General features: G+C 43.2%; 1 protein-coding gene across 1 annotated transcript; it reads right to left on the bottom strand.

The window, feature by feature from the left end:
* Nucleotides 1-16,520: 16,520 nt before the first annotated feature.
* Nucleotides 16,521-128,327, bottom strand: GRAMD2B (GRAM domain containing 2B). Its single transcript, XM_066612564.1, has 14 exons — nucleotides 128,233-128,327; nucleotides 32,947-33,084; nucleotides 30,128-30,215; nucleotides 29,365-29,431; nucleotides 28,751-28,854; nucleotides 27,698-27,793; nucleotides 26,096-26,167; nucleotides 25,935-26,015; nucleotides 23,764-23,875; nucleotides 22,501-22,620; nucleotides 21,257-21,344; nucleotides 20,311-20,415; nucleotides 18,244-18,337; nucleotides 16,521-16,562 (listed from the first exon to the last, which is right to left on the bottom strand). The coding sequence occupies exons 1-14, from the start codon at nucleotides 128,325-128,327 to the stop codon at nucleotides 16,521-16,523; spliced, it is 1,302 nt and encodes a 433-aa protein (XP_066468661.1).
* Between the last annotated feature and the right edge of the window lie 5,971 nt (nucleotides 128,328-134,298).

The raw sequence follows: 134,298 nt of genomic DNA, 5'->3' as shown, positions 1-134,298 counted from the left end.
GGAAGACACTTTCAGTCACATCAAGGAAGTTTTCTTTGGGTCCTCCAGATGAAGGTTCAGAACTTTCAGTGGTCAAATCCATGTGTTCCAAATCCACGAATAAAGATGAAACACTGTATTTTAAGGCAGCAATTTTCATAAATCTCTACAACAAGCAAGAAATTGGGGTACATTGCATTCTTCCCCCCCCCCCGACTTTGTGCTTAGCCTCTTAAGAGATATTTCTCCCTCATTCAATAAATATAAAATCAGAGGAGGCTGTGTGCACAGCATTTCCGTTTGTGGGAGTACTTGATGTGTACTGATATGTAAAGGGCATAAGAAGTGGCAGGTTACAAGATCATTATTTTTAACATAGGGCAAAATTTCTACACAAGTCAATTGCCCTCCAGCCCTGTTTACTGTGTCTCTGTGTGCTTGCCTTCCTTTATGTGGCTTTCACAATGCCCCCCAAAATCTCTGGAAGCTGCATTCGAAGTGGCATGAGTAACAGGCTTGGTGAGAGGAAGATGGGTTGGCTCCAGAAGGTGAGGTCTGGGTGAGCAGGGGAAGAGGGAGGAAGGCTGAATGAGGCTGGGGGAAGTGACCAGAGGTAGGTGTGGGCAGGCAGGACATAGGGGGAATGGGTTCTCTTGTCCATTTCAGAAGGACAGGGCAAATGATTGGCAGAATGGGATGACCAGATTTTCTTTCTTGTCTCTGTCTGGATGAGGGAGGGGAGGAGGAGGAGCCCCATGGAGAGGAGTTGGATAGCAAGGAGGGCAAAGCAGGGAGGAGGCGCGTTTCCTTGTGCTAGAAGAGGAGCCACCGTTCAAGCTTGTGGCTCATTTGAAGTGACAGACTTCAGCACATCAATGACATCAGATAGGATGGACTATCAGGGCAGTGTGAATGAGAAATCCAACATGCAGCCCGCCCCCACAAGACTCATAGTTGCCTTGCAGCTTCATTTGCTTTTTGAAAAGACTCTGACTCAAGTCACAGGTACTGTGAAAATGCTACAGGATGAGTTGCAAAGCCCACCTGTTATATATCCCTGCTTGGGAGTAAATCCCATTGAAATAAATGGTATTTCTGAAAACACATCCATAAGATTGTCCCTCCTTCTCTCTGACTCTACTCAGTGCTCAGCTCTTTACAACAGAAGTAGGCACAGATCTGCTCCAGCCTACCCCTTTGCTTCTAACTATTGCCACTTCTGAAATGGTTTCTTGTCATAGCACTTGCTTGTGGCAGTGACATGGAGTAACAAGAAGCAGTCTGCAGGGCCCCAGTTACCCTCCCCAAAGAATAATGATCCTGCATCAGTTGGGTCCTGGGAGCGACATTAAGAAACAAGCAGCAATCTTAAGGGCCCCAGTTGTCCTCCCCAAAGGCCAGGCCTGAACAGAAAAATGATCCTGCATCAGTTGGGTCCTGGGAGGTGTGCTACAAGCAGGATATATATTTCCAGATAAATATTTGTCCAGTGTTGTAGCAGTACTTATACAGTCCTATCAGTGTACATGATGTGTTATGTAAAGCAGGACTCGCCAGACTCCAGAGCCCTGCCTATTCCATCCCCCACACGAACAGCATTTACTGTTCTGTGGGGGAGCCTCTGGCAACACTTCCATGTGCCTCCATTCTGTCTTGCATCCAGCCACTTCTGGCCTCCAATAGCCCAGCAAGCTTTGTGTCTGGATTTCTGGGCAGAAGCAGCTGGCTGTGAGATGGAACGGGGGTACACAAAGATACTTTGTGGAGATTTCCCCCGTGGAATGGTAAACACCATCTGCACCAGTGAAGCCTTTGCTGGTGCGTAGCGCTCTCTACTTTGGAGACTGTTTATGGAGAGTGATAAACCAATGCTGGCTTTATATCCATTTTCAGTGTACAAAGTTTTCAGAGAATACCCTTTTGCCTTTCTTCCAACTTGCATAGGATTTGGTTTGAAATTATTTTCTGGTAAGTTTGCTTCCACAGGGTCTATGGCACAGACTGTTCATTACTTTCCTCAGATACAGAAAGTTAGAAGACTCTTTTTAAAAATTACACAGGCCAACACACATTTTGCTTCCTTAAAAATTACACCAATTCCTGGGTATATTTGGGGCGCCAATTCCAAAAATGGCATCCGTTTTGCCCCATCACGTCTAATTTTGGAGACATGGCATAGCCTCTTTAGTGAATGGTTCAAGCAGCTTCCTCATAAGGAAGTCTACCCCATGGCTTCCTCATGAGGAAGCTGCTTGAACCATTCACTGTTATACTATATCTCCAAAACTAGACATGATAGGGCAAAACGGATGCCATTTTTGGAATCGGCACCCCAAATTCATATCAAACCACCATAAAGTTTGGGAAAAACTCTTCTGACCCTCAATTTTGTAGGCCTGTGTTATTACTACCTATACCAACCATGTGTCTTGAGTTCTAAACAGGCCAACATTAGTGCCACCACCTCAGTATATGGCATCTCTTTTTGGAAGTCAACTCAGATTACCTCAGTCTAGCAGTTGCTATGTCCCTGAGGTGTTTAGGCTCTGAATAGTATTTCAAAAGTAATTCTGTCCATTGACATGGGAAATAATCCCCCGTCACCTAACTCACATCCTTGCTTTCTATAGGCCTTGCTACTTTGAGAAAGTAGATTTCAAAGGAAATCTACACTATGAAATTACAAAACTAGAATTTATCAGCAAACTCTATTGACCGAATCCATGAATCTGTAATACTGTGTGTGTTAGTTTTTTTGTAACTAGAACGAGAGCATTATAACCAATGACTGCTGAGGCAAAACAGGGAACCTGTAGAGCACTCTTGAGGAAGTGGGTTCTGGTTCATGAAATATAGCCTACCAGGCTCACTTCAAAATCTTCAAGTGTAGAAGGGCCCTTGGTAAACTGCCTCCATAGGGTTTGCCCTATCTGGCCAGGCCCCCAAAAGAGTCATTATGCCCTCACATGTAGGCTGTGGACACAAATGGCCTCAGTAATCAGCACTGGGTCTTTCTGAGGAGCTTGGAACTTTGGCTGTTGTCCAACTATACTGGCCCTGTTAAAGACTGACAAAATTTGGCTTAAACATCTTAAAGAATAAATAGTCCTAAACAAGAATGTTTGTTTGGGGCAGGTGAACATAGCTACCATTCTGAAATAAAGGATGCAGTAACTGCAAGAATAATGAGCTTTTCTGTTACTTCTTGTTCTGCTTTTTATACTTTTTTTTTTAAGTGAACAGATCTGTGCATGCCCTATAACATTTTACTGTGGTAGAAAAGGGAACAAAAAGCACTATAAGTCTAGCCTTGGAGGAAGGGGAAATATCAACCCTGTGATCTGTATTAGGCTTTAAAAAATGTGGCCTTTAGGTGGCACTGTTGGTCAGGGGAAAAAATACCCTTGCTCATGAGGAGGAGTGTGCTTTTCCCAGTTCTCTCTTTTTCTTTTCCTGAGGTCACAGTGGATCAGCCTTTGCATTCATTAAGGCAGATGTGTGAAATGCAAGCCTCCACTTTTATGAGCTCCTTTACGTTCCAGCACAGCTGGGGACATTACGTTTTTTTAGTTGATAATTACATCTACTTCACTCAGCTTAAGTCTCTGCTGATTAATATCATTCTACACGCACAGCTCCAAAAAGTAAGATAAAACAGTGTTTGAGTTTAATTGCAGTCTAGCAACCATTTTCCACTGTGAAGTGTAAACGATGTTGTTTAATGAATCTATGTATCGCCCCCCTACTTTGAAATGTGAGTTTGCTCATTTAATCCAGCAGGCAATCTTTCAGACTGTGTCTTAGCGTTAATGTTATTACTATTTCACAGGCAAAACTCACCAGGCAATTTATTGTGTATTCTATTGTGGTGACTAAAAGTTTTTTGTTTTTTTTAAGACCTTCATATTTGGTTAGCTTTGCAGCCTAATGCAAATTCATGCGGCTTGATCGCTTTTTCTCAAAGTGTAATGGAATATGTATCTGCCTACATGTGTGTCACAGCATAAAACTTTAACCAATGAGGCAAATGGGGGAAAAATATGGGGTTGTATCCAGAGAAAGTCAGACATGGCTAAGCATCATTAAAATCAATGGGACTAAGGCCTCTATTGGTGTTCTGGCAGTGCAAGGTCCTTTATCAAGGCCCAAAATCTGGGCCACCATAGTGCACTTCTGGGTTTCTACTGCAAATGGGCAGTGGCACAGCATAACCAGCAAGTGGCTCCAGGGCCTCCGGCAGTACTGGTAAGTTGGTGGAGGAGGTGTGTTATGGGTGGGGAATGGGGACTTTGGGGATGGATCATGGGAGGGCAGGGATGGGGAGGGAGGGGTGGATCTCCACAGCACTTGTAAGCACCAGATCCTATCCCCTCTTTCCCAGGCCACCCTACCCTTTCTTCTCCTCAGATATGATGCCAGCAAAATGGCTGGCGTATGCCCAAGGAGACCCAGAAGGCAGCCTACCAGGCTGATGGGGGCAGCCTACCAGGCAGAGGTGGGAAAGCTGCAGCATACCATTGGCTGCCTGGGTTGCTCTGGAGGTGTAGTGGGAACTGAGTTGCCTGGTGGAGCTTACCTCTGAGCTGCTGAGTATAATGTTAGAAATCACTGCAGCATCAGCAAAATAAAAGACTTGGTTAAATCATATCTCAGACCAATGTCTTAGTTCAGGATGTTCTATCAGAAGAGGAAAAAAAATCCTTCTATCACCTTTCTCAGAACAAAAGTATTAAAGTGCTTAGCTCCAGTTGTTTGCTTTGTCAGGTTCTGAGCAAAAAGGTTTTGTATGTCAAGACTGGTTATGCTTACCTAACTGAGATAAGAAGGCTCTTTGGATGAGGTGCACAGATCCAGCACACCTAGTGTTCAGGCAAGTTACAAAGGGACTGTGGCACTCCCTGTCCTGATAGGAAGCGTAACCTATCCTAGGACGGTCAACTGCACAATGCAAATCAATAATTGTGGTGTAAATTTTGTGCTACAAGACAAATCTTTGTTCTGCCAGATTCCCACTGGGCCTTGTGCCCACTTAAGGCTGATTAGTTTCCCTTGTTAGACTCACAAGTGCAGCAAGTGAAAGTCAGAGTCAAGTCCCAGTCCACAGATTCCAAGCCAGTCAGTCCAATCAGTTAAAGTTGCCAAATCAGAGTCCAGAGCCAATAAGCCGAGCCACAGTCCAAGGTCAGATGTCAGTCAGAGTATCCAAGTCACAGTCCAAGCTCAGATTCCTAAGCCAAGTCAGTCTCCTCTCCAACCTACACTCCTTCTACAACCCACAAACCCTTTCTGCCTCAGGTGCTCCTTATATCCCTGAGGACCCTATTGCCTTCAAGTGGCTGCAGCTGTGCAGCACACTCTGCAGGATTCCCAGGCCTTACCCTTAAAGGGGCCACTGCTGACACCACATCTACCTCCTCGCCAGATCTTCCTCGATTCCAATACAATCTTCATTGCAATACTTTTTTCTTCTGTTTCTGGATTAATCTACAATGCTGTAAAAGGGGTAGAGAGTGGAAGATCAGCCATGAAGGACAGGCAAAATTTTGTTTGATCCAGGCAGCAGGTACAAGTAATGTTTTGTCTCTGACAGCATTAACAAGTAAATCTTAGAACATTGCAAAATACAGTACAAATTAATTCGCTTAAGCATAGCAGAAGGTGAGGGGTGTACTATAAACCATATTTGTAGGTTTTTCCAGAGGCAAAAGTTTCAAAAACAAAGGGTTCTATTATGCTGCTCTGAAATATTGAAAACTAATATTGAAACTCTGAAAACTAATTGAAGAATTAATCTAGGATTTACTTACTGTATTTATACAGGAGTGGCAGTTAATGATAACTCTGTATTTGAATGAGGCAAATGCTCTACTTACTGTTTCTAAGATAAATTTAAGCTTTGGAATCACTTTGCAAACATTAAAGCGTTCTGCACCACACATATGCAGTAACAGTATATTATAGCTCACATTTTCATAGACAGGAGAGCATAAAGCATATACTAGAGTATTACTTAATAACAGATATGTTAATTATTTCATGTATTCTAGATCGTCTACAATAGATTGTATATATTCTAGATCAGGGGTGTCCAAAGTTTTTGGCAGGCAGGCCACATCATCTCTCTGACACTGTGTCGGGGGCTGGGGAAAAAAAGAATTGATTTACATTTAAAATTTGAATTTACATAAGTTTACATAAATGAATATATTAAAGATGAACTTATATGAATGAATGAAGGCCTTGCAATAGCTCAAGGCCTATAAAAGGCCTTGCACAAAGCAAGGCTGGCTGTTCCTTTGCGGCCGCTACTGCATCACAGATGTGAAACAGCAAGCAGTGGAGGGAGCTCTCATCCCACAGCTCATGTGAGAGGTCAAACAGTTGCCAAGAGCAGTTGCATTGGACCAGTGCGGGCTCCAGCAAGTCTACGGAGGGCCAGAGGCTCAATGGAGACCGGGGGCTCCCTGAGGGCCGCACTGGGAGTCCTTGAGGGCCGCAAGTGGCCCCAGGGCTGGGGTTTGGGCACCCCTGTTCTAAATATTTCTATTATATATTATATTTTATTATTAGTTGTTTATTCTTAATAATGGATTATTATTATCAGCATAAAGTATTAAATGTTCCATTGTACTTTCCATATACTACCTCTGAAATCTTTATTTTAACTTGTGCAAATCCTGCTGCTCTATCTGCATGAAAGTCTAAACTTCCACAACTGGAATGCTCAACCCTTGCTTATTTCAAAATGATTTCTTTTACATGTGAAACCCCCTCCAATTGCCATTTTTAATGATAGCCTGGTGTAGTTTGAGTCCGATATAGTAGGAACAACTGTGGCTTTTTAGAAAAGCAATTGTGTAGATGATTTGGCTGATAAATAAAAATTGACAACGCCATCCAATGTATGTCTCCTTATAAATAAATTCAGTGGGAATTGAATATACTCCCATGTATATGTGTGTAGAATTGTAGCCTGGAGGGGAGAGAAAGGGGGAAGCTACAGAAAAATATTTCCCATTGTAAATCCCTTACTTCAGGGCTTTTCAAACTGGGGTATCATGATGCCCCAGCCTGTGAGCCCTGGCCTCTGCCCCCTTAAGGGGCAGGGGCAGCCTAGAGGCAGGGAGGAGGCAGCGGCGCAATCCCCAGGATCGCGCCCCCCAGGGGGCATGCAGGGGCTTGGGTGCACTTACTCAAGTCTCTTGCAGCCTCCCCGGGCTGCAGGGAGCCTGGTGCAACCTGCAGCAGGGCTCCCTACAGCAGTGAAAGTAAATGCGGAGTGATTGCACTACACTTCCGCTTTAGCGGAGGCGGGACATGATCACTCCGCATTTACTTTCACTGCTGCAGGGAGCTCTGCCGCAGGTCACACCGGGCTCCCCTCAGCCTGGGGAGGCTGCAGGAGGCTTGGGTAAGTGCACCCAAGCCCCTGCAGCACCCCTGGGCGGCGCGATCCTGGGGATTGCGCCGCTGCCTTCGCCCCGCCCCTGTTGCCTCCCCCCTGCCCACACTAGTACTTACTGGCTCTCAAACTCTCCCAGAGAGTTTGAGAACCACTGCCTTACTCCTATGCCCTCATTCATACATTAGTTAGATGTGTGTCTTTTTGTCACAGAGATTAATAATGGCAAAAGTAATGTGTGTAGTTCAACTCATTGTAATGCTAGTGTGTAACATCATGGTCTATGTGACATTATGCCAATATATCAGGTGATATGTATGCCCTACTCACTTATCTGAGGTCACAGTGAAATTTAGGTTTGAATCTTGTTCCTTAATTTTTCTATTGGAAAGAAAGATTTTCTATGTATCTGTGATTCACACAAAGGAGAGAGTTAATTTTTAATTTTTCACTTGGCAGCACATTCAAATTATTGCCTTCGAATCTCCTGCTAAGCATTGGCAAAATGCCTTCTCAATGGAAAATTACCTCATCAGATCCTATTATTTAAGAGAATGGGAACTGACAATTGCCTTCACATTCTTGACCTACATCTGCGTTATCTATACTGTCAGAGATCAAGAAGCCTGTTTATCAAGAGCCAATTGACGTTCACTATTGAAATAGGCTTGTTTTTATCAAACATTTTTAAATGACAGCAGGCTAACATGGTGCTGAGCCGCAGTACCCTAAAAACCTGCTGGAATATATACGTATTTTAACAGTCCACTGAAAGACAAGCAGAGAGAGAGAGAGAGAGAGAGAGAGAGAGAGAGAGCTGGGTAGGTTGCTCTTGAGAGGGGATAAATATAACTTTCAGTGCACCTTGTGCATCAGGTAGATGTGAAATGACTTTAGCGGATGTAATAAATTGGTACTAAACCTGAGGAAACAAAAACTGTAATAAAAATTATGTGGTATAATGAAAAAGCCTAATGCTGCAATACATCAATCTTTAACGTGCCTCATAGTTATTTAATATCAAAGGAAATACAAATTAATATGGATATTATCTGTTAGACATATGGAAACTGGATTTATTTTCTACCAAATCAAGGGACACAGCCCAAGGTAAAATATATCATTCAAGTTTAGCATTGCAACAAGCCTCCGAGGTAGATTTTATTGAGTGACTTGCTCTCCTGTGGCTGAAGGGAGCTTCAGACATAGAACCAATGTGAAGTCACCTTTTTGTTGTAACTTTTATGAATGCTAGAAGTACAAAATTCTATGTAATGTCATCATATGTGTATGAATATTGTGTTTATGTGGTGATGCTGTCGGAGCCAGACTGCAACCATTTTGAAAGCCAATCTCCAGACTCCATTTTTAAATGGCTATTGTCAAACCTGGTAGCTTTTTAAAGAGACTTTTGCTAATTTGTTAAAAAGCCAGGACAGAACTTGGAATTCTTCTGATGCTTTGCTGTGATATGTGTTTCTTTTTATTACGCTGTGTAGCACATATTGGTTATTGACTGTAAGGTTTAGTTTTAGTGTCAGAATTTTTAAATTCCTCTTTCCCTCCCTCTTCCCTTCTCTCAGAATATGCTATCTCTATAAACCAGGAATTAGCTTAAGAAAAGGGTGTGAAAGGCCAGCTGGCTGGGAGGAGAAAATTCCAAATGCTGATGAAGGATGACTCTAAGGCAGACAGACTGTAATTTGTTGACAACTCCATCCAGGAGAAAAAAGAGGCATGATCAATGAAAGCAAGAAGCTAGAATACTGGTTAGGAGCAGCTTATCAAAACTCAAGGCTGTGGGAGAAGGGAAGCCACAGAGACTGGTATCCAGCAAGAGAGACGTTGCACACCTGCCCCAACAGAAGCCATCTGGGATGGACTTCTCCAACCCAAGAAACAGCGTGAGTGATGTACACAGGAGTGCCCATCTCAAATGGTCAGCCATTTTGAGAGACACCACCCCAAGGGTTACAAGAAGAGACCTGAAGAAACTCAAGGCAGAGCTTCTCTATCATGTTCTCCCAGCCTAGATTATGTAATCATTTCAGGGCTGCAATAAGTTGTGGACCTGCCATAAGGTCTGATGGGGCAAAAGCCCCGGGCGCAAGCTGCTAAAACCCTGCAGAAGCCTCTCTGAGGCTCCCAATAGAGGTGGAAACTGTACTTCCGGTTTTCCAGAAGCACAGTTTATAGCGTCAGGGAACCTCAGAGAAGGTTCCCTGATGTGGGTGGAGGTTGTGCAAGACTCCGTGAGCCTCAGGTGAGGGGGGGGTGGCTTTTAATGCAGGGGTGGCAGCAACAACCTGTAGGGGAGCGCCCTCACGGACCTTTGCCCCGGGCACAGGGCTGGGGAGGTCTACTGCTGGCTGCAATGTACAACAGTCTGACCAGTGGTAACAAAAGTGTTTAAGTGTATGAATGGGTGTGATGAATTAGGAATCTTAGGTATTAGTACCGCTTCTTTTAATAAAGAAATCTACTTTAATTGGATTGCACTGACTGGAGTAGTTTCTCCATGTATGAGAGAGGAGTAAGATTTTGCTGCAGGGACTGTGACTGGGAAATCTGAAAACCTTACTGAACCCTCCTCCCTCTTAGGTAGGCCATTGTGGCCTGGATCTACTTTCTTGTACTTTACAATGTTTGCATATGTCTACACAGTTCAATCTGTGATTTTGTAACTTATGAAGCTGTTATGAGTTATTGCTGACCAGGGACTTGTATCATGTGTTCTTAAATCTAATCTGCCCTCAGTGGACTTTGTCATATTAATTTGCAACTGATATGGACAACTTGTCACAGTGGTCCCTATCCATAAGCAATATACAATAAGCGTTACCAATTACAAGAATAACTTTTTGTTGATGTGCTGGAAAATTACTGCACCTTTAATTTCAAACTTGGCAGCCAAACCAAATGTTGGAATTTGTGTTTCAACAGGGAAACTGTTGCATAATATGATTGAAGTGAGAAAGGTGGATCCTACTGCTTGTGAACAGCAAGGAAAAGGGATAATACAGAAGGCAGTACAGGTTGGACATCACTTATCTGGAATTCCAAAATACAAAGTATTCCAAAATACAGAACTTTTTGGAGCGCCAACATGAATTTTTTTTTTACTTAAAGGAACAAAATCACAAACTGTTTCATGTACAAACCTTGTTTCATGCACAAAAATATTGTATAAAACTACCTTCAGGCTATCTGTATAAGGGGTATATGAAATATAAATGAATTTTATGTTTAGACCTGAGCCCCATTCTGAAGATCTCTCATAACGTATATGCAAGTATTCCAAAATATGAAAAATCTGGTATCCAAAATGCTTCTGGTCCTACACACTTCAGATAAGGGATGCTCAACTTGTATAAGTAGCTAATAAATAATATGATGGTGTTGGTAAGAGATATAAGCCACTTCAGCCAGAAATATTCTGAAATTAAGACAAAACACATACTGTCTGCTTTTTATAATGTAATGCAACCTGAAGTACACAGACCCAAATGCATTTAGTGTAGATACTGTAAGCAAGTTACTTAATAACTTCCCTACTTCATGGGCAACCTGAATAAATTCAGTGTGAACCCTATATTCTCACAGTATATGCTTCCATATATGAAGATACAGAGGGACAATACTTCTTTCAACATTGAATAAGAAGCAGGCCTTGGAAGACCTTGTGTTCTTACTTTGGTTTGTTTTACTTCTCTGGAAATTAAAAAGATGGCATTCAAGAAGATGCAGGCTGCAATACTAACCACACTTTCCTGAGAGTATGCCCCATTGAACAAAATAGGACTTACTTCTGATTAGACCTGGTTAGGATTGTGCCCTCACTCTCTCAAAGGTTAAAGGCTGGCTCAATCAAGATGAATGTCCTACACAAATATCACTTCTATGTCGAAAACTGCATGGACCCATATGCATGTCACAGCCATAAGTGCCCAAGAAATACATTTTTTCCCCATGTGGGTGTTTGTCTAGGAATTTATCCTGTGAAGTGGTTCCAAGTGTTTTTCATTTAAAAAGTCTGCGACCAGATTTTTAAAAATCAAAAAAGATCTGATAAATAAAATGAAGAAATTACTGAATGTTTTCACTAATATTACTATAAGAGAACCATTTCCCATACTTTCCAAACCAACTTGGGTAATTTTAGAAACAGAAGTTGTAGAATTTGTTGAATTATCATACTTACGTAGATAAGGGTGGCAGGTTGTGCCACGAAAATATTACCATACACCAGGACCCACTTTTTAGAATGAGAATCTGTCAGGACCCACCAGAAGTGATACCAAGTCCGGAAGTGACATTACTGAGCAGGAAAACAATCCTAGGTTGCAATTCTACCTACACTTATCCAGGAGTAAGTTCCATTTACTGTCATTGTTAAAAGCATACACACAATAGTAAAAATAGCCTGTTAAAAAGTATAGATCTGTAACATTTCCCCAAATGCAGTTACATACCATGGTAGCATCAAATCTACTATATTAGAAATAGAATATTGAAATGAATGGGGACCCACATGAAATTGGCTCGTGACCCACCTAGTGAGTCCTGACCCACAGTTTGAGAAACACTGCCATCCATTATATTATCTTGCAATGTCTTTTGTCTGGCTGACTGTTAGAGCTGTTGTGACTTAACACCCCTGTGAGATTAAATATGAATGATAAAGAGAGTTGGAGTCCAGTTCTTATCATTACACAATATTCTTATACAAATTCTGGTGCTGTTTGCTTTTCCTGGAATGTTGCCATATAGGACAAAGGGCATGGACTGCCCTATACTTTCTAGTTTGCTCAACTGGGGTGTAGTCAAAGGGCAGTGGGGAGGAACACTAGGAGTTCTCTACAGCAGAAGTAATGATATCATTATCAGCAGTGCTGAGGTGCTGTCCTTGGAATGTTTTTTAAAGGACCTTAGCTGAGAAGAAACATTGGGCTCAGCAGGAAAGCAAACTGAGAAGCTTGCCTATGGTTATTGTTAGTGTCTAGGCCAGAGGTGTCAAACTCATTTCATACAGAGGCCCACATAGCATTCATGATACCTGCTTGAGGGCCGGAAGTGATGTCATTAGGCAAGAAGTGATGTCATTAAACAGGTCATAACCAAAAATAAACACTTTTTTCTCACTTAGAAACTCATTAGCTGCAAATAACAAAAGGGAAAATATACAAATCTTGATCATATTTCAAGATATGGGAGAGCTCAATTTTCATGTGGACTGCTCTTTCAGCAGTAACACTTCAGCACTGCTCAGCAGCTGAAAGTATGAGGGCTGTATAAAAAGCTTCCGCGGGCTGCATCCTGCCCCCGGGCCTTATGTTTGACACCCCTGGTCTAGGCTTTCCCAAGGATTGAGAGAGCCCATGTTCCATTAAAGCTACAATCCTATGCAAATTTACCTGGGAGTGAGTCCTATTTAATACAGGGTACAAATCCTATCCTGCGCTGGAACAGGCAAGCCAGGAGGCTTGCATTGTATCCAGCGCAGGATAGGGGCTATAAGCGGCTTAGCCAGAAGTAAGGGGAAACTTTTCCCTTACCCCTGGGTAAGGGCTGCTGGCCCCAGGAAGCCAGCGTGGAGGCTTCTGTCAGCCTCCGCAGGTCAGCGCTTCTGGGAACACCGGCCTGGCTTCCTCCCGAGGAGGTGCAAACATGCCTTATGGCACGTTTGCGACCCTCCTGGGATGGCCCAAAGAACTTGGCTGGCCTGACGACTGGTTAGGATTGCGCCCCACAGAGTGTCTAATTTCTCAGTAAATAGACCTATGCTATCACTCTAATATACCTCTTAGGATATTTTTAAAAATTCCATTTTCTAGATTTTTATCATTCATTTCTAACTATGGCAAACCACTCCAGAGGTTTGGGATGAAATGAGCTAGATGAGAACTGTCAACACATTTCATACAGCATTCATGGCACCTACTGAAGGCCGGAAATGACATGATTAAGCAATAAGTGATGTCATTAATCAGAAGATGACCAGAAATAAGTACTTTGTTCTCACTTAGACTCAATATCAGCAGAATGACAGAAGAGAAAATGTGCAAATAATGATAATGTTTTCAAGATATGAGAGAGCTCAGTTATCATGTTGGCCACACTTTCAGCAATGCCTCTTTTGCTGCAGCGTCACTTTGCAACTTAGAAGCTGAGAGGTGCTCTGCAAAGTGATGCCTTAGCAGAAGAGGTACTGCTCAAAGGGTGGCCCATGTGAAAATTGGGCTTTCCAGCACCTTAGCAGTGCCTCCCTCTCTCATCCCTTTTGGTCTGCCTTTTCCTTCATAGTAATCCCTGCCATTTGAGACCTCCTTTCATCTCTCCCTCCCAGCCCCTTGGCAGAAGCAGCATTGCTATAAGGGTGGTTCTGAGAGAGCCCAATTATAATGGGGGCTGGATAAAGAGCTTCTGGGGGACACATCTGACCTGCGGGCCTTTTGTTCAACAGCCCTGACCTAGATCTTTAAAACAACAATAATCTTCAAAGTAGGAATAAGTGGACGGAGAAGAAAACACAGTAATCTAAGTTAATTTTGTTTTGTTGCATAGGCTTAGTAGGGTAAGGGCAGCGATTTTCAACCTATTTCATCTCATGGCACACTGACACAGCACTAAAATTGTCAAGGCACACCATCAGGTTTTTGACAATTGACAAGACACACCAATGTACCAGTGAGAGGCTCACATCCCCTATTGACCCTACTAATAAATGACCTTCCCCCAGATTCCTGTTGCACAACTGTGGACCACTCATGGCACACATGGCAATTTGCCATGGCACACTGGTTGAAAATGGCTGCTTTAGGGTGTCATGTCATGACAAGCTCCTGCACCTTCAAATTAATAACTACTGAGAAGAACAGTGGTATAAGGTCACACTGGAAATCTAATATGGTTAAAAAAGAGGGAGAGGCATGGTATTTTGGTTGTGACCAGAATGGAATTTGTGTTTCTAGAATCAACCTATTTTAAAATTATACATCAAGAACTTTACTCTGTAATCTGTGTTATGCAAATGAAGCTGATTTACATATACATTGCACAGTTCAACTTCTGCTGACTGTGGAAGGGACAGTGGAGAGCAGTGGAGTGCTAGCTCCTGGTCACACTGGAAATCCAATTTACCTATGAACACACAGCTGTTGAGATTTTGTCAGGCGTATTTGGCAACGCACTTTAAATCTATTTTGGCAGCCAAAGGAATTATAAATGTGCTTTTAAAAAATGGAAAGTAGCAATCCATAGAGGTCTTTTATCCACTGCCAAATTCTATAGCAATATTAAACTTGCTGGAAGTTTCAGCATATGCACACCTGCAAATGAATAGAATATGTTTGCAACATTTATCTTACAAGCAATTTAAGAAAGATATCTGGCTGCAGAAAGACTGATACATGTCTGTTTTATTTATGTATACAGTTTCTATTATATGGAATATCTACTTATCTAAAGTCATTATTATGCTTCACATATTCACTCAGCAAAAGGGTTTCAATCCTAATGCAGTGCAAAATTAGCCCCTTAACCCAGATAAATTCAAAAGCACACACACCCACACACACAGTGCATTTTTAGAAATAATTTATTTCAAAAACAAGTAAGTTACATTTCATAGAAATGATAAGATATTCCTAACACATAAACAGAATGCTGTGTTAAGATCCAAGATATTTTAAGTACTGTAATCTTTTATCAGTATGAATCATCTGGCAAACAAAAATTAGATCATTGATAAGGCACTGTCAAGATAATAGTATATATTAGTGAATGGGCTATTATTTCAGTTGCAAAAAGAACTGTTTCACACAATTAAAATGTTTATCAGCTACCAGAATCCATCACTTTTGCATTCACCATCTAGCAGTAGACTAATAGGAAGCAACACAAATTAAAATTCCAATGAAAATTTGATAGGTTATAACCCCCAAGCCCAAAAGGACTAATATCTAGAACTGAGTAAACTTTAAATTATTTTTTTTAAACTTGGAACTAAATTGGCTTAAAGCCAAGAATGCCAGTTTAGCTAGTTTGTAAATCTCCTTTGGAGAATCCACATACAGTAAAAGTTGTGATATGTGGCATCACTGGATTGAAGGGTTGCTGGATATTGAAATTTTCCAGACATTACAATAACACCATTGCTATAGCTCTCAGTTTCACTTGGGATACTACAAATGCTGTTAATTTCACTTGGGAATTTGTCCATTTTCCATAGTGGTCAGCATAGTGGATCAGGGCTGGTGAGCTCTAAGAGTTTATTAATAGAGTTTTTAGGATCAAGTGCCAAATTTTGCAGCTTTACTAACTAAATAGAGACTACATTAAATTAGGAGAGCAAAGATGGCAGTTAGATATTTATGAACATACTTTCTGAATCTGCAGGTCAGTTAATGGACAAAGTCCAGCTGATATAGTTCTGCTCCACTTGAATATATGGTTAACTAAATGGTTAACTTTTATGACAGCATCCTGACTTAAAAAAAATTGCAATTAAAACTTTTCTAAGAAGCTCCATTTTAGTAAAGGTGTCAGTTGCTAAGTTTCTTGCGCCTTCAGCTGCTGCCTGGCAAGCAGAATAGGACCATTTGGCCACTTGTATGGACTATGCAAACTCCCATCAGACAAGTACATGATCCAGGGAAAATAAAAGCTCAGTACTTTGCAGAACGAAGCCCCTGGGGTCCACCTAATTACAACTTTAACGTATAGATAGGGAAGGAAGTAAAACACACTTCAGTATACGTTCAAGGGCAAGCATATGAAAGACACTCAGGTTTTCATACATAGCAGTACAGCAAATTAGGGATCCAATGCCAAGCAAAGGTCTTCATCACACAGTTTAAATATGAAAGTCACACACTCAAAGAACTGTAGATTTAGCAATGCACCTAAGGTCCAGTTTCAGTCTTCTCAGTTATTCATGCCATAGTAGATAACAGAAATACAGCAGCTTCTGAACAGACACGTTATTGCACAGATACAAAGTTTCATTGCTAAGAGCAAACCGTGAGAACTGTGGCTTTGGATTCAGTTGGAGGACATGCACCCTGGCCTGCAGAGTGAGTTGTCTTCTTTGGAGCTGTTTAAGAGGAAAATGAGGTATAGAGTAGTCTCAAAGAATGATTTACTCGCTGTCTTCAAGTAGCCTTTGTAAATTGCTTTGTATCTTCAATAAGGAAAAGACACAAAAGAGAGGATTTGGATGAAACTTGCTGCCACTTAATATATGAACAACTCAGATTTACCTACAATGCAGTAGTTTAATTCAACACTGAAGTCAATGTGACTCAGCCTGATTAAATCTATCCTAAACAGATTGTGGATTAAGTTGTATGAAAGTATTTCACATAAACTCTGTGTGCCTCTTAAAGTACCACACCCGTCTGTTTTTTAAAAGAAAAAAAAGGAGCCATGGGGAGAGTTTAAGGCAGAATCAGAGAGTGTAATAGGCATATTCAAGTAAGCTTTGTGCCAGATTTTTAGTTTTCTTTTCCCAGACCTTGTCTAACCGTCATGCGTATTGGCTGTGGGAAATAAAACAAGCTACTCTTAGGGTGGGATTACACCTGACAAAGCCAGTCAGGGGAAAAAAAAACCCCTTTTCATCTTTAATTAATCTATAGCACCACATATATGAATGTAGCCAAGTGTACGTGGGCCTCTCTGCGTAGCTTTAGACATACTGTAATTCAATCTCCTTGGTAGGGGTTACTGAGTGCACTTATGTCTGCAGTTAACAAATGAACCAGAACAGATACCATCTGCAGGGAGCAGACAACTAGACAAACAGTGCTCCTAATAATGAAGGCCAGTAAGCAAACCCTGTCTACTGGAATTCTGAGACTGTTTGGGAAACAGAGGGAATGATTAAGAAACCTTTTTAGAAAAATAGAGAGAAGGTGTGCTTTGTTTGTCTTATAAACACCAAGAACTTGTTCACATATTGCAAAAGGGCTCAACGGCATTTGTTCCAAGTATCCCCAAGGACACAAGGAGAGTTGTAGCATATGCACAGAGCCCTCTGCAGATACTGGCTCCCATTCCTGGTACCAATTCCTATCCCTGTGGCAGCTAACCAAAAAATGTACCTTAGTGACCATGGGAACCTGTGGTTTTTTTTCTGAGGAACAGCTGAATCATATGCTACTATGCAAAATTTCCTTACACAGAGGCTTTTGAAATAAGTGAGCTGCTGCAGAGAATTAACAAAATATTTTTTCCAAATCTATCAAATCCAAATCTATCAATTAATCTGGGAGTTTGGGAAGTTAGGGCTAAAACCTAAAGACACTAACAAACATGACTGCAGTTTTCAGTTATTAATGCTGATGTGTAAAATAGGCACTGACAGAGGTTTGAGATTTCTTGTTAAGCTTTATGCTACCTTTAAAAATATGGTTTTCTGTACTTAACATAGCCCAAATCCTAACCAACTTTCCAATGCTGGTATAGCAGTGTCAATGGGAGGTGGGCTGCATCCTGCAGTTGGGTGGCACTCACGGAGATCTCCTCAAAGTAAGGGAATGTTTGTACCCTTACCTTGGAGCTGCATTGCCCATACGTCAGTGCTGGAAAGTGGGTTAGGATTGCACCCTTACTGTCCAATCCTATCCAACTTTGCAGTGCTGATGCAGCCCAGCCAATGTGGCATGCACTGCATCCTATGGTGGTGGGACACTCACTGAGGCAAAGAAAGGGAATGTTTGCAGCTGCCTCAGAGTTGGACAGCTGGATAGGATTGAGCCCTGACTTGCTCTTTTTTAGGGCTTAGAAGTTCTTGCTACTTTGGGTAATGTTTTCTAACCTAATACAATTATTGAATAGTTTACCCATTCTCCGTAATGTACCTTTTCCAGTTTGATGAGATTAGCTGTTAGCTCCTTGCAGAGACCATCAACATTAAGATGCAGATGAGAGCCCAAGCCTTCTTGAACTGGGTGTCTGGAATGGACATTAGTGGGAAGAGGGAGAGAGCAATTACAAAAAACAAATTAAACTAGATCATTGGACTTTAGCTAGATAGGGGGACTAGCAATCACATTTAGAACATTTCCTGCACGTTCTTTTTTCACCGCACATAAATTTCCTACAGACCACTAATATCATGACAAACAAAAAGCCAACTACTGAAATGCACAATCCAGTCACAAAATACAGATAGGGAATCTTGATAAAGCACCACTGAAATCAATGAGACCAGTTTGTTGTGACCAAGTGGATTTCCATTAATTTCAGCAGTATTCAGTCAGGATTCACTTTCTTTGAATATTACTCTTTTTTCTAAGTTTGTAGTATACATGGCAGCAAATGTGGTTTTGTCTCATCTTTAGTTTTGGAAATATTGAATTTCTTTATCTTATAGGTTCACTTATGGAAAAGATGTGGAAATCTTGGGGTTAGTGTACAGAAACTTGGATCCTATTCAAAACCATGGGTATATGCTGGGCTGCTGCTGGGTCATGCGCTGACAGTGGTCATGTGCAGGTGCCATTTATTAGAAATACTGTTTCCACAAGAGGCCCTTGATGCCACTGCCATGATTTGTGGAATCGTGTCGCCTGAAAGAGGTGTCATTATTGTACATGTTGCAATTCCAGAACAAATGTTAGTGAGATATTGGTTCTCCCAGTACATAAAACAGCTGAGTTTGTAAGAAATAGTTCTGGTTTTCTATTAGCATGGCTATGATCCATGTTCTGCTTATGATCTCTCTACTAGCTCTGAACTGAAATTGCATGCTTAACTGAATACAGTAGGACTCTGCACAATATCTAACTTTTCACAGTAATTTTTTTTTACTGCTCTGTTGCCCTTAACAGAAGCTTGACAAGCAGAAATGTAGCAGGTGAATCTCCATGCTAAGAAATGATTCATCTGCTAATTTTCCATATACTGGACTGATGTTCAAGGTACAGGAGGAGGACCAGCACAAATTTTGTAATCCTATATCTACTTTGCAAGCATAGGAGTCAGTTGTTATAGGGTGCTGTGTGTGGACTGGACCTTTGGCACCTGTAGTAACAGTTAACTCACAATCTATCAACATCATGTGCAACTGCACTCTGTTCAGCAGCATTGTTGCAAACAGTACACATTCAAAACACTTCTGGGGACAATTTCTTGTTTTTTTGCCTTCTGGGTTTCAAAGCAGGACAATATCAGCAACACAGAGGTAAGTATCACTGACAGTGAGCAACCAGTGGAAACAAGCAGGTACTTTTTTTTACTTAGTTCTCAAAGGATATTTCTATTCTCCCAATAATCCTGAGGTATGAAGTTTCTCTCTACAGATTACAAAATGGGAAACTCCATTGATAAGTACTTTGTGATGATTATTTTGAAGAGCTAAAGTAAAGCGTGTTGGGAAAGATGACCTTGATAAATCTGAAATAACATAAGGAATGGTGAGGAAACTGGCAGTCCAATCCTATGGTTTGCCCCGCAGCAATATGCAGCCACACCCAAATGGGCTGTGCTGCATGCTATGGTGGGGGGAGGAGCTTTACCCCTCCATAAAGCCCTTGACTAGCAATGGATCACCTTTTTAGCTGGCACAAGTCCAAGGAGACAAAAGGGTATAGTATCTGGCATCAGTCCCTGCACCAGTTATCACACACCTACCTCTGACATGTCCCCCACCCTCCCCCTATTTTGCCCACATCTGCCCTGCTGACTTGCCTCTGTTGATGGGCCTTTCTCTTCCTGCCACAGTGCATGATGCTTCTGTGGTCTCTCTGGCAGCGATCCAGAAGTGTGTGGGTACACACACTTCCAGATCACCATTTATGACGGCCAGAAAGTGTGTTCTGATGGTGGATCACAACCATAGAATTGGGCTGTGAGTCAAACAGGATGAATATAACACCAAAACGGAAAGATGCAGAATATTCCTTTAAAGGGAACTGAATTCTTACTCATTATGATAAGAGTCCACAAAGGAAGCCATGGAGCCAAGCTGCTCTTCCAAAATGTGGATTTTGTATCTCATGTAAAATGTAGAGAAAATCAGTAGACAAACACTGTAGGAAAGACATGGTAGAGGATAACAACATTTGACCACCAGACATAATAGGTATGCATTTGTTGGTATTGGAAACATATGATGTTAGTCAAATTCCTATTCAATTAATCTAGCCATGTAAAATTTTTAGGGATTTACCAATCAAATCTCCAACCACAATTAGGCTGATGGGCTTCAACAAAACTCAACCATGTAAAAGGACTTTCAGAAGGAGATATTTTCTCCCAAGTAGGCTTTAATACAATTGAACAATGACCCAGTTAGAGTACAATAAGGAGGATAATTCTACAAGGGCCTGGAAGCCATCCAGAATTCTATCCTTTTGAATATTACTTTCAGTGTGTTGATTCCTTCACTGTCTTTGAAGATGGTATAAAGACACATCGTCACATCATAATACAGCAGGATTTACTCGGTGATGTGCTACTGTTGTTTGCTCTACCAGTTCACATCTGTGTTCATCTGGTGTGAGATGCTGCTGGCTGATCCAATTTTCCCATAACCTTTGAAAACATCTATCAATCTTCTTTCAATTGGCCTCCAGGAGGTTGGTAAAATGTTTTTGGAAGCTACACAAGTATATTATCCATATAACACAAGTCTGGGCAATTTAGAAAGGTCACATTTTTCTCCCTCCATTTTCTCCAGTGGCAACTTTTATAGTAGAGCATATACAGATCTTTACTACTGAACAACAAATAAAAGGCGACCAAAAAAAAAAACTTTCTTCAGTCATAGTATGTCCAACTTCCTGAATATATCCTTGCGGTATACCAGTGCAGTTACCCCTGAAGTTATCCCAAGTCTTGCCTCCTATCTGGGGAATGAATTATACTTACAGAATTGCATAGAGGACAAGTATGTGATTCACAGTTATCAACCTCTCATAATTCACTCTGTGGAAGAACTGAAGGACTCTTGGAGAAGCTACAAGATGAACAAAATTCTTATGACCATCAGCATGGATCATCAACAATCCAAAAATAGTGTAACTAAAAATGTGGCGGGAGACTAGACCTGCCAATGTCTGAGCTGAATGTCTTGCTCTTCACCACTAAAGTGCTATGGTATCTATGGGTAATGCAGTTTCTATTTTGGGATTGTGTAATAAAAGTTATCTGGCTCTGAAAATTGTAAAACACCAGGAAGCCATGAAGTTTCCTGGGTGATCTTCCTGGGCCAGTCACTATCTGTCAGCCTCACCTACCTCACAGGGTTGTTGTGAGGACAAAAGGAAGGGAGGAACTATGGACACCACCCTGAGCATCCTAAACAGTGGTCCCCAAATGTTTTAGCACCGGGACCCACTTTTTAAAGCAACACTCTATTGGGACTCACCTAGCTTTATGAGACTAAAAAAAAAAAGTTTAACATTCATAGCAGCTCACGGTTCTGTTTTTATCCTTAACTATGGTGGGGTGTGTGTGTGTGCATGGTGGGAGCTCAATAATTGTTTTTGGTGCATTTGTTGAGCTCCACGTTCATCAGATTGGGACAATTAGGGTGGCCTGGCATTTCCTTTCATCTAGCTCTTGGGAAAGTGGAGGAATATCTGGATTTAGTTTTACATTTTTCCCCATGGTGTTGTAGCACAACACGCAGAACAGGAGTTCTTATAACACACTTTCCACAAGCGAAATGTCATCTTTGGATACAACCCATTTTTAAAAAAAAACTGCAGAAGCTCAGGTTCTTCTCTGCTTTTATCGGGGTGGCCAAACCATAGCTCATGAACCACATGCAGCTCTTTGACATATAATGTGCGGCTCTCGGAAATAGGTTGTCTGAGCTCCTTTTTGCATCACAATTAATATAAAAAACAATTTTAAAAATTTCAAGCTTTATAGTTATTTAATGGGTATAAACTGAGATTCCACTGGATTAAAACATAAGTTTATTGTTCACAGTGAGTAAATATATTTAAGAATTTTAATGCTTCTTAATACTGTAGCTCTCAAACATCTCTCTTGGGGCTCTCAAACACCTGAACTTTTTTGTATGTGGCTCTTACGTTAAGCAAGTTTGCCCACCACTGGACCCTATTTCAAGCCTCCTCCCCTCCCACAAAATTTTGGTTTATTACCATTTCTAGAAGCATTCCTGAAGTTATCATCACATGAACGTTTTTGCAGTACATCTGCTAGGGTAGGCTTTGTTGACTTGGAAGCTTTCATGTGAGTCTGGGTCTCAACAATATGATAACCTGCTGGAGAACAAGAATTTTAAGTTGAAAGTAACAGAACATAATGATCAACTTAAATGGTTTGAGACTTTTCAGGATGTGAAACGCAATCCAGCTCCATAAATCTCAGTGTGAATTTTGTTATCATTTCAGTTGGATGAATCCACAATAGAAGTTCTTTTTTTTGTTGTTTCCAGACTTGAGAACCAGAATGTGCTTAATGCATAGAGTAAAAATGTGCACAGAATGTGCTTAATGCAAAGACTAAAAATATTTTGGGGTAGTTTGCATAATAATTCACACACTACTCCAACCTGACAAAATTAATGATTGAATTATGCAATTGGAGGGGGGTGGGGTAAAAGGAAAGGAGATGGTCAAGGGTGATTTATGTGTGAACCAAGGAAGGGATTCAAGAAGTAGGAGACTACTTGAGGAAAATATGGCTGAGCAAGAGCATATTTAGAAATAGTTTCATTTAACGAAAGCATTTGAGGAATGAATCTTCAGGTTTCACCCAGTGATGTTTCTTCAGAGCTAGTGAAAAACTAATACTTCATCCAGAGTGTGATCTTGCACAGAGTATCTCAGAACCAGGACCTCCAGTTAAGAATTCACCTGGAAATGTACCAGCTTGTCCTAGATTTTGTGAGTGCTCCTGGTTTACCTTCCCTCCCTTTCCCTCCTGCAATACAAACGAGGTATTATATGGGCAGACCACCCAGACGTGTTGTAGAAATGAGCAGTGTATGGAATGTAAAACATTTACAGGTGTGCGACACAACAATGGGGATACGCTGCCCAATCCCTGTTGTTATGTGATTAGGTTGTTGAGTGAACATTCAGCCCAATCTAGTGCCTTTGTTGTGTAAACAGACACTCCGTGCCAGACACCAGCTGGCTGCATAGACTACTGAAGATAGGTTGCCTCTTCTGAGCCTTAAAAGTCTATTTGTAGTTTAAGCAGACACTTTAATGCAGGCTATGGGAGACGTGACTACCTCATTAAGAGCATCTTTGTTGTGCGGCAACTCATGCCTGTATTTTAAAAAGGCTGTATAAACAATAATTACGTTCTCCATACTTTAAAAAGGGCTCTGTGTGCTTAGACACAAGACTGCAGTTTCTGGGCTTGGATGTCTAGAAACAGTTTATTATTCTAACCTTGGAAATGTTCCAGTTCTGGAGTCTGAGAACCAGTACTGCTAGATTCTTCCAACTCCTGCCTGCGCTGGTGGATGATGCCATCCAGTTCAGAAAAATCTTCACTGAAATCCTGAGGGAAAGATGCATTGAAGATATACCTGTTAAGATTTACTGTGTATCCAGCGTTATATCTACAGGTGAAATCTGTGGGTCAGGGCACCAGACCTGACTGGAGCACAGCTCTGGTTGCGCTCAGAGGGTGTTTTCAGGCCCCTGGAGATTTTAATGGGAACTTCCACATTTCAGTGAAAAATTGGAAGTGCCCTTTAAGCACATCCAGGGGGCTTTCTGATGCCCATAGAGGCCACACCTGTGGCATCTGCAGGCCTCAGAAAGGCTCCCAGACACGAATGGAACAAGGTTCTGGTTGCATCCTGGAGACTCGGTGAGTCCTCAGCCTTGGGTTCAGGACTTGTGGTGGTTCAAATCCTTGGGTCCTGAATCTGCAGATAAAGGGGACCCGTTATTTAAAGTGGTAAAGGGAGTCACTATTTAAGTTTTCAAGATCACTCAGGGCAAAATCAGACATGAATATGAAATACATAGTTGGATTCCATCCTTGAGATTCCCAACATTTTTTTCAACCCAAAGCAGTCATGGGCCCTGTAATCTGTACTGGCTTGTGTGGGGTGCATAGGTGTTACTCTGGCCATTTTCCCACTGAAAGTTGTCTTCCTTTGCCCTGAAGATGGTATTGCTTCAATTTGCAACTTTGGGAGCAACTAACAATTTAGGGAGGGGGATTTTTAGGGAGGGGCCTTGGGTCCCTTCAGAGAGAAAGACAGGGTTTAAATGCAGTAAATAAATAAATAAATTTTCATCATGGAAGTTGGCATGGGGGAAAGGACCTTTTGATTTTGAATATGAGCCTAAGGAGCTACAAGACTACATGCTCCCTCTTGCCCCCTCTCTTTCTTTCTCCCCTTTTATGGCTAGCTGAGAGAGAGAGAGAGAGAGAGAGAGAGAGAGAGAGAGAGAGAGAGAGAGAGAGGAGCTCTGGTTAGTTAAATCACAACATTGTGTTTTGTCTGAACCTGGAATCTTAAATTTAACTATAGCTTATGAACTAGGACAGTGATTCCCAAACTTTAGAGGCCCTAGAGACTGCTGCCTAATTTATAAATACCATAGGATGTGGCTGTAATGGTGATTGGGCAGCAGTGCCTTCCCCCAAGTAGCAGCTTGTTTAATCTTTGACGCGCATAGAAGATTAACCCTTGATGCCCTGTTAGTTTCACAAACCACCAAAATTTGGATCATGACCCACTGGCGGGTCCTGGACCCACAGTTTGAGAACCGCTGAACTAGGACATGAAATTGGGATCAGCTCACATTTCAAGTATGAACTCACTTAGGATGGAAATATAAAGTGATGATGTCATATCATGTAGCAAAAATTTTTGTATATATAATGGCTAGGGGCTAGAGAACTTGTTACAGGGATACTACTCCTTGTGGCAACCATAATACATAGGTCAGTTCTTAGCTCATTTTGTCAAGTGTTTTCGCATAAGTTGTCCTAGGACCTACCATACTATGGTAGTTACCTGTGATTCTTACTCCCTCACTGAAATAGAGATACATTAATTATTTCTAGACATGAAAGCAGAACTTCAATGGCAAGGTAACCTATGCACAAGATATTTAAATCTTCTGTATTAAATCCAAACTCTACAAAATTCCTTGTCTAATTATTCAATAACTACTTGCTCGTGCACCACACTTACAGTCAAATCCTAAGTTCCATTATGGTCAATAAAGGTTACCCCAAAGTAAGTATGCATAGGATAGCAGGCTTAGTTAGATTTTATTACTTGTTTTCTCAAATATTGGAGGGAATTTTGAATAATGACATCAAACCTGGTACACACATGTACATCACATTAAGAGATCTTTAGCTATATTTTTTATAAATACCCAACTACAAAGAATCTTCCCCCCCAGGAAGACTTTTTACTGAAAATGGTCTTAGCTTATACTAATTCCTTATAATTTTTCTTGTATCATCACTATTAAAGTTATTGAGGCTGCAATCCTATACACACTCACCTGGAAGTAAGTCCCATTGAACTCAATGAGGCTTACTTCTGAGGAGGCATACATAGATTTGCACTGTGAATTAAAGTTACCAGAGGTAAGCTTGTAGGCCGTTCAGCTCTGAAACTGTTTTCTAGGGAAGATGGACAAGGACTGTTGCCAACACTCACAACCTGAAAAAACAATTATTATACAATTTAATCAAATACTAATGCCAAGGGCGCACACATGAGTTGCAGACAATTGGACTCACCTCTAAATGCCGACACACAGATTTTAACAGTTTGTAAGCTTGGTCCCTCGACAGAAAGGAGACGAACATGTACTGCAAAGAAAGCCATAAACAATTATCTATCACTGGAAGGAGCTGCCAGAGTTTGCTTTTCCTAGTAGTATTACTACTGCATACTCTTTCCAAAAATTAGTCATAAAAGGATCACATGAGATATAACACAAAAAGCAACTGTTTATTATCTACCTTGGTAATTGTTCAAGGCGATGTAAGATTAGACACCTTATCACAATTTCTTGTACAGAGCTTGAAATCTTTGGGGGAAAGTGCTTTTTTTGTCCCTGAGTGTTATTTGATCAAAAATAGGGTGGAAAGCCCAACAAGGAGGTTCTCTCATCTGCGCTGGCAAAATAGCTGGTGCAGACTTGAGAAGCCCCATTGTGGAGCTTGGGGCTTTCTTTGTGGGAAAGCCCCCTTCCTCTGAGGAGAGTTCCACTGGCTTCCATAGGGCTGCTGGATACAGTGGTTGCCATTTTGGTGACGCTGCACCCAGTGGCCCCACCGAGGATAGGATTGTGCTGTAACAGTGCAATCCTATGCATGTCTACTCAGAAGTTCCATTTTGTTCAATGGAGTTTACTCCCAGTAAAGAGTGCATAGAATTGCAGCCTAAGACATTCCAGATTATAAGGACATTTAAGTTTTGACTCTTTTACCCCCCAGCTGATAAACATAAGAATATAAGAAGAGCTGTGCTGGATCAGGCCCAGGGCCCATCTAGCCCAGCTTTCTGTATTTCACAGCGGCCCACCAGATGCCTCAGGGAGCACACGCAAGGCAAAAAGATACTTGCATTTCCCTGCATCTAGCATTCTATTTACACCCACACCCCCCAACAAAGACACCAGATTGCAATTGGGTTTAACTTCTGCTACTTTATTAAACACAATGACCAATTTTTAATGCATGAAACCTACTGAATATACCTTCCCTCCCTCGCCAGTCTGGGGTAGGCGAAAAAACTGCCACCCACGGCCAGTTCAGATGACAGGAAAACATTCCTACCCTATTTGGATAAACTATTTGGTACAGTTCTAGCTGGTCAAGATGGTTTCCTTCAGGTACTCCTGCAAATTTAGGGTGGGAAAAAACAGTTTTACGGATGGCTGAAGACAGGGTAGAAAGTTAGGCTAAATCCTACTTGCCGTTGTTCCAGATGGGTTGCTTGTCAGCTTCATGGCCACAGTCACAAATCCTACCCTATGCCAGTCCTTTTGACTCTGGTTGAACAACCAGGGGCCTGGAAGGTACTCTCTGCATGTGGTCCAGGGGCCATCAGTTGCTAATCCAAACTTTATAAAGACAATATGCCAGGTGCTATTCATCTTACAATATTAGTGATGCACACCACTCAGTGTCTTGTGATTCACTCTCCCTTATCTGGACTCTTTTGTTCTAGTTAGTTGCTTGGCAACTACGAACTAACATTTCCAGTAACTGTAATTGGACTAAGGCATGGGTGAAAACGCTGGATGTGAAGAGCAATTAAAGGCACATGGGTGGGAAGAAACAGAACAGAAGACCAAAAAGTGCCAAAGTTTCTGTACCAAAATATGAACTTACCCTCTCAGAGTCTGTTGATATGACTAGGGCATTTGGCACTAAGAGGGCAGTTTTTGTCTTCTTTAGTAGTGTTACTGAAGGCACAGGTATAGTTATCTGAAATGAGATCGTAACAGTAAAGCGCGTGAAAACGTTCAGCAGCCTTTTAGCCTTTAGAGTTTTTTGGGGGCTGCTTTCATTGGACAGAGACCCTAGAGGCTTCTGCAGCCCTAAAGGCTGTTGCCTGATTTATGAATGCCAAGGAATGTGACTATAATGGTGACTGAAAAACAGTGCTCCCCCCCCCCAGTAGCAGCTAGTTCAGTCCTTGATGCACATAGTGTAATCTGCCCTGTCCTGTCAGTTTTGCAACCCACCAAAAATTGGGTCACAATCCACTGGTGAGTCTTGACCCCTGGTTTGGGAACCACTGTTCTAGAGCAATCTGATGTTTCTCGCTGTGAGGTTGGTGGCTTGGAGGCAATAATCCTGGATTTCCTGTTGTTATTCACTCCTTAATAAGCAACCTGTGATGGAATTTTGATGCTGGGCTTTAAGAAAAAAGAATTAAATTCTTAACAGTAGCCTCCTAGTTTCACTTTGTTTGAAAGGGATGTTTTATTCTTTCCTCAGATGTCATCCTTTCCAGAAATTTCTCTTACGAACATTATCTAGAAATGAAGAAACTGGAGAAGCACTGTACTATCTTGGTTATACCAAATTATTCTTTTTGTATTCCAAATGTCCTGTTGGTGTTTCAATAAGTCAGTTCCATTAATTAATTCAACATGATCTCAGCCAGAGTTAGGCACTGGAGAAATGGAAAACATGACCTTTTGTTGTTTTCTGTGTCTACACTGAGTTGTCCTTTCAATTAACATTTATTCCATCAACTCTGTTATTTAACTCAATTTAAATGAGAATTGGGCAAATGCCCATAAACTTGCCTCCTGAGCATCCTCAGGAAATGAGGAAAAAACAGGTAGGGGAGTGGCAAAAATTTCACCTACTATAGGTGAGTATCTATGGTAGGTATGACTCTTTGTATTTGTCATCTCATAAGACTTTACTAACCTTGGTGTCTTTGCCAAAGACCTTAGAATGAAAGCAAATCCAGTTCTGTGATATGAACAGCTTTCCTTGGTACACAATTTCTTTCTGCAAGGCGCAGGTAAAATCTGTAAAGCAGTCACACGTACCATGTTATCTAACTGCTGCAAGCAATCTAGTTAATATGCTATAAAACATGCAAGATAAACTCCTAAATCAAAAATACTTCAAGTGTGTTATGTCTGCCTTCTTCACAGGAATGAAGTAACTTGGTAAAAGCTAGATGACTTTGATCATATCCAACTTCTCCAGTAACCTGAACTTTGATATTTAGCAAAAGCAGCTTAGTACTGAATAGCCATTGGACTCTGTTTGAAAAAAAGAAAAGCAAGCCTGCAATTACATCTTGGCTATGAACCAGAACAATCCATCAGCAGCTGAATATCAAAATTTATGAGCCAACGGCTGACATTTTAACCAGCAATGGGGGCCCTGCATAAGCCTTGCTTCATAGCATTCTTTTAAAAATTATTTTTAATTTTCAAAAAGAGTCATAGGATAAAAACTGCATACAGCATGACACACCTTGCAATCACTCCATACATCACAATAGGTAAGAAAGATGGTACTCAACTTACTTTGTCTCAAGGGTTCATCAATTGGGACATCCAGAAACAACTTGTGAAAGTGAGCATTTGCTTTAAACTAGAGTTGGGAAAACAAGGGAATATATTCGAATTATTTCTACAGAGAAGTTATTGTTCACTCCCCCTCCTCCCCTTTCAGTCTGTGTCTTTTTACTAGTAGACAAATGTGAGCACTTTTGCTGCTGAAGTACAACCATCTTATCATCCTGGGGCCATATGCTTTTCTGGTCAGGAACAGAGGGGGACAAAGAAGGGCAGAGGTAAAAAATGATAGGGAGGGAGTTCCAGGCAATAGAGCCTAGCAGTAGTAGAAACTTATTTGGCCCAGTGTGTGCATGACAGAGTTATTTTGATGCATTGCACAGGATGTCAAAATGTCCAAGGCTAGCCCTGATTACTGTTATCCTTCAGGGTCCTCTCTGTACTTTGGTACTAAGACAACATGTATGACAGGCATATCAAAATATACTTTATTGGTCAATAGTCTGAATGGGTTTTCTTTTTTTCCCCCATTGCCTGGAGTAACAAGGTACATGGGTGCACCCACTGTTCCTGGGCGACAGAAGCAGGGCAGTGAGACTGGACCCCTTTTCTACTGTACTCAGTGGAACTGGGGATGGGGAGAAATTGCATTGCTGATGCTATCCCAGTGTTACAATCTTTATAGTCTGCCCCATTGCTATGCCTCAGTTCCCTTCATGCAACCAGGGTCTACAGCAACTTAGATCCCAAACATGTGGCTGCTCCCTAGTACCTGATGTGACGCATGCTTTTTCCTGTCAGGTTTTGAGTTATCTTTTCCATCTGTTGTCAAGAGGGTATTATCCACAATTGTCTTTGACCTAGAGTGAGGAAACACCCTTTAGCACACAGGCTTATATTCTTGTTTTCTGAAGGAGATTTTTTTCCTCTTTAAAAACCTTACTATGTGAGTCCTTGTAGGCCTGAATGAGTGTTCTTTCAGAGAACCACTTCACTCTTGATAGCTTTTGATTTTCTTTATTATATTTTATGAATAGATTTGAATATATAAGAGTTGGGCAGAAACCAATACGTTTACTTTGAAGTTTTCAAGTAACTACCATAGAAAGCTTTGAATCACATGTAGAGATGTTTGTTTCCAGTGAGTAAGATAGACTTACAGCCTAAGTCTTACTGAACACAATGGGCTGACTTCAGAGTAAGATAAATAACAGTTTTCAAACATCTCTAATCACAGGTAAATCCCCTCATTCCATGTAAGTAATGGCTTTTAAAGCATGTCAGTACAGAAGAATGCTCACAATATTGTCTAAGGGCCCAATCCTAACCAGGTCTACTCAGAAGTAAATCCTACTTTGTTCAATGGGGCTTACTCTCAGGAAAGTGTGGTTAGGATTGCAGGATTGTGTTTCATAGTGAATACAGAAAGTGTGCCAGGCTTATAGCTGAACTGAGGACTCTATCCTTTCTGCAGGCAACATTAATCATGTACAGGTCGTGTCTTGTTATCCGCTGGGGTTCCGTTCCAGAACCTGTAGTGGATAAAAAAAATCTGTGGATTAAAAAAAACAGTGGAAAAATAGATTTAAAGACCCATTTCCAGGCTTCTTGTCCCTCCGTTGCTCCTATTAAGGTTGTGTCTCAACATTCACAGGGGTTTGATTCTGGGACTCCCTGCTGATACTATAAAAAGTGTTAAAAGCAATATTAAAAAAATTAAAAAGTTCATCTCTTTACAATTGTGGTTGAAAAACAGCCTCTTACTGTTGTAGAGAGGCAGTGAGCAATCAGAAACGCAAAGGACCACCTTCCTTTGCCTGGCTCAGCTGAAGCATGGAATGATCACTTCCATGACTGTCTCTCTACAACAGTAAGAAAAGCAGTTTTTTAAACTGTGATTTTAAGGGGATGGATTTTTTCCAATTCTCCAGGGATCAGCACATTCCTTCTCATTTGCAGTGGCCATTTGTGTTGAGTCAAATCCGTGTATAAAAAAATCAGTGTATAACAAGGTTGGACCTATATATACCATTTTGTGTTCCCTGAATATATTCTGTCATATTGACAGTGGTCATAGGAACAAAGGAAGCTGCCTTGTACTGAGCCAGGCCATTGATCCATATAGCTCAGTGTTTTCAACACGGGCTAGCAGTGACTCACTGGAGTTCAGAAAGGGATTTTTCTGTGCCCTACTGGGTGATACTGGGAATTGAACCTGTTACCATCTGCATGTAAAGCATGTGCTCTGATACTGTGTTATAGTACACAAGCTAAGAAATCATGACATTCTGCCAGGTGGTCAGTTGGCTACTTAAAATGGAGAGAACAAAACTAATTGCTATAGGGCAGCACTCATCATGAAAGCTGTCCCAGTAGTTCATGCAACAAAGAAGAGTTTGTCTGCAAACTGTATTCCTGTATGGGTCTAGACTCTAGTATCATTGCTGCAGATTCAAATTAAGTAGTCACACATGGGCTAGAAGATGATATTTAAGCCATTTCTGCTCAACACTACACAACAGGGATTAAATGTGTACACCTGTGGGCTGGGCAAAAATGTGTTAAAGGACTTGAGACAAAGAAGAATAAATCTTGGACATAATGAGAAATCCTTTCTGTTTATCTCTATCTACTATTACCCAACTTTCCAAGAAAACTTCTTTTTGAAATTGCAAGGATGTTTGAACAAATTTAGGATATTTTTGGAGTGCTGAATCAAAAAATGGCATTGGCTTTGTCCAATTGGCTATAGCTTTGGGGGTACAGTATAGCCACTGCCATGGCTTCCTCACAAGGAAGCTGCTTGAATTGGCACATCAGGTGGCCATACCCCCAAAACTAGAGCCAGTTGGGCAAAATTGATGCCATTTTTGCATTTAGCTCCCCAAGAATAGGTTTAACTTTTAGAACAACAGAGGGCGCAATCCTATGCGTGTCTACTCAGAGGCAAGTCCTATTGTGTTCAAAGGACTTACTCCCAGGAAAGGGTGGATAGGATTGCAGCCAAAATGTGTTAAGCCTGTGTTATTTATTGGTATCCCCTTGGATACAACAAAGCTGGTCAAAAATCAACATTTAGTTCAGTTCAAACAGAACCCAAGACAGCAAGCAAGACCTATGGGAGGATTGCTGATCCAAATATGTTCTTATTCTGACCTCAAAATGAGGAGTAAATAAACCATAAGGTAAGAGGGTTTTAACATTTGCAAAATATGTAATCATGCTTCTAATCATTTTAAGGTATCCATAAGAACATAAGAACAGCCTTGCTGGATCAGGCCATAGGCCCATCTAGTCCAGCTTCCTGTTTCTCACAGTGGCCCATCAAATGCCTCAGGGAGCACACAAGAACAAGAGACCTGCATCCTGGTGCCCTCCCAATTTCTAAAATCAGGAGGTTGCACATACCCATTATGGCTTGTAACCCGTAATGGATTTTTCCTTCAGAAACTTGTCCAATCCCTTTCAAAGGCATCTAAGCCAGATGCAATCACCACATGCTGTGGCAAGGAATTCCTCAGTTCCACACACTGAGTAAAGAAATATTTTCTTTTGTCTGTCCTAACTCTCCCAATTGGATTGTTTTATTACCGTGGAAGGGCAACTTTCTTCTGGTCTTCAACCCATTCTGTATCACTGGGTGTTGCCGGTGACGCTCCAGTGGGTGACTTTCCAGTTTTCTTCTTTTCGTCTGCTCCATTTTCACTCTCTGAGCTACCAAAAGGAAAGCTACATGATTAATTAGAGGCAACGAGAAATACAAATAGTGCATAACTGCTTAAATTCCACTGTCAATTCCAACTGTCTGCTCACACAGCAATGCTACCACATTTTTAAAGCAAAAGTTTAAACATACACCCAGAGTTCCTAGAGCGTGATATAAGACAAGTAGAAACACATGTGCTTTTCATTTCTGAACTGCAAGAACTTTTGTATTTCTCCTCCCTATAAAATGCATAAGCTCCGGTTGGGTTGTTAGGAGGATGCGGAGAGTGTGGGCCACACCAGGTGATGCACATGGGGGGGGGTGACACCACTACTGGCCAAATTTTTTTAAATTTTCGTATTTTTGAATAATGTTACATATCATGTTACATATCAATTGATGTGTAATTTCATGCAGAATGCAATGAAACAAAGCCTGTTGAAATATCTCTATTCTATCAAAGTTATAGCCAATATAACCAGCGGGGGTGGGGTAATGGTACATTATCATGCCACCACTGGGGGCATTGCCCTGCCCACTGCATAGGAGGAGGTCCACCATAGGGGTGAGGTGCTGGCCTCCCGTACCGGGTGATGCAATCCCTAGTTATGCCATTGATAAGCTTCTAATGCAAGATCAGCTTTCACATCTCATCAAGGGATGGATTAGAAGATAAGGATACTGCCGAGTTTCATTCCTGCCAAAGTTCATGGTAGAACATTTAGTTCTGAATTCTACCTGCTCCCCAGTTGATCAGATTTTGTAAAATACATGGCACATAAATGAATTCTATACTCTGTACTCCATACGTTTATTTCCAAGACTGGGCCATTATAGCTGGTGGAGAATCTTGTCCTCTACCGTACTGTCGCTGCTACTGAAATGGTGCCCGGTCTTCTAGGCAGGATATTGTGCCATGCTTTTATAACAAATATTCATAACCATTACCAATGGGATTGTATTATATTAGTTACCTAAGCTCTCTTTTTTTTCTGCTGGAAAAATGTGCATATTTGATTTTTTAAAAGTGCTAACAAGAAGTGGAATAAAAAACTGACTGACTTGGACAAATGTTGCTGTTTAAATATTCTAAGGTAGACCACACAACATGGGTGGTGTCACAAATGGAACCTCCCCAGGGCATGTGCAGAAGACTTGCACACATAAAATGGTTCACACCTGTGATCTGCCCAGGTATGGGCATGGGTGTTCCTGTTGAACCTCCCTGTTCCCAGTATCAGGTCTCCTGTTGCCACTGATCTTTAACAAAGAGGCAGAATGCCCTCTTCTGCAAAGCCATTTAAATGCTCCCAAATGCAGTCCGAACTGAACGTTCAGGAATTTTAAAATGATGATGGAGAAGAAGTCTGTGGTGTCTGCGGTGTCACGATTCTCCTCCATCCATCACTCTGTAAGCAGCCTTATGGCTTACCTGGTAATGATGGGGAGCAGCAGTGGACCATCCCCTTTTTCACTGGTGCAATTTTAACCGTTCTGGATGTCTCAGCTCCTGATGCATTGCAGCAGAAAAACCACTATCCCCTGCCTGCTTCTTGTGAGAAGCCACCATTATCCTTAACTGATGGCAAATAGAAAATGGCAGGCCTGACCCCATTATCTTCCTCCTTCCAACTGGTATTGCTTTGCCTAGTTTGGAAGCTGATGCTAGCCAAGAGCCATGTGCAACCTCCTGATTTCAGAAATGGGCTATGACAGATGCAAAGGAGGGCACCAGGATGCAGGTCTCTTGTTATCTGGTGTGCTCCCTGGGGCATTTGGTGGGCCGCTGTGAGATACAGGAAGCTGGACTAGATGGGCCTATGGCCTGATCCAGTGGGGCTGTTCTTATGTTCTTATGAGTAAATGAGGAATAAGGCAACATTCATCCAAATCCAAGCCCAACCTAAGAACCACCCCCCTTCCCTGCAATAAGCACACACAAGGAAGGTGAAAGGTCTCTGAGAGCCAATAAGCAAGCTGGATAAGCAAGGTGCAAATTGCACATAAATTAACACTCTGCAGCATCTAGAAATTATAACTCAATAAAATATATTCCATAACAAAATTAAAAATAGGATCTTAAATTGCAGTTTTATCCAATACTGTAAATCCAATTATATTTTAATTGGCCATAATCCAACTGAAATTATTGAGTGGTATTCCTTGATCCATATGTTTAGGGTGAGGCCAGTATTGTGAAATATGGACATTTTCTGATTGGAAAGATTGCAGTATGTGGGCTAGGGTTTGGCATATGCCACAAGTCTACTTTGGTCCTCTTTACTCTTCTTGTTGTGTTTGTTTTTGTTTCTGGAGCTGAGTCAGATTAAAAAAAAACAACTTATTTGTTCTTGGATGCAAGACAAATCAGCAGGATTACAGTCCTGAGTCTGTAAACCTATATACGGTAGATTTTTCTGGGAGTAGGCCTCAATGAACACAGTGAGACTTATTTTTGAGAAAACTTGCATAGGAGTGCTCTGCATAGGTCATAAAGGTCTATTACCAGGGAGATACCATGAGTTTAACAACTTCCACTGTCTAGCAGCACTGTCACGTGGGTGCTCCTCTTTTTTGCAGGGGGAGAGTAACTGACCCACCTCACCCCAGCAGTGTCTTTTCTAGTGGCTGTCTGCTGGTGTTCTTTTTGCATCTTTTTAGATTGTGAGCCCTTTTGGGACAGGGAGCCATTAGTTATTTGATTTTTCTCTGTAAACCGCTTTGTGAACTTTTAGTTGAAAAGTATATAAATACTGTTAATAATAATAATAATAATAATAATAATAATAATAATAATAATAGCAGCACAAAAAAATTGCACACACAGATACAGAGGAAAAAATCAGAAAACACCTAGTCAATTCCAAGCCCTGTTCTGGTAACAAGCATAAGTGCCCAATCCTATCCAAGTTTCCAGCGCCGGTGCAGCTGCAATGCAGCCCCAAGGTAAAGGAACAGATATTCCCTTACCTTCAGGAGGCCTTGGTGACTGTCTCCCCACCACAGGATGCAACACATGCCCCATGGCACAGCTGCAGCACTGGAAAATTGGATAGGATTCGGCCCTAAGCCATTTCTACCCAATGTTGCATATACGCAACAAGGATAAAATGTGTACAACTGTGGGCTGGGCAGAAATGAGTTAAAAAGATACAAAATGAGCATGTTAACCCTTCACAATTGGTGATAATTAACTTAGCATTGCCTGAAAGTTGTTAACTCCATAATGCCATCAAAGTTTTGTCTGGTTTAAGGCCTGCAGAGGAGGTGCCAAGGTTTGTTCAATTATAATTAATCAGATCCTTGCTTTGCACATGCCTGATCTTGGAAGCTAAGCAGGGTCAGGCCTGGTTAGTACTTGGATGGGAGACCGCCTGAGAATACCGGGTGCTGTAGGCTTATACCATAGTCTTTCGAGACTGAAGGTTGCCAACCACCAGATCCTTGCTTTAATCTCCCTTAAAATCTTTATGACAATGACTAGTCATTTTAATATCTATCAAAAACAGCAGAATGTTCTAACAAATATACCAGAAGTTGTATATCTGTAAGGCAGCATTTTGGAGCACTTTTATGTGAACTTGTAAACATTACCAGTACAAACAGGATGAAAATAAAATGCCTTGCTGAAAGGCAAATACAGGAAAGTACTGGGTTGTTGAAATAAAGGCTGCTTTGTTTTGCTAGTGAGGTGAACAAATATTTTATTGGTCCTGAGGAAAATGAGCTACAGATTGCAATTTCTAGCAAAGATCAGAGAAGAGAGAATCACCTCAGTGCATTTGCAGCTCTTATAACCACATTAGTAGCCTATAAAAGAGAGGAGTAGATCCAGGATTAGTAAATGGACAGCTTGATTAGCCATCAAATATGGAATGCAGCATGCTCTGAGTTTAGTGGCACACATTAACACCACAATCCTGTACACCAGCGTTTCACAAACTGTGGGTCGGGACCCACTAGGTGGGTCATGAGCCAATTTCAGGTGGGTCCCCATTCATTACAATATTTTATTTTTACTCTATTAGACTTGATGCTACCATGGTATGTGACGGCATTTGGGGAAATATTACAGACCAGTACTTTTAACAAGCTACTATGTACGAGTATATTCTTTTAACAATGACAGTAAATGGGACTTAATCCTGGGTAGAACTGCAGCCTAGGATTGTTAAAAATGTTCCTGCTTAATGATGTCACTTACGGTCATGACATCACTTCCGGTGAGTCCTGACAGATTCTCATTCTAAAAAGTGGGTCCCAGTGCTAAATGTGTGAGAACCGCTGCTGTACATGAAAGTCACTCATTGATTTTTGATGCACTTTACTTCCACATAAATGTGTCTAGGATTGCAGCCTTTATCAGTGACTGGTAAATGGCTTTTTAAAAATTAAACTGAAGCTTCACCCCTCCCCTCCCCGGAATTAGGATTAAGGACAACTATGGCCCAATCATTGGGGCCATTTACAACAGCAGATCTTTCAATCTGTTGTAGCAAATGGCCCTGTCATGGTGTAACTGTTGTGCTGCCATTACATGTGATGGAGCTGCTGGTGGAAACAGCCAGTAGTTCCATGCATATGTCAGATTCACCCAAACTCTCCCAGGTAAAGTGGTGGAGGGCTGGTTTGGTGGAGGGTCAGGGTGGAGAGGGGAGAGTGTGTGGAGCAGGCTGGAAGGGGTGTAACTAGTCTGCTGGCTCATATCCCCAATTTTCCAACACACCCTGACCCCTTCTTCTTCTCAGACCTACACCAGTAAAATAGCTGGCATAGATCTAAGGGGACCCATAGGTGATCAGGTGACCTACTGGGAAGTAAATAAATAAGTTTTTTTTACGTCGCACTAGCTGTCTGATTGCCCCCACCACCACTGTATGCAACACGTGCTCTGGTAGCACAGCTGCATGGCGTTAGAGGGTGGGGGACAGGATTGGGCTCCTAGGAGTGCAGTGCTAAGGGCTCTAACTTGGTAGTCATCCCCATTGAACTTAATGGAACTTCTGTGTAGACATATACGATTGTGCTGTAGGTGAATCTCTGTTTCTGAACTGTTCATAGGATAGACTTTCAAGTGTTTGTATGTTGCAATTTTTTTTTTTTTTTTTACACACTGGGTGGCCAGTTTAATAGGGTCAAAAATAAACCTCCACTTCTCTCCTTCCTGCTTTTCCCTCAGGTAGCCTAAGATACATTCCCTTTACTAAGAAAAAGCACTGAAGCGCGAGAATCTTTCATGCTTACATTCAATGACAATGAAAAATGATTGAGTGCTGTTCTCTGTAACTTGACAGCTTGCATAGTTTTTCACCAATCAAAATTGATTCAGTGTTCCTCATTCTCTAGGAACAAAAAGCCAACAGTTCAGAATGAGAACTGTCACTGAAAAGCAGCTTCCTATAATTCTCTCTATTCTGATCTCCTGAGATAGAAAAGCTTTAGCAGCTTCTCTGATACACAGTCTTTCAGCTGTGGGATTCACACTTCCCACTGCAAAAGGGGGGGAGAAACAACCCACTATCAAAGTTGCATATTTTCATCTATACTAGACAATAGTATTGTCATTGCCTCTGAGACTCAACATATTTTAAGTAAGAATTTTTAGCAGTATGTCTTTGTTATTTTGTCATTCATAGTAGTAAAGCATTCAAGGACTGGAGGCAAATGATGTAACAATCTTGCTGAAGCTAAGCAGGTCTGGGTTTGATCTGTGCATGGATGAGAAAGTACTGGGATTCCATGTGGGAAATACAGTAATATGGAACATAGCCGCACTGAGCATTTGTTTTGGCATGGGAAAGGTGGGATATTAATCTTTCAGAGGAATGAATGAATGAGTGAATGAATGAATGAAGCTATGATGTGCCCAATATCAGGGCAGGGGGAGGGGTAAAGGGGATAATTTGTACCTGGGCCCAGGGTCAGAAAGGGGACCCAGGAGCAAATGAAGGGGGCCCAGAAAATTCCTTACATTTTCCAATCACACCCAGACTCACTGCCCATGCGGGATGCTGGGAGCATTACCGTGGGCACATGGCAGTGACTACTGCCGCAAGCCATGCACACCAGGCTCAGGGATGCATACATTCCTTAACAGTGTCACATCTGGGAGGAAACTGACCTGCTACAGTAGCTCTTTGGCTTGTGGATCCACGAACCATGAAGGAGTATAGAGGAGCTCAGGAACACAGCTGCAGGACTGCAGCTACTGCTGAAGTCGGTTTGGGTGTACATTAGAAATCTTCCATTCTAATGTGAGCCTAAATACAATGCTACTAATCTCCTGCAGTGATTTTCTACATTTGAAAGATTTTAGAGAGCCTTAGGAGTGTGTTTGGTTTTCTGTAACTAGCTACCAATGCTAGGCAGATAGGTAGACCTGAACTCTGCATTGGGAAGACTGGTGGACCTGGGCTTCAAAGACTATTCTGGTTATTGCCACTTCCCCCCTGTCTGTTTTGCTCCCATTCTGCCCACCCCCACTGCCACCTACCCACTCTGTTTCACCCCCTTCCTCTTTGGAAAGGGGCCAAAAAGAAAATTTGTACTCCTTGATAAAGTTCCTCTCAGAGGCCCTGCCCAATATCATCTAGTTCAGTGATCACTGGAGACCTCAGTGTCCGAGAAAAGCCCTCATCGTCCTGACCAGCACTTAATGTTCTGCTGCACCACTGTTTATTTCTCAACCCAGTCTCTGCACAGGGACACTGGGCAGTTGTGTCTATTGCCCAGCATCCACGAAGACTATGCAGCAGGATGTCCAGGTAGATATTACCCGGAGAGTCCCTGTGAAGAGACTGAGTTGAGAAATAAGCTGTGCTGTGGCAGAACGGTAAGGGTCACTCACGGAGGAGGGGGCTTTTCCCAAACCCTGAATCTGGCCCACTGGTTGGGGTTTGAAGAGCCCTGATCTAGTGAAAAGAAAAATCAGAAGAACTTCAGACTGTTTTTCTAGCACCTCTCACAAACACATCCATTGCAGTTTTAAGATGCATGCGTCTTTATCACATCGGCAGGATAAATTGTGTGGGCCATTGTTTATGAAAATTGGCACCTTGCTTGGAAGATACTAATTCCACTTGAAAGATTCAAGCTGTTCATATGTTGTTCTCCGTCAGCATGGAATCACTCTGCACTGAAGTGATTCCAGTGTGGCTGGGTGTACAAGTGAGAAGCACTAGTCCCTCCTTGGAAAGTGAAGGACTTCACTTTCACTTGGGGAGGGACCATAGCTCATTGGTAGAAGGTCCCAGGTTCAATCCCTGGCATTCCCAGGCAGGGCTAGGAGATATCCATCAGAAACCCCAGAGAACTACAGCCAGGCAGCACAGCCCATATTCAGGTAAGTGGACCAAAGCTTTGACTTGGTACAAGGCAACCTTCAAGGCCTTTCAGGACCATGTCATGCATATTTACTGAGCATCAAATTATACATTACTTTTAATATGTGCATGTCTTGTTTTCCTGCATGTCTTGTTTTCTTTCTGTAAACAGCACATGCAAAGAGCCTAGTTCAGATCAGGACCTTGATGGGGAAATTAACTTTGGGAAGAAATGCTTCCATTGGCACCAGTAGACACCCCCCCCCCCATGGTAAATAGTACATCCAGGGCCAAAGTATTAATGACCCTTCAGCTTGTTCCTGATTGTTTTGCCCTGTGCATGCTGTTTACGCTCAAATATTGCGACACGCAAGGTCATGTTTTGGTCAAACCTTGTATTGAAGACTTATGGTGGCCTTTGTCTGATTTTGGTGAAATCTGTATTCAAGATGCAAAGCCTGTGAGCAAAATCATCTAGAACTAGCCAATATGTATGTATTTTGTTGAACATGCAAACATGATAAAGGTCTATTCTGATTTGTTATTCAAACCTGTGCTGAGAGTCACAGCAACTTCTGTTTAAAAAGGAGCACAGGATTTGCATTTGCTTCTGCCCGTGCATCTGTGCAGTCAAAACAGCTTGATTTAGATCTGATTGACCTAATCCACAAAGTGTGCAATTCTCACTGTACAGCTTCTTTGGCTATAAAATGCGGATTGTAAACATGAGAGATCAAGCACATTAAGAAATCTGCAGAACAGGAAAGTGATAGCCCTCCTTTACTCATGCTCATGATTTAAAATGCCTTGGAATTTCTGTTCTTCGGATTTCTGAAATTGTCTAATCGTTGTCTGAAACTGCATTTAAAGCTGGATTTAAAAAGAGAGAAGCAATAAACTGTATGTTGTGCCCATTGAAATGGTTATATTAGTGATAGTCAGATAGTCAATGGCAGGTATTTTGCATTTGGTCCAGTAGTACATAAAAAGTATTCTTTTAAAATAGGAATTTAAATAAGAAATTCCTTTTTAATAGGAATTTAAATAAGGAATTCCGTTTTAATAGGAATTAAGGCCACAATCCTATATACATTTTCCTGGGAGTAAGCCTAATTGAACATAATGGGGGTTATTTCTGAGTAGATATGCATAGACTTGTGCTGTAAATCTGTGTTTTCAGAGGGTCTCTTAGCAGAATACCCAGCATACCTAGCAGAATACAATTTTAGCAGAATACCTAGCATTCAGTGGGTGGAGGATATTTTTTGTCAGTTTGGAATAGTGGAGCCAAATAGTCATGAAATATTGTATGTCATATATGAAATTTATATGTAAACGTGCCACTTGACTGCTGTAGTTGTGATGCACAAGCTGTCCCTCACTTATAGTTCAATTCTAACTTGCTCTGGAACAGGCAGGCTGACTGGCCTGTGCTATATCCAGTGTAAGGTAGGTGCAGGCTGGAGGGCAACTCATGGTAAGGGGATATTTTTCCTCTTACCCCGTGTTGCACCCAGCCACCCCATGGGGCTACTTGGATCTGCGCCAGTGGATACAAATCCAAGCAGCCCATGTAAGGCTGCAGGGCCTGGGAGTGGGGGTTAGAATTCAGTCTACACTGCTGTAGTCAATCCCACCCCCCTCCTGGGCCCAATCCACCTCCTGGTCTGCCCTCTCCCTCACAAATCCTCCATTCCCCAGTGTCTGTTTTAAAGCTCCTGCTAATTTTCTCCTTCTTTCCTGTTGGGTCATCCCTGGCAGAGGAAACTCAGCCCAGCTCGCAGTCCAATTTCACAAAACCCCTGCCTGTCCAAATGGAGCTACTCACAAGTATTCTTCACCCACAACCACTTACCATAGATACTCACGTATAGTACGTGAAATGTTTGCCAAGTAATCAAGCTCCAATTCTCACTTGGCCTGATCTCCAGGTCAATCAGAGGGCAGAGCCTTTCAACTCTGAACAGTTGCCTTTCTCTGCTCAGCTCAGCAAAGCTCAGGCAGGCACCTCCTTAGTTGCTGTAGTTACTTTCCAGGGACATTCCAGTCAAAGTTTACCTTTTATTCTCCTTCCTTCTGCTGCAGCCTGGTACTGCTTTGCAAATGCTTGCAAAGCAGGTCTGTTTTTGGAAACACCAGGATGGGACCCTCCTTCCCAGGCTACAATTCAGTGCACCATTACTTCAGAATAACACCCATGGAAAGCAGTGGGTCTACTTCTGAGAGGGTTTACTTTTGAGTAAAAAGGGTTGCAAATACGTGCAGCTGCATCTCTCTGCTGTGAATTGAATTGCACACTCCCAGTTATGTGTTATATGCTGTATGTAGAGCTTCTGGCTTAACACACTAGACACCTTAAAGGTGGATTTGATTCATGGTTCAACCTTTTTCACTGGCATATCTCTTGGCAGCCTATTTCCATAAACTGTACCCTTCCTATTAGTAAAATGTTTGTAATTAGTAAGACAAGCCCTCATCTCCTCCATATGAAAGTCCAGACTTCATGTTTTCATCACATATTTTCTCTTTTGCACTGTTTTGGACCAGAAGTGTGCTGAGAAATTCTGGGCGATTGATCACTTTCTATATTATGTTTCAGCTTTTTTACTGTGCTGGTTTTCAATCACTGGTTCATACATGAATTGATGACCAAAAACTAGCTATTGGTGGGGCTTTCACAGCCAACTAGCTGCCTCCCTTCCTGCCTTGCAAGGCATTCTGGAGCACGGCCTGCCTTTTTCTGCCATTCTGCCATTCTTTTTCAAGTACCCCTAAAGGTCCTGTTGAGTGTCCCTGGGAGTACATGAAAACCAGGCTGGGAACCACTGTTTTACTGGTATGTAGTTTACAGTGCACTTACTCTGATAGTGTTTACAGAAAGGTGGTGAAGACTAGAATTTTAAAAAGAATAAAAATGTATCTTATGATCTTTTACTATGTTTTTAATAAATTAGAGGCTACAGTTCTTAGGTAACAATTAGTGGTAGGTTATTTTTCAGGATCTGGTCTCCGGTAAAATCAGACAAAACTATAGTCAGACACCCCCCTAAGTTTAACCCACGACTTATCTGAGGGTCATAGAAAATTTCATGATTGTTGGCTCAAAACCTGCCCTCGACTTATCTGTGGGGTTGACTTATGGACGGGTGTCTGCGGTAAGTCTTTGTTCAACTGTCCTCACAAGTAAACATTACCCTTTTCCTTATTTTTCTATATCTCTTAAAGAAATCTATATTCTTTTGGAAGGGGGATATTTTTCACCCACCGTTTTAAGTTTTTGTCTTTACACCATAGCTCCAGCATTGCTTTAGGACTGTTTAAACATTAACTTTGCTCATCCGTGTTTGTCTTTTTAAATAAGATTCCAATATAAATTTATCTGCTGCTCTGCATGTAAGCTGACTTGCCATTAACCTTGATAAAACACATCCTGAGATAGGAACCTATTTCTCTGTTAGCCATATGTGTGAAATTGTAGATGTTCACATAGAAATTGCTAACATAATTTCCAATGATGACTGCATAATTAGCTCATCCCTTTTAAAGAATGGTAACTTTAAGGCTGAAATTACTAAAACCTTTGGAATGCTCAAGGCATTTCGCAAAGGCAATTAAAAAAACCACACACATGGTGAGTGGCAAGATTGGGAAGTAAAAGTCAAATTAGTTGCTCACACAGAAAAAAGAACATATTTTGAAGGAAGAAGAAAAGGATAGGGTGCTTAAAGCCAACTATTTGAACATCTCTTTGTACACAGTGATTGACAGCTACTCTCACATCTTAGTGCAATATGTACATTGCAGGTATATTAGGTTGTAACCAACCCATGTCAGATGTTCTACTGTGTTTGCTAGAAATTACCTGATTTCACTGAAAGATATGACCTTGTTTCAGTTACTCTTTTGACTCTCGCCTCTTCTCTTAACCTCTGAAATGCCAGTACACAATGTGGGTGCACCATGAGCCAACAGTCAAAGATCCTTCATGCAACATACCTGGAAAGCATGTGCATGTTGGTACACATATGCTGGAGCACTATGGTAACATTATATAATAAATGAATCAATGGTTTGAAGGAGGGCTTCCCCATTCTTTCCTGTATCAGTCAGATCAGACTCGAAATCAGGTTCACCAGAATCAGGTTCCTGCTTGTGGCACGCAAATGGCGTTTCAGTACATCACTTTGACACTGAGTTGATTGTTACCATGATAAAAGACTCTGATGGCCACATAGAATATATGTGGGCGATCACATTACATCAGCCATGAAAATTGTCTGACCGAACTTATAATTATGGCATCACTAAAAGAGAACTAAGGAGACCATTTTATAATCCACACCCCTAATTTTAAGACATTTTGGCCATTGGCACCTCTGTATCTAATTCCTTCTGGACAGAACCTGTCTCTAGGAACTTTTCATTCCTTTTAAAAGCATTAATAATAAGAGATGGTAATTATTCCTAGAACTTGTGTGACTTGAATTGCACCGAAGTATGTTAGGATAGCACAGCATATCTTCCATCCTCCTAACTTGGGATGTGCTAAGTTTCTCTTGGTTCAAGGGGAAAGTGAATAGGCAATTACAAGTGTCACAATCAAAATATAATTTATAATTATATAATTATATCTAATGAAAAATATAATTTTTCAATGAGTTTGAAATTCACTTTAATTTTTTGCATATGCATGCATGTATATGCACATGTTCCCAACCTACTAATGTCTGACCTAGAACTGACTGTAGATATCAGATATCAGGACATTTGTATTGGCACTTTCATGCTGGTGCAGTATGTCCTTTACTGGTGCTTCGGTGTAGGCACAATAGTTCTGGGCTAACCCAACCTATTTTGGTTTCAAACTATGTACAGATATCTGGAGCCTAACCGCTCCATAAGTAGGGGACAGGCACCCCAATTCTAACTGCCCTGGCAGCACCAGACGCAGTGGCACCAAAAGGGCTACTGCAGCATCCAGCAGCCCTGCAGAGGCCATTGGAGGTCTCCTTGGGGGAAGGGGATGTTCCCCTGAGTTAAGGGCACAGGCTTCACAATGGGGCTATTCTAGTCTGTGCTGGCTATTTTGCTGGCACAGATGATCGGATCAAGAGGAGTCCGTCCGTCCCCCTGCCCTCCCCCACCCTGAAACGCCTCCTCTGCCCAAAAAGCTGCACCACCATCTGGTGATGCTACTTAACCTTGGCTGGTGTCCTCTCAGTGCCGGGTCCAGTGCCAACTGAGGCTGGCCTGGCACTGGTGCTCCTTACTCCCCCAGTGCTGTAAATGTGCTTTACGACACCTAGCACTGGTGCTGGGCTTCAGTGCCGGCACTATTAGCTCACAGGATTTGGCCCCTAGTGAACTAGTGAAAAATGTGGACAAGTGTATATTCCTTGACAATTACAATACTGGTGACAATTCTCCCTAATGCCCCATGCAGTATTTGCTCATATCTGCAAATATGACCAGGCAGGAGGTCTGGTCTAGAGGGTAGAGCCTTCATTTGCCTGAAGATTAACATCCACAAGGTCGGCAGTTTGAGGCCACCGGCACCGTGCGACCTTGAAGCAGCTGGCAAGCTGCAGCTGAGCTGTTCCATCTGCTCGGAGCGGGGGAGGATGGAGGCCAGAATGTTAAACCAGATCGGAGTGTAACACCTTGAATGTAGTGGTTCTTGAAAGAAAGAACCTTCTTTCAATTTGTAAAAATCCCTGCGTGGATTTAATAAGCCTGCCTATGTAAACCGCCTTGAATAAAGTCTTGAATAAAGACAAGAAAGGTGGTATATAAATACTGTATATTATTATTATATTATATTATATTTGAGCAAGAAAGAGAGCTCTGTTGATCCATGTGGGGGTCAGTCTGGCATATGTACATAGTGATAGGAATGATAATCCTCACAGTATGAAGATAGTACTTTTTTTTCCTTTGTAGGAGAGCATCAAGTACTTCTTGCTACATGCCACTTCACTCAGGTACAGCTTTATTTTGCAGCTCTCTATACCCGGTTCTCGGATACTGACAAATTACTTTGTTTGATCATGTACTCTCTGTAACGCTAGGATCATAGAATCGTCAAGTTGGAAGGGACCCTCAAGATCATTTAGTCCAACCCCCTGCCTGTAGCAGGAAATCCTAGAGCACCTTCAGCAGGTCTTGTTAAGCCTCTGCTTGAAGATCACCAGTGAGGGAAAATCCCACCACCTCCCTGGCAGTCTGTTCCACCATCAAACCACCCTTACCATCAAGAATTTCTTTCTGATGTTCAGTCAGAATCTCCTCTCTTGCAGTTTGTATTCAACTCTAGGGCAAGATGATGCAACAGGATATAGCAGTGATGGAGAACTTACTGTACCTTAGGATTTGTATATGGACTACATGATTTGTCACAACACTGTTTTTGTTTAGTAATATGGACATGGGTCTCTGCAGACTTACACATCCAAATGCCTAATGAAAAGGCTTTTTTCCCTTCCTAATTGCTCCAGTAAGGTGGAGAATCAAGGAGTGGTTTGATTGCAACATGGAAGTTGGGAAGCACTGCACAGTAATGTCACAGTCACATAAATCATATCCATTTAGGTTGTTATATAAGCAGATTGTGTCTGTATGTATCTGGAACGTACAGAAAAATTTAGTGTGACCTCTCTACAGAAGAGGGGAGGATGAAGCAGCCTGCTTTCTAAATTGAGGCTCCATGACTTAAGCAGACAGCTATTTTGCGGGGGTGGTATTATGTGGGTAGCAGTTCGTTAGATGCACACCATATCAACTTCACAATAGATACTTTGACACTAGGCAAATGGGATAGGTGTCCAAACATGAGTAGAGAAGTCATGCAGAAGACCAAGCCAAACAAATAGTCCCCAGCATCCAGGGATTCTCTGCACTGAGAGTATTTAATGAGTAGACAACTTTCTTGAGAGGCATGTGCAAAACTGAGACAGACTCACAAAACCAAGTCAGGGGAAAAGTGGGCAGCAAGACATCGTTGTAAAACAGAGAGCCTAGGAGAGGTCATAGCACCATACTAGAGGTTGTACTTTAAATTGAGAAGGTCCCAGTGTCATTACCAACTGTCTCCTCAGAGAGCAATGTTCCTCCAGTCTGAAACCCTGGAGAGCCATCAGTGCCAGTTGGTGTTGACACAGCCCAATCCAATGCTTCCCAATGCACGGGACTGCAGTGGCACTGAAATGGCGACTGCTGCATCCAGTGGAGCTGGGAAGCAGCTTACGCTCCCTTAAGAACATAAGAACAGCCCCACTGGATCAGGCCATAGGCCTATCTAGTCCAGCTTCCTGTATCTCACAGTGGCCCACCAAATGCCCCAGGGAGCACACCAGATAACAAGAGACCTCATCCTGGTGCCCTCCCTTGCATCTGGCATTCTGACATAGCCCATTTCTAAAATCAGGAGGCTGCGCATGCACATCATGGCTTGTACCCCGTAATGGATTTTTCCTCCAGAAACTTGTCCAATCCCCTTTCAAAGGCGCCCAGGCCAGTCGCCATCACCACATTCTGTGGCAAGGAGTTCCACATAAGAACCCTTACCCCATGTAAGACCCGGGCAGCCCCAATGGTCTCCTTGGATCTGCACCCACTCTTGAGTAGGCACAGAATTGAGGAGACCCATGTTTGGTCTTCTGGGCCAGGAGGGGGGTCCCTGTCCACACTAGTGCAGCATCTCTTCCCTTGGCTCTTTTCTGGTCTTTCTTCTGCACCTTTTGTTAGATTGTGAGCCCCTTTGGGATACCAAAGGTACCATAGGGATACCTTTGGGGTACCATTTATTTTGCGATATAAACCACTTTGTAAACTTTTTTGTTGTCGAAAAGCAACATTATTATTATTATTTTGACTTAGAAAGGTGTGCATACCAGTTGAGATAGCTATGCTTACAGTTACCATTTTGATAACACTGAAGTCAAGGGAGCAAACAGAAGCAGTGTGCATTTTAAAGAAATTCCAACAAGGACCCTCTTGCAAGCCAATGAAACACATGAGTGGAGTTCCCACTTCCTGGCACTTGCCTTCCTAAATGAAATGTCTGTGATGTTGGTGCTGTTACTTTTGCTCACATGACAAGGATAGAATCTGATTCTGTAAGCCAAGCAGCAGGATGCATAAAATGGACTAACTGGTAGAATTTTCCAGTATAAAATGTTTCATTTGCTGGTTAAAGAGAGAAAAAACAAAACATGCTTTCACTGCTGAATACTATTAAGGTCTTAGGCCACCAGAGTGAGCATTCTGGTGATATGAGGCCCTTTACAGCTGTTGCAAAATGCAACAAGCCATTTGGCCTGGCCTGGCTGCCACCGCAAGTGACCAGATCTGTGTGCCATTGGAATGAGGAAGACCACTGGTGCCAGGAAGTCAGTGCAGTGCATTGGAGGGTGGCAGGGAGGTAGTGGGTTGGAGTGGGGACAGAGAGGAACAGGGCTACGATGGGGGCTGGAGGAGGGCAGTTTGGGGCCAGAAAGTGGATGGTGTCGGCAGCAGCAGTGCGCGCCAATAATCTAACCACCTTCCCAGGTTCATGGGGATTTGCACCAGCTATAGAACTGGCGCAGGTCCAAGTAAACTCAATGGTCTGGCATCGGCTTACCTCAGGGCAAGGGAAACAAATATTCCTTAACTCCAAGGAGGCCTCCGGATGCCAAAACTCCCTCACAGGATTCATTGCGTGTCATGTTGGCGCTGCTGCATTGCTGTGCAGGGAGTTAAGTTGGATTGGGCTGTTAATTGCCCTTAACACTGTGTGCACATCAGTCAACCATCACTATGGCATTTGAAGCAATATTGGAAAGTCAAGTTACTCCTGCTATTAGTATTTGTTTTCCCTTTCTGTTATTGGCTCTTTTCTTCTTCTTCCGTTGTCTCCTTTATGTCAAAATTTAAACTGTAAGCTCCTTGAGGCAGAGTACTGTTGGAATTTTTTTTTTTTTTTGCAGAAGTTATTTTGCAAAATACCACATATGATTAGGAGTCCATTTTCATTTATATGCTTCATGTGAGGCTAAAAGGAGGAGGAGGAGCCATGTACACCACCCTGACCTCTTTGAAGCAAGGGCGTTAGCCTAAGGAGGTTTTCCCTAATAGAACAAACAGGAAGGAAGTCTCAGTCCTAACTGAGACTATGGTTGGGGCAAAGTGTTAAAGCCCCTTCCCCCTGCTATAGCCCTGATCTGGATTGAGCACCAACTGAAGGAGGAAATAAAATGTAGTCAAGGATAAAATACATGCCTTCTGTAACTAGTATTTTGCCTTCAGAAAACACGTTTTAAGGAACAAGAAAAATTGCTTTTTATAATCTGAAGTTTGTTCGCTTTTTCCTTGACTACTCTTTAATATCTGAAAACAGGCTGACATTTAACAGAGTGGTAGCAGGAATGTAGGAAATCTTTCCCATTATGTCATTTCTCTATAAGCTGCTCCACCTGCTAAACATTTTCCTGCCATTCATTTTTTAAAGGAACCCAACCAGAAAACAAGTGGACGATACTGTGTATATATAATCCTGGAAGCTGTTTGCAGGATGCAAATAAACTGAGCATGAGTTTTAAAGTTGAAACTCAGATTGGGGGGGGGGTGTTTAGACAATTAGGGTGCAATCCTAACCAACTTTCCAGCACTGAGGTAAGGGCAATGCAACTCCAAGGTAAGGGAACAAACATTCCCATACCTTGAGGAAGACACTGTGACTGCCCCCCAACTATAGGATGCAGCACACTCCCAATTGGCACAGCTATGCCAGTGCTGGAAATCTGGTTAGGATTTGGGCCTTAGATTCACAACTGGGACATGTTAAGGGGACTGGAGCTTGGGGTTGTATTGTATACAGTTAATTTCTGATGGCAAGTATGACAGAATAACTACAATAACATAGCATATAGCTTGATTAAAACCATTTTAGCTGCTAATTTCCATTCATCTCACTTTAGCAGACTTTGATCCTTCAATTGTAAATCAAGTTTATTTTCCCTGCTCTTTAGAACACATTGTTTAAACTGAAGTATTAACCTGCTGATCAAACTGTATATCTATAATAGCACTTTCAAAATATGATCTTTTTTATTCAAGGTGAAGAAAACCTTATTTGTGTGTTTATATATAGCTCTCTGTGCAAACTGCTAGCGCAAATACAGGAACAGCATTCTGAGCAAGTAGGCTTCAGCCATTTTAAACATCTGAAATTAAACTGGCAATCTTTAGAGCAAAAGGCATGATTTGCTGTATTTAGAGTTTAAAAGTCTGCTGCTCTCTGCCCAAGGCTGTAACCTCATCTAGACTGGACACAGAGGTGGAAACTTCACCTGATTGTCCATAAGTTGCATGATAGCAGGGCAAGCAACAAAATTTACATTAAGCGATTAAGTTTTCCGCATTCACAGAGAAAAACAGACCACCAGGTGACAGACTTTTATATGGTAAGTTGCCTAAGTCAAATATGCTTGGCATGCATACTCTTTAGGGCTTTTATAGACAAGTGGAAGCTTTCTCAATGACAGATTTTTTCTAGATAAGGCAAAAATGACAAGAGCTAGAGAAAAAGTAACTGAAAGGGAGAGCGTTGCACTATGATTATTCTTGCTCTTTCATTTGCCCCACCATCAGTTCCACAGTTTTGAATAGCATAACGTATGAGAGAAAATTGGGGTGGAAACTAGCAATTTTGCCAGACAGTTCTTTGTGCTTCATTGAAAATATGAAAGCCATTGGTTCCACGAGAGGCCTTTTAAAGATTGTAATTAGGGAGACACATTTAAGGGCATGATTTGTGAGAACAACAACTTTTGAAAAATGTAAGTCTTCAAATTCTCAGAATCTAGCTCTAGTATTTCTGAATGACGCATACAAAGTGCCATGTTTCCATTTTTAGCTATTCCAGACATGCAAATTCTGTTCGAAATAGACTAGACATAAAATGGGCAAAAAGTACAATCTTAATATATCTTTACAATATTCCGAATATATCAATCACTACAAAACCCATTTTTTTTTTTGAAAGCTTGATTGTTGGTTCACTATCATATTGGTCATTTCACCAGTGGTCTTTCAGTTTAGAAAAGATCAGCACTGGAATACAAACTAATGAGTACTACTAATGGGAACCACTTCCATATATATATTTTAAACATATGCAAGATGCTCTGCTCATGCAGCACTATGAGACAGGACTTATTCTAGTCCTATTAAGAGCAAAACACTGCTGAAAGAGGGAACAGACTTAGATGCCAAGTTCCTAGTGCCAGAACAAAGGGGCAGTGGCATCGCTAGGGGGACATGGGGGGGGATGCGGGTGATGCACTTAGGGTGGTGGTGAAAACTGAAAATCTTCGTATTTTTGAATAATACCATCATGCTATACCATTTGATGCATAATTTAATGCTGAATGCAATGAAACAATCCATGTTGAAATACCTGTATTCTACAAAATGTTATGGCCAAATAACTAGAAAAAGAAAACACAACTGCCTTATGTAACAAAAAAGTGGATTTCCTTAACTAAAAACTGACCAATGAAACTGATTGTTCTGAGAGCCAATGAGGTGTTATTATGACACAGCAGGGAACCAGTAAGTGTGAGGCTGCAGTCCTAATAACACTTTCCTGAGAGTAAGCCCCACTGAACAAAATAGGATTACTTTTGAGTAGACCTGATTAGGATTGTCCTCTGAGTCAGCTATTATTTCCATGTATTAGAGCTAATACTAGATCTCTTATTCAGTTGTGTGAGTCCATAAAGTTGGCCACATTTTTTTGTTGCTTACTGATTTGTTGGGTGACCTGTAACCTTATATATTAAGGCTACAATCCTGAACACACTTTCTTGGGAGTAAGCCCCACTGAATACAATGGACTTACGGACATGGATAGGATTGTGCTATAAAACAAATAAATAAAGCTAATAGGTGTTACACTAATCCTAGTGAGAACCCTGCATTTAGACCCCAATTTATTCTGTATGGTGTGGTATAGGAGGGCATCCATCATGAGGATAATGCAATGAGCTCTTGCACCAGGTGTTGCAAACCCTAGTGACACTTCTGCAAAGTGGAGAGAGGCCCTTTGTCTTCTTGATTCTTCACTAAGATCTGGCATCATATCTTACACCTAGGAATAAGCTTCAGCAGTGCTGTGATTACCCCCCCCCCCCATATCACAAGGTCAATTCTAGGAACTTCTGTGAAACAGACAGGTGATGAAATCAAATGCCCTTTCTCTTTACCACTGCATTAGAAGAGATGGTTACCAAGACAGAGGAAGAGGTTTCCAGGTGAACCTCAGCCCCAGCTTTTGTTATATCACAAATTTGGCTCTGCCTATGATCTCTCAAAACATAACCTGTTGAAAAGAACTCCTGCCAAGAATGCAAATGTGTGCTTTCATTATTGCCAAACGAAATAGATCTATCCATCACACTAGGGCAAGTTTACATGAGAATGTCACATACTGACATGACAAAACACCAAAAACACCTGAAAAGGAAGTCCCTCCCTCCAAGCAGATGAATGTATTGAGCCCTATGGAAAGTGAAACTAAGCCTCATGGTCCCATTTACTTGCAAGTAAGCAAACATGCCTTGGCTGATGTGGAAGATCAGGTGAAAGAGAGTGCAAGGCTACCAGAATGGTCCTGATCCTATGCACCTGCACCTAAACAAGTGCTCCAGAAGGCAGCCTCCTCCCCCACTAAAAAGGATCAAAACAGAGGCTTCAGCTGATAAGGTGAACCTTTTTGAGACTTGCAAAGCCAGGTGGATCCTGACAGTGATCTGGTTTAAACAGCAGTTCTTAAATTGAACTGGGCACTGGGTAGGGCTGAAAACCTTACTGGTTTTGGATGGGGGGGGGTGTTATTGCAGGCAGGCTACAGAGGAAATTCACTTGGTGGAACAAGGCTGGCTTCTGCTTATTTAATTTGTTTTACTTTAATTATTTATACTTATTTTAATTTGCCTGACGATGTCACTTCCACCATGACATCACTTCTGGTGGGACTTGGACAGATTGTCATTCTAAAAAGTGGGTCCCAGTGCTAAAAGTTTGAGAACTGCTGCAATAAGGTGACACCCTTGGGGGGGGTGACACCACTAGTGACCAGAATCACTGGAATCATAATTTGGAAGAATAATACCATCATGTCATATCATTCAATGAGTAATATCATGCAGAATGTTTTCTATCTTTGTTATATTAAACACGCCCACCACCTGGGGTGTTGCCCCGCCCACTGCATCGGGGTGACGCACTGGCATCCCGCACTGGGTGACACTACTGAGTATCAGTCAGAGCTTTTATCTCACCTGGCATCACCCCAAATACAGTGCTTTTTGTGAAATCAGTTCACACACATTCAGCTGAGGACCATCAAGTGAGATGGTACTGATTTATGTGCATACGTGTGAAACAGAAACCTAACCAAATTTATGGGCACACCATCCCTGTTAGAAACTTGGAAAGCTAGTATAGTTTTTGGTATTGTTCTGGTCACACCACTCAGCCCATTTTCTTTCCTTTCATCGAGAGATTAAACCACTCTCTCCAACCAGCTATAACCTGGCAAACTGCACCAATGGCCACAAGCACAAACACATTACAATCTAATCCATTTGTTTATTCACTCCAAGCTCCTGTGTGATACTCACACTGAGGCTTGGTTTGTAAAAAGTCCACTAAGAACACAATTCTCAAGGCAGGCAAGCAAGAGTCACAGTAACCACCAGAATGTTTTCTCTTTCATAAAGCTGTCAATTTACATGCTGTTGAACTTGACAAAAGAGAAGCACAGAGATCTTCCATTCAGCAAATTGCTATGGAGGATACTTACTGGATGAAGGCACCTTTGTTTTCTTTTTTACTCAAGACCCTGAGAAGCTTCAGTTCTTCCCCATCATGCTGTTGATCCGTCATTAGCACCATCTGAAGAAAATACTCCTCTGCTCGACTTGGTTGGTCGATTCCACCCAGTCTCTTTTTTTCTCCACCCCCAGCAATGTTTGAATAGGGCTCACACTGGGCTTTTTGTCCCTCCTGCCACTGCTTTTCAAGAAGCTTCTTTCCCCCTCCACCTCTAACCTGAACAAGTTTAAACTGGTACTATTGCCTAGTCCTTTCGCTGAGGTCAGTGAAGGGAGGGGGAAAGCCCAGGGAAGTCACATCCTTTTTCTCAACTAGTTGGGAGGAAGAAAAAAGGAAACCTGTTTGACCAGCTCATCAGAGAGGAAACCGATTACTTAAGCACGTGCAAATATTTTAAGAGTAGCTCAACAGTTGCCTGTATGCAGTATTATGGTTTTTAAAATAATTTTTTAAAAAGAGAAACTACAAAGGCTGTGGCAGTGAGATTGAGGCATGTTAACTCAGACGTACTAATTATAAATCAACCAGAGAGAAATGGGACAGATCAGGGAGAGGAAGGCAGCTCACCACAATCCTGGTTCCCAACAACCAGCTATAACCTGGCAAACTGCACCAATGGCCACAAGCACAAACACATTACAATCTAATCCATTCATTTATTCACTCCAAGCTCCTGTGTGATCCTCACACTGATCCTCACACTCCTGTGTGATCCTATTACACAGCCTCAATTATTCATATAAGACGCTGCCTTCTCCAGGATTGTCTCTTGGTTACTTAAAACAAAAGGGCTGCTGAATGTTTTATATGGGAATGACAAAGGTGATGAGACAAGGAAAAGTGCACATGACTAACCTGTTGGTGCCGAGCAATGTACACACATACAAGCAACATGGTGCCCCCTCCCACATACACACATTCCAAGGTGGTAGAAAAGGCATTTGCTGTGGCTTTCTCCCAGCCTGGTTTCAAGCTGGATTGATTTGATGCTACAGTGATCACTATTTTGATATTACTCTGGTGCACCTTTGTCATGCTTTAACCTGATATCAACTTTAACCTGATATCATGACTATGACCATTTCCCCCCCCCTGTGCTCTGTGTCTCTTACAGCTGCTTGCTATAAGTGGACATTTAGTAGGTGAATGTTTTGCATCACTTTATTTCCATGCCGCATGCCAAATTTTTCATTTGCAAAATTTGTTGGCATCAGGAAGTTGTTAAAGGCATATGAGCCTGCCAAAAATAAAACTTGGAAGCATTTTCTTTCCTGGATTAATAAATCTATCCCTTCTAGATAACAAGAGTAACTGAAAATGGCTCTTGTGGTTAGTTCTTTCTCAACTTTGAAATGAATAATAATTAAAATGGAATAAATTAAATAACAATGAAATAATATTTCTTATGTAACTCCATGCAGAATACAATCCATCTTTTACTTAGAACGCTGCTCGGCCATTGCCATTTTGTACAAGAAGCTCTTCTTGCCCGGCCCCTCCATTATGCGAGGCAATGATGGGAAGATCCCTGGACCCAATTGGGTATTTTGTTGGGGTGGGCAGGATTTGCACCTGTTTGTTGGTTGGTGTTCTGCTCTGTATTAGTTTGCTCCAAATTCCTGACCTCCCACCCACCCTTCCATTGCTCAGCCTGAGACTAGCTTTTTGCCTCCAGAGCTGTGGAGAAACTTTTTGCTGTCTACCTATTTTGCTTTGGGTGGTAGCTTTTTTGCAAACTGCAAACAGTTGTATGGGCAGGAGGTCTGGTCTAGAGGGTTGAGCCCCCGTTTGCCTGAAGATAACATCCGAAGGTCGCCAGTTCGAGGCCACCGGCACTGTGAATGGTGAGACCTTGAAGCAGTTGACAAGCCTAGCCGAGTTATTCCACCTGCTCTTTGGCTGCTGTCAGCCTATGTGGGAGGAAAATGGAGGCCAGAAAGTGATAACAGACTGCAAAAGATCCATCTGAAATGTTGTGCGGTTCTTGAAAGATAGAACCTTTCTTCAATTGTAAAAATCCCTACGGGGATTTAGAACAGCCTGCCTATGTAAACCGCCTTGAATTAAAGTCTGAGGAGAAATCTGATGACCAAAAAAGGCAGTATATAAATACCTGTATTATTAGTATTTTTATTGTATTTGGTCAAGTGTTTTTGATCTGTGCCCAGGGTGGTCAGATCTGGTGAGGCGCAGGGATTTTGGTGTGCACCCTGAGGTAAGCAGAAGTTAGTGGGTAAGCCAGTACTGATCTTTAGAGACTGTCCAACTCAGGAAAGCTGACTGGAAAGAACCAATCCCCAAATCCAATGCAGAGATGAATATAATGTTACCTGTGATTAAGAATTCAGGGCCTAATCTTATCCAACTATCAGCACTTATGCAGCCACAATGCAGCCCTGAGGTACCTTGAGGTGGCCTCTGTGACCCCCACAGCAGGGTGCAGTGCACATCCGGTTGGCATGACAATCAGCACTGAAAAATTGGCTAGGATTGGGCCCTCAGACACTTTCAGTTACTTCAAACAGGAAGGTATTATTATTATTATTATTATTAACAGTATTTATATACCGCTTTTCAACCAAAAGTTCACAAAGCGGTTTACAGAGAAAAATCAAATAACTAAATGGCTCCTTGTCCCAAAAGGGCTCACAATCTAAAAAGATGCAAATGAATACCAGCAGACAGCCACTAGAACAGACATTGCTGGGGTGAGGTGGGCCAGTTACTCTCCCCCTGCTAAAAAAAGGAGCACCCACTTGAAAAAGTGCCTCTTACCCAATTAGCAGGGGTAGAGGGGTACCTCTTACCAATTAGCAAGGTACCTTACAGCACAATCCTGTTGTGCGCTGGCAGGCCAGGAGGCTTTGCTGTATCCAACGTGAGATAGGGTGCCAAATTGGTTCAGCCAGAGATAAGGGGAAACTCTTCCCCTTACCCCTGGATAAGCCACTGCAGCCCCTATGGGTCTTCTCAGACTTGAGCCACCTCCTGAGGTGAACAGGGTTGGGATCCGGCATAACTGCTGGGTCCTGGCCCCACCTCCAGGTCCCTGCCCACCAGCCCCTGAGAGAAGGAGACGGAGCTGAGCAATTCTGTGCTGATCACTTGCTGATGTGAGTGATCCAAACAGGATTGCTAGGCTGCTTCTCCTCCACCCTGGAATGCCTCCCTCCCACCACCTCCCTGCCCACCCAGAGCCTTGCGTCAGCTGAGCTCATCTGATGCAAGGCTTGCTCTGCAAGCCACCACGGAAACTGGATGTAGCCTCTGTGCTCCAGTACACCTCCATAGGCTAGCGCAGCTTGCTCCTGAGGAGGCTCAAACATGCTTTACAGCATGTTTTTGACTCTCCTAGGCTGGTGCAAGGGACTTGTGCCAGCCTAATGCGAGATTAGGATTATGTCCTTAATTATATAAAGTGCCCAGTTATCTAGGTTATTGGAATTTCCTATGACTACTTCTTCTGGTCCTCCATGTGTGAGAGTTTGGATTGTCTTCTCTTAAAATGACATGTAAAAAGTATACAATATATTGAGTATACTTTTATACAGAACTCGATATCCCTCTGCACTTAAACTCTTCTGCTCTACATATGTTCAACAGCTATACTGATATCACATAAACACCACGTCATAGGTAGTTCCTCTAATACAGTACTTGTGGCTGCTTCTTGCTTTCAGGATCTTGTCATTTTCTATGTCTACTGCTTTTTCATTTCCATCGCCTAATATTTTTGGTATGCCATTTTCCTTCTCTACAAAATGCTCCTTGAATATGTTAAAATCAAACACATTCCTTGTGATTTCTGTCTCCTGTATGTGCTATGATCATGAATTCAACAACTTATGTTCATGTGACTGGATCTGCACAGATGAAGTAGACAACTTCGGGTTGCACCCTAACTATTGCACATGGTCCACACTTGTTACTTTGTGGGAACCTCCCTACCCACGTTTCTTCACAGCACCCCTTGAAGAACTTCTGCTCTCCCCTTGTGTACATGGTACAGTTGGTCATAAGGGGTCTGTAGGGAGGAAGGAGAAATAATTGGATATTAGATAGAGGCAGCATCCTGTATGAGCAGAGCTCATGGAGTAGCCCATAACAACTTATGAGCAGAGCTCATAGAGTAGCCCATAACAACTTATGGCCCAATCCTAACAGGGCAATGTGCTGGCTGAACAAGTGTTCAGTCAGCAGAGACTGCTTCATGGCAGTTGCAAAAGGGCTTCCAGCAGTGTGGGAAGCCCTGTGCTGCCAGCTCCTGCAAAATTCACCAACTCACCACTGATTGTTCAGTTGTTCAATGTCAAGTTGATTTCACCATCCTGATATAAAACAGTCTTTGCTTTGCTTGAAGGACCAGATCTAGTGCCTGTGATCTCCTGCTGAGAGATGCAATGTAGTGTGCATGAAAGAAGTCCTGATGTAGTTGTTTATCATGATGTGACTGTATGTGAGCCTTGAAAAGGGCAAAGTTTTTGGTTACCCAGAGTTTCAGAAAGCTCCATCACCTTTAAGTTTGCTTTGCTTTGTCCACATCTGACTCACAAAAAACTTTGAAAAGGTACTGAAGTCTTTAAAATTGCTCCATAAAACTGATTACGCAGACCTGTTTTGCTTCAGTTATGTATGCTCATGGATTTTTCTGAGATTGAATGGATTTTGTCTGACTGCATTTCTCTTCCCCTGGGAAGCAGAGTATGCAGTTAAAATGCTTCCTGACAAGGCACAGCTATTGTGCAGTATATTAACTACACAGTAACTGGGATTTGGTGAAAAGAGATAAAGTGTGAAAAAACAGTAATTAATTTGGTTTAGACTTGTCAGGAAACTGCAAACACTAAGTCCCTATAAATGGCAAAGACAAAAAGGTTATGCAGATTTCAGAGCTTGTTAACAACTTTTAAGGTCAAATTGGCAGCACATTTACTGTGTTCTCAGTGGTTTTGTGTCTGCTCTCTTGTTCTGTAAATAGCAACTGAATTGAGATCACAGTGGAGAAATGGGAAAAGTTCATGCCCACATATGTTGTGGTCCTGATCTGGATCAGACGTGATCAGGCTGCTGTTTACAAAAAAAAGATCAGATGTATGACTGCTAATCACATGTCTCAAATGTGTAAACATCTTCTCAAATACCTGACAAAAAAAATTTCCCACCACCTCTGCATGTTTCACACGTTCATTTTTTTTTAATAACATAAAGCACTCTAGGATCCAGCATATGTCCCAGGTGGGGGGGGGATCACACCACTATTCACCAACATTTTAAAAATTTTGGTATTTTTGAATAATTCCATCATGTTATATATCAATTGATGAATAACATAATGCAAAATGCAATGAAACAAACTGTGTTGAAATATCTCTGTTCTATCAAAGGTTATACCCAAAAAACCTGTGGGAGCAGGACAATGGTGCATCACCATGCCTGTCATCTGGGATGTTGTCCTGCCCACTACATGGGAGGAGCTCCATCATAGGGGCAATGTGCTGTGCTGGCCTCCTGTATGCAAACCCTACTGACACCACAGATCCCAGGGTATGATCTGGGTCACATGACACTTTGAATTCATGATCGAATTAAGATGGGCTATAAATGTAATGAATACCCCCCAATAAATAAATATTTAGCACTTCTCATTCCTTAATTACAGTTAAGAGTTCAGGAATGGACCATGAAATCATGCTGTTCTGCTCCCAACCCCTTCCCCTTGTGTACAGATTCCCCTTTTCTGCCCTTTACTATGTGCTGATGTGTCACTAATGGCGCAATCCTATCTTGTGCTGGAACTGGCAGGCCAAGAGGCTTGCACTGTACCCAGCGCAGGATAGGTGCTGAAAGTGGCTCAGCCAGATGTAAGGGGAAACTCTTCCCCTTACCTCTGGGTGAGCCACCACAGCCCCTGTGGATCTCCTCAGACTTGTGCCACCTCCTGAGGTGAACAGGGTTGGGATCCGGCATAACTGCTCCTGGCCCCACCTCCTGGTCCCCGCCCACCAGCCCCTGGGGCCACCCACCTCTGGCCCTCCTTCTGCCCTGGAATGCCTCCCTCCCACCTCCTCTCTGCCCAACCCAGAATCTTGTGTTGACTGATGCAAGGCTCAGTGCCTCTGTCGGTGCAGAGGCTTAAGTCAGCCTTCGCAGGTTGGTGTGCCTCTGCGCACCAGCCTAGCCAACTAATCAGGAGGCGCAAACAAGCCTTATGGCATCAGGATGGCACCCTAAGTCTGCTGTGGCATTAACCATGGTTAGTGCTCAATGAAAGTGTCAACCCAGTGTGTGGCAACACTGAAGAAGGCAATTCCATGCTCAGGATAATTAGGGCCCAGCATATGTTCCAGTACACACTGAGGAGAACATGCTGGGAGTGCTCCCAACATGGTCCACCAATCATGTTTGTGTTAACAGGATGGGGCGGAGCAAGTAGAAGGTGGAGGTAAGGAACAAAGGCCCTGAACGTAGGAAGAAGAAGGCATAGGTTCTCCTCCCTCTTGCTGGGCAGGCAAGAGAGAGAAGGAGGCGGAGCTGAGCAATTCTGTGCTGATCACTTGCTGATGTGAGTGATCCAAACAGGATTGCTAGGCTGCTTCTCCTTGCAGCTGAATCCACGGACTGGAATCTGTGCAGATCAGTTGAAGAAGGATTTTTACAGTACTCAGAGATTTTTGTGGAGTGAACTGCAATACATCATTTAACTGCCATTAAAACATTAATGCTTTATTGTGGCCTTGTATTTCAAGCTCACAGTCTTATAAAAGATAAATAGGAAATTGAGCAGTTGCCAACGTGAATGGAAAATCTTCTCAAACTGTATGCTTTTATTCCAGTGTTCAGAAGCAAGATCTTGTTACGTACGTTGAAGCTGGACAGTAGCTGTGTTATTATGTAGTCTTCGTGACTTATGTATTATAGATGTAGTAAAATATCTCTTTGAAAAGCAAATGCTACACAGTTGAAACCCACTATTATTCAGCCCAGCAATGTAAGACCCATCTAGATGATTAACAAAATGGCATTTCCCCCCCTTAGCATGACATTCTAGCCATGATCTTCTGCCAGCAGGGCAATATATGGGAATGAGCAAACCCTAAGTTTTCTTTGTGCAGGATCTGCTTCTCTGAAAAGCAACTTTGGAAAATTCTAGAATCTTGGTGTTGTGCCCCCTACCTCCTCAGGGTCATCTCAAGGGGAAGGTCCACATCGTAACAGATGGGGTAGAACATTTTGTGTTTACTTGGCAGGCAGCAGACACAATCTGAGATTAATGAACTACTTAAGAAGGGATTTATTGCTCCTGATAGGAATCAGGGAACAACAATGGAGTCTTTGCCCATGTCTTTTAATATCTGTTAGATCCTGCAGTTATGCTATTCAGGTGTGCTGTCAGTCAGATGGCTCTTCTTTGGGAGCCTGGAAGCATCTCTTCCAGGCTCATCTCTTCCACACTCATACTTCATATGAGTGTGAGCCCCACCAGAAGAGTTTTCTGATCTGGGTCCCCTGCTCACTGCCAGAAAAAGCCACCCCTCTCTGTCACTCTCAGAGAGTAGGATGGCTGATTGCTACAGGATCCTCTTCCTGCTGTGTAAACTCTTCCTCTGTCTGAGGAAAGGCTTTCAGTCCTGGGAATGAGGAGTTTCCCCTCTCTCCTCTGTTTGCCCTTTTCCTTGGTGTTCCTTCTCTTGGGCTTCTGTCCCCTCTCTCAGTCTTCCTCCAAAACGCCCTTCATCCTCCTTGCCTTCTCCTCCTCCAATGTTCTCATGTCTTTTCTTCTGACCACTTCTGGAAGCCTCCTTTCTCTCTCCCTCCACCTCTCCTGTGCTGTCTCCTCTTCCTTTTTCTTCTCTTGTTCCTCCCCTTCTTGTATCCCCCCTAGTCCTCTTAAACAGCTCCCAGACCTGATTTAGCCTTGCCTAGTGGAGAATGCTGTACTGTTAGCCTCTCCCTGTTTCTAGGTGCTACAGCTTGCCACACCAGTTCCTAGCAGCTCTTTCAGGGCTTGGGTGGGCTGTCAATGCCTATACCAGTTAGCCAAGGAATTAACAACAAGCTCTCATGCCAGAAAGCATAGATATCTATACCTAAAAATTTCTATCTTGGTTTTGCTTTTCCATTCCAGCCATTCCATTCATTTTTCTCTATCCAGTTTGAAACATGCAACCTGGTTACATGCCTGCTTAGAAAGAGGTATAAGGGAGAAGAATCAGACACTGCAGTAAGATTGAATAATCACCTGGTGTCTAACAAAGAAATAAAAAAACTGAAGATGAAATTCAAAACAGAAAACAAATTGGACCAATTTGAAATTTAGAACTAAACTATGGGCACAAGCCTAACCAGGTCTACTCAGAAGTAAGTCCTATTTTGTTCAATAGAACTTACTCTCAGGAAAGTGTGGTTAGGATTGCAGCCTAACTGAACTAAATTTAACTAAAATGAAGTCTCGTGATTTATACTTTGAAAAATAAAAAGGGTAGGACTGAGGACAAAGCCAGGTGTGATGCAGGAGGAGATTTGTGATCAGATTGCCTAACTCAAAGGGACTTAGGATCCAATCCTATTCAACTTTGAGCACTGATGGAACAGTGCCAACGGGACAAGTGCTACATCCTGCGATGGGGGGGCAGTCACAGAGGCCTCCTCAAGGTAAGAGACCATTTGTTCCCTTATCATGGGGCTGCATCGGTGCTGGAAAGTTGGATGGGATTGGGCCCTTATGCTGCAATTCTATGCACACTTTCATGGGAGTAAGTCCTATTGAACACAGTGGGACTTATTTCTGAGTAAACTGGAATAGGAGTAGTGCTGCTGTCTACAAATTAGGCAAATTAATGGAGGGTAAGTCTCTCAATGGCTGTTAGCCATTATAGCTAATGGTGAACATACATTATAACTTCATGTATGATGGCATGCCTCTGCATTATAGGAGTTAGAGAGCAAACAGTAGGGAAGTGCTGATGCTTTCATGCCATGCTTGTAGGCAGGAATCATCTGTCCAATAGAAGCAGGGTGTTAACCTAGAACCATGCTTTGATGCAGCAAAGTTGTCCTTTTGTTAATCTGGTAGATAATTTGAGCAGCGAAGGCAGCATTGCTTATAAAGGATCCCTTGCCTTTCAATTCCCTTATCACATTGTCAACCTTTGGAAAAAACCATTCTATGTTGTCCTAAATGCTGATGGGCATTTTCAACAGGGTAGGCTTTAAACCTGCCTCTTTGGGGAACAGATCCTCATAAGGCTGAGGTTCTCAAACTGCGGTGTTGCAATTTCCTGCCTGAGGACTTCAGCCTCTGGTCCCTCAAGGGGTGGGGGAAGGCAGTAACATGATTATGCCACTCTGGGGGCAGAGGAGGCTTTTTTTAACTGCCTGGGTCTGGGGGTGTGGTGAGCCTGCTGCAGGGCTTTCTGTGTCTTGAAAACAGTAAAAAAATCAATCACAACCCACTTCTAGAAAAAAAAAAGAAAAAAGAAAAAAGCCCCTTCTGCCCTGCAGCAGTGTGATCCTGGGGATTGTGTTGCTGCTATTTTCCCTGCCCCTGCAAAGACGTACCTTGGAGCTCAATCTTCAAGAGAGTTTGAGAACCCCTGTCATAAGGGGGGGTGTTGTTCATATGTTCTCAGATATGTTGTAATCCTGTGAACACTACAAGGTTACATGGGATGAGACAGGGTCCATCATTATAGTGCACTGGTAGCCATGCCATTTGTGGTTCAAGACTTGTTCCCCACCCCATCCCGCACAGGGGAGTTCCCATGTCTTTCATATGTCACAGGATTCCATCCCAACACTGAAATGCTCAACTTAGATAGCCTACAGGATCTTATGGAGGCTTTTGATGAACTGTCAACACCTTGAATGCTAGGAAGCCTTCAACCAGAATACCCGAATTGGGTTGGTGTTCCTCTGTTTGTCAGGTCCTGTCACTTTAATCCTTTTGCTGGTTACATGTGTTCTATTCTGGACTACATTTGTGTTACACACTTAAGGTCTTAAGTTCAGGCATTTCACTTATCTGAGTAGGGACAGGAGGGATACACATCCACAGGGCTTTGAGTGCCCTTACTGGAAGATAGGGAGAATAAAAATCCAATCAATCAAGTCTAGTCACCCATTATTTAAATTTTTTTTTAAACCTCAACAACCTCAACAACATTTTAAACCTCAACAACCTGAGGAATTGGAGCAGTTGCAGGTCTCTTGGAGCAGTTCCAACTTTTCTTTGGAGTTTGTCCTTGGTCCTTATCCCACTGATACAGAAGCACTTTGAACCTGTAGCTACCTTGACCTTAGTTTCCTTTCTTTCATGGTAGCATTGCTAGTAGCTGTCACCTCTGTGAAGGTCAATCTCCTTTGAGCCCTACTTTCCCCGTATCTCTGCACCTTCCAGGACAAAGTGTTCCTATTATGTCTGATATGTTTTTTATTCTTAAGGTAACCTCTCACTTTCATTTCAAGTCTCCCTTTCAGACCTCAGTGCTAATGCTGAAAGGGCTTCCACCCCTTAAGTTTGTGGAGAACGTTGGCCTTCTGACTGGATGAAATGACTCATTTCTGCCAAAAAGCAGACTTGTTTTGGAAAGTTCTGGAATTGCGTATCATTCAATAGCTTCCTACTGAATCATTTCCACTTTCACATTATGTTATCAGTTGGCAGGACAACTTCTCAGTCCACTAGAGGAGTGGTTCTCACACATTTAGCACTCGGCCCCACTTTTTAGAATGAGAATCTATCAGTACCCACCAGAAGTGACATCATCAAGCAGGAAATTTTTTAACAATCCTAGGCTGCAGTCCTACCCACACTTACCCAGGAGTAAGTCCTATTTACTATCATTGTTAAAAGAATATACATAGTAGCATGTTAAAAGTACAGGTCTGTAACATTTCCCCAGATGCTGTCACATACCATGGTAGCATCAAGTCTAATACATATATTAAAAATAAAATACTGAAATGAATGGGGGTTCTACCTAAAATTGGTTCATGACCCACCTAGTGGGTCCCAACCCACAGTTTGAGAAACACTGCACTAGAAGACATTGCAAAAAAACAAAAACAAAAACCCCCACCATGGCTGAATGCTCTCCCCTCTCCCAAAAGTCCTAGCCCTGGAACTCTGTAGAACAGCTACTCAGTCAAATTGGTCTGCAAAGCATAATGCTTGTCCCTCAGAGACTGATGGGTTCAGCTGTCCTGAATAGCTAGCACCTGTCTTCAGATAGGCTTTCTCTCTAGTTTCCCATGTGTGTGCCTGGACAGAGGTCATGAGGAAGAAAAACAGGCTGCTTATCTGTAACAGGTATTCTTTGAGTGACCATCTCTATAACCACCTGACCCAACCTTCTTCCTTGGTGCAAGGGGGCTCTTTTCAGATGATATGTAGTACTGAATAGAGGCTCCATGAAAAGCACAAGTCAAAGCTAAGCAACCAGCATTTTTCCTGTAGCACACTTTTGAATACAAAGTGCACTGCAGAAGGAGAGCTGGAGGATTCTTAACCTTGTTCACCATCTTACCTCAGTACTGATCAAATATATATGAGAACTGAATACCTTCTCTACTGCCTTCCTTCACGTTGGCTCCTGCTTACCAGTTTTCAGCTATTCATCTAATTACTGCCTCAGCTCATTTACCTGTCACAGCTGACAATAATGTGGATTTTGGCCAACCTGAACTCCCTCATTAAATTACTTAAAGATCAAATATTTTTGAATACAATTGGGAAGAATATCCATGCACATAAATAACAAGGGCTTTTAAATTTTTTATAATATTTTTGAAGTGGCACAGGATAACCAGTAGAAATGCTGTCCTTTTGTGAGCTGTGCTTTGAAAACTAGATGGAACAGCCTACTGGTAATTTTAAAAGTAAGAAAAAGAAAACATTGTGCCTAAATTTGCACTTTGTATATAAAATAGCATTGCTACATTATTTTGCATGTAGCAATTTTAGTTGGTTCACATTGCAAACTTGGGTCCTTTTATTGGTTTGCAAAACTAACAGGGTAGATTAGGCTGTGTGCATCAAGGGTTAAACAACCTGCTTATTGGAGGAAGCACTGCTGCCTGATCACCATTATAGCCACAGTGGTTTAAGTGGCATTTAAAGAGAATTTTTTTTTAGGTAGGTCCTGATGCTAAAAAGTTTGGTAACGATTGAATTATTCATAATAAGCATTGAATGGGATAGGTATCCTCACAGAGGGATAAGTAATGCCTCCCCAAGATGTAGTATGATGTCTCAGAACTAAGATAAACAGCATCTCCTCCTTTTATAGTAATGATATTTTTTCGTTGGCTGCCAGTGAAAATATAAAACAAATTTATATTTTAAAATATTTTTAATGTATGGTTGTCAGCTATTTTTTTCTGGCAAGGATTCTGCACTTCTCATAGTTGTCAGAACTAAAAAAAAGATACTTTTTTAGGTATGACAGACATAAAGTTGATACTTCTCCTTGGATACAGAATGGCTGGAAAAGCTTAATGAAACAGTAGGTTACTATTCCTGGTGGATCGTCTGTGCCTAATGCTTTCTACCTAATTCTCCCCAATAGCCAAGAGATTCAGAGGGTCTAGGAATTCTCTGGACCACTGTTTATGGAAAGTTACTCATTTGGAATCGCCCCTCTGACTGCAGTTCCCTGTACCACATTACAATTATTCCTGAGATTCCTCAGAAATATTTTTTTTCTTGGGGGAACCCTCAGGGAGCTGTAGAGTGGGGAAGATCTCTTGTGCAAGCATCATTACACCTATGTAAGTTTGGATGTATCCCAAGCTCTCTTAGAATTCAGATGATAAATCTTTCTCACTAAATCAGCACTTCCCAAAGTGTAGGTTGTGAACTCAAGCATGGTGGGTCGTAATCTGGGCCCTCTTGTGTGCCCTTGCACTGGTTTTGTTCCAGATAGGAGCCATTCCAGAAGCCCCATTACTTACCAGGGCCTCTAGAACCCATTTCCAGTCTGGCAACCCACTCCACAGGCCTCAGAATGGCCCTCAGAAGCCTCTGTAAGCCAGTTCTGGTTTTCAGAAGCCATTTCCAGTTAGCTTCTGAAGGCTGAGGACCATTCTGATCACTGAGCTGGGAGAGGCCTCCAGCACCAAGAGGATTATTGTGATCCACTTGAAAAGATGAAGAGGCCTTTGGAGGCTCCAGTAAGTAATTGTCTTATCTACGGGAGGGTCTGGAACCAGACTCCAATGGATAAGGAGGGCCCACTGTATTTCCCAGTCACCGTGAGTGTCTGCTCCAGTGGGAGAGTTACAATTATGTTAAAACGAGTTCATCAGAACATGTTGTAGCAGTATTCATTTTCACATAGTAATCTCTGTTATTTGTTACATAGGTCAGCTGGACATGATCCTTATAAATATTGCTTATTAACACCACAGTTGTTTTAGATTGATTCAATCTCCATTCTCAACCTACGAGTACTTTGCTGTCACAGAGACATTTCAATATGACCAGGAGTATAAATGATTGTATTCTTGCTAAAAATTTCCTTTAGTAAGATAATTAAACTGCAGTTAAAATCCACTACATCTTGAAGGTAAAATGCAATTTGTGAACAAAAACTGGCAGTCTCTTTTTCATTCTGGTGTCACATACAATACGATTCCCAAATATATCTTTAAGTCAGATCTTTAAGTTGGATACTTTTCTAACACTTTCTGAAAAGTTGAGCATGGGGGAAACAAATTTGTACAGTTTCATTTGTGTTTCTGTTATAAATTGGTTTATTTGAAGCAACTGTGTGGTTTCAGTAATTGTCAATAATGTTAGTTAATACAGAGTGCAACCCTTACCTTGTCTTTGGCCAGCAAAGTGGCTTCTGCAACAACTGAGGGTGTCATAAACATTCTGTAAAATATGTTTGTGACACCCAGAGAGCAGGCAGCACTGGTGGGGAGACTTGTACCACCCCGTATGCTGCATCCAGGAGAACAGCTGCCTGTCTTACAGTGATAACAGGGCCTTAAATTGGGTTGAAACTGCAGGCTCTAAAATGTGGATTGGATATCTTGATTGAATGTCTTGACTAGTTGCTCATGCCTCATATAAACCTAACCTATTATCTCACCTCGACTACAAGCCTGTGTATAGTCAGAGATGAAATCTGAGTGGAAGTGGATCCAGTTGAAGTTTAAAACATATTTGCTAAATGCTGAAGAAACCAGACCATATTAGCCCCTTTATAAGCCATAATGGGGCTGGAAAAAAAAAAAAGACCAATTGCTTTTGGAGATGGATTGCAGGTAGTTCCTGGCTTAAGGATGTCCAAATTAAGGACATCCCAATTTTAGGATGACCACGTTGCACTTTTGTGCTAGTGCCATCCATCTGCTCGTGTTTTTGTGCAGATGCAATAGCACAGGTTTGTGAGGGGGAGAGAGATGTTGCATTACAGAGTGCTGGATAAAGGAAACCCAGTGTAGTACTTCACAGAACTGTACTCATTTTCCTATCCAGATGATACAAATGTAATAATGTAAATGTAAATAATGTACAATGCAGGTTGTGAAATGCAACTACTATGAGTGCATGTAACCTGCTCTAAGGCCCGCTTTGTACATTACACAACAACAAAAAGCAGGGTTATCACAGAGTGTACATTCATTCAAGGGTGAATTATTATCTATGTTATATAGATAATTTATTTAGATTAGTATTTCTATACTGTTTTTCAACCACTACAGAAAGTTATTCACGGTTTTGTAGACATCTTGGAAAGAAACAAATAATGTTGCAGCTTAAGTACAGACCTCCAGAACCTGGCCTCTATTTAAGTAGGGGGCTACCTGTAGGGGCAGAACTCTCTGTGCCAATTTACGGTCCAATCCTATCCAATTTTCCAGCATGGGTGTAGCTGCAATGCAGCCTCAAGATAAGGGAACAAATGTTCCCATACCTTATGGGGACCTCTGTGACTGCTGCCCCATGACAAGATGCAGTGCATGCCCTATTGGCGCAGGAGCACTGGCACTGGAAACTTGGATAGGATTGGGCCCTTAAAGTTGTAAGTTTTAGTATATAGATTTCCTATGATGTAATACGAAAAAGTATTGTGAAATAAACATGTTAGTCTTTAAGAAGATTTTTGGTGATTTGGGGAATCTAACAGATAATCTGTATGTCTTTGTGCTGTTCTCTCAAAAGACATTCCGTTCTTTGATTTACACCTTGGTGAAATGTAAGGCTTGTCCAGTTTTGAAGCAAAACTGAAATCTCTTTAGTTTCTTGGGATAAATTTATTATCAATAGTCTTTGCAAGCCGACTAGTAACTCATCTGGAAACTTCTCAATATTCTTAAGAAAACATGAATCCATGGTTTTGGAAACACTATAATGACCAACAATTAGGTCACAATATTTACTAGAAGATTGAAAAGAGACTTACCTTATAAATACTGATTCAGGACCATCAGTAGGACTGAGTGGAGGAGGCTCATCACTCGATTTGCAGAGGCTGTGTTGACTCTTGAGATGCAACACCGAGTCATCTGAAGAGTGTCTTTTTCTTACCATTTTAACACGGTTGTAGGAATGTTGGAAAAAGAACCTGTACTTATCCTCTGTTCCCTAAACATATCCGTTTGCAGCACAAGCATTGACTGATATATGACATTCTTACCTGGAGTCTAACTCTCAGCAAGAATTTTTATCAGTTAATAAGTAAACGATTTGCACGAAGTCACATGGTATTTTTGCTTTTCATGGTCAACCCTTTGTGTACCTATCTGAAGCAGATGTATTGACTTTAGAATGCAGACTCTGGATATTTGATATACTAAAAGAATACTAAGCCTAAGAGGAAAGTAAAAAAGAATTGAAGCCTTAACATATTTTCTTGCAGTAACTGACCCAGTGTTTGAAAACTATATGCCTGTGGTTTTCAAACTCTCAGGGAGAGTTTGAACCACAGTAAGTCTTGGTGGGAGTGGGGGGGGGGCGAGGCGGCGGGAAGCAGTGATGTGATCCCTAGGATTGCATCGGTAACAGGGCTGCAGGGACTAACAGGGCTGCAGGGCTAACAGGGCTGCAGGGACCCCCAGCAGCGTCCTGGGGGTGCGGGGAACCCTGTGTGAGTGTCTGCAGGGCTCCCCAGGTCGTCAGAAGTGAAAGTGGAGCAATCATGGCCCACCGCCGCAAAACCTTCAAAGAGCAGCATTGGGAAGCCATTCAGATTGGGAAACCAGTGCAGGGGAAAATAGTTAAAAATTCTTTCCAGCACTGTAGCCCTGATCTGTTTGCCTCCTCTGTTGCTTTTAGGAACAGGGCGAGGTATCTGATGTGTCCAGTTTGATCCTAGAGAAAAAAATATTGAACCAAAAAAAGCTCCTCCTGAACGATATAAGCTTTATATCACTTATTTTACTATACTCCAGGAATTATCATCTTTGCACATTTTTATATATTATACAAGTGGGGTATGGCAAGTCTGGGGTATATATTATACAAGCGGGGTATAATTATACAAGTGGGGTATATATTATACAAGTGGGGTATGGCAAGTTATTTTCACTTTTTATGTTGTAAAAAAGAATAATCAAGCTAAAGATATTTTTAATATGAAAAACAGTGATGATAAAAGAGTTACAGTGGGCCTTTAGTAAAAAATATATAGTATATTGTATATTAAAATATACTGTATATAAAAATATACAGATTTAATATCTTGGTCTCATATGATTATAATAATGTTGACAACAGCAAAAATTGAATCACCCCTATAGCCCAGTCCTAGCCCTGTTGGGGCAGGGCTTTACAACAGTGGAAGAGGTTTGTGCTGTCATAAAATGGCTGTTGATGAAACATGCAGCGCTTTGTCAGTGGCCATCTTGTGAGTGCTGCCGCAACAACTGGCGGTGCTCGTACTCCACCACTGGACCCCACTGAGCCCACCAGACCAGATAAGGCAGTGGTGGGGGTGGACGGGGCAGGGACAAAATGAGGCCGGGAGGAGGAGGATGGGGGCAAGGAAGCAGCTGGAGGGCTGGATTCAGCAGCAATGGCATTCACCCTCTCCTTGCTACAGAGCTGCTGCACATCCAAGGAGACCAATTGTGGAGAAAGAGGATCATGGAAGGGTAAGGGGAAGTCCAGTTTCCTCTGAAGCTTCCAGATCCCCCCCCTCCCGGATACTGCATATGCATTTTTGGCATCAGTGGCAGAGAAGGATAGGACTGGGTTCCTAACCTATGAGTAGAGATGAGTTTTTTGGGGAGAATAACAAAATAAAAACACATAACACCGCTTTCTGCATTTCTCATTTTTGTAAAAAAAACAAAACAAAAAACATACACAAAATCCCCAAATCTCCAAAATCTGTGAAAAAATAAAACCATTCTCTAACACAGGGCTCAGACCTATCCATCTTTCCAGAGCTGATGCAGCTGTGTCAATGGTGTGTGCACTGAATCCTGCAATGGGAGGGCAGTCATGAAGGCTTCCTCAAGGTATGGGAACATTTGGTTCTTTACCTCAGGGCTGCATTGCAGCTGCATTGGTGCTGGGAAGTTGGATAGGATTGGACCCTTATTCTCTAATGCCTCTACATGCATGTGGCTGCATCTGTTAACACTATATCACCTATATCAACTATCTAGTACACTTCTAAAGTGATTATAATTTATAATTATAATTTATAAAAATGCACCTTTGGAATAAAAACACATAACACCGCTTCCTGCACTTCTAACTTTGGAAAAAACCAAAGTCCACAAAAAAAGCCATTTTCACCCATGCGTCTCTTGACAGATAGCCCGCTATTTTTCTTTCCCTTTTTAAAAGAATAGTGCCTCTTTTTTCTTTTCTGATTCTGTATTTTTTAAAAATGTCTTTGTGAAAATATTTTTTCCAATTTATATTTTTAAAAAGTGCAATCAATCTAGCACTATCATTTTTTTTCAATAATCTTGGTTTCCTTTTCCTTTTTAGAGAGACATACAACTGTTCCCTAATAGAAAAGTATTTCTTAATAGACATAGCTACATGTCTGATCTTCGATTAAAAAAAAAATACCAGGCTTCTGACTTATAAAGGAACAAATGGGAGCACATAACTAAAATGGTTGTAGTTTTTCTGCTGTATTTCACTTTTATCTTTGGGTCAAGCCTTTAATATGTACTATTTGCAATGCATGACACCATATCATTACCTTTCCTTTGGATTTATTTCTTCATCGTGTGGAGTACAGGGTTTAAGGAAGTTGGATATATTTCCTCATACCTGTGCAGCTGTCCTTGCTTGATCTGCCAGTTGATTTACTATGATTTTCTTGTTATTTACCACTTTATCACCATTTGTCAGGTTCATCCAGTACCTCAACCACAATCTCCCTGTTCCGCATTGCTGGTGGTCCTTGTGGGCAACCCCTCAGAGCTGCAAAGTAGAGTGAAAAGGGACAGATGTTATGCTTTCCTGACTGCTGGATTGAACATGATTCCAACTCCAGAAAGCCTGTTGCTTATCCCGGATGGAGCTATAAATCTTAAAGATTCAGTCTGCAGCTTTTGCCTGGGCAGCAGCTAGTCTTGACCTAGCCTACCTGGTTCTGTATCTGCCTTTAGCCTACCTTGTTCATCTCCTCTTGCACATTGCTCCCTTTGGACATGTACCTTGGATTGGACCTCGGATCAAAGAACTCTAGTTTGTGCTACCCTTTCTGTATTATGTTGGAAATGAATAGTATATGCTCAAGCTGACTGTGAAGAACTCCTAACAAATCTATCCAGATTGCTATCCTGATGTCTGTGTACTGTTTGAAAGTGCAAAGTGGCACAGTAGGATTAAAAAGAAACAACATTCTAATTTCATATATGGTATGAAATTGTATGTGGTCTAAAACTACAGTAGTGAGTAACCCAATTCTACTTGTGTTCATTCAAAAGCAAATCCATCTCTGTTCAATTAGAACTTCTTCCAAGTAAAAATGAATAGAATTGCAGATGCAGTGCAAAGCTTTGCATGTCTACTGAGAAGTCCCATTGTGTTCCATAGGGCTTACTCCCAGGAAAGGGTTATAGTATTGTGAGAAATGCATCTATCTTTTGCAAAGACTCACATCAGACTCCAAGCGAAGCAGCAAAAATAATTTTGTTTTTCACTCTTGCAAGAATGGGTGCTCCGCCCAGAGGGAGACACACAGAGAGATCCTTACATGGGTTTTTATTCTTTCTGTCTGCAAAATCTCTCCTTTGTTTCCCATTGGTTAGGTTACTTGGGAGGATGCATCCTTTCTGGCCACCTACTTCACATAACTCCTTACTATGTTCCCCCACCCTGTACCTACATCCCATGTTCATGTAAAAGACCTAATCAGCTAAAAGGGGTGTGTGAGAAAATATCAATTGCTGTTTAAGCATGCACATTTAAACTTGAGCTTTGGTCTTTCTCCACTTGCATATGAAGATGCTCCACTTGTGTATTGTTCCCCTTGCTGAAGCTGGATAGTCTATTTCAAGCTCACCTACAAGTCTAGTTTTGGCTAGAATTTCCTGCTGGCCCCTCTTTGTTCCCCTTTTTATCTAACAGCTGGCTGTAATTGCATAACAACCTTATGGTGAAAACAACTACAAGTCAAGTTTTGGCTATTAACTCCAGCTATCCATATTATATAGATCCTTACTGCAAAAACAACATTCCTTGTATCCCACAGTATTGCACCCTAACAGCCCAATTCTAACTAAATCACATGCACTGAATCCTACGGAGAGGGGGGCAGTCTGGAGGCCTCCTCAGGGTAACACAACTCTTGTCATCCCACTGCAGTCACCTCTTCTCTTGGCTGGATTTGGGCAGGGATCTGTCTGTACTGCCCTGTCTCTTCTTCTCCTAGTCATGCTACCACTGCTGCCTCCTCCTCCTCTTCTGACAGGTTGGGGAGGGGATCCAGCCAGCTTGGAGAAGGAAGCACTCATGCACTGATATAAACAAAAAAGGGGGCAAGTTGTGTGCATATGTGCATGCTGTTTTGGCATTAGGGTGCTGGCTTGTGCATGGAGCAGAATTTGAGGAATGGCCTTCTGTGGTCATATCTGAGACAAGAGCTCTGCAGGTGTGTGTGTGTGTGTGTGTGTGTGTGTGTGTGTGTGTGTGTGTGAGAAAGAGAGAGCAAGTGTAGTTTTGGAGTCTAGGAGTGCTGAGAGTTGACTGAAGCAGAAGTTCTTGAGCAGCGCCACTCTCTGGGGATTAGTTTATTGTGTTTAGGAGTTTTCTTGCTTCCAGTGGCTCTACTTGTATGAGTGTAATACAGGGAAATATTTCAGACATCTTAAGTCTCCAGTGTATGTTCTCTGTCTTTCTTCCAAAGGAAACCAAACCCTGTTGTGCTGCCCTTAGAACTTAGCATTCAAACAAATGGGCCAAGATCAAGATCTTCCTATCAGTTGTTTTTTCTAATCCTGCACATGATTGCAAGAACTTAGAAAAAGTAGTGTTGTAGAAGCGACAATGAGGCAGATAATGTTTGGTCAAATGAAACGGAATACTATTTGTCATATCTTTTGAAAACCTCCCTTCTGTTTGAAAATAGAATTATTAACCTGTGCTAATAACCAGCTTCCAGTAAGAATTTCATATTTATGAATGACTCTACAGATTGGTACTTCTTTCAGTAAAGAGCATTCTTCACAGCAGAAGTAGGCAAATGTTATTTTAAATAGTATTTGGCATCCAAAAGGGTTCACAATCTAAAACACGAGCAGATAGTCACTAGAAAAGACACTGCTGGGGTAAGGAGGGCCAGTTACTCTCCCCTTGCTGAATAAAAGAGGAGCACCCACTTGAAAAAGTGCCTCTTACCCAGTTAGCAGGGATGGATAGTGAGAAAAATCTGGGCAGGATCATATCAAGAATTCAGTTTTGATGAGGCAGTGCCATTATTGGACTGGATCCAAGCCCTCTCTTGAACAGGCTTTGAAAGGTTGCCACAACCCCCCAAATGAGGCTTAGTAATCCCACTGGGGTCAGTACAAATTTGGTATTTGGTATTTGGCATTCACCACCAACTCAGCATAGATCTTTAAACAGAAAAACAACTGCATCAGAGAGTCTTGTAACACCGTGTAGTCTAATCCATTTATTTTTGCATAGGTTTTCAAAGACCAGAGGCATAACTCACTGCCCTGGCGCCCAGGGAAACGACATCACAATGTTAGGTGACACCATGACATCATTTTTGGGTTCTCCCTGGAGGAGGGGGTGCTGGTAGCTTCGCAGACCCATTCCTTCTCCTGTGGAGCCTCCCCTTTGAAAGGGTGCCCCTTTCAATGGGAAGGCTCCACAGGGGAAGGAATGGGGCACAAAGCCACCAGCTCCTCCAGGGAGAAACAGGAAGTGACTGCCTTGTGCAGCTTGCAATGCAAGGCAGTCACTTCTGGGTTCTCCCTGGAGGAAGGGGTGCTTGCTGTGGCAGCTTCATGTCCCCTGTCCCTTCTCCTATGGAGGCTCCCCCTTAAAGAAGAAGGAGCAGGGATGCAAAGCTACTAGCGCTTCCTCTGTAACTATAGCCTGAGGGGCACTGTAAGCATCACATTTGGTGTTGGTGCCCTCAGGCTCCGTCCTAGCTGCATCTCTCTCATGGACTATAGTCCTCTTCGTCATATGCAGGATACATTCATCATCTATTTGATGGACTGTAATTCCCAAAAGCTGTTGCTGAAATAAATCCATACTAAATAGTGTATATGTTACTACAAGAGGCTCTTTGTTGTTTTTGCTGTAATTAACATGGCTAGCCCTCTGGATACTGATAAACTGAAATCACCTCTAAAGGTTCATGTACAGGTGAAATGGGTACATTTGAATTCTTTAAATGAAAGAATACCACTGAGAATAATCCCTTAAAGAAATTCAAGTCAGCAGAATCAGCAAAATACTTTTTTGGGGGGGAAGTAAAACATACTCAAACTGAAAATGAACCAATATACTTGCACACTAAGATCAAAGAACACTGAACGAGGGCAAGGTCTCTGTTGGAAACTGCAAGGGACTGATGTGGAAAACCCGTCCGTATCAATCTGTCTAGGTAGACTGAACACTGTTGAATAGAAGCTGACATACAGCAGAGTATTTATCCGTCAAATTTGATGGTTATGACATGCTGTGGTTTGGCAAGCACTGTTTGGAGATAGATATGTCCAAAGCTGAAAAATAAAGGAGAATTTCAAGGGATCTTGAGAAAGATATTAAATGATGTGCAGGCAATTTAATACTATCTTTCTCGTGTTTACTTGGAGGGGTAGAAAGGATTGTAAAAAAATTATTTCCAGTTCCACTGAGGAAGAGTTGAATGTTAACTGTCAGTTGAACTTATGTGCCTCCTTGAACCAGTATTTCAGGCTCTTTGAAAGGCTTTGTTGGTGCTCCTGACCCCTATAAACCAGTGACTCATGTAAAAGCCGCAAAAGGTTAGACAGCGTGAGTTATTCCACAACATGCCCGATGGTCATGAATTGAGTTATTCATAATGAATTGTGACAAAATTCTGCTCTTCACTGAAGGAAAGCTAATGCTTGATCATGGTTCCCCATCAGTGATAATCTGCAAGATTTGCTTATAGCTAGGAATCCAGTGTGTCATATTAAAAAGTAGGGAACCGCTCTTCAAATTCAATGAAATCCTGTGGAACTTTAAAGAGAAACAAGTTTATTTTGGCATATGCAATGATGCCATGCAGCAGATTGTGTATTATGCACAGTAGATATTTTACAGGATTGGTTATATACATTATGGTCTACATAAAGATTAACAGCACAATCTGAACCTTCAGCTGAGCCGGTGTTGGCTGTGCCCACACTGGCTCAGCGTGTCACAAACACACCATCAGGCATGTTTGTGTCTGCTCGGGAGCCAGCTGGGCTGACAAGAAGGCCCAAGTTGACCTGGGATCGGAACCCTGCACCAGCCAGCATAGGTATGTTCACACCACATGGTGTGGGAAGGGTGGCGGGATGGATGTTCACACCACATGGTGTGGGAAGGGTGGTGGAATGGTGTTTGGGAGGCAGGGCGGGGGTGTTTTGGGGTATGGGAAGGTGGAACAGGCCCAGGAGGGGGGGCAGGACCAGCAGAGCAGGCCTCTGCTGTAGCCTAACCCACCTCCTGGCCCACCTGGTGTTACACTGGGCTTTCCAGACTTGCACATATCTGAGAAGCCCCATAGAGGTGGTTGAGCTCAACACTAGTAAGGGGAAATATATCCCCTTACCCTGAAGTGACCTCCAACCAACTCCTAAACTGCATTGGATGCAGCACAGGCCATGGGGCCTGGCTGCACTAGCACAGTTTAGGACTGGGCTGTAAGTCTGCTGGTCTAGACACAGAGACAGCCATAGCAGACCCATAAATCTGAATGTTGCTGCAGTTGTGTTTGCTGCACTTGACCACCTGGCTGTACAGGCAAGCTGGTTTGAGAAAGTAGCTTGCCTCTTTTGCTGGGTGATTTGTTGCAGTAGAGAAACTTCTAAATGTTCTTTTGCCATGCATGTTCTTCTCCTTTGTTGTTTAGGCTGCAGTGGGCTAGGTTTGTTTCACACAATCCAGCTGAACCTGGACTTGCAGGGCTCCACCGCCATCTGTCCATGATGCCAACTGAGGTGGTTGCTCCAGGCTATAGACTGGGGGCCCACTTGCATTTATGACTGCTTTTCCTCTCAGTCCCTGGATTGTAAAAGGAAGAAGGGGCTGGAATGAAAGAAGAAGGCTGAAGAAGGAGAGAGAGGTAGGCTACAGTGTTGGAGAGATGCTCTAGCCCTCTACTCTCTTCCACACTTCCTCTTCTGCCTCATTCATCTCTTCTTTTATCAAGCCAGGGAGTGGGACGAGCTGGCACATCACCAGGAGGAGTGGCAATTGGTCCTCTGCTTCAGGTGTCAGGAGATCTTTGGCCAGCCCTGCACTCTGCTGATGCTAGCACATCACTAACGACTGCTATATTAATCCTGCATAGTTTCATGCACCACTTTGTTGCATGTAGGAGAAATATGAACTAGATGCCTAGGAACCTTTAAATAATTGAAAAAAATAAGTGCAAACATTGTTTGGGGGGGGTTAGAGTTAGGTTTGTTTTGTTGTCGTTTTTTAAGCAAATGAACAACAGTCTGGCCATAATATTGTAACTATTTCACACAATAGGGTTTGCTTGTTTTATTTTAGAGCTTATTTGTAGGATGGTGTTTCCCTTGCCTGCTGATGCTGCTGCAGCGTGTCCATCTGCTGTAAAGGACAACCGGGGGCCGGAATGCTTCATCAGACAGAGCTGAAAAATAGTCAGCAGAACTGCAGTGACCTAATGCAAGGGGAGCGAAATATTCTGTTATTTGCTGCAAGACTGATAAAGGAGCAGGAGGCTTATTCTGGATAGTAACTAGCAACTCTATTATGCAATGCATCAGTTATGCCTGGATGTGTGTATTATGTATCTAGGTTGAGCTTTCTTTTTCCAGTCTTCCTAGCTGCATTACAGTTATTCTAAAAAATGTGTGTAAGATTCTTTATGGTACGATTCTTTGGTGCTGTGGTATATTTTTGATCTACCAGCTTCTAATCTGATGCTCCTCTCTATTACCCAAACCTGGCTTCTTGCTTCTCTGGACAGAACGGGGGTGGGGAGGGAACAAAACTGGGCAGGAAGGGGGGCATAATGAGGAGAGGGGAGGTTGTGAAGGGGGGGGGTCTAATCTGGTGGCATTGACTCATGCCAGATCCTACCCCCCTTTCCTGCAGCTTCCCTGTTCCCTTCTCTCCTCAGACTTGCATTAGTGAAATCACCATTGTAGAGTGGGAGGCTTACAGGGCTGTAGGGGATTTAAATTCCCTTCCTCCTTTGAAGTCTCCTGAGCCACTCCTCCCCCCCTCCCACTGGATACAGCATGCCTATTTTTGGCACAGTCTCACCAGTGCGTGAAGGGGAGATAAGGATTGGGTACTGAATCTTATAATGTTTTTAAAAAATAATTAATAGATTCAAAAAAAAGTTCAATAAGCATCAAATAAAAGTAAAACAACAAAACAGCAGCAAAATAATCAAAGATGATGAAATCAGGGGAACCTTAAGAATCTCTGTTGAAAAAGCCAGGTCTTTGGCTTCCGGAAGAATACTGGCAGAGAGCAGGACAGATGAACAATGAGTGGCAGAAAGTTTCACAGGGTGGGGGCCACTATCAATTTCATGATATGCATATATGTATTCATGGATTTATTGCATGACCTTCCAGTAAATTGCAACTCAAATTACACCCCAAGAGCAGACACTACTGGATAGGGCAAATGTTTTGCCTCCATAGAAAGCAACTTCATTGGTTCATTTATTTGTAGCTGTCAAAAATGGTGTGTTTAAGAACATAAGAACATAAGAACAGCCCCACTGGATCAGGCCATAGGCCCATCTAGTCCAGCTTCCTGTATCTCACAGCGGCCCACCAAATGCCCCAGGGAGCACACCAGATAACAAGACACCTCATCCTGGTGCCCTCCCTTGCATCTGGCATTCTGACATAACCCATTTCTAAAATCAGGAGGTTGTGCATACACATCATGGCTTGTAACCCATAATGGATTTTTCCTCCAGAAACTTGTCCAATCCCCTTTTAAAGGCGTCTAGGCTAGACGCCAGCACCACATCCTGTGGCAAGGAGTTCCACAGACCGACCACACGCTGAGTAAAGAAATATTTTCTTTTGTCTGTCCTAACCCGCCCAACACTCAATTTTAGTGGATGTCCCCTGGTTCTGGTATTATGTGAGAGTGTAAAGAGCATCTCCCTATCCACTCTGTCCATCCCCTGCATAATTTTGTATGTCTCAATCATGTCCCCCCTCAAGCGTCTCTTTTCTAGGCTGAAGAGGCCCAAACGCCGTAGCCTTTCCTCATAAGGAAGGTGCCCCAGCCCCGTAATCATCTTAGTCGCTCTCTTTTGCACCTTTTCCATTTCCACTATGTCTTTTTTGAGATGCGGCGACCAGAACTGGACACAATACTCCAGGTGTGGCCTTACCATAGATTTGTACAACGGCATTATAATACTAGCCGTTTTGTTCTCAATACCCTTCCTAATGATCCCAAGCATAGAATTGGCCTTCTTCACTGCCGCCGCACATTGGGTCGACACTTTCATCGACCTGTCCCAAGATCTCTCTCCTGATCTGTCACAGACAGCTCAGAACCCATCAGCCTATATCTAAAGTTTTGATTTTTTGCCCCAATGTGCATGACTTTACACTTACTGACATTGAAGCGCATCTGCCATTTTGCTGCCCATTCTGCCAGTCTGGAGAGATCCTTCTGGAGCTCCTCACAATCACTTCTGGTCTTCACCACTCAGAAAAGTTTGGTGTCATCTGCAAACTTAGCCACTTCACTGCTCAACCCTGTCTCCAGGTCATTTATGAAGAGGTTGAAAAGCACTGGTCCCAGGACAGATCCTTGGGGCACACCGCTTTTCACCTCTCTCCATTGTGAAAATTGCCCATTGACACCCACTCTCTGCTTCCTGGCCTCCAACCAGTTCTCAATCCACGAGAGGACCTGTCCTCTAATTCCCTGACTGTGGAGTTTTTTCAGTAGCCTTTGGTGAGGGACCGTGTCAAACGCCTTCTGAAAGTCCAGATATATAATGTCCACGGGTTCTCCCGCATCCACATGCCTGTTGACCTTTTCAAAGAATTCTACAAGGTTCGTGAGGCAAGACTTACCCTTACAGAAGCCATGCTGACTCTCCCTCAGCAAGGCCTGTTCGTCTATGTGTTTTGAGATCCTATCTTTGATGAGGCATTCCACCATCTTACCCGGTATGGATGTTAGGCTGACCGGCCTATAGTTTCCCGGGTCCCCCCTCTTTCCCTTTTTAAAAATAGGCGTAACATTTGCTATCCTCCAATCTTCTGGCACCATGGCCGTTTTGAGGGACAAGTTGCATACCTTAGTCAAGAGATCTGCAACTTCATTCTTCAATTCCTTAATAACCCTTGGGTGGATGCCATCAGGGCCCGGTGACTTATTGATCTTTAATTTATCAATGAGGTCTGAAACATCTTCTCTTTTAACCTCTATCTGATTTAACTCCTCGGTCTGGAGGGGCCGTTCGGGCAGCAGTATCTGCCCGAGGTCTTCTGCCGTGAAGACAGATGCAAAGAACTCATTTAATTTCTCTGCCATCTCTAAGTCTCCTTTTATCTCCCCTTTCCCTCCCTCACCATCCAGAGGGCCAACCGCTTCTCTGGCGGGTTTCCTGCTTCTAACATATTTGAAGAAGCTTTTATTATTCCCCTTAATGTTGCTGGCCATGCGTTCCTCATAGTCTCGCTTGGCCTCCAGTATCACCTTCTTACATTTCTTTTGCCACAGTTTATGTTCCTTTTTATTCTCCTCATTAGGGAAAGACTTCCATTTACGGAAGGCAGCTTCCTTGCCCTTCACAGCCTCTCTAACTTGGCTGGTTAGCCATGCGGGCACTCTCCTGGATTTAGTGGAACCCTTCTTTCTTTGCGGTATACACCTCTGCTGGGCCTCTATTACTGTTGTTTTAAGCAGCCTCCATGCACTCTGGAGAGACTGGACTCTTTTTACCCTCCCTTTCAACCTCCTTCTAACCAGCCTCCTCATTTGAGGGAAGTCCGCCCGTCGGAAGTCAAGGGTTTTTGTTAGAGATTTGCCTGGTATTCTTCCCCCAACGTGCACGTCAAAACGGATCGCAGCATGATCACTGTTCCCCAATGGCTCAGTAACGTTTACATCTCTAACCAGGTCCTGCGTACCGCACAATATTAAATCCAGAGTCACCTGTCCTCTGGTGGGCTCCATGACTAGCTGATCTAAGCCACAGTCATTTAGCACGTCAAGAAATCCGGTTTCCTTATCGTGACCAGAACACAAATTGACCCAGTCAATATGAGGATAATTGAAGTCCCCCATGATTACAACCCTGTCCCTCCTTGTCACCTCCCTGATCTGTTTCCTCATTTCAAGGTCCCCATCAGATTTCTGGTCTGGAGGACGATAGCACGCCCCCAGTATTACATCGCTGCACAAGCCTGGTAATTTAACCCACAGAGATTCTACGGTGGAGTCAGACCCACCTTCAATCTCTACTTTGCTGGATTCTATCCCTTCCTTAACATAAACGGCCACCCCACCTCCAACACGCCCCTGCCTGTCCCTCCTGTAGAGTTTATAGCCCGGGATTGCGGTATCCCACTGATTCTCCGCATTCCACCAGGTTTCCGTTATGCCCACTATGTCAATATTTTCCCTTGTCACCAGACATTCCAGTTCTCCCACCTTTGCTCGTAGACTTCGGGCATTCGCATAAAAGCATTTATACACGGAATGCCCCAGGATGCGCTGCTTATTCGCTCCTTTGTCCCCGCATCCTCTCATTGTGCCAAACCGTCTATCACATCCCATCACCCTACCTTTCCCAATTTCTTCTCCTACTCTGCCTTTGTCTTGTTGTTCTCTAACCTCCCCATCCTCATCTCATAGGGATGAGGAATCCCGAACCGGATGCCCCTCGGCTCCTGTCGGCCTTCCCCCAGGGATCAGTTTAAAAGCTGCTCTGCCACCTTTTTAATGTTATGCGCCAGCAGTCTGGTTCCATTCTGGTTCAAATGGAGCCCGTCCCTCTTGTACAGGCCCCGCTTGTCCCAAAACGTTCCCCAGTGCCTAACGAATCTAAACCCCTCCTCCCTACACCACCGTCTCATCCACGCATTGAGACCCCTGATCTCCGCCTGCCTAGCTGGCCCTGCGCGTGGAACAGGTAGCACTTCAGAGAACGCTACCTTTGAGGTCCTGGCTTTCAGCTTCCTGCCTAAAAGCCTAAATTTGGCCTCCAGGACCTCCCAGCTACACTTGCCCACGTCGTTGGTGCCGACATGCACCACAGCCGCTACCTCTCCCCCAGCACTGTCTACCAGCCTGTCTAGACGAGAAGTGATGTCCGCAACCTTCGCACCAGGCAGGCAAGTCACCATGCGGTCCTCACATCCGTCGCAAACCCCCCTCTCTATGTTTCTAATAATCGAATCCCCCACTACAAGAAGCCCCCGACCCCCTCCCGCCGAGGAGTATCCCGAGTGCGCTCGGATACAGGCCCATCCCCTGGAGAAAGGGTCCCCCCTAGAGGATTGTTTCCCTCCTCTCCAGGAAGACGTCCTCCAGTCCCGAGACTTCTCACCCGGGCAGCCGAGGAGCTGCACGCCTGAGGTTGGGACGAAGCCTGATCGTCCCCGGAAGTCTCCCCACGGTCCTCCTCTGCCTGCCTGCGCTTCTCCAGGTCGGCCACCAAGGCTTCAAGGGAGCGGACGCGTTCCCTGAGACCCTGGAGCTCCTTGCACCGAGGACCCACCCATGACATGCCCCAGAGGCATATAATCATACATGTGGCACTCGATGCAGAACACTGGATAGCCCCCACCCTGCTGCTGGCTGTCTGACTGCATAGCTTTTTTGTTGTTGTTGTTTTATTTAGGGGTCCTTTTAAAAACCGTACACTGGATAGCAGCCCTTTTCTCAAGGGAAGAGGAAGGGCAGTGTATGGGGCCCTGGCCTCCTCGCCCTGCTGCTGAACTTGCCCAGATGCTAAACTCTCGTGCCTTACCTGGCACTTAGTTCCCGAGGCACTGGGTTCCCAGAGGCCACACACGTCTGCAGAGAGCCTCATGCGATGGCCGGCCTAGCTTTATACTCCTGGCTGGCTCCTCATCCCTCCTTCCTTCCTGATTGAAAGGGGGGCTGGTCTTCCCAGGTGAGTTTACAAAAGCTCAGGAAGACAACAAGGCTGCTGATGGGCGTGACCTACTCTGCAGGCTCCTGAATGGACCGCTTGGATTAGCCTAATGGGGCTCTTAATGGGTTGGGAATTGCCCCTTACTAGGTTCTTTCCCTCCTAGTTCTGTTTTCTTAGGCTGGACTGTCTTTGTAACCTCAAGCTAGTTTTTATTTGGGTTTGTTTAATTATTTATTGCTCTCTAGATCCTGTGTCCTGTGTCCCAATTTACTGACCTGTTTAGGTTATGTTCTAACTTAGATTAAGTTTAACCTGGGTTAGGTATAGGTTTAATTTAAACAAGTAGAAAAACCTGCTTTTCACTTTATCCTCCTCCCTTCCTTCGATTAGGTGCTACCTTAGGTGCAGCTAACTTTCAACTTTGATTTAAATGCCTGACCCTTGGGCTCTTACTCACAAGTAGGACTCTGCTCCTGCTCAGAGTAGACCTATGTACCTCCCTTAGGTGCTAACTTTCAATTTTGATTTAAGGTTGATTTAAAGGTAAGGTTAAGGTTAGAAGACAGGGAGTTAGAAAGACAAAGCGTTAGAAAGAGTACACTTACCTCCTCCTCCTGCTCCTCCTCCTCTCCTTCTCCAAAACTCAGAGGTCTCCTTGCCTTCTCCTCGCCCAGATGCTAAACTCTCGTGCCTTACCTGGCACTTAGTTCCTGAGGCACTTGGTTCCCAGAGGCCACACGTGTCTGTTTAAGTGGAGAGGAAAATAAAGTTGTACACAGTTCAGTCAAAGTTACTGTGTTAAGTCCTATTGATTTTAGTGGGAGAGTTAAGCCTATGTTTAAAATTCTCTCCCATCAAAATCAAGGGATCTTTAAAGTCCTTTGGAATTCTTTGGATTGAGAGCAAAGAGCAGTCAGTGCTGAAACTTTCTTCACTGACACAGTGTAATTATGCCATCTGCTGTTCTAGTCCAAGTATCACATTTAATTTTGCTTGGCTTGGTGCTTGTGCTTGGTGAGCCCATGAATGTTACGTTGGATCAATTTAGAGGCACCCCCAGAACACACAAATCGGGAGACATAACTGTACCAGAAATAAAATTAAAAGTATATCCTAGTGAACAAAACAGGTTTTAAATAATGTCTTGATATACAGTATAAACTTATGTGACAGTAGAAATAAATAATCAGTGGATCAATAACCAATGCCAAATAGATAAATTAACAAAGGGTCCAATCCTGTTCAACTTTCCAGAGCTGATGCAGCCGCAATGCAGTCCTAAGGTAAAGGAACAAATGATTCCTTACTTTGAAGAGACTTGTGTGATTGCCCCCCCCCCCACACACACACACTGCAGGATGCAGAGCATGTCCCATTAGCATGGCTGCATCAGCTCTGGGATGTTGTATAGGACTGGGCCCAAAGTCTCTGTATCATAAAGCAGAAAAATCTCTATACTGCTGTGACACTTGTTCTGTACCTATGGCTGGTTTATGATACAGTTAGCATGTCTGCATCTGATATTGGTAAAAACCTCCACACCCTGGCAATGAAGTCAAGTGGTAGCACTCTTGCATCCCTTTGAGACCTTATAGAAAAGGAACAAATCTAAGTTTTCTGAATAAATGTGTGATTATGAAATAATTGAATTGCGTTGTGGAAAGCCTATTCTAGTAGGGGTTTGACTTGATGATGTTATAGGACCCTTCTAATGCTAAGATTATGTGTTTACTTGGGGCAGTCTAAATGGTAAAAATGAAATAACACTGCTATAATGCGAAATTGGGCTTATAAAATGCGATATCCTGCTCAAGTAACGAAATAACAGTGACATGTATGCAACATTAAATTGGCTGTGGAGTGTCCCGAATGCTTCTGACTTTGTGTCTAAGCCCTGAATTCTGTGTACTGATGCTGAGATCTGTTGCTTTAACTGGCTGTAGAGTCTTCTGAATGCGCTCAGAAGCCTCCAAGGAAAATGCATGGAGCCCTATGGAAACTGAAACTAAGCCACAATGCGCATTTACTCATGAGTATGCAACTGTGCCTTGGTCCACTGGAAAGGGCAGGCCAAGAGGAATACAACCCCACCAGAACTGTTCCAATTTGATGAACTCAGGCCCCCCAAAACACTCAAGAAGGAAGTCCCTCCCTCCAAGTTGATAAATGTGTTGAACCCTATGGAAAGTGAAAATGAGCTACACATTCACATTTACTCATGAGTAAGCAACTTTTTAATGGCTCCTTGCTATGTTGGTGGTTTTTTTTCCCCTGCACTTTAAAACTAGTTTGTTTCCCTAGCAATTTAATGCTATGTTCATTTTGATTGGTTCAAGTTGCTATCTTCTCAATGTTTTAATTTGGCAATGTTTTAATTTTTTTGTGTTTAGCAGCATTAGGTTCACTGTAGTAGTTTGTACAAGTAGCATGCAAATCTTAAATGGCTCCTGTAAGTTTAATTCAAGTAGTTTACAATGTAGTTGTGCTCTTCGGGTGTGTGTGTGTGTAATGTGTTTTATGACTCTTTTATTCCTGTGGCCATGTCAGCTGACAGCACAGGCATAAAACACATATATACCACCTATTTGACAGTGATTATACTTGATAAAAATGCTTTAAAATTGATTAAAATATTAATTTGGAATAAAAACACATAGCACTACTTTCAGCCCCTCTTTTTTAGGATAACACCACCATCCATGAAAAAATAAAATAGTTTTAGACTGCCTCTAGTGTTTACAAATCTTGTCCCCAAGCTCATGCTTGTTTCACACAACCATATTCATATGCTCTAAAGATCCATATCCAATCCCAAATTCTATGCCTGGCACTAATGTATATGAAACATTATGCACAGGATTTTGGAGCATTATTCGTACATAGCAAATTGTGAATAAATATATTTGGGACACTGAGTTTCATGAACTCTCTGCTTCTTTATCTTTTCTATCCAGGAGTCATAACATTTTGGAACAACCACAATATACAACCTGAACTGGTTTATGACGCAGAAAATCTGGCCGTTCTTTTTAATGTGACCATCTGCAGAGATTTTTGTACTAGACGTTTGCTTCTCATCAGGCTTATCCAATTTTCAGAGCAATAATCTGCTGCACTGGGCATTGCTCCACACTGCCACCAATTTGTGTTTTTGCTGCATCTATGTGTGGCGAAGATTCACAGCGTATTCCAGATTCCTGAAATGTGTACTGGTGGTAAACGTGCACTTGTTGCATGCACACCCCACTATACATTTTTTATGTGTACAGAAGCTCCCCTACTCGTGTCGAAAGGACAGATTACAGATCATGTTGAGATCTGAACACAGCTGGTTGGGGCTTCCATCTCCAGGAGTATTGCCTTCAACAATATTCCTTGCATTGCAACTGCATCATGATACCATCTCCAGATGCTCAGCGATGATGTCATGTGGTATCACTTAACTTCCAGGTTTCTGAGCTCTCTGCTCCACAGAGCTCAGTTTGGAGGTGCATGGCCACATGGCCACCAGCTTATGGGGAACAGTGGCCCTAAAGCCCTAACCTCCTAGCCCCAGCGTCATCATCAGGAGCCAGTTGCAGGACTTCTAAACCTTACAGATCCATATGCATGCCCCCCCATTCTCTCTCTCCCTTCTACCCCCAGGAATCCCCATATTTAGCTCCCCTGGTTGCTATAGCAAAATGAGTTACAGGAAGACCCCTGGAATCTAATGTGTTTGTAAGAAGGAGAGCATCTGTGAACCTGGTGAATAAGAACAATTTCAATAAACTCTTTTAGAGCCCATTCTAGGCATGTCTACTCAGAAGTAAGTCCCATTATGTTCAGTAGGGTTTCTTCTTAGTGAGTGTGGATAGGACTGCAGCCTAAAACGTCTGAAATAGCCACCTGCTTGGCAGTATCGGTCTTGAAGATATCTAGTTTCATTTTTGAAAAGTACCTTTCAGGCCTTCATGGTTATGGATAAATGTACATAGGTATGTCTATTACAGCACAATCCTATTCTTGAGATGCTCAGCGTATCTTCACCTATGCCAACGCAACAACAGCCTCACTGGCACAGAAGTCCGCCTGTTGACAGATGTACCACAGATGCCAATGCAATGTTGGAAACAGTGGCGTAGCTAATGATCGTATAGCCCGGTGCCAAGCTCAAAATGTTGCCCCGGAAGTGATGTCACAACCAGAAGTGATGTCACACCCAGACTTTTTAAAAAGTGAAAATTGGGAGGAACCCACCTCCTCCTCCCAGAAGCTTTCCACCTAATTGCTCTGCTGCCTCCCCCCAGTCAGTGGCATAGCTATGGCATCTCTCTGCTATCTGGGGTCAAAGAAGATTTGTAGCACCCCCCCCCCCAGCCAAAATCAAATTAATTAAGTAAATAAATAAAAAGTGTGCCCCTGATAGGTTCGAGACACTGTACTGGAGTGAAGAGGGATGGTTATTCTCCCCTTGCTAAATATAAGAGGGGCACTGCTTGAAAAAGTGCCTTTTTACCCAGTTAGCAGGGGTAAATGTATTATGATACATGGAAACGAGAGCTGACTCATATTTACACCTTATTGTTTTCATGCTGTATCATATCATGTCATTGCAACATGTCAATAATAACATGTCTTTGGCTCTCAGAACAATCAGTCTCATAGTTTTGAGTTAAGAAAATCCACTTTTTGTTCCATAAGGCAGTTGTGTTCTTCTTGGTTAATTTTCTGGTTAATTGGCCATAACTTTTGATAGAATACAGATATTCCAATGCAGTTTGCTTCATTGCATTCTGCACTAAATTACCTTTCCAATGATATATAACATGATGGTATTATTCATACGTACCAAAATTTTCACAATTTTGGTCACTAGTGTCAAGCTCAGCTTGTTGCCCCCCTATAGCTTGACGCCCAGTGCAACTGCTACCCCCTGCACCCCCTTAGCTACACCACTGGCTGGAAAAACGCCACAAGGACGTAGCTTGGACACTGTGTCACTTGGACACTGGTGCAACACTGCTGGTGGAGAGGCCACAATGGGGAGGAGACTGGAGCAATGCACACACCCCAATGCTGAAAAAAATGTGATGCCAATGATAGAGCTGGCTTATGTAAAAATAACCATATAGGGAACAATGGGGAAGGGAAAAACTGCAGAAAACTACCTCCGCTACCTTCACCCCACTCACTTATGATGAAACATAAGATACAGACAACATTTAGCAGCCTATCACAGCACACTAACTCCAGCACTGAGCCCCATGCAGGGAGACTACAGCTCAGATGAGAAGATGTGTGGTGTGAGACCTCTCTGGTCTCTCAAAGGGGAACCAAAGCATTGAAACCATGGTGAACAGCACTTTTTGTACAGAGGTAGCACTTTACACAAACAACCTCTTTTGTCCCTCCCAATGAGTATGGCAAAACATTTGGTTAACCCTTGTCTTCTGAGAATTTTATTGCAGGGACTCTTCCCTCAGAGCACTCCAGATACACAAACACCCACCTGGAAACTCTACCTCACCATCTCAGTCCACAAGAATGTGGTTTCAGGGGCTGCTCTGGGGAGAAAGAGTGTGGAAGTTCCCTTGCAGGAATTTCTTTCTCTGCAATCTGCTTAGGATACAACTTCCCAGATTTTGTATTCTGTACAAACACCATATTTTAAAGATATATACAAAGGGCCTTTTTATGTGATTTATTCTGATCACAGACTATAGGTCTTCCAGTAATAAAATTCAGCTTTGTAATACACAGCGTTTTCCCATGGCATTTTTGGGCCATGTTTCAATACATAGAATAAGTAACTTGGCATGATAGCCTGCAGTTCAAACTGCTTATCTCTAGCCCTCATTTTATTCTTCAGATATTCCCCATATCTCACCAAGAGCAAATGCGTGTGTGAGTACTCTCTCTCTCTCTCTCTCTCTCCCTATAGTATTTATGAACAGGATGGCACTTCCATGTGAGTGCAAAATGATAGGCTTCAATAAAGACTTTGGGTGAATCGAGTATAACTATGAAATTGCGGCAGAAAGAAGCAAATTATTGAGCATGTAAAGGGGCTTTTCAGGCTGATTTATTTTTCTCATTCTCTCTTTAGCAATGCGCTGCCTCTTTTTGCCTTTAGAAATTCTGAGGTTTTATTATATTTTCATTGACTGCCAGAAATCTGCTAAGGAGGGCAGAAGGGATGTGAAGCAGACTCAACTGGGAACATATCCAATGAGCTCTTAGTAGTTTCAGCCTATGATGCTTTTGCATTTAGACAAATGGAACTTTTTGGCTATTCCTATGAGGGACTACAGTGGGGAAAAAGAAGCTGGGCAGGCCTGGAATGCCAGCACAAGTGCAAACACTCATGTTCACATTAGAGGTTCTTATATCCAAACGAGATCCTTTTGCATGGATCAGAGCAACATATTTTCCATAACTGTTACTGAGAACTGGATAAAGAAAATGAAATACTTACTATGGCCTTTCTTTTTGCTTTTCATGGTTTGCTCAAGACTTGCTCTTAGGAAGGTTGAGTCAAATGATTACTTGCCCTCTGCCCTAAGAGACTGTGGCCTGAGGGCCTGCCTTTACAAGAGTTCAGCTGCAGTTCAGAGCTGATTTAGTATGTGGAAACTGCCTGCATCTTTCTTTCGTTCTTTTCTTTCGTTCTTTCTTTCAAAACTGACTCAAGAAAAGATCTAAGTGGCTTTTGGCAACAGTGGGAAATTGTTTCCAGACAGCTGATCACAATTAGGCACTAGTGCTGTTAATGTTTACTTTGAACAAATCCAATGTTGCTGGACAAGTCCAACAAATAATGCAACATTCCACCCCTCTGCTCTGTGATGTTCTTATTTATGGTATCCTTAATTGATTCTGGGATGCTGAGAGATTGCTTCGGCAGCCAAACGAAGGATTCCAAGCAGATTGAATTGTAAATAACCAGATGTTAGTGGAATTTCAGACAGAGGTCACTGTAGGAAAACACAAAGGCTAGTGCCTTTTAACGCCATTTTGTACAGTTTGCTGTGTGATGTTCGTATCTTGTCGAATTGATAGACAATACTGGGATGCTAATTTAATCTGATCTAGTAGTCAGACAAAGGGCAAGTCTGGGAAGTGATTGTGGCTTTGTGGAAGCTCATTGTTCATGGTGGCCTTTAATTTTTATCTTTAAAATGGGAGTAGAATATCTCTAACCTGCAAGGAAATGTGGAACTACCTAGATAATATTAGTTGGAATGGAAATAAAAAGTTTGGATCATTTCAAAATTTATCCGATCTTGAAAAACAACATATACCCTTGACTTGAATTCAAAATTGTGACAAACTTTTGGTTTGTCTCCGGTGAATCCCTGGTTAAGGGAATGGTTTTTTAAAGTGCAGATTGGGTTACCTGCACTCATTCTTACTTTCTTCTATCATCCAGCCAGCAAGGCTTTCGAGCAGGGTGGAAACTCTTTCTTGGCCATAATGCCTCATATATTACTGGGAAGCAGAAATTATTATTCAACAAGTGGACATGTGTGGGCTTACAAAAGCTGTGCATTGTTTGCTTGGATTTTGGCATTCTAATACTTTAAATGTGACACTGCCAGAAAACAGAAGAGTCTTTGATTCAGACTGCATTTGCTTCTCACATTGCTTTCAGCTTGTTTCACTATTCAAGTTACTGTTTACAATATTTTAAAAAGCACCCACCTACCCATATTATAATACCAGATGTATAAACTCTTAACTCCAGGTTTATAAGAATTGGTAGAATTTATAGTATGGTTAGAAGAGAAGATCTGCCGATACTCAAAGGCAAATTATTTTTACTTCATATACCAGACCCTGAAACTGCCATAACTGAGATCCTGCCTCATATTTAGAGTTGCTCATGCATATGGAGATGGCAGGAGGAGAGCTGTAAAATCAGCTCAAATCCTAACCAGTTAGTAGACCAGTCAAGACCCTTGCACTGGCCTGGGAGTGTCACAAACATGCCGTAAAGCATGTTTGTGACTACTCCAGAGTTGGGAAAGCCAGTGCAATGATGCATTCCAGCCTTCCTGTGCGAGATCCTGGCTTCATAGGGGTAAGTATGTGCTGGCTGAAGATGGCCAGTCTGGGGGGGGGGGGTGGTTGAAGAGGGTGGCGGGAAGGCAGACTGGGGGCATTTTTGGGTGGGAGGTGGACTGGTGGGTGAACTGGGCCTGGGAGAGAGGTGGGACTTAGGCCATATCTTTATCCCCACCCCAACCTGGTCAGCCTTACTTGGGCCTCTCAGATTGGCACCAGCGATTTTGCTGGTGCAGACCCAAGTAGCCCCATGGGGTGGCTGGGGTATTACCCTGAGTTGCACCACACATGTGTCCTAACCTGTGCTGGATACAGCATAGGCCACTTGGCCTGCCTGTTCTAGCACAGGTTAGGATTGGGCTGCCCATGTGACATTTGAACACACATTGCAATGTTTTTATTTATTAATTTTATTATTGTGCTGCCTAAGAAGACAGCACACAGAGATCTTATCCCCACTTCCATTAATTATTTCTCCTGAGAAGGTACCAGTCTACTGTACATGGCATCCACTCAATTCCAAAATTTTAAAAAAGTTACTAGCTGACACCAATACATAGCTGAACACAGAAAAAGATTTATTTCCCCCCAGCTAGGAGCAGAAATCCAAACCAGGAAAAGTGCATCTGTTTTTCTCATGGTTGTGATGTATTTCTAACATATTTTAACCCACTTCATACATGACACTATATTTTTTAGGTGTTATTCATGACTTTGCAAATCACATGAAAATCTGGATAAGTGGCAGGAACAAAAAGCTTGAGTAAACTGGGTGTTACTTTATTCAAAATTTATTTGATCACTGCAGATTATTAGTAGTCAATTTGTACTCCGTCTAAAACAGCCTGATGGCCTGTAATGACTCGGATTTGAGTCTCATAATCTGAATTTACTTAACAAGATAATTAAATATTTAAAGTCAGTTCATTTACAGGCTAGAAGGGATTATGTCTGGGCACATGCAGATTTCTGTCCCTTCATTAGTATGCACAGTTGCAGCCCCCCAATTTTTGTTATAGCTTGTCTTTCAAATCTTATATCTCTGTCTTTGGCATAGCAATTAGGGCTGTAAAAAGCTTTCATTGTCCTCGGAACCAAAGGAAAGGAAAAAAGGATGAAATGCTGAATAAGGCAAAATAGATCTAGTCTGCAACACAGTGGAGAAAAGTTAATTAAGCTCAGGAAACAGGCAGCAAGATAATTAAAATGAGGCTTAATTTTATACGGTAGGCATTCTGGGCTGTTTTCTGCCTAAGACTAAAGGGATGTCATGGGGGGGGGGGAGGGAGAGAGAGAGAGAGAGAGACTCCACGCCTTTGATCAAATTCTCAGAAAATCGTTATGCCTGATGTTAAGCAGCCTGATGTAGGGATGTGGTGGGATAAATGTGACTTTACATTTCTTAACAATGATGCTTTAGCTGTCAACAAACAGGAGCAAGCAATTTGCCACTGCAGACAAGTCAATACATACGTTGTTTTAGTGCTAAAATAAATATTTTTAAAAGGTACTGCGGTTGAAGCTTTATGTGCCAGGTGAAAATCTGTGCTTTAGGTTTGGGTGCTCTTGAAAATTAATGAGAAAACTATTTCTATTAAACTTAAACCAACCGAGCTAGGTGGCCCTGGAGATGTGTGATCTTCTCTCTTCTCTTGTGGCCATGTGCAATAAAATAAAATGCATAATGTGATTAATGACTTCATACACCAAGCTCTCCTGTCCCTAGAAGCACCAGTCAATCAAGTGCAGGATGCGGGCTAACTGTGGGCACAATGATATCACATTGGTAATACAAAAGGGAGAGCAGGCAGAGCAAGGCAGACATGAGGCTGCTACTTTTGGCAGCAGCTGAGCATCTCTTTTCTTTGATTTCCAGCTAGATAGTAGTATTTAGGATTGTATCCTAAGTTCAGTTGGCAATAACAGCCCAATTCTACCCCTGGTAGAATAGAATCCCTGGTACCCCTGGTCTACCGGGTAGATGGGACTCATTAGCCTGGGAAGGCAGCTCCTCTGAGAGAAGGAAAACTCTGATTCCAAACCTCCACTATCTTGTGGCTACATTCAGTTATGGAAAAGGCTTCAGGAGTCAACCTCGAGGCAAAATCTGGAGCCGGAGTCCCTGAAGCAGTTCATGACTGAACACAGTCACGTTCTGGCAACTCCTGCGACATCGCTGGAACCAACCGTATTGGCTTCTGCCTTTCCATTGGACCATTTCAGCGATGTGGAGAGGGGGAGATTTGCTGCAAGGGTAACAGTCTATCCTCCATATCTACTTTACCCAGGCTTTGCGCACTGGAGAGGACGCTCTGTTCCAGAACACTATTCAGAGCGCGATACCATAGTCTTTCGAGACTGAAGGATGCCAACTGTCCTGGTGGTTCTGGTGGTTCTGCCAGGCACAATGGTGCTAAATGGCTACTGCTGCATCCAGCAGCACTGCCAAGGCAGCCGGAGGTCTACTCAGGGGAAGGGGACAAAAGCTATTTTCCCTGTGCCGACTTAAGAGCTTGCTTGCTTGCTTTCTAGCCAGCCTGACCATGGAGGATAGGATATGGTGGAGCAGGACTCCTCTAGTCCCACCCCCAACCCTAGTCCCTACATCCTCCCCTATCCCATTCTGCCCACTCTCCACCTCCCCCATCCTGAAAATACCACTCACAGCCCTCCATGCAGTGCAGAGTCTCAGTGCCTACAACCCCTCCTCCATGGGTACCATGGATGTGCCTTACAGCATGTGCCTTATGGCATTGCCCAATAGTATCGGGCAGTTAGGCAACAAGTAAGTTACAGAACAACTGCCTAACTGCCCAGTACTAAGGCACACCTATCCTGTCCTATCCCTTACCACATTTTTGCATGTAGCCGCACCAAAGGAGTGCATGGTGAATGCTATGGGCAGGGGGCAATTGGAGAGCCTGAGGGAGATAAGTAAAAACTTTACTAGGCACTGCCCCGGGAAGACTAACTAATCACTATGGCCCTCCTCACACCTAGGTCAGCTGTGTCACTGGTGCAGGTCGGAGGAGAGCCAAGGGGTGGGTGGGTAGAAAATGGTAAGTTTTAGCATGCGTGATTTCTGCTTGATTCACCCCCTTCATCTCTCAACACACCCCTGTTTCCTTCCCAACATGCCTCATTACTTCCTTCCGCACCTGCGGCCTGGCCCATGCCGCCGAATTACTGATGCTTGCAAAGCCACTGTGGTGTGCACTGTGCCTCTCACCATTTGTGGCAGTGGCTTGACTTTGTGCCGCAGCAATGACAGTGGCTTGGCTTTGTGCCACCATAACAGAGTTTGTGCTGCTGGAATGCTAAACCTGTTGGGGCCTTAATTTTAGGATAATAATGAAACGTTATGTGAATCTTCCTAGCATTTCACCAATAACAAAAATTTGTTACAAATGCTTCATCAGTTGAAAAGAAATTAGAATGGGAGCACTGTCGACTCCTGGCAGATTGTTTGTATGTATTGATAGTATGATAAAATTTTCCTGTAAGCTCTGCTACACTTAGCAACAAGCATCCTGGGAGTTAAAGTGTAAACACAATCTGTGCCACTCCGCTTATGTTCAGAGGCTTGAAACCAGGGCTTATTTTTTTTTTTTTTGGCTCATGTTTACAGTCAATTAAATGCTTGAACCACTTGCTCAATGTGATCATGTCATTTCAATGGGACACTCTGATTAGCAATGACATTTTGATAGAAGTTGAGACAGTCTGTTCCTCCTGTTCCGGGTATAGGCTGAAATTACACCTACATTGAAGATAAGGAAATATTAATGATGAGGCAAATCCCTATGGAGAAGCTCTGCACAACACAGCTGGTGTTTAATGAATGTTTAAGGAATGGGGCACAAGGTGGCGTTTATGCTGGTCCCGCCTTTGCCTTTTATTGTGTACAGCTATAACAGGTAAGGACGCACCAGAGTCACTGCGCTGAGTCGCAAGAATCTGACCCCCTTACTCGAGTCAACTTCCGAGTCATAAAGGGTAGCCATCGCAACTTGTCCTGAGCTGCTGTAATTTTTGATTTGACTCAGAAACATTACGAAAACAAGTCACGGTACAGCAAATAAAAATGTAAGCAAGCACACACACACAAAGCAGAGTCATATGCGCATACAAAAGCAAGTTGGGACTTCACTCTATGTGAGTCGTGACTCTGTTTTGAGTCACTGACCTCGAGTCGCGAGTTGGGTCCAAGACAGTGATGTCAAAAACTTGGGATAACACATGAAAGATGCCTGTTTTTTTGCAACAGTTGCAAAAACTGTTGAGTTGAGACTTTACGAGTTGATAACATCCCTGATAACGGACTGTGTTTAAATGAAAACAGATACTCCGCAGCATCCCAAAGTGTCCATTATTTTATTTTGACATCAAAATATTTATAATGTGTCTTTTCTCTCATAAAAGGTGCTTAAGGTGGCTGCTAATCTATTCAAAATAGGACAAGATACTACACTCTTAAACAAAAATGGCATTGTATTCCATTCCTGTATTCCACTCCTGTATTGTATTCCACTCCTAATCCCTAAATTTTGATTCCTTCTACACTGAACCAAGCCTAAAAATTCCACTTACACTTTTAACTTTGACCTTTCACTTTGATGGCTGCCTGCTTTGGTGGTTCTACCTTTTAGGTAACTTGCTATGGATGATCACAACTGCAGTTAATCAAATGGATTATTTTCTATTACAGCTTTCTTTCTTTGTTTTCCTCTTGAATGCCTAGCCTCATTGATCTATTATAGATGACTGGAATACGAAGAGCTGGTCATAAGATTCCTGCTAGGGCCATGACATTTTGTGTGGTTTTTCTGGTCAAAGATCTTCCCTTTCTACATTGTGTATACTGACTGCAACTTGGCTGCAAAATCAGACCATTGGACAAATCCCTTACAGCACAATCCTATCCACACTTTCCTGGGAGTAAGCCTCATTGACTCTAATGGGACTGACTACTGCATAGACATGCATAGGATTGGGCTGCAATATGGCAGCCCTTTATGTCTTTTGAGGACAACGTAGCTGAGACTGCCTGGTTTCCTCTGAAGGGATGGCGTATATGCAAATTAAATCAGAAATTCAGCAGGGGAGAGGAAAGAGGATTAACACCCACAGTTCATCTTCCACTGTGACAATTTATTAATTCTTGAAATGAAATGTATGATTGCATATGAAACTGACTCCATTAGACATTAATTATTATTCTAAGATCAATAATCTCACACGCTTGCAGAAATTCCAGTCACTTAGGCATGGAAGAAAAAGAAAGAGATGTTCTTTTCCCTTCAGGTTGGCCTTAGGTTTGCAGCAGCACTGGGGAAAAAAGACATCAAGACTCCAATGTTAACCAGACCTTTTGTCTGGAGAGCTGCCTGCAGCTCTATCTCATTTGTTGTGGTTAAAGAAATAATGATTCTGGAAATTGCAGCTTGATCCTCAGCATGTTTACTCAGAAGTAAGACCCATGAAATTCAATGGTACTTCCTAGAGGGTGGGTTTAGGATTGCAGCCTTCGGGCTGATTCAACATACTCGTTCATCCACTTGAAAATGGCCACAACCACAGATAACTTGTATGCGCAAACAAAGCATTCATAAGGCAAATGCCACACAGACATCAAATGCAAACAACATTTGTAACTTGCAACTCTGTTGATTAAGTTTTGCCCTTGCGTATTAAAATTGACCTTTGCTGACGCATCCACTGTTAGACCAGTTAGACTGCAGTCCTACCAAGAACACTATTAGTCATCCTTGTGTCTGTGAATTGGGAACACAGAAAGCTGTTTTGAATCAGACCACTGGTCTAGCCAGTTCAACATCGGTTTCATTGATGGGCAGCAGTTCTCCAGGGTTTCAGATAAGACTCTTTCCAAGCCCTGACATATGTGACCTTGGTTAGACCAATCCTTAGAGATTAGGTTGTTCATGTGATATTGTAATTTATTCTGTATGGTCTGGAATGGAAGGAGGTCCATCATGGGGGTGACGCAATGAGGTCTTGCACCGGGTGACGCCAACCCTAATGATGCCTCTGGTATCTTAAAAGTGTCATAACAACACTTAATTGGCTCTTGGAATGATCAGTCTCACTGGTCAATTTTGAGTTAAAGAAATCCACTTGCTGTTACATAAGGTTTTGTGTTTTTCTTTTCTGGCTATTTGTCTATAACATTTGATGGAATACATAGATTTCAATGCAGTTTGTTTCACTGCATTCTGCATTAAATTATGCATCGAATGATATATGACATGATGATATTATTAGAACATACCAAGAATTTTGGCCAGTAATGGTGTCACACGCTCCCCCCCCCCAGTATGTCACCCAGTGTGAGGCCCACACCCTTGAGCGATGCCACTGTAAGATACAACAATATTTTAATTCTTTATTCCCCTCATTTTTGAGACTTTGTAAACAGTGACATTTTATTTTTATCCCTTGTCTGTGAGGACTGGAAACTTGTTAATTTAAAAAAATGAGATCCCTTCTGTTTTAACAAGGGGATTTGCATATACAACAATGCATTTAGCACTCCCCACCAGAATCTTAATATTCTAACAGGAGGAACAAGGAAGGTAATCTTTATGTGCTGATGAGGTGACATTGATTTAGCAGAGATACACGAGCAGATACTAAATTTAATCAGGTTTTATGTAAATCAAACCCTTGGTGTATCATTTTAATGACAACTGAAAATAACTCACTCTCTTCAAGCAACACTTATTTCCGTGTGCAACTCTCATCAAAAACTAGCCTAGGTTTTGCAGTAGACAAAAGAGAAACTGTCAGTGTGATCACTGAATCATGCTTCCTACTAAGACATAGCTTGTTTCCCCCACTACATTTAGTTAAGAGGCAGCTGCTGTGATTTTTCATTTTAATGGATAAAGTATTTTCTGCTAGAGGAGAGAGAATGAAAGAGAACAAAAACACTGCGTAAAGAAAGACTGCAGGACACACACAAAATTGTTCCTGAGCACTACACATTTATTTAGGTGTTTATTTTTAACATTTTAAAGCTTGGTAGAAAATTAACAGTATAATGATTATTAAAACATATTAGAAAACATTTTGGCAATCCCACAAAATAACTAAAAATGTCCTACTTGCACAGACCGGGCCCACTGTTAGGGCTGAATCCTATCCAGTTTTCTAGTGCTGATGCAGCTGTACCAATGGGGCATGCACTGCATCTGTGGTGGTGGGACAGTCATGGAGACCTCCTGAAGGTAAGGCAGTGTTTGTTACCTTGCCTTAGGCTGCATTGCAGCTGCATCAGTGTTGGAACATTGGATAGGATTGGGCCCTCAGAGTTATTTTTCTTCCTGGAAAGGCCGCTGTTTTACCCACACTGCCCTGGGCCAATGCTAAATCCTGGGGCAGTTGTAGGTATTCAAAATGGCATCTACCTTGGAGCTCCTACAATGGCATCTATTAGTTAAAAGTAAGGGTTCAAAATACTCAAACATCTGGAATAAAGTGTAAGGCTGGCATAAGGGTTGGCAGAGTCAGTCATTTATTAAGGGCTGACGGCCATCAGAGTACCTATCGAACTCTACTGGTTGGATAGGCTCTCTGGTGGCGGTGGTAGTTCCTAATCTGTCATCAGGAAGTGTGTGTACAATGGGGGGAGAGACCAAGGGAGGACATTGTTTGGACCCTCTGAATGGGCCCTAAAACAGGCCCCAAGCAAAACCCGCCAGATTCAGGAAAAAGAATGAGGCTCTGAAAATGACACATTTTTTTTGCACACCCCCCTAATAAGCACAGACTGTGTTGCACCCTTTTTCCTTGATTGGCCAGAGTTGATCACCCATAATAGTTGGGGGTTGTATAAAATTAGATCTAGAGAAGATGAGATGTAGCACAAAATTCTGCTCTGAGCGTGGGAGGATGGAGGCCAGAATGTGCAACCAGATCAAGAAAGAAACATCTGAATGTTGTGGTTTCTTGAAAGATAGAAACCTTCTTTCAAATTGTAAAAATCCCTATGGGGATTTAAATTGCTTGCCTATGTAAACCGCCTTGAATAAAGTCTAAGGAGAAATCTGAGGACCAAGAAAGAAAGGCGGTATAGAAATACCATTATTATTATTATTATTATTATTATTATTATTATTATTATTATCATCATCATCATCATCATCATCATCATCATCATCTGTCACCAGGAAGTGTGTGTACAGTGGGGGGAAGGACCAATGGAGGACTTTGTCTGGACCCTCTGAATGGGCCCTAAAACAGGCCCCAAGCAAAGCCCGCCAGATTCAGGAAAAAGAATGAGGCTCTGAAAATTACACATTTTTTTGTGCACACCCCTAATAAGCACAGACTGTGTTGCATCCTTTATCCTTGATTGGCCAGAGCTGATCACCCATAATAGTTGGGGGTTGTATAAAGTTTTGGGCAATCAAGCCTATCAGAAAATATCATCACAACACTCTGTAAATTAGATCTAGATAAGATGAGATGTAGCACAAAATTTTGTTATGCTTTCACAGTCAAAGTGTGGAAAATGTTACAGCAAATAAGAGCCCAATCTTGAGCTCTGCATGCCAGTTTACTGCTGGTGTGCAGTGTTGTGCAGAAAGGTATGTTTGTGGGGCTTAGCACTAGCCCAGCGCCGGAGCTGGCCCAGTGTGAACTTGTGCTGGGCTAGCACTGGTGGAAATTGGGTGCTCCGCTTCTTGGCAGTCGCCCAAACTGGGGGTTGGCGGAGAGGTAGGTGGGAGAGTGGGGGAGGGCGGGGAGGAGGCATGCTGGGGGGACTGGAGCGGGAGGAGGGTGGGAGCGGTAGAGCTCAGCTCCACCAGATCCTGAGCTCTGTGTCGGGCTGTGTGGCCCAACACAGAACTCTTTGATTCAGAGCTGCTGCAGAATTGAGTAACCCCATTGTGAGGCCACTTTCTTTACCAGGGGAAGGGGAAGAATGTCCTCTTCCCCCAAGGAACCACTGGCAGCTGCCCAGTTGTGCTCGGGATTCTGTGGCAGCTATTTTTGGTGCCATGGCAGACCTTCACTCCAGGCAGCTCAGAACTGGGCTGCCCATTGGGGAAATCCAATGAATCTAACATACTTTTGCAAATTTTAAAATCCACAGTAGATAGGAGTACAGTCTGCATTTAAGCAAATGCTAGGATCCGTTAGACAATATATTCTGTGATGACATTTATGGCCCCAGTGAACTGTCTCCAAGCACTGCAGTAATTAAAAACGCATTTCATAGGAGCATATTATTCCTTGATTCACAATTATGTGTCTTTCAAGAGCCTGAAGGACCCAGGCATTACAAAAACATGACACTTCTTTTACTTGCTGATTCCTAACAAATCTTCAAAGGAGCTGTAAAATCTTTCTGGAGCATGCTGATAAGAATCATGAATAAAAAAGGACTATATGAGCATTTTAAGTGAAAATAATTAGGCCACAGTGGATGGTTTCAAAGATTTAAGAGCCATGCAAGTATTGGAGAAATCCCCACCCCCACCATTAACTAATGTGCCAAAGAGCAATGTAAGGAAGAGAAAAATGTTGCATTAATTAGGGTGCCAGAAGATTACATCTGCAAAGATCTCATCAGATCTCACCCCTGCTTATGACACCAGATTCACTAACATCCATCCTGCTCATTTTTAAAAAAGAAATATCTTAATAGAAAAGAGATAGCACACTCTGTAATGTTCTGATAGTACCATGTATATTAGGGTGTGCAGTACATGAACCATGATGGAAGCCCAGGTAAGCCCTGATGCTTTGTCTTACACTGACATCCTATTCAGTGGTGGTGCAACAGGGCTACACAGCCCACACTGTATCCAGCACTGAAAATGACCAGGCTGGAGGTCTCCTTGGGGTCAGGGAACATTTGTTCCCTGACCCCATGTTAAGCTCCAGCCTGCCCAATGGGGCTACTCAGATCTACAACAGCTAAACCACTGGTGCAAGTCTGAGTAGCCCCATGTAGGACTTTCAGGCCTGGAATGGGGGTTTGGATATCTATCGCAGAGGTCTCCTCCACCATCCCTGCACCCCTTCTGGGCCTGAGCCACATCCTTGCCACCCATACCCATGCTGAAACATCTGTCCCAGCCTCCATTCCACCATCCCCCTGCCCCTGTGTTGCTCAGCGCAGCATGTATCTGCTTTGTCTTGAGATAAAAGTTCTCCTTCGCATGTGTACATGCACTTGTGCGTCTCTGGCTGACATTTCTGGCACATGTTTTGTAGCAGTTGTGCATCTCTTGGTAGCGGTGGCCTCCTGCTGGATTCTATATTTCCTTCTGCCTCAATTCTCCTCAGAATTGCGCTTCATCATCGCATAGTGTCATTCCAAAGAGAATTGTGTGTAAAAAAAATTGAAGTCACCAACCACCAAGAGGAGTGCTGCCACCACTGGCAATGCTGTCCTTGCTCATTGAAATGTTCTCAGTTTGTTGTCATTTGTTGAAGTGTTGGTAAAATGGGAGTGGGATCTTGGCTTATCTCTATTTGCAGACCAAATCTGCATCAATTTTGTTTCTGGACAGTGTGGAGAGACAAAGTACTAATGAGTCATTAGACCAGAGGTTTTCAACTTTTTCATCTCATGGCACACTGACAAGGCACTAAAATGGTCAAGGTACACCATCAGTATTTTGACCACTGAAAAGGCACACCATGCTGCTGCTAGGGGGCTCAAATCTCCCAATTGCCCTACTAATAAATGACCTTCCTCAAACTCCTGCAGCACACCTGCAGACCATCTGTGGAACACCAGTGTGCCATGGCACAGTGGTTGAAAATCGCTGCATTAGACACTTTGCTGTTTCAGCCCATTTTGTTTTATTTTTTGCTTCCTGTTGACGACAGCTGGCGATTATTGATGAAAAGTTCTCTGAATTGCTCCAGTGGCAATTTTTACTCCTGTCAGGTGGGGAAGAGTTTGATAACTAATTTTGTATTTTAAATACTGCTATTGTGTTATAAAAAATGAAAACATTTTAAAGTCTCTCTTCATGTTGTGGCTAGGACTGCATCACAATGAATTATCACTGGATGTCCCCTACCTTTGTGTCATCCTTATTTGTTTCCATGTCACATGAAGAGGAGGGTGGGAGCACATCTGCCTTTCCACCTGGTGCTTTGTCCCCACTACTGCCATCTCCACAAGCCCATGTGGGAATATTATGTACATGTACAATCTATACATGCTTTTTTTTTGAGGCAGTGACCATGCAATTTTGGTGTATGTATGTTGATTCTATTCAAACTTTCCATCCCCATATGGACCTAGAGGACCAGCAGAGAGGCTGGGCCCACGCACTGCTGAGCGGGGAAGACATGCACAAGCTCATTCCTTTCAACAGAGGAGTCAGATTAGGAGAAAATATTTTCTGATCTGGAAGGAAATGCTTTGATGTTTTGATGTTCATGGTGTCTCCGAACAACAACTGAATATAGATTATATTAATTCCTCCATCTTACATCTAGGTGTACCAGTATACACTATATCTTATAATATCAATACCAATGTTGGAAAGAATGAATAAATAACAGTCTGATTCTGATTAAATCTCCCTTTGTGGCTCTAGGCCAGAAAGGTGCAGAAAATATACGCATTAAAAGCTCTTGCAACGTTACCTTTTTTCCAAATTAATTCACATTAATGGAAGCTGCATGTGCTTCAGGCTGTTGGAGTTCACCGTTGCTTTATTAAAAGTGGGCCTGAAATCAACTACCACTAACTGCATTGTAGCATATTGATTTAGTCGTTTGAATTAATGTAATTTTCGGTTTTTTCTCTCTCCTTACTTAACATACAGCAGGACTTCAGTGTCCCAGTCAATAAGATCAATAGTACTCAGCTGATGTTCACTCTAAAGCTGCAGTTGACTTACCTTTGCCCTTCTGTTGGCTTATTTCAGCATGAGACCAAAGATAGCTCTATCATCATCTGAGCCATCTATGATAGGTTTAGAGATGCCCTGATGTGTGAATATCAAATATTTATCAGCTAGTACTGTAACAATAGTTTCTACTAGTTCCGATGTTCAATATCTCAACAGTTTTCACTACTGATTATTTTTTAATTTCCTCTGCCTTAAGCACATACAGAAGTGACAGCGTCACAAGAATTTGTCCCTGGGTATTGTGCCATTACAACTCTTGAATAAAGAGATGCTTGCGAGGGATCAAGAATATAAACTTCCCACCTGATGCTGTGCAACAAGATAACTCTTTTCATGTATATGTATCTGGGTATGTATGTATCTGTACCTGGGCACAAGCATTGTGAATCGGTGAGTGCAGCTATTCAGAAATCCCTTTCAATGCAGGTACAATCTGCCTACAGTGTACACAGACTGTAGGATCTATGAAAATGAACCCAGGGAAAGTCATTTGAATGGAACAACATATGTGGGTATGGCATAATGTATGGCACAGAAATGGCATAATGTATGGCACAGAAAACTTCTTTTGCACTAATCAGTCTATAATTCCTATTTTGTAATCAGACATGAGTGACTTTGTCACTATTGGTAAGTAAGACAAATTGCATTTCCTGCCTACCTCACTTGCAAATTATAATTCCCCACCATGATGTCCAAGTTAAACCCTGAATTCTTGGATGTTTGTGCATGAGTCTTGTACCACTTACAGAAACCATTGATTTTCATATTTGTGTGCACATTCATGAGTTCTGGCAATCTTGTGCTGCTGTTCCTGTTTGCATAATCTGGACCAGACTTTGGGGGACTTTGGGCATTGGGGAGGACTCCCTCTGTGCTCAGGAATGACTGACATTTGTACCAGCAGTTGCAGAGAGCTTTCAGATTATCAGAAAGGATAAAAAGACTTACGTGTTCGTGCTGAAGGTTTAAAGCGGTGATTTTCAATCTTTTCAATCTCGCTGACAAAGTGCTAAAATTGTCAAGGCACACTATCAGTTTTTTTTTTACAATTGACAAGGCACACTGCACTGGTGGGGGGGGGGCCTCATATCCCCTACTGGCTCTACTAATAAATGACCCTTCCACAAACTCCTGCAGCACACCTACAGACCATTTGCTGCACATCAATGTGCAGTGGCAAACTGGTAGAAAAATCTCTGGTAAAGTGTATCAGTACAAAACTAATTTGTTATTATTTTATTTAACATTTCTGTACCTCTCTTTCTCCAAAAAGCTCAGTACAGCGTATAAGGTTCTCTGCCTTCTTCTTTATTTTCACAACAACCTTATGAGGTAGGCTGGCCTGACAGTGGCTGGTTTAATTTTAGAAAGAGTAGAGAGAGATGCCTAAGCCTTATAAGCAGTGTGGTTTTGTCTTTGCATAGCAGGGAAACTCTGCAGTATACTTTGCTTGGTATTGAACTGGAATTCTCTAGTGCTTGGCTAATGCAGTGATAAGATTACAGAAAGCAGCAGGGATAACACTCAGGCGCCACATCCCCATGTTTGATGTGGATGACATGCAAAAGCACGAAGCTCACTCCACCTCCCCTTCTTTGTGCAGCTTAGTGAATGTGATTAGAAAACAATAGTTTAAACTGGGTAAGAAGAATTAAATTAACTGGAACAAAATGGTAAAGTGGAACCAGGCCTTTTGTCCTGGCTCCAGATTACACAATGGTGTACAGCGATCAATAATGAAAGCCACATGCTTTTCCTGCAGTGTCTTCCCACCTCTGAGGATGGATTCAGATAACAAATCTGTCCTCTTTTTATGCGCGGCACACAGGGCATTTAGAGCACTTTTTGCAGGTAAGGTGAAATGGGACTGCTTGCACTAGACAGTTCAGCTGTAGGTGGGTGTGTGGAAATCATAACATTAAAATCTAATTTATCATTTGGGCAATTTACATCCGCAGAGGGCTGCTGGAGTTATTTGGATATCCTGTTGGAGTGAGAGCTGGGAATCCTGTAATTCCAGTTTGCAAATGCATTATCATGTAAAGCCAATCTAAATTTGCTTTTGTGCTTAAATAAACAGTGACTCTCCAGATAGAGATAGGCAGCACCCTTTGTCTTTCCTGCTTATTCCCTGTCTATTGTAAGGGAGTGTAACAGATTCACACACACACACACACACACACACACAACCTCTCCAGGGGATCTCCTTTCCAAACTGCTGATTTCCTTGTTTATTTTGAAAAGGCTTTCTAAATGAGAACAAGAACCACACTGGTCTCATGAATATTCTTGCCTTCCACATTCTCTCTCCTCCTCCTCCTTCTCCTCTCCCACTTGGCTTCTCTCTCTCTCTCCCTCTGCCTCCATTGTTTCACCGACACACTGAAAGATAAAGTGATGATTAAAAATTCTCATCATGATCATCTGTGTGTGTGCCCTGTACTTTGTCACTCCGCTGTTGGGTATCAAAGCTGTATCATCAATGTTCTTTGAAGACTAAGCAGGTTGGACATGCAATTTAGATGAAAAACAATTACGCTGTGTTAGCTTGCTGTTGGCAAGAGGAGTGGGGCTCATCTCTGAGATGGGAAACAAAAGCAGCACTTCATCTTCATGAATTTCAAATGAGGGGAAAAGAGAGGAAGAGGGACAGAGAGCATTGTCTGGCAGGAGACATTCCATATAACCTTCCTCCTAACTAGCTCCTCTCTCAGAAGAAAATGCTTCATTTCTGCCACTAACAGAAAGGAAAAGGAGCATTTATAACATCATATTTTTTCTCCTGCAGGCAGATAATGCTAATCATTCTATGGCAAGAATATCTCTGTAGTCACCTTTTGTTAGTGTATTTACATCTTTAAAAGCAGCCACAACTGGGACTAAATTCATCATTCCAAAGCAAAAAGGGCGTAAGCAAGACAAAACACAAAAATGACATATTCAGAAAGGTGTAGAGGTTAAGTTTGGGGCAACCTAACTCAGGGGTGCTCAATAGGTGGATCGCGATCTACCGGTAGATCGCGAGGCAAAATGAGTAGATCGCGGAGTGCCGACCCCCCCCCTTCAGGTGCCTCTGGGAGGAAACGCTGGGAGTAAGGCCCATTGTACTCAATGGGGCTTACTCCCAGGTAAGTGTGGCTAGGATTGCAGCCTCACAGCCTAATCCTAGGCATGTCTACTCAGGAGTAAGTCCTGTTATACTCAGTGGGGCTCAAGGTACACCAACATACATTGTACACATAAATGTTATATGTTATGATGGCGCGAACATTGTAAAAAAAACTCTGGTAGATCTCCGGGCCTTGCTGGGTTTCAAAGTAGCTCTCGAGCCAAAAAAGTGTGAGCACCCCTGACCTAACTGATAGACATGACCTTCTTGTGGATTCAAGTAGATTCTTGCTGCTGTTTTGATTCTTTTCTCCTGAAGTCACCAGGATAATCTTTGAGGTACATTTGTTCTAAATAAACCAGCCACTCAGCCAATACTAAACAGGAAATGCAAAACCTAAATATTCTCTTAAAAGACTTCCTCATGTCAAACCATTTTACATAGGAACACATGATCCTCAGCTTCTGTAGCCATCCAAATGCAGCTCACTGAATAGCATACAAAAGAAGTGTATTTGAATGCATATGGCTCAGACTGTAAGGAATTACAACAATCAGGGCTGTGGTACAGGAGTGTTGTTTTTAAGTGGAATTCTCAGTGGGGTACTGATAAACTTCAGACAGGTACTCAGTGGGATATAGATAAACTTCAGGACTGTGGAGAGGGGGAAGGGGTCAGAGGCTGTGTCATGTGGTCAGGGACTGAATATATAAAAGCATTTCAGAAGATCCTTTTGGGAACTTGGTTGAATTCAGAAGATCTAAATTTGGCTCTTATTTGAAGTAGGCATGTGGAGTTGAAAGGAAAAATACACATTGTCCTAAACATTCAGTGGACAGTCACCCTAGAGCCATGGCCAATCAAGTCTTCCTCAGTCATTTACTATTGGAAATCCCAGCAGAACACCCATGGCAACTATGAAAGTATTGAGTCAAGAGTGAACTGGCCCTTAAGAGAACACTGCTAGTTTGGATTGCTGAATTTGGACTACAGACCTAGTTTGAGAGCAAATCTCAAGGCTTTCTGGACTCCAGGCTTTCCCCGGGCAGAAATCAAACCTGAGGCCAAGGGCACACGCAGTATCACCAAAAGAAAATGGTCACAGTACGTTTTATGCCAGTACACACATATCCAAAAAGGAAATACATGTACATGCATGTTGAAATCAGGCTTTCACTTGTATATACTTTAAAGGCAAAAGTGAGGATTTTGACACCAATATGCACCCTTCGTAGCTGATGCCCTATGGGTGTATTGTGAACTTGGTATCTGTACCTGTGGACGGAATATATAACAAGGACTTGCACAGACATATTTAATTCTTTTGGAAAATGTGGGTTTCAGTTATTATGTGTGCTGCTGATTTCAACAATACTTGCAAAAAAAAATTTCTTCTCCCCCTCCCCCTTTTTTTGGCACAAAGAAATATCTTTGCATTTGACAGGAATCGAGAAAGCATCCCCCCCCATTTTATTGCAGAAGACAGCCACACTGCCTCCTGTACTGAAACTCTGACGCATACATTAGCATTCTGCAGCTGTGGTTTGAGAAATACTTAGAGCAATCACCAGATACTGTTTTATGTCTGACAGCTTGTAGCTGTTTTCTTCCTGACTCTTAAGAAATTTTGTAAGTTTACTTTTGACTGTTCCCCAAGAGAGCCATAAAGATTCCAAGTGACATTAAAGACCCCTCTTTTTTCTCTGATAGCACCACAAACATGTTATGACATGCGCAAACTTTGGACTAAGAGTGGAACTTGCATCTTCAAATGTTTACTGTTCAAGTATTACCACTTGGTAATTGGAAAAGTCTGGGCAGTACCATCCTGAGCTGCCTGGCGTGAGGGGCTGCCACGGCATCCAACATACCCCAGGCAGCCACCACTGCCTCCTTGGGAGAAGGGGACATTCATCCCCTTCTCCTGCATAAGGAAAGTAACCCTGCTGTGCCTGCTATTGAGCAGGTGCAGAGTAACAGAGCCAAGAGACTTGACGTGGGGCTCTGGATCCGATTGAGCTGAGCTCCAACAGTCCCACCCCCTCCCTTCCTGCTTCCTCCCTCCTCCCTTTCCTCCATCTGCCTCCCCCCCCCCACACCCCCACTCACCTCTCTGCCACCAGGCAGTTCAGGCAACTGCCAAGCAGCAGACCACCAGCCTCCCACTGGTGCTGAACCAGTGTGGTTTTGCACTGAGTTAGCTCTGGTGCTGGGCCAGCGCTAAGCCCCCAAACGTGCCTTACAGCACATTTGCAACAGTGCATGCTGGCAGTAAGTCAGCACGAAGAGCTCAGAATTGGGCTCTTAGATGCCGAGTTGCAAATCAGAACTTACCTCTGCCCTGAGCTCACCTGATGGCCTCAGGCAAGCCATTTCCTCAGCCCCCCAACTACAATATAGGAATGACTGTACTTGCTTTACAGCAGTGGTTCCCAAACTTTTTAGAACTTTTATAACCTCACTTTTTAAAATGACACTCCATTGGGACCACCTCGCTTTACAAGACTTAAAGAAAAGGTGATCTAGAAACAAGTATTGTTTGTTTGCAAAAAAAAAACCTTGATCCATTTCATATAATGAAATGAGACAGCCCCAATGAATAGCCTCAAGGCTCGAGGGGCTTAGTTATGTGACGCTCCACAGGGCCTTCACCTGCCCCCCACTACCTGTCATGGGTGGACTTGGAAAAAACACACTAGAAAAAGAGTTGCTCAAATATTTCTCTCTCTATAGTTATTCAGGCTTGCAAACTGCAGCAACTCAGCTGTTTGCAGGGCAGTTAGCAGCTATCTGATTTTGAATAGCCTCAGGGCTTGAGGAAATTAGTTCTTTCCATCACCTATGTTTTCATTGGAGGCTCTGTGGTATTCACCAGAAGGGTCATAACCCACCAAGTGGGTCCTGATCCACAGTTTAAGAAACAATGCTTTGCAGGGCTGCTGTTAGAACTGCATCAAAACAATACATGTCAAGTACTTGCACTCTCAAAGTGCTATACACATGCTGCATTCTTATTCTTATGTGCAGCCTATCAGAAGTTGGTGGATGAATTTAGCCTGTTGAATATTGGGTCTGTAAAATGTGTGCTGTTCCAAGCAAGACTGCTTTCAGTGGTGTAGCAATTTGGTGTGTAGCGATTACACCTTGAACATTCCAGTGTTTTTTCAACTCTTGATATTGCTCCTAGCTGTCAACAATGGTTGGTACAGTTTCAGCTCTTTTTTTTTGCCATACGTGGTCAGCTTCAATTTGTAAATCTTTATATTTGGTGATCTTTTCCTGGTATTATTATTGGGTCCTTACTACTACTACCTGGTTAATTGCAGCACACCTGGTGGTGGCCGGTATTTCTAAATATCGAGTCCTTTCCAAGGGCCCAGGATATCTAAAGGTAATTTTGCAAACTATGTGCAGTTCCAAGTAGGGCCACTTTTGTAGCTCACATGAAGTAATTTAGTTAACACCTAAGGTGTACAGGATTCTTATTCTTTTTTGGTGTACCCATTGCTCATGTGTGGGGAGTTTTCATGAAATCACAAGCTCTCACCCCAGTTTTAGACCAATCATAGTCCTCCTTCTTCTAAAACAATAGCTAAGGATGCTTGTACAAAAACTAAGGGTCGGGACTTTCTCTATTCCACCTGCAATGCAAATGCTGGTTATACCTCTTGTTTAGTACCTCTAAGTGAATGGATCTTCCTTGCCTAAAATAAGGTTTACAAGACATGTACCATTAAAAGTGTGATCCAGGTGCATTCACCATGCACCCTTCTACCTTGTCTTCACAGATGGATTTCCAGATGATCACACCAGCTGATAAAATGCTGGCTCAAAATGTTAGTATTCCACTTAGGGCACAATCCTAACCCCTTATGTCAGTGCTTTCCAGCACTGGCATAGCAGTGCCAGTGGGACATGTGCTGCATCCTGCAGTTGGGTGTCACTCACGGAGGCCTCCTCAAAGTAAGGAAATATTTGTTCCCTTAACTCAGAGCTGCATTGCCCTTATGTCAGTGTTGGAAAGCACTGACATAAGGGGTTAGGATTGTGCCCTTATTCTCTGAAATCTCCTGCTTCTGGTTAATTTGGAGAGAATCAATAAAACTTTCTGCAGTGGTATGTCTGAGTTGGCCAGACAGAGAAGGAGGGAGGAAGTGGGAGAAGACTCAAATACTCATCTGTACAATTCTGTTGTGAAGCCACATTCATGGTGCATTCATAATGCAGTGAGCTCTCCTTATACAAGATGTTGGTCTTTTCCTACAGGCACAGACCTGAACTCCGATAAAGTGCAAACATCTTAGTGGCTGCTCCACCTCAGCTCTGACAAATTATCTTTGCAATCCCAATCTCTTACAGGAAAATGGAGAGTTGACCAGCTGGCAGGCAGGGAGCTAAAATTGCACTGAAACATAATGATATATTTGTCACTTTGGCACCATTAAGATGCATAGCTGTGATATACTGCGATGCGGATAACATATTTACATTGCAACCACAGCCATTCATTTTAATCCTTACCCATTGCCAAACTAGCTGTGACAGAGGCAGTTATATGTGTTGAAACATGTAATTGCCTCATCATAGGAATGTGGCATCTGCATGTCACCCATATTTCAACAGCAAAAGGGGTACATGAATGAGGAGTGCAGAACCCTCCCCACTTGTAACATCTCCTGTTGTTTCTCTGGACTAGATGTGGTCTAATAAACAGAAACTTGATGCAGGCAATACAAAGTTTAGCTTGATCAGTAAGAAAAGTCTCCTGGATCCAGCTTTGGAAACTGCTGTTTCCCATTCATTGTCCCTCCCTTCCCTGCCTATGCCAAAGCTGCCCTAGCCATTATTTGAGGAAAGGTGCTACCATGTGTTTCAGGAAAATGTACAGTAGACTGATCACCTTAGAAATGCTATCTGTTTCTTAACCTGTCCTTGGGGCCATAATGCCAAAGCTGAGCTCCAGTACTGGCACTGGGTGTCGTAAACGTGTTGTAAAGTATGTTTATGGCATCCTCCAAGTAGAGAGCACTGGGCCAGTGCTAGTCAGTGCTGGACCCAGTGCCAGACAGATGCCTCCCAGAGCAAGGGAAGAACTCCGGGCAGCAGTAAGGGCTTTTGGGGTGGGGGGGAGGGGAGGCGTTCTGGGACAGGGGCGGAACTGGCTCTGCCACCGTTTCCTACCCTCCCTTCCAGCCCGGACAGCCTGACACAGGACTCCTTGGCTCTGTGGCCACCCAAACGTAGGCACTGATTCAAGGAGATCCAGTGTTACCAGCTGCTGTCTACCCAAACACTCCCTTCTCCTGAAGAGACCTCCTTTGGTGTCCTGGCGCCCACGGGATCCAGCAGTTGCCATTTTGGCACCACTGGCACCACTGGAGCCGTGGGTGCTGGGAATCATAGGACTGGGCTGCTTGTCCATGTGCCCAGAGCTCCACTGTAGGTAGGCTTCTCCAGGGCTCAGCCTTGAACCAGTTAGAATGCTAGGGCTCAATCCGGGATAATATGCACATCAAGACTGTGCCTTTGAACAGTGGAGGATACTTGTTCCTTAGTAGTGGGTAGCTTCAGGAAGCCACCACAAATCTGGAATTAAGGGTAAGAGTTCCCAGGCAAGATAATTTGACACAATTGAGTCCTGATTAGTTCTTTTGTAAATAAATTAATCACTAATTATGCTCCAGACTTGTTTCAACTTTAAAAAAAATTATGGTTGTCTTTTAAAAAATCCTGCTGTGTGTTTTTGGCTTCTTTCTCCTGTGTTTCTGATCATGGCATTACTCTCCAAGGGATTGCTAAAGCTGCCTACTTTGCATATGCCATATCCTATGCATACTTTCCTGGGTTACTTCTGAGTAACCCTGTATAGGCTTGTGCTATAAGTCAGCAATTAGCCTTGATTATTTTATTTTCCAAAGAAGGGAGCACTATATCAAGCTGATAGAGTGAAAGAGGTGAATGACAATGACTGAAGTTTTTCTGCATGTTTATCAGAATATGGGCCTAACCTTTAGTTCGGCCAGCCCAAGTCCCTTGGACTGGCCTGGGAGGGTCACAAATGTGCCGTAAAGCGTGTTTGAGCCTTCTCGAGGAGAAGCCAGGTCAGTGCTCCGAGAGGCTAACAGAAGCCTCTGCGTTGGCTTTCCCTCCGCCGCTTGTGTTGGCCCACCTGCACCGACACAAGTGGAAAAGGTAGGCATGGTGGGGTGGGGATAAGAATAGCCCTGGGGGCTGGGGATAAGAATAGGCCCTCAGTTTGGCTGTACTTGTCGCAAGAGGCGACTAAACAGCCACTGGGTAGATGGGACTCGTCAGCCTGGGAAGGCAGCTCATCTGAGAGAAGGAAAACTCTGATTCCAAACCTCCACTGCCTTGTGGCTACATCCAGTTATGGAAAAGGCTTCAGGAGTCAACCTCGAGGCAAAATCCGGAGCCGGAGTCCCTGAGGCAGTTCATGGCTGAAAACAGTCACGTTCTGGCAACTCCTGCGATGTCGCTGGAACCAACTGTATTGGCTTCTGCCTTTCCATTGGACCATTTCAGCGACGTGGAGAGGGGGGGATTGCTGCATGGGTAACAGCCTATCCTCCATACCTACTTTACCCAGGCTTCGCACACTGGAGAGGACACTCTGTTCCAGAGCCACCATTCAGAGCGTGACATCACGGTCTTCCGAGACTGAAGGATGCCAACTAGGTGGGGTGGGGAGGAAGAGGAAGGGAGGCGTTCCTGGGCGGGGGGAGGGAGGGTGATGGGTGGCCCCAGGGGTGGGTGCACAGGGAGCCAGAGACAGGGCTGAGATCTGGCAGTTATGTTGGATCCCAACCCCCATCCCCAGGGAGAATGGAGCGGCTTGAAGCCGCTGCGCTCTCCTTGAACTTGTGCCACCTCAGGAGGTGGCGCAAGTCTGAGGAGATCCATTGGGGCCAGCAGCCCTTACCCAGGGATAAGGAGAAAAGTTTCCCCTTGCCTCTGGCTAAGCTGCTGCTGGCCATAATCCTGTGCTGGATACATCACAAGCCTCCTGGATTACCTGTTCCAGCGCAAGTTAGGATTGCGCCCTATGTCTTTAAAACAAGTTTTACGGAGAACCATTGTGGGGAAAGTGTGAAAAGTGTTAACATTTCCAACTTAACGCTCAATGCCGTTCTTCATACAATGGACGGATCCTCCTCCTCTCACCTTTCTGTTCCCCTTCAAAGGATCTTTATTATGAGCAAGCAGTGAAAAATACAAGGAGACTCCATGGATGCCTCCCCATCAGAAGAATACTAAGACTAACATGAGTTTTGTTAGACCTACCCTTTGCGGGTAAACAGTTATGCTGTCATCCCAAATTTATTTTCAGAGTATTTTATTAACCTTGAACACAACATGGAGTCCCAAAGTTGTCTCTCTGAGGAGATGTGCTTAGGATATGCTTGGTTTTAAAAGATCTGTCCCTAGAATTTCTCCAAGGGTTCACTTTCATCATCCTTTCAAACCATAAAAGTTTAGTCCTTGCTCAAAACAGAGTCTTGCAGGCTCCTTGTGCTTCCACCCCCCCTCCCCTGTTCTGGTTTTGAAATCCCACAGCTAAATCAAGGGATGAAAGGCAAGGATCAGTGTCTGCTCATTGCTCTGATAGGATTTTTTCTAAGTCCACATATTGTAGATGCTACCTGAGAAACTCGGGATGCATACAGATATACCTTTAAACTTAAATCACTGCAATTTTTCTCTCTCTCTTGGAATGAGCTTGACTTACTCCTAACTTCACAATGCATTTGACCAAAGTTCTTATCAGCTATTTGAATATTGACTATACTTGCTTGTAGTGCTTGTCCCCAGTCTTCAGTCTGGAGCTGCCTTAAGAATTAAAAGTACAGCATGAATGTTCATTCATTTATATGGTAATTTCTTCCTTTTTAAATTTTAGTTTTATAAAAAGGAAAACGTATTTTAAAAGAATTGTAAAACTGCTCTGTGGAAAGCCAAGGAAGCAGTGTACACCTCTGTTTTGCTTCCTGTGCCTGGAATGGCTTCGAAAGGGAGGGGCCGCTTGTGCAGTGATGAGGCTCCCTGCAAAACCTAGTGCTTTGCACCCCCTCTAGCTATGCCACTGCAGTGAACCCAGACTATTCAAGCCTTACACTAGTGTGACATGTCAATAATCTGTTCCAGATAACAAATGGGCAGAGATGCTGTGAAGCAACAGCAACTTGTGAATTTATGTAATGTATTTTAACATTACAGTACAATTTATATTACATGTTTACATTTGACATCTCTGCCTTTTCATATAAAATGTTCACAAGGCAGCTTGATAAAATGAAAAGCCCAAATCCAATAAATGCAACAAATACAATAAAACCATCGAAGTGCAATACAATGATAAGGGCAGTGCAATAAGATCTAGCAGTGCATAAAATCAGTCAGTAAGCACTGTACAAAATAAAAATGTCTTCTTTGGAGTTGGATGAATTTCCCTGGGAAGAGAATACCACAGCTGTGGCGCCACTACTGACAAGGCTCTGTTAACTGGTTCCCACCGGCCGTAGACGATGTAGGGATTGGCCAAAGATCAGAACCAGTGATGCACACCTCATGGCTTGGGTAGACTTGTGTGGGTAAAGGCAGCCTTTAAGAGTCATTTATTTATTCTTAGCATTAATATCCTACTTTTCCACACCATAACCCTCAAAGGCTTACAACAGTTAAAAATGGAACATAATGAAACCAATTTCAGATAGTAAAATCATAATTTTAACTAAATATTAAAACAACCATACAAAACAACAGATGGAAATTCTCCCTTCCATCAACCACTAAAAAGATATGTACAAGAGAACAAAGGTAAAGGCAGAAGCCCAGCAAGGAATGATGACTCCTCCCTACTACCAATGATCACCTCTAGCTGAAGGTGAATGTAAAACAGCTCATTTTCCTGTAAAGTGGAAAACCCTGCCTTTCACTCACCCCTGCCAGTAGGAAAGCCTAGAAAACAACCTAGTTCCAGGCCACTGAAGACCTTAAAGTTCAAGGTCAGCTTCTTCAAGCAAGCTGGGAAACAAAATGGTTGTCAATGTACCTGGCATGAGATTAGGGTAGTGGTTCTTAGACTGTGAGCTGTGGCTCCCTGGGAAGCCAGGGAAATCAGTGAGGGGAGCTGCAGAATCCTTGCAAAAAAACTACTGCCCTATACAATGTATAGGATTGTAGCCCTAATGGGGAGCTATGGCCAATGGCCCAGGAGCTCAAGAAAGCTGCCAGTCCAAAAAGTTTGGGGACCACTGGATTAGGGTAATGTGCTCAGAGTAGAACAAGGGTGGGCAAACGTTAGGGAATCTGGGCCTTTAGGTCCAGGTTCCGTAAAGTTGAAAGTTTGCCCACACCTGGATTAGAATATACATTTGGATTGGGTCTGCGAAGGATCCAAGACACTCACTTTCTGGAGCAGGGGTGTACTGCATCCCATGTGCATACTGCATACCTGTGAGAAGGTATATATAGGCATCACAAAAAGGAGTGTAAGCATGATGCTGAAAGAACATGAAAGACATTGTTGCCTGCAGCAGGCAGAAAAATCAGCAGTTGCAGAATGTGATTTAAAAGTTGGCCATCAGATAAAGTTTGAACATACACAGGTCCTAGCTAAGATTAAATAATATTACGCCCATAAAGAGAGAGAGAAGCGATCGAGATTCAAAAGTGCAAGAAGAACATGAATAGAAAGGAGGAGATTTTAAGCATCAACAATGCTTGGCTCTCTGTTCTCACAAATGCTAGAATTCAAGGTTTGAAAAACAAGAAAGAGCCTACTCAGGAGGAAGTATAAGTTCTCTTTATTTCCTAGAAATATACAGATGGTTAGTGAGTTGACAGGTGTGAGTGGAAGCACTTAGGTGCTAATTGAAGGCACAAGCCCAGTAACCAGCTTGTTACTAACATATAGAAGTCAGACCTTCTAGCTGAGAGAAGGATGGTTTGAGTGTTTCTGTGCTCTTAAAACCTTTGAGAATGCCCACCACTGTTGTTGGCAACCTTCAGTCTCGGAAGACTATGGTATCGTGCTCTGAATAGTGGTTCTGGAACAGTGTCCTCTCCAGTGTGCAAAGCCTGGGTAAAGTAGATATAGAGGATAGACTGTTAGCCGTGCAGCAAATCCCCCCTCTCCACGTCGCTGAAATGGTCCAATGGAAAGGCAGAGGCCAATACGGTTGGTTCCAGCGGCGTCGCAGGAGTTGCCAGAACGTGACTGTGTTCAGCCATGAACTGCCTCAGGGACTCCGGCTCCGGATTTAGCCTCGAGGTTGACTCCTGAAGCCTTTTCCATAACTGGATGTAGTGGAGGTTTGGGATCAGAGTTTTCCTTCTCTCAGATGAGCTGCCTTCCCAGGCTGACGAGTCCCATCTACCTGGTGGCTGTTTAGTCGCCTCTTGCGACAAGTACAGCCAAACTGAATGCCCACCAAAGACAGGGGTAAAACATTGGGTGCTCAAACTTTTACTAGACTGCAACCATTAAACCTGTATAATTTGAAGTGTAAGAATGCTCAGTCCTGCTCCCACCAGCCAACTATCTGGTGGTTGGGCTCTGAGCAAACTACCATTTCCAAACTCTTTCGAAGAGCAAACCCATGTTTTGAGCATTGCTGTATATTCCATAACTTGGTTATGACAAGTACATGGGTGTACATGGCCAAGTCTCCTTTCTTTAGGAAGGACTTCAGTTAAGGAACCAGCTGATGAAAGCCACTCCTAGCTACCAAGCAATCAAGAGAGAGTTCTGGATCAAGGAGTCTCCCCAAATGTGCTTCCCCCTAGTAGATGACATCCACTGTGAGGGTAGGAAGGTCAGAAGTTGGGAGTACTGGTGCAGCAAATGCTGTGGGGATGGGTCCACAGCTGAGTGGAACAGCTCATGCTTTTCATGCAGAAGGACCCGGGTTTAATCCTTTCAGTGGCATAGTTAAGGGGGTGCAGGGGGTAGCAATTGGACCAGGCAACAAGCTTGGGGGGGGCAACAACCTGAGCTTGACACTAGTGGCCAAAATTGTGAAAATCTTGGTATTTTTGAATAATACCGTCATGTTATATACCCTTCAATGTGGAATTTAATGCAGAATGCAGTGAAACAAACCACGTCAAAATATCTCTATTCTATCAGAAGTTATAGCCAAATAAACAGAAAATAAAAACACAACTGTGTTACATAACAAAAACTGGATTTTCTTAACTCAAAACTGACTAGTGACACTTATTGTTAAGAGAGCCAATTAGGTGTTGTTAGGATACAGCAGGGAACCAATAAAGTGTTAATATGGGAAGAAACTTGGGGGGAAGCGGCAGAGCTAGTGGGTGGTGAGTTGCTGGGGAAAGAAAGCAGATTTTCTCCCATTTTTACTTTTTTAAAAGCCCGGTTGTGTCATCACTTCCAGGGCATCATTTTGAGCTTGGCACCGGGCTACATGATCATTAGCTACATCACTGACACCTTGACACCTCCAGGAAGGTATAAGAAGGAATCCCTGTTTGAACTCATGCAAAACTACCACTGTCATTCAGTGTAGAGAATGACTGAGCCAAATGGATCAGTGTAACTGCATTTGTTCACTTTTCAGTTTACTTTGTTGAAGAAATTAAACAATACGTTTAAATGCTGTGCTCTGTCCAGCTGTTATTCAACATTCTATCCTGTTGGTTTCCATGAAAAAATAAAGCATATTCTTAATCCTCTTCCTTTGAAACAAATGGGACCCAAATGTTCTTAACTTTGTTTGGGCCAAGCCCATTAGATGTAATGAATATGTTTATTCACTAGGTGACAGTGTGGCATATCATTAAGGTCCTTTTTTTTCCTTGTTCCTTTTCTTGTCAGAAAGAAGAAGCCATGTTGGCAAACTGTTTGACTTTCTGAAGTAACGGCAATATAGGTCAGAGCAAAGAACTTTCTCATTTGCAAGTACAAAGAAAGACCAGAAGAGAAATCCAGCACAAAAGTCAAGATTAAAGATACTTTTCTTAGAGAAATATGTGGTCACAGGTCTTTGCCACTTAAAAAAGATATAGAAACCATTGTAATAATTAACACCCATGTACATTTCCAAGGTTACCTTAACTGTATGCAAGAATTCTTTTTATTGCAGCTCCCAGAAAGGAAACTGTAGGAGAACATTTACCATGTGAGTGATTAGTGGGGTTTCACATTACAAAAGAGAGAGGACATCTTTGATTTCAAGGTGTCATGCTGGATCTGTTATGACACCACATTGCTCACATAAGCTGCTTTCTGACTGCAAAAGTATAGAAAATCTGCAGCCCTGCTTTCAACTAGAAGGCTTCAGGGCCCAATCTTATCTAACTTTCCAGCACCAGTTCAGCCCCAAGGTAAGGGAACAAATGTTCCCATACCTTGAGGAGGCTTCTGTGACTGCCTCCCCACCACAGGATGCAATGCACGCCTCATTGGCACGGCTGCACCGGCACACTGGAAAATGGAATAGGATTGGGCCCTCAGTCACTGCTTCTGAATTAGTTCTACGGCACTATATTGTGACCAGGGTGAGCTGGTCGCAGACCCTGAGGCTGGGGGTGGTCTTTGATATAAAGGGTTGTGCCTGCTAGCTCAGTGACGGAGTTTGGTGGGTAGGGGGTGAAGCATAGTGGAACCTTGTGAACGCAGGGGATGGCACCTGGCAGGGCAGGCTAGAGGGAAAGATCTGGATATGCCTAGTCACCCCCAATTGGAGCCTGATAGATAAAGAGCAGAAAATATCAAGCCAAACAGAAGATAGTCTTCGTTCTTACCCTGAAATTTTATGCTGAAGACCCTTAGAAGTAGGCTAAACTCCAGCAACTTTAGATCAAAACCTGTGATCTGGCACTTCTAAGATCCATGTCTTATAAGAATACATAAATACACACCTGTGATATGGATCCTACAGACACCTAAAAGGGCTTGGGATGCCTAGTAGAATTGTTGATCTCTCTTTTTGAGTGCAGATCCCTATGCGATCCCACAAATAGCTTTTCAAAACTTCCTCCAAGTTTGAGAAGCTGTTTGTGACATGGCAGGGATAATGGTTGGCAACCTTCAGTCTCGAAAGACTATGGTATAAGCCTACAGCACTTGGTATTCCTAGGCGGTCTCCCATCCAAGTACTAACCAGGCCTGACCCTGCTTAGCTTCCAAGATCAGACAAGATCAGGCATATGCAGGGTAACAGAATGTGCTTCTCAAAAGGAAGATGTTAGATATTCTTCTGAGCATGCCAAAACCCTTTGGTTCCAAGGTAAATATCACCCACTGCCCTGCAGTTTCCTCTTCTCTTTTGCATGTCCAAAGAAAGTCTAGAAGAGATGTGGCACAGAAGTAAATATCAACAATACCTTTCTTAAAGAAATATGTGATTATATATAGTAGGAGCTCCTGTCTCATGGGTTAGCTTGAAGGGAGGGGACTGGGTTAGGATTTTGGCCTTAATTAAAAGTTTACAATATGTATAAATTTAAAAAGTTATTTAAAACAAAGAAGAACCGTACTAAACCTCCCAAGCAGTTGCTGATCTCCAAACACCCCAAAGGCTGCAATTCTATCCACACTTACCCAGGAGTAAGCTCCATTGACTATCATTGTTAAAAGCATATACATACTACCTGTTCAAAGCACAGATCTGTAACATTTCCCCATATGCATGCACGTCCCATGGTAGCATCGTTTAACATATTAAGAATAAAATAGACATTGAAATGAATGGGGACCCACATGAAAGTGGCTTACGTCCCACGCAGTGGGTTCCGACCTACAGTTTGAGTAACATTGTCCTAGTAAATAGGGTGGGGTACCTCATTGGCATAAATGGGAGCCTTTTGCTGGGCACATGGCAGCTGGATTGGGGTGGGGGGGGTAGGGTTAACTGGCTGCTGTCTAAAAGAAAAGCCAAGTCCCTTAGGACAAGTAATGCTTTAAACAACACATGTAGTTTGATCCTGAGTATTCTTTTAAGTATTCAATATATGACACAGTTCATCTGTAGCTGTGGTGGCCACATGAAACACGGCTGTGTGGAGCAGCTATACTGGGCAGGCTGTTTGTGTGAAGTATCTCCCTGTGTGAGTCTAAGAATTTCAGCCACATCACTGGAAACCATGGAAAAGAAGAGTTATGTTGACATGGTTGAAAATGAACCACATCACATGGGAAACTGGTTCATATTAGCTGCTGGCCTCATGGAGCTGCTCCATGTAATTGCCTTACAAGTGGCCACCCGCGGTGCTGCCTTCACAGATGAATTGGTGCTAGGAGTATTGCGCTTCTTTCACTTTGCAGAACACCAGTGAGCAGTGCAACCCTAAACGTGTTTATTCAGCAGTAAAGCCCTCTGATCTCAAGAGGATTTATTCGTTTGAAAATGGGCATAGGATCGTACTCAGAAGCAATACAGTAATATTGGCTACGCTCATTATATATAGAGTCATTTTGCTTTCATTTTTTTTTTATGGCCTGAGATCCAGAAATGTGAATGGCTGTCTGTCCTCATATGAGTCTCCCTGTCACTTGAGGTCATCTTGTGAATCCCTGTTGTGGGTGCCATTGCCCTTGGAAAGGCGATTGCCAGTAACTCATGACAGTGCCTTCTCTATTGTGGCACCCAGCCTGTGGGACTCTTTTCTGCATAAGAGCAGGACTGCTAATTTTCTACAATACTTTGACAACTTTTCTTTTTTGAACAAGCTTTTATTTCTTACAGCATGACCCTAACCATGTCTACTCAGAAGTCAGTCCCATTCAGTTGAATGGGGTTTATTGTGTGTATAGGATTGCAGCCTTACTGCCCAATCCTATTCTAGGATTTATAGCAGTGAGACAGTGTCCTGCTGTCATAAATTGCCTGCTGATAACATGCAGGGCATGCCACCAGCAGCCGTTTCTGAGCCACTGCAACAGAGCAGCAGCAGCACCATTGGAGCTGCTCTGCCGTGGCCAACAGCTTGTGCCAGAGCAGGTAAGCTGCTGGGGGAGTGGTTCGTACACAGCATGGGGAAGTAAAGGGGTGTGTTGGGGAGGAACCAGGGGTCATGTTGGGGAGGGACAGGATATACCCAATGGCAGTTGGGCACTCCAGATCTTATCCCTTCTATTTAAAACCTTACCCCTTTTCTCTTCTTAGACATACACCAATAAAATGGCTGGTGTACGTCTAAGGAGATCCATAGGCGATCAGCACGGGCAGCCTACCATGAAGTATTACTTACCTTCTGCAGGCAGCCCAACCTTGCCCCTCTATAGCATGCAGTGTAGTCTCTGTTGGCGTGGATGCATGCTGTAGTGTGGTGATAGGATTGGAGCTGTAGTCTCTATTTTTTTAAGTTTAAAGCTTGGTTTTCCTTGATTATATGTATTGCTTCTTATCTGTGGTGTTTATTATAGTTCTGATTTTTGTGGGATTTTTTTGTAGTCCGTTGATTTGCTAATTTATAGTAAATCTTGTTTTATATTTTTGATCATATATGTGTTGGCTTGATCTTATATGTGTCACAAAGTCATTTCATTCAGTTTCTGTTAAGATTTCAAATACGTAGGTGGATCCTGATCTACTATGCATTGTTTTCATTTTTTAAAATCTCATATATTTGGAAATCTGACCAGTTTAGATTTGCATACATAGCAATAAGATCGCTGTGGTACTTGAAGCAACAGGGGAGCCAATGTGGTGTAGTTGTTTAAGGATTGCAGTGGGGAGACTTGGATTCAAGTACTGAACCTGCTCAGTCATGAAAGCTCACAGGGTAATGTTGGACCCGTTATTCTCTTGCAGTGTATAGAGTGTAACCTCATAGAGTTCTAGTGTGAATAGAATGAAGAGAGAAGGTAGAACTATGCATATTGCTATGGTTATGCTATAATAAATAAGAAACACGTGAGTTGTATCATGTGAGGTCACTAACAGCTTCTCTAGGAAAAAACCTACAACCCTAAACAAACTTTAGAAAAGAAAAACAACTTGGATTTGAATCTGCTTAAAAGATATCATGCTTTATGAACAGAAACAAAATATCACTAGAAATCTGAGTTAGATGTTTTAAAAAAATCTGGCTACTTTTATTTCTGTTTTGGTTGCTTGGGAGATAGCAGTTCAATGAAAGATGGGGAAATTGTGGGGGGAAACATTAAAAATGGCTTTGCAGACCTTTGAAAACAAAGGCTCTCTTTTGTATTGAACCTTCCGGGCTTGCTGAGAAACATCTGAGGAAGATTTTACTACAAGTATTTCCCCTTTGGCATATTGGAGAGCGATTCTATATTCTCTTTGAGAGTGAAGCAGACCAAGAGTTCTCTTCTAGGGTACTAAGGCGATTCTGTCTTTAAAATTTGGATGAGAAAAAAGAAGGATTTTTCTTTTAAGTCTGGACGTGTCCGTTGATACATGTGCAGCACAAATATTCTACCTTGGCCCATTGCAGGGCTATTCCATATTCTCTTTCAAAACTGAGTGGACCAAGAGTTCCCGTCTATTCTTCACTACATCTTTTATGAGCTGATGCTAAGGCTGTTTAGTTCAGGCTTCTACTTTTACATTTGAAAGTCTCCATCGCTACACATACACTGCATGCAAACAATGGACAAAGACAAACTGTAGAAAATCAACTGGCTGTCAAGGGTTGCAAGAGAGATGCACCTAGATGGTACAATGCCTCTGAGTAATTTAAGATATAGGCTGAGCAGGCCAAATATAATAAGTCTCAAGAACTTTCTGCTTCAAAGAGAGAGTAGAGAAGAATGTGACTAAAGAGTATCTAAAACAAACTTTGTTTAATTTAAGCTTGGTTTGCATCCAGAAGAGCATTGAAAGTCCTATTTGACTTCTGTTTGCAAATGCACTTTATACTTGGCATGAGCTGTGGGATAAGTGCTTATCCACCATAGGCATTCCACATACAGCCACATCATTTGAAATGCACTTACTGCATGCCTCAGTCAATTCACATATTATGTTAGCATTGCTTGAGTGGACATGTCAGTAGTGTGCTAACATTTACCTAGGTGTGAATAGATGGGCACTTGAGTTGTGATGATTTGATTCGGGTTGTGAAAACGCTGATTTTTAAAGGTTTTTCTGAACAGCACAAGACTAGTTTCTCATAATGACTCATGACTTAAGTAAAATGACTGCAAATGTGGCTCAGGTCGAGTCACAATAGCTGTGCGCTATGACTCGCGAGTCGAATGAAGGGGCTGGCAATTTGCGACTTAACTCCAATGACTCCAAGCACATCCCTGATAGATACATTCCATTGATGTGACTTTTGATCGTCTAAGGCAGAGGTGTAAAACCTGTTTTGTACAGAGCGCTGAATAGCATTCATAATGCCTGCTGAGGGCTGGAAGTGATGCAAGTATTTGCATCTGGTCATGACCAGAAATAAGCACTTTTTTCTCACTCAGGAACTCAATAGCTGCAAATGCAGAATAAATACAGGTCTGCCTGAAAATACAGATTCCTTTATCCGCTGATCCTCCAGCACACATGGGTGGACAGACCTGGACTCTCTGCCGGCAAGGGGAGCTGTGCTCCCCTCATCTCCAGAGGCTCTTCTGAGGCTTGCAAAGGCAGTGTGCAACCGCCCGCTCCCTCTGTGGGTCTCAGAATGGCCATTTTGGCAAAAAAAAAAAAAAAAAAGCTACTTCTGGTTTCCATTGGAAAACCGGAAGTGATGTTTTTATGCATTCTAAGGCATTCTGAGGCCTGGGGAAGCCCCTGGAGGGTTTCCCTGGGTCTCAGAATGCCTTCACTTCTGAGGCCCACAGAGGCAGCGGGGTGGTTGCGCACTGTTTTTGCAGGCCTTGGAATACCCTCCAGACCCAACCAGAGCTCAGCTCTGGTCAGGTTCAGAGGGTGGAGAGGCCCAAAAACCATGGGTCTAAATATCTGCAGTTTTCCTTATCTATGGGGGTTCCAAGAACAGAACCCCTGCAAATAATGTGGGCCCACTGTACGCAAATCTTGATCCCATATCTTCAGGATATTGGAGAGCCCAGTGCCACCCTTTCAGCAGTGACACCTTAGGAGAGCTCAGCAGTTGACAGCAGTTGATGGTGGTGCTGAAAGAGATGGAGGGCTGAATAAAGAGCTTTCACGAGTTGCCTCTGGCCCACAGGCCTTATGTTTGACACCCATGCTCTAAGGTTGTGCTAGAATATGCAAATAAATTACAGGCTGAAATTTTGGAGCCAATAGTTCAAGATAACTCGTTGTGTTAATAGGTTTATTTACCTTTAAACATTGGCTGACTGGAAATCTTACATATAAGGCTATCAGACCATTTCAGTCTGACAAGTAACTCTGAATGAGAAAGATAGTTAGCTGAATGTTTTACAGTTCATAAGACTGTAAAATTGAGGGATGCCTGAGAGATGCTCCAAACTCCTTTCTTTCTGATCTTGCTATTTTCCCTTTAGGCTCAAGAAATTATTCCTTCATCTACCAATGCTTTTCAGATGCCCTTAGGCCTTTTTGAAGTATAATACTCAATATCCATAAATTGCAGCTCTCAACTGGTGTGTTAAATCCTTCTATCCTGACATGAACTGGTCAAATTACTAATGAAAATGATATAATTGCAGCCCCAGCAAATGCCAAGCTTTCAAAAAGCTTTTCCAAAAGTTGTAACAACCTAACCTTCTGCTTAGCCAGAGAATTTGGAAAAAGAAAAAGAGATGATGATCCAAAAAGGAAAATATACTGATAATAGAATATGTGCATTATGAGGTCTGTGCTTGCTACATTCTAGAAGCCCAATCCTATCCGCACTTTCCTGGGAGGAAGCCCCGTTGACTGTAATGGGACTTACTTTTGAGTAGACGTGCATAGGATTGGGCTGTGAGTCTGTGCCAAATTTCCATGGGCAAACATTTTCTGTATGAAAAAAGGACTTTCAAGTAAAGCAAATTGTTCTTAAAAAGCCTCCAAAGAACTTATGTTTTTTCCCCATCAGTATGCTCCTCTCGGTAGCTGCTTCAAAACAATCTTTTGAACAGGGCTCTTCTTGCTAGCAGTGTCATCCAGTCAATCAGAATCATGTGCTGTAGTCTGCCTAGTCATGTCTCAGCATTAGCAGTGAAGATAAAAAGCCATATCAGAGTGAGAGCAAGAAACATTCTCACCGCTCGTAATAGACTTCATGTAGAAATTGGATATGTGATTGGCATATGATGAGGTCACCAAGTCAAATCCAAGCAAGGGCGACAGCTCCTTGCCCCACTCTGAGTGGGTGGATGTTTTTGCTTCACTTTGCATTACCCTGAATAATTTCCAAAATGGGTCAAATGTAATCCATGGGGTGAGAATTTTTTTTGTGTGCAAAATATGCCCCCTAAATGCCCCCCCCCGTATCCTATCACAGAGAATTATGTAGATCCAGCAAAGTATCAGCAACTATTTACTACATTTACATGTTTACTTGTACAATTAATTACCAACAATATAAGGGCACAAACCAGCTTAAAATTCCCATTTATTTCCGTCCAGAGATTGAAGTGTATATGTAACACTCCTGTTGAAAGAAATGGGATTGAAAAGTACTTAACTTGGCAGTGTCATGTTTCAGATTAGCATTGTTAAGACAGGTACATAGGAGCCTGATTCAGTGTACAGCTCCTGCAATGATTTCTACCAGGCTACCATTGACATATTGTCTGAGTCCCAGTCCAACTTTTCATCCCATTAGTTATTCGTGTCTTATAATTGTGCTGCCAAAATCAGTTCTTTATGGGATGACTGGCTGTTTTTCTTTCCATAGCTTGCAGCTTTGTTGTCATTTGTACTCCCTTGTTGTTGAGACAGAGCCACTGTGCCTATAAACCAGATTATTCTTTGAGAATAGTAGCTACACAAGATTATGACAAATTTATCTGATTCACAGAACACTCAACTGATTTTAAAACTGTTTTTGTGTGTCTCGTCTGTGTCCCGTCGGAAGCAAATTTCAGTTTATATATCTCCAAGGTTGTAATTGTTGGAATGGTTTGCTTAGTCTCTTCAAAATGGGATGAAATTTTTGTGTTCTCTTAAAGACGCTGCTCTCAGAATTGGTGGGATTAACTACCAAAAGAATAACCACTTCTAATGAATGTGCCTCTGAATTAGATGTGATTTAAGTTACCATGACTTTTGGCATCTTTCGACGTCCAGTTGGCACTCCACTGATAATATTAACTGAAGCACATAATTCTTTCCTTACTCATTCATGAATCTTATTCAACAGAAATTCAATATCTGCAGCTGTCGGCACTGGAAATTACTATGGGGATCCAAGAGATGGTACTTACAGAGCCAAGTTCTGAAGCAATGGATAAGACTTTCCTCATGGGCTATGCCGAGGATTGCATCACCAACAGAGTCTGAATCAAAAGTCTGAAGACTCATTTTGGTCTGGTGGCAGCCATGGCTATACCTCTGGAGGTCTCCTCAGGGGAAGGGAGCATTTGTTCCCCTACCCTGGGTAGAAAACAGCCAGTGGCAATGGGTCTTCTCGGCTCTGTGCCCATGTCTGAATGGGCACAGAGTTGAGAAGAGCTGTGTCAGACTGTGTGGACTGAGAGGGAAGATAGGATATGGCAGCAGAACCTGCCACTGTCTCTGCCCCCCTCTTGGGCCTGATCCTCCCCTCCCTCTGCCCATCCTCCCCCCCATTTCTTGCCTCCACCTGCCCCAAAAATACTCACCACCAGCCAGTGGTGAGAGCACCAGCTGGCTGTCCAATCAATGATGTGCAGCGCCTACTGGTACTGACCCTGCACCCGCACTCCCTCCTCCCCTGGTACCGTAAGTGTGCCTTATGGCATGTTTATGACATCTAGTGCCAGCACTGGAGCTCAGCACTGACGCTGAAGGCCCATAGGATTGGGGCCTTAGTGCCCAAACCTATCCAACTTTCCAGCACCGGTGCAATCACAATGCAGCTCTGAGATTATGGAACAAACATTCCCTTACCTTGAGGAGGTCTCCTTGACTGCCTCCCCAACACAGGATGCACTGCATGCTCCATTGGTCCAGCTGCACCGGCACAGGAAAACTGAATAGGATTGGGCCCTGGGGGCCCAATCCTATGGTTTGCACCGCGCCTCCGCGGCACAGACCACAGTCGCAAATGTGCCGTAAGGCATGTTTGTGGGGCTTACTGCCGGGCTCCTGTTGGAGGTGGCTCAGTGCCAGGCTGACGCTGAGCCACCACCTGGTGGGTACCCGTGTTCCACAGCTCGGCGGTGCCTGCCATCGCCGAGCTGCAGAACGGCAAACAGGGTGGGGGCGTTCCGGGGAGGAGCGAGGCCCAGTGACGTGGGGAGGGGGCGCGGAGGCCGGCGTGATGTAGGGAGGGGGGGCATACTAGAGGCGTGCCTGGGGGCAGGCAGGAGGAGGATCTGCGGAGCTCTGCTCCACAGGATCCTAGGCGCACGTGGAGGCTGCGTGCCTTACACGAGCACCTTTACTTTAGCGGCGCCCACTGCGGGGCTGCCTCCCTTACCTGGGGGTAGGGAACGAATGCCCCCTACTCCTGAGGTGCCTCCCATGGTAATGTGGGAGGTGCTGGATGCGACCGCAGCCCTCGTGATGCCTCCAAGCGGGGCCGCCCTGGGCAGCTCAGGATTGGGCTGTCAGTCATTTCTCCTTTGAGAAATTTTCCATGGGCATAATATTTGGCCAATAAACATGTAAACAAGCAATATCTCAGTGCATAATTTTGCACCTACTTTCTATAGTCCCTCAGACTGTCCCTCTTTCTGGCCCTCCCCACATTCCTCTGACCCTTGGCATGCCTGGCAACAGCCCCCTGAGTCTGAAACTGCTGCTTCTTAATGCCAGGTCGGTAAATAATAAGATCTATTTAATCCAGGATTTAATCCTGGAGGAAAAGGCCGACCTGGTATGTATCACGGAGACCTGGTTAGGTGAGCTGGGGGGGGGGGTTAACCTTTCTCAGATTTGTCCACCGGGTTTCCAGGTACTGCAGCAGCCAAGGCTACAGGGGCGGGGAGGCGGGGTTGCAATGGTCTACTGGGATTCCATCCGTCTTACCAGAAACCCTGTTCAGCAGTCCACTGGGTTTGAGTGTCTTCGTGTGGTGTTGGAGGGGCGAGACAGAACAGGGATTCTGTTGGTGTACCGCCCGCCTTGCTGCCCAACAGACTCCCTGCCTGAGCTGACGGAGTTGGTCTCGAGCGTGGTGCTGGAGTCCCCCCGCCTATTGGTGTTGGGGGACTTTAATGTCCATGCCGAGGCCCCGGGAACAGCTGTGGCTCAGGATTTCATGGCCTCCAGGGCAACCATGGGTCTGTCTCAAAGAATATTTGCCCCAACGCATGATGCAGGACATACGCTGGACCTGGTGTTTACTGCTGGGCAGGCTAATGGTGATCTGGAGGTGGAGGATATTAAGATCACTCCTTTGTCATGGACAGATCACTTTCTGGTGGGATTTAGGCTTGTTGCGGCCTCTCACCTCCGCAATGGCGGGGGATCACATTTTATGATCCGCCCTCGGAGGCTGATGGATCCAAATGGATTCCTGAGGGCTCTGGGGGATTTTCCTGCGGCCAGAGCTGGAGACCCACCCAGCGCTCTGGTCGATCTCTGGAATATGGAGATGGCCAGGACCCTGGATGAGATCGCTCCCGAGTGTCCTCTGCCCAGTCGCAGAGTCAGAGCGGCTCCTTGGTTTTCTGAGGAGCTGCGGATGATGAAGTGGCAGGGCAGACGTCTAGAGCGTCAGTGGCTAGGGCCCAGTTGAAAGCATATTCTAAGGCGGTGCTGGCAGCTAAGAGGGCACACCTCTCTGCCACCATTGCATCTGCAGAGAACCGTCCTGCTGAGCTCTTTCGTGTGGTCTGTAGCCTTTTATATCTGGCCCCCCCTACTGGTGGGGAGGAGCACACGGAAGCTCGCTGTGACGAGTTTGCAAGACACTTTGCAGAGAAGGTCGATCAGATTCGGCATGACTTGGACGCCGCTGTGGGCATGTCTACTGATGTCCCCGGGGCACCTGTCTATCCTGCTATTTGGGATTCTTTTCAGCTTGTAGAGCCTGAGGATGTGGACAGGATTCTCTGGAGTGTGAGACCTGCTGCTTGCCCGCTCGACCCGTGCCCAACATGGTTAATTAGGGCTGCCCGGGAAGGGCTGGCCGAGTGGACGGGGAGGGTGGTGAACTCATCTCTGAGGGAGGGGGTGCTCCCGCCTGCCTTGAAGCAGGCAATGGTTCGCCCCCTCCTGAAGAAGCCCTCCCTGGATCCCACTAATTTAAATAACTTTCGGCCGGTCTCGAATATTCCATTCCTGGGCAAGGTGATTGAGCGGGTGGTGGCGTCCCAGCTTCAGAGGATACTGGAGGAAACGGATTATCTGGACCCATTCCAATCTGGCTTCAGGCCGGGGTTCGGGACGGAGACTGCCTTGGTCGCCTTGGTGGATGACCTTCGCCGGGGGATGGACAGGGGGAGTGCAACCCTGTTAGTCCTGCTGGACCTCTTGGTGGCATTCGACACCATCGACCATGGTGTCCTTCTGGGCCGGTTGGCCGGGTTGGGGCTTGGAGGCACTGTTTTGAAGTGGTTCCGCTCCTTCCTGGCTGACAGATCCCAGAAGGTGGTGCTGGGGGATGCCTGTTCGGCACCCTGACCTCTTAGGTTTGGGGTGCCGCAGGGTTCCATTTTATCCCCCATGCTTTTTAATATCTACATGAAGCCACTGGGAGAGGTCATCCGCGGGTTTGGAGTGGGTTGCCACCAGTACGCTGATGACACCCAGCTTTATCTCTCCTTTCCCCCTGATTCTGAGGAGGCAGTTGGGGTCCTGGATCGCTGTCTGGAGGCAGTTAGGGACTGGATGTGGGCGAACAAGCTGAAATTAAATCCGGATAAGACAGAGGTGCTCTTGGTTTGGAAATCCACAGCTCGGGTGCTGGACTATCGTCCTGCTCTGAATGGGGTTGCACTCCCTCTGAAGGAGCAGGTCCGCAGCTTGGGGGCTCTCCTGGATCCACAGCTGCTCCTGGAGTCCCAGGTGGCGGCGGTGGCCAGGGGAGCCTTTGCTCAGCTTCGGCTGATTCGCCAGCTGCGACCGTACCTGAGCTGCATGGACCTGGCCACAGTAACCCATGCCCTAGTGACATCTAGATTAGATTATTGCAGTGCGCTCTACGTGGGGCTGCCTTTGAAGATGGTCCGGAAATTACAACTTGTACAGAACGCGGCTGCTTGTGTGGTTGCCGGGGCACGTCGGTTTGACTCTGTTGAGCCGTTGCTCCAGCGGCTACACTGGTTGCCGGTTCTGTTCCGGGCCCAATTCAAGGTGCTAGTTTTGACTTTTAAAGCCCTTTACGGCTCGGGTCCGGGGTATTTGAGGGACCGCCTCCTTCCCTACAATCCGGCCCATGCTCTTAGATCTTCTGGGGGGGCCCTTCTGACTGTGCCGCCACTAAGAGATGTGAGAGGGGTGGCGGCCAAGAAGAGGGCCTTCTCGGTGGTGGCCCCTGAACTGTGGAATACCCTCCCCTTAGAACTGAGAACTGCTCCCTCGTTGCTAACGTTTTGGCGTGGACTGAAGACCTTTTTATTTCAAAAACCTTTTAATTGTTGACAGGCTGGCTGGTGTTCTTGCTTTTTATATGAAAATCCATGGGGTTTGTTTTGTTTTTAGCTTTTTAATCATTGTACATTGTTTTTAACTGTTTTTCATGTTGTATTTTTAAATTGTTTGTTAGCCGCCTTGTGTGCCTGTTGGGCAAAAAGGCGGGGTACAAATTAATTAAATAATAAATAATAATAATAATTTTTTTAACTGCAAGAATGAGGGTTAAAAACATCTGCAAAGAAGCCATTGCTCTTGCTAGCACAGCGGTTTTCAACCACTGTGACTCGGCACACTGGTGTGCCTCAAGGCTGTCTCAGGTGTGCTGCGGGATCAGAGGAGGCAGGCAGCAGCTGCGCACCCACGTGCGGGAGAAGCGGTTCCTTTGATCCTCCCCTGGCAGGCATCACAAGCAAAGGAGCAGCCAGGGAAGGGGCTGGTCGTGGCTGCTTTGCATCCTACGCAGCAGCTGAAGAGTCGCTTGGAGCTTGCTCCTGCTACTGAGCAGGACTCAGGCTGCAACCTGATCCTCACTTTCCTGGGAGTAAGCCCCATTGGCTACTATGGGGCTTACTTCTGAGTAGACATGCATAGGGTTGGGCATGAAGAAGGTTGTTGCCTGCCTGCATGCTGATTGGCTAATAAGAGAAGCCTGGAGGAGCCAGGAGGTGGGAGCTGTGGAGTGAGTGAGAAGAGGGAGTCAGAAGCAGGCAAGCAGGTACATAGCGAGTGAGTCTGCTGAGGCCCCCAACCTAAGGTTTCAGGGTCCCTGAAAGTCCCTTTTCCTTGCCAGTTTGCCTGCAACTCCCCAAAGCAACCCTCCCTGCACTTTGGGGCTTTTAGAGGAAGGGTGCTGGGCCACAAGCCTATCTAAACTTTCCTGGGAGTAAGCCCCATTGACTATAATGGGGCTTTCTTCTGAGCAGGCATGCATAGGATTGGGCTCTGGGGGTGCTATCCCATCCACACTTTCCTGGAAGTAAGTCCATTGACTATAATGTGGCTTACTTCTGAGCAAGCATGCATAGGATTGGGCTCTGGGGGTGCTATCCCAATCTCACATACCTGGGAGTAAGCCCTATTGACTATAATGGGGCTTACTTCTGAGTAGGCATGCATAGGATTGGGCTTTTGGTTGCACTCTTTTTTCTCAAAGACACAAGTAGGCAATTGGCACTTCTCTCTCCTCTTTAATGAGGGTTAAAAACATCTGCAAAGAAGCCATTGCACTTGCCAGCACAGCGGTTTTCCACCCCACCCCACCCCCTTCCCCAGGAATATTCCCCCCCCCCAAATATCACAATCACAGTTAGCAACTCTCATACTGTCCCTCCCCTCACTTGTCAGCACCTTCCAAAGATACAGAATCACTGCCTCACATTCTCTCTCTCTCTCTCTCCCCCACCCCCACTTTAATCCTGCACTTGTTTCAATCATGTCTCCTCCCTGCCCCTCACCCACATTCTCCACTATGTGATCAAACGGCCCTGTCTTTGCCAACACTTTCTGGCACTTCTGATAAGAATTTGAACATAGAATTTTTCCTCCTTTTCAGAAACCACATCTACTTCCCTCTCCATGCTTCTTGTCAATTTTTTTTGTCATGTAATGATTTAATTGTATTAATTTTTTTAATTCAAGATTAACTGTAATGTAGTAATTTAATGTAAGTAAAAAAACTGGTAGTGTGCCTTGACAATTTTAGTGCCTTGTCAGTGTTAACTGAAAAAGGTTGCAAGTGGCTGTGCTAGCACATGAGTTGTTGCACAGAAAAAGGCTTACAATGTACTATTCAGCTCTCAGCTGCAGGTTTAAAATTGTATTTTGAAACATGTATAAAAGAATTAAAATGGCATGTGACCACAAAAGGAACAACAAAGCATTTAAAATGATTTTTTTGGCTTGCTGCTGCACCACAGTTCGATTGTGAACATAAGTGCATATGCTCTGCATAAAGACATGTAAAAATATATATGCACCACATGAGATTCAAGGTAAATTGTCTCCCTTTCCTTTTCTGTTTGCAGCCCAGGAGATGCCTGTGATTTGAGAAACATTCCCACACCTTTGTTAGAGCATTTAAGGCTTGCCTCACTGCATCAAATGGTCTTCAGTGCCAATGTGCCTTCTTTCTTTGGATTCAAAGGTGTGTGTTGGAGCTGACACCAGTTTTTTCAATGTATTGCATCCTGCTGGCCATGCTCCACTTTCCACTGTGCCTGAGGACCAGCCTAGATGTGACTTGAATTATGTCTTTCTGGTCATAAGACAATCTTTGGATTTTATAATTATCTGATCAGTTGTGATTAGGGTATTAATAAAAAAATGAGTTTCCTTAGCATGAGTGTGAATGCTGAGTGCAAAATGCTTAAGTGTATTGGCTTTCACGAGACTAAAGGAGGAACTGCATGAGAAGTTGCATGTCCAGAGAGAGATGATCTACTCAATACCACTAGGAGAGATGTCAGCAAAAAAGAAACTTGCTTGATATAGAGAAGTAGTTGAAATAGCTGATATAGAGAAATAGCAGTCTGGAGTTGAGAATTGTTATGCGAGAGACCTTGCCCATGAGTAGGTTTGTAAAGGAAAACTTGTAGGAAGGCAGTTGGGTAAAAGTGTAG

The sequence above is a fragment of the Tiliqua scincoides genome, chromosome 2 (assembly GCF_035046505.1).
Source record: "Tiliqua scincoides isolate rTilSci1 chromosome 2, rTilSci1.hap2, whole genome shotgun sequence".
In the NCBI taxonomy this organism is placed as follows: domain Eukaryota; kingdom Metazoa; phylum Chordata; class Lepidosauria; order Squamata; family Scincidae; genus Tiliqua; species Tiliqua scincoides.
Note: the sequence above shows the minus strand (reverse complement) of the source record. Positions and strands in the feature narration are given on the sequence as shown.

Excerpts from the sequence above, each read along its gene's own strand:
- GRAMD2B (XM_066612564.1), bottom strand. The coding sequence starts at position 128,327 with ATGGCAGGCACCGCCGAGCTGTGGAACACGGGTACCCACCAGGTGGTG. Across the intron at positions 22,621-23,763 it reads AGAACTGGAACATTTCCAAG|GTTATCATATTGTTGAGACC; the intron begins GTTAGAATAATA and ends GTTCTCCAGCAG. Across the intron at positions 16,563-18,243 it reads ATCTCATCAAACTGGAAAAG|ATACAAAGCAATTTACAAAG; the intron begins GTACATTACGGA and ends TCCTTATTGAAG.